Source organism: Cnephaeus nilssonii, assembly GCF_951640355.1.
Source record: "Cnephaeus nilssonii genome assembly, chromosome: 20".
NCBI classification, from domain to species: domain Eukaryota; kingdom Metazoa; phylum Chordata; class Mammalia; order Chiroptera; family Vespertilionidae; genus Cnephaeus; species Cnephaeus nilssonii.
This window is the reverse complement of record NC_137091.1, coordinates 44,268,726-44,389,402: the sequence shown is the minus strand read 5'-3', so window position 1 is coordinate 44,389,402 and position 120,677 is coordinate 44,268,726. Positions and strand designations below refer to the sequence as shown.

At 53.9% G+C, this 120,677-nt stretch overlaps 7 protein-coding genes across 12 annotated transcripts; 4 read left to right on the top strand and 3 right to left on the bottom strand.

Annotated features, from left to right (window-relative positions):
• Window positions 1-6,019: 6,019 nt before the first annotated feature.
• Window positions 6,020-16,123, bottom strand: DHDH (dihydrodiol dehydrogenase). The gene is made up of 7 exons (XM_079800512.1): window positions 15,975-16,123; window positions 15,471-15,582; window positions 13,939-14,102; window positions 10,644-10,896; window positions 7,308-7,432; window positions 6,410-6,563; window positions 6,020-6,158 (listed from the first exon to the last, which is right to left on the bottom strand). Exons 1-7 carry the CDS (start codon window positions 16,062-16,064, stop codon window positions 6,049-6,051), a joined length of 1,008 nt encoding a protein of 335 aa, XP_079656638.1. The 5' UTR covers window positions 16,065-16,123; the 3' UTR covers window positions 6,020-6,048.
• An 8,276-nt stretch (window positions 16,124-24,399) lies between these two features.
• On the bottom strand, window positions 24,400-47,542 carry NUCB1 (nucleobindin 1). 3 transcript variants are annotated; one of them, XM_079800099.1, is made up of 13 exons: window positions 47,395-47,542; window positions 46,829-47,007; window positions 43,839-43,946; window positions 40,927-41,059; window positions 35,755-35,858; window positions 31,845-32,030; window positions 31,466-31,556; window positions 27,588-27,646; window positions 27,237-27,329; window positions 27,062-27,154; window positions 26,630-26,800; window positions 26,106-26,229; window positions 24,400-25,292 (listed from the first exon to the last, which is right to left on the bottom strand). In XM_079800099.1, exons 2-13 carry the CDS (start codon window positions 46,994-46,996, stop codon window positions 25,180-25,182), a joined length of 1,443 nt encoding a protein of 480 aa, XP_079656225.1. In that variant the 5' UTR covers window positions 46,997-47,007; window positions 47,395-47,542; the 3' UTR covers window positions 24,400-25,179. The 3 variants fall into 3 exon arrangements, with proteins under 3 accessions (XP_079656225.1, XP_079656226.1, XP_079656227.1); XM_079800100.1 differs by having other exon boundaries at window positions 46,841-47,007; XM_079800101.1 differs by having other exon boundaries at window positions 46,871-47,007; window positions 47,395-47,541.
• Window positions 47,543-47,563: 21 nt separating this feature from the next.
• Window positions 47,564-55,704, top strand: TULP2 (TUB like protein 2). Its single transcript, XM_079759816.1, has 13 exons — window positions 47,564-47,657; window positions 48,465-48,497; window positions 48,932-48,983; window positions 49,412-49,538; window positions 49,869-50,135; window positions 50,622-50,741; window positions 51,557-51,660; window positions 52,468-52,800; window positions 53,573-53,685; window positions 54,197-54,311; window positions 54,398-54,496; window positions 54,735-54,906; window positions 55,171-55,704. The coding sequence occupies exons 2-13, from the start codon at window positions 48,466-48,468 to the stop codon at window positions 55,302-55,304; spliced, it is 1,668 nt and encodes a 555-aa protein (XP_079615942.1). The 5' UTR covers window positions 47,564-47,657; window position 48,465; the 3' UTR covers window positions 55,305-55,704.
• A 202-nt stretch (window positions 55,705-55,906) lies between these two features.
• PPP1R15A (protein phosphatase 1 regulatory subunit 15A) lies at window positions 55,907-60,949 on the bottom strand. Its single transcript, XM_079800098.1, has 3 exons — window positions 60,699-60,949; window positions 57,584-59,413; window positions 55,907-57,060 (listed from the first exon to the last, which is right to left on the bottom strand). Exons 1-3 carry the CDS (start codon window positions 60,756-60,758, stop codon window positions 56,710-56,712), a joined length of 2,241 nt encoding a protein of 746 aa, XP_079656224.1. The 5' UTR covers window positions 60,759-60,949; the 3' UTR covers window positions 55,907-56,709.
• A 3,547-nt stretch (window positions 60,950-64,496) lies between these two features.
• Window positions 64,497-92,316, top strand: PLEKHA4 (pleckstrin homology domain containing A4). Of its 2 annotated transcripts, none has more exons than XM_079759588.1 (20): window positions 64,497-64,950; window positions 65,318-65,501; window positions 66,606-66,713; window positions 68,711-68,783; window positions 68,896-68,996; window positions 69,157-69,266; window positions 70,628-70,843; window positions 71,286-71,493; window positions 72,207-72,281; window positions 74,664-74,711; window positions 74,841-74,921; window positions 75,309-75,458; window positions 76,386-76,484; window positions 80,242-80,382; window positions 82,320-82,419; window positions 82,492-82,568; window positions 89,205-89,357; window positions 90,138-90,196; window positions 91,234-91,346; window positions 91,616-92,316. In XM_079759588.1, the coding sequence occupies exons 2-20, from the start codon at window positions 65,418-65,420 to the stop codon at window positions 91,876-91,878; spliced, it is 2,259 nt and encodes a 752-aa protein (XP_079615714.1). In that variant the 5' UTR covers window positions 64,497-64,950; window positions 65,318-65,417; the 3' UTR covers window positions 91,879-92,316. The 2 variants fall into 2 exon arrangements, with proteins under 2 accessions (XP_079615714.1, XP_079615713.1); XM_079759587.1 differs by having other exon boundaries at window positions 71,214-71,493.
• A 5,897-nt stretch (window positions 92,317-98,213) lies between these two features.
• Window positions 98,214-106,896, top strand: HSD17B14 (hydroxysteroid 17-beta dehydrogenase 14; the record flags this gene model as incomplete). The annotated part of the gene is given in 9 exon segments (XM_079759815.1): window positions 98,214-98,223; window positions 100,546-100,777; window positions 100,986-101,167; window positions 105,351-105,675; window positions 105,988-105,992; window positions 106,287-106,435; window positions 106,439-106,456; window positions 106,518-106,601; window positions 106,603-106,896. Coding segments are annotated over 9 exon segments (1,197 nt in total). The 3' UTR covers window positions 106,795-106,896.
• Window positions 106,897-108,305: 1,409 nt separating this feature from the next.
• On the top strand, window positions 108,306-118,241 carry BCAT2 (branched chain amino acid transaminase 2). 3 transcript variants are annotated; one of them, XM_079759483.1, is made up of 11 exons: window positions 108,306-108,388; window positions 112,120-112,194; window positions 112,515-112,718; window positions 114,031-114,141; window positions 114,224-114,343; window positions 114,464-114,627; window positions 116,276-116,418; window positions 116,569-116,654; window positions 116,856-116,996; window positions 117,072-117,146; window positions 117,843-118,241. In XM_079759483.1, exons 1-11 carry the CDS (start codon window positions 108,365-108,367, stop codon window positions 117,879-117,881), a joined length of 1,182 nt encoding a protein of 393 aa, XP_079615609.1. In that variant the 5' UTR covers window positions 108,306-108,364; the 3' UTR covers window positions 117,882-118,241. The 3 variants fall into 3 exon arrangements, with proteins under 3 accessions (XP_079615609.1, XP_079615611.1, XP_079615610.1); XM_079759485.1 differs by lacking the exon at window positions 108,306-108,388 and adding an exon at window positions 108,410-108,415 and having other exon boundaries at window positions 112,117-112,194; XM_079759484.1 differs by lacking the exon at window positions 108,306-108,388 and adding an exon at window positions 110,478-111,072.
• Window positions 118,242-120,677: the final 2,436 nt, after the last annotated feature.

The window sequence follows — 120,677 nt, the reverse complement described above, 5'->3', positions numbered from 1 at the left end:
AGAGAGCTAGAAACATCGATGAGAGAGAAACATCGACCAGCTGCCTCCTGCACACCCCCTACCGGGGATGTGCCCGCAACCAATGTACATGCCCTTGATTGGAATCGAACCCGGGACCCCTCAGTCCGCAGGCCGACGCTCTATCCACTGAGCCAAACCGGTTTCGGCTGATTCTCATTATTGATGTTTCTATCTCTCTCTTCCTCTCTGAAATCAATAAAAATATATATTTTTAAAAAGTAAATAAATAAAATAAACATTCACTGAACGGTACATATAAAACGTACACTTTACTATATGGAAGTTATTATATCTCTTTTACAAAGAAATAATAATAAGAACTCGGATTTGAAAAATAGGCTGGGGTCAGATGATGAAGGGTTTGGGCAAAAAAGAGAAGGGATCTATGTCCCAAAGGTGGCTGGGAGCCACGGCAATAGAAGATTATTGGTGTTCCATTCCATCAGCCTAACATCACCAGGAACATCGTCTGATAAAGTCAAGTTTATTGGACCCATTGCTACAATGGAGCCCGTGCCACAGAAACCATGGAGCGTCTTGACAAACCAGCGGAAGGTAGAGTTACAGAGTTTGGAGGAAGGGTGGGATTTAGGTGACAACTCGATGATGGGCTCAAAGCAAAGTAGGGTCAACATCAGGTGTGGACTGTGTGAAGGACCAGGGTCCTGCATCCCTCCAGGGTTCTGTACCCTTGGAAACGACAAGATGAATGTAGACGTGGGTTGCTGGTTCCAGAATCCCTCGGAAGCTCTGCACCTGGGTTGAAAATCAAGGCTGCTACGTTGTGTCAAATGGCTTAGATCCAACAGGCGAGAATGGGATGTTTCATGTTTACTGATGGAATTTCCAACACTTCGTGATTTTATTTTATTTTTATGTTTTTATTGATTTTTAGAGAAAGGGGAAGGGAGAGGGATAAAGAGATGGAAACATCAATGAGAGAGCAACATCATTGATCGGCTGCCTCCTGCACGCCCGTACTGGGGATCGAGCCCAGGAATTGAACCCTGACCTCTTGGTTCCTGGGTTGATGTTCAACCACGGAGCCACACTGGCTGGGCCCTTCATGATTTTAGAGAACAGTTTCCCTGTGAGTTAAGAAAACATGTCCTTGGGAGAAACTATGTTTCCTATTAACTTTGAAGCTGGATTTTTCTGGGACTGTTATTTGAACTCAGTAAATTAGTTCTCCCTCTACCTCAGTAACAGAAAAGGGAAGAAAGGGTTTCATTGCAGCCACAGACCTCTAAACAGTACAGCTGGTGAGTAGAGGGGAGAAGACTTTTTAGATAATTCTGAAGTCAAAATGGTTTACAATACTAAAGATGCTATATTGAAACTGTTTAGTCCATCTCCAACAGGGGCCCCAGTGAGTCTCACCTCCAGGTTTTCACACCCCTTCCACACCGATAAGACTGACCAGCGTGACTAACAGGGCACTGTGAAAATGACAGAGGATAACTTCCAAGATTAGGTCATAAAAGTCACTGCAGCTCTGCCTTGCTCTCTCTTAAATCACTAGCATTAGAGGAAACAGCTGCCATGTTGTGAAGACACTTTAGCCGTCATCCTCTGGAGAAACCTGAGGCCTGAATGGAGCAAAAAAACTGACCCTACACTGAGTGAGAAAGAATTCTTCCTGGCCGCCAGAGGTTCTGTCTCAGAACCAAGTCCCCAGCCATGTGAGTGAGCCACTTTGGAAGCACATGCTACAGCCCCAGTCCAGCCTTCAGATGACACCTGTCCACACCAACACCCTGACTGCAACCTCAAGAGATCTTTTTTAAAAATATATATATTTTATTGATTTTTTTTACAGAGAGGAAGGGAGAAGGATAGAGAGTTAGAAACATCGATCAGCTGCCTCCTGCACCCCCCCGCCCCCCACTGGGGATGTGCCCGCAACCAAGGTACATGCCCTTGACCGGAATCAAACCTGGGGCCCTTCAGTCCGCAGGCCGATGCTCTATCCACTGAGCAAAACTGGTTAGGGCAACCTCATGAGATCTTAAGCCAGAACCACCCTGACTAGGCCATAGGGTGACCAGAACCTTATTCTGTATGTTTCTGGGTCAGATTAACATTTAAGTCAGTGTTTATTATCTGACTCAGAAATGGTGTGAGATAATAAACACTTATTGTTGTTTTAAGCTACTAAGTTTGGGGGCAATTTGTTACACAGCAATAGAGAACTAATACACCCAGGATAAATTAGCCTATGTACAGAAGAGGAGGTCAGAGGCCAGGGATGGAGATGGACTTGCCAAAGTTGTACAATGGGTAGGATTTGGGGGTTCCCGTTCTGCTTAGACATCTTAAAGCTGAATTGATCTCTCACAGTGTAAAAATTATACCAGTTTTTCTGGTTAGCTATTGCCATGTAAGTAATAAGGCCAAAGCTTAGTGGTTTAAAACAATCATTTTATTATCTCCCATAGGCCTATGGTTGATGACATTGGGAAAGGCTCAGCCTGGATTTGATCAAGATCTGATCAAACACCTATTTTCACGGAGCCTCACGGCTTTCCACATGGTTTCTTTGTGTGGGATACGTTGGGCTTCCTCACCGCTTTGTGGCTTCAAGGCAGCTGAACTCCTTGTATGATGGCTGAAGTTCAAGAGTATTTCAGCTCGCAAGGAATTACACTACCTTTCCTGACCTAACCTCAAGTCATCTAGCATCACTTCTGCTGTGTTCCAACGGCTACAAGTGAGTCATGAGCCCACAAAATTTCAAGGGAAGGGGTACGAGACTCCACCTCTTTTTTTTAAAAAAATTATTTTTATTGATTTTAGAGAGGAAGGGAAAGGGATAGAGAGAGATAGAAACATCAATGATGAGAGAGAATCGTTGATCAGCTGCCTCCTGCACGCCCCCTACTGGGGATCGAGCCCACCACCCAGGCATGTGCCCTTGGCCGGAATCGAACCTGGGACCCTTCAGTCCACAGGCCGACGCTCTATCCACTGAGCAAAACCGGCTAGGGTGAGACTCCACCTCTTAATGGGGGAAGTGAGTGGAGACAGGAGACATCTTCGAAAGATATAAGGTGGCATACCAATTCAACTGCTTTAGCAAAGGCTAATAGAACTGGCGTGAACAACACAGAAGTTTATTTCCCTCTCATGTAACAGCCCAAGAATGTGCAATCCCAAGTGATGTTAACAGTGACGAACGCCCCAGTGTCAGGAATTACAATGGTTCATTTAGTTGTGTGTGCCAACTTGACTGGGCCACAGGGTGACCAGAACCTCATTCTGTGTGTTTCTGGGTCCGATTAACATGTAAGTGGGCAGACTGAGCAAAGCAGATGGCACTCCCTAAGGTGGGCGGACCTCATCCCATCAGTGGAAGGCCGGAATGGAGCAAAAAAGCTGACCCTGCTCTGAGTGAGAAAGCATTCTTCCTGGCCGCCTTAGCACCAGGACATCAGCTTTCTCTTTCTCTTCTTTCTTTCTTTCTTTCTTTCTTTCTTTCTTTCTTTCTTTCTTTCTTTCTTTCTTTCTTTCTTTCTTTCTTTCAATATATTTTATTGCTTTTTTACAGAGAGGAAGGGTGAGGGATAGAGAGTCAGAAACATCGATGAGAGAGAAACATCAATCAGCTGCCTCCTGCACGCCACCCCCCTCCCCTCCCCGCCCCCCCCCCGGGATGTGCCCGCAACCAAGGTACGTGCCCTTGACCAGAATCAAACCTGGGACCCTTGAGTCCGCAGGCCGACGCTCTATCCACTGAGCCAAACCGGTTAGGGCAGGACATCAGCTTTCTTCCTTCAGATTCAACCGGAAACATGGGTTCTTTCCGGGGCTTGAGCTGCCAGCCTTCAGACAAGAACTACGCCACCTTGCCCGGCCGACATAGCTCAGTGGTTGAGCATCGACCTAGGAACCAAGAGGTCACGGTCAGGGCATACATGCCTGGGCTGCGGGCTCGATCTCCAGTGTGTGGTGTGCAGGAGGCAGCCGACCAATGATTCTCTCTCATCGTTGATGTTTCTATCTCTCTCTCTCCTTTCCTCTCTGACATCAATAAAAAAAAAAAAAAAAAAAAAAGAAGAAGAAGAAACCACACTACCAGCTCTCCTGCTATGGTATTCAGGCCTTTGGACTTGGACTTGAACTAAACATCAGCTCTCCTGGGTCTCCAGTTGCCAATTCAACCAGCAGCTCTTGGGGCAGGCCTACCTCCATAGCGATGCCTTTCTTCTGTCCTTCTAGCTTTTGGCTCCACCATCTACAACACACGGCTTCCATCACACAGGGTAAGAGGGTCAAGCCAATGCCCAACACCCCACCCCACTGCAGCCGAAGGCAGGGAGAGGGTAAGAGGGAGGCCACGCTCTTTGCCTTTTAAGGCCAGAACCTAGTCACATGGGAAGGAACTGGTTGTGAGGGAGCCAGGGAGATGCAATCGTTAGCCATGCAGCCAGGTGTCCGCTGTAGCTTTCCTGTCACAGGCGAATGGCTACTTAGGGGCACCAGCATCCCTGCCACACAATTACAAGATGGAAACTAAGCCCTGGCCCCTGTGGCTCCGTTGGTTGGAGCGTCGTCCTAGGCACCAAAGGGTAGCAGGTTCGATTCCTGGTCAAGGCACATGCTCAGGTTGCAGGTTTGATCCCCGGTCGGGACGCATTTGGGAGGCAATGGATTGACGTTTCCCTCTCACATCAATGATTCTCTCTATCTCTCCCCCTCTCCCTTCCTCTGTCTCTAAAATCAATAAAAACATTTTAAAGAAACCGCCCTGCCCTGACCGGTTTGGCTCAGTGGATGGAGCGCCGGCCTGCGGACTCAAGGGTCCCAGGTTCGATTCCAGTCAAGGGCATGTGCCTTGGTTGCGGGCACATGCCCAGTGGGGAGTGTGCAGGAGGCAGCTGATTGATGTTTCTCTCTCATCGATGTTTCTAACTCTCTATCCCTCTCCCTTCCTCTCTGTAAAAAATCAATAAAATATATTTAAAGTAAAGAAACAAAAACTATTATCTTAAAAAGAAAGAGCTTTCAGGGCATTCTTTCCTTGGCCACAGTGGCTGGCAGGACTCTACATTATAGTGGTTCTGTCTGCCAGACTTATACTGATCAGAACCCTCAGCCAAAATATAACACTTGTTATGCCCTGGCCAGCATTGCTCAGTGGTTAGCGTGTCGACCTGTGCACCATAAGGTTGCAGGTTCAATCTCCACCCCCCACACCCCCGCACACACACGTTGGGGTGCGTGTGGGAAGCAACCAAACAATGTGTCTCTCTCACACCCATGTTTCTCTCTCTCTCTCTCTCCCCTCTCTCACCTTCCTACCATTCATTCTAAAACTCAATGGAAAAAATATCCTCACTCCTTGGATAAGGATGAAAAATAAATAAATAAATAAATAACCTTGTTATGCTGAGATTTGGGGGGTGTTTCTTACTGCAGCATAACCTAACCTATACTCACTGCTATAGAAACTAGGAAAGTTAGATCTTGCCTAGAGCACAGAGTTCATCCTAACAGCCTAAGCACCTCCTTAGAGCCCACTCCACTGCTGCTAATTTGGGTGGGAATGACCTCACCCTGCTACACAGAGGGCATGTGACCCAGGCTTTACTAACGAGGCCACTGAGAAACTTGTGAAGGCAAACCCTTCTTTCCTATTGAAATGACTCCCTGTACCTTAACGGAGGCCTGGAGCTGCTGGAGGCCAATATGGGAAAGGCCTGGCCTCCAGGTGAAGGGCCATCCCCTCACATTTGTTGAGAACATACTGTCTGTATGGGCTGTTCATCTTCCACCCCTTTTCATCCTCACCAGAGGGTGGTTAGTACTCTCTCTCCTGTTTACTGAGGGGACGGACCAACAGGTGTCAGCTCCAGGAGATGTGGGCCTGACCCTGCCTCCCTCCCCCTCCCCTCCCTCCCCTTCCCTCCCCTCCCCCTCCCTCTCCCCACCTATTCTCTTTTGATAGTGGGCTCTCTCCAGCTCCCACCAAACCATCACCACCACCATCTCTGTGGAAACCATGTCTTTATTTGTTGAGGGCTTACATCAGCGTTTGTCTTGGGGGAAGGTGACTCCAATAGCCTTCCTCACCTCCTCAAGGATGTCAGCCAGGAGCTCGCTTTCCGCCAGGGGAATCACAGGACTTTCCTTCAGGCCTGGGGGAGAGTGCAGTTAGAAAACCCCTTCTCACGCCCCAAAGACCAAAAAAAGAACTACAATTCCCAGAATCCCATGAGGCACAGTACTGCATGCTTCAGGCAAATGATGTCCCATGGGGCCCTGGGAGGCGTAGTTCTAAACAGCTGCTTGAGTACTGAGGGGTGGGGAGGGTCCCTCCTCCCTTACCAGGCTTGCCCTCCCCCTCCCACCCCCGACCCCGCCACCCCACTGCCTTCCACATCCTTACCCTGCCGCAGGCACTCCCGGACATGCCTGGCCTCATAACTCATGCCCGCTCCGTTTGTAAAATTGAACTCCTGGCTTGGGGCTGGAGGCAGCGGGAACTCCTTATGCTCCCCCTTTACCACCAGTTCTGTCGGACACCAGCAGGGGTCTAGGATCTGGGGGGAGAAAACAGGCGGCCTGACTGCCCTCACCAACAGGGCGGCTGGGGGCTCCTGCCTGGTGATGCTCAGGGGCTCCCCGCCCTCACCTGGTGGTTAAGGGCTGGCTGCCCCCTATCCATCCTTAGGGAGGTTGGAGCCCCAAACCTGGCTGCTGGGAGTTTGTTTCTCACCGCACTAGAAGCCTGTAGGTCCCTGTCCCCAGGGGCAATTCCCTCTCTAAAGGGATGCTTAAGCCTAGAGGAGATGCTTATCGTCCCATCTCCACTTTGACACCACCCAGCACCTTCTTATCCACCAGGAGACTTTTTATTAGCTCCAGAGCCCTGGGGGGGCCTAGCTTATTCCCATACCCAACTCTAGGCCAAAATGGAAATGCAGAGATGCAGCTGGGGCAAGGTCCAAATTCTTCTGCTAAGAATAGGGTTTCTTTCCAGCAACTTGGCCGAGGCAAGTAACCCCTGGATCCTGTCCTGGAAGCGGTTCCAAAGGTCACCACTGCCCTCTAAGCAGGGCTGATAAGAACTGGCTTCTTATCAGGACTAAGGGTTTTTAACAGGCCCACAGGTTCACCTCAGCAAGGAGCCCGGAGGTCCAGACCCCATCGCCTGGCCTGGTGGTTGAGGGTGGATTTCTTAGCAATGATGGGAAAAGGCTGGTTCAGCCCACATCCAGCTCCAACAGCCACAGATGGCCCGGTCCTGTGCTAAGGGCCCGTCCAGCTCGGTGGCAGGGCCTCACCTGGGCCATGCCCTTGGTACCGCTCACGTAGGCCGTGTTGGAGAGCTCGGCCGTGATGCTGCAGGTGAAGCTGCCGTGGACCCCGCCTGGGTACTGCAGCAGCACGGAGACAGTGTCGTCCACACCTGGGGAGAGGCACGGGACAGGGGCAAGCCTGGCGCAAATCCTGCCTGTGCAACCTCGGGCAAGAGGTCTCGTCTCTCATGCAGCAGCCGTGAAAGAGAATGAAGCGCTGGCGTGTGTGACCTCAGGGAGGAACCCTGAAAACTGTCACGGTGAGGGAATGAGGCCACACCCACAAGGCCACAGGTGGTAGGACTCCATTTGTGTGAAATGTCCAACATTTGGCAAACCCCACACAGCCAGAAAGTAGATTAGTGGTTGCTTAGGGCTCAGCGGTTTGGGAGAATTGGGTTATTTATTGTTTTGTATTTTAGTAATAAAAATATTCTAAAATTGATTATAGTGATAAGTGCATAACTTGGTGAATACACTAAAGTCATGGAATTACACACACACACACACATATGTGTGTGTGTGTGTATATATATATATATATATATATATATATATATATATATATATATTGATTTCAAAGAGGAAGGGAGAGGGGGAAAGAGATAGAATAGAGATAGAATGCAATCTGGGCCTGTGCCTTGACCAGGAATGGAACTGTGACCTTCTAGTCCATAGGTTAATGCTCAACCACTGAGCCACACCAGCTGGGCTGGAACGATACACTTTAAATGAATAAATTGTATGGTATGTGAATGATTTCAGTAAGCTGTTACCAAAATACATAAACAAATAAATGCTAAAAAAAAAATTAAAGAGACTTTGCCTCTCTGAACTTTAGTTTCTTCCTCATGAATACTTGTTGTATAGGCGTGTGAGAATCCATTTCCTCATCTCTAAAATGAGAATAATAGAACCTGCCTCACAGAGTTGCTATAAGCATTACATTAAAGGATGTAAAATGCATAAAGCACTTCGTCTATTTAGATCAGAATAAGAGAGAGGTGAGCATTAGTTAAAAATTAAATAGCCCTAGCCAGCATGGCTCAGTTGGTTGAGTGTTGTCCCATTCACCAAGAGGTTGCAGGTTCCATTCCCAGTCAGGGCACGTGCCTGGGGTTGTGGGCTCCACCCCCAGTAGGGGGCATGGAAGAGGCAGCGGATCAGTGTTTCTCTCTCTCTCTCTAAAATAAATAAAAGCATTTTTTTTAAATGCTTCAAAAAAATTAAATACAGTAAAGTACCAGCCTGGTTCTGGGACACATCGGACATGCAGTGGCTGGAAGAACCTACTGAGCCAGTTCTCTTTGGTCCCAGACAAGCCCAAGTTCTAATTCTGGATCTGCTGTGTGAGCCTAGACAAGTCACTTCCTGTCTCTGAACCTCAGTTTGCTCATCTGTAAAATGGGGACAACAGTAATATATTTACCTCAGGGAGACCATCCTATATAATAAAAGGCTAATATGCAAATTGTCCCCTCGGGAGTTCAACCCACTGGGAGTTTGACCACTCACTATGACGTGTGCTGACCACCAGGGGGTGGTTCGGAAGGAAGGCCCCAGCCCACAGCTGGAAGGCCCCGATCAGCCCTGATCACTGGCCAAGCCTAGGGACCCCACCCGTGCACAAATTTCATGCACCGGGCCCCTAGTACCTATAATAAAACCTTATTGCAGAGGAAGCACTTCATAAATGGGATCTGTTGTTAGAACTACTCTTTAGCCTAGAAATTGGCCAGATAGTAGACTGAGACAGCTTTCTAAAATGTGACCTTCAGTCCTAGCTGGTTTGGCTCAGTGGATAGAGAGTTGGCCTGCAGACCGAAGGCTTGATTCCAGTCAACCTTGGTTGCAGGCTCGATCCCTGGCCCCAGGAGGCAACTAATCCATGTGTCGCTCTCACATTGATGTTTGTCTCTCTCTCTGTCTCTCCTCCTTCCTTCCACTCTCTCTAAAAATCAATGGGAAAATATCCTTGGGCGAGGATTAACAACAACAACAACAACAACAACAACAAAATGTTGTCTTCACTTCAGGTATTCTCTTCCTGGTTATTTGTTGCCTTCTGTGGTACTATTTGTAAAGATGGCCACAGTAAATCCTCTTATTTCCCAATGTGAGCCCCTTTGTGATATGACTTTGTAGCTCCTGCCATCCAGAGGTAGAGTCTATTTGGCCACCTCTGACATCTGAGCTGGCTGTGGGCCAGGGAACAGTTAGCAAACACAATGGGGCCTGCCCTCCTTTTGCTGCAGCCAGAACTCTGAGATGTGAATGCACCCGAGCTGGCCAGCTGGAGAGGCCATCCTAGACCATCCAGCTCCAGTGGCACAGCTGGCTGATGGCCGCTGCATGAGTAAGACCAGCAGAAGAACCACTCCAGCTGAGCCCAGACCAAATGGCCAACCCACAGAATCACAAGTGAATAAATGATTGTTATCTGAGGTCACCACATTTTGGGGTAGTTTGTTATGCAGCAAAGGCTAACTGAGACAACTTCAAAAATAATAATCCTTTATATTTATTAACTGCTTAATTTGCCTCAACAGTTACTTCATTAACTTTTTATAACAACCCTATTATTGAAATTTTACCAGTAAGTTGTGGAGAGCGGCTACAGCGTTTGGACAGGTTCAAGTCTTGGACTGATGAGAGGGCACGGTCCTCTTGTGGCAAAGCCACAAACAAGTCCCAGCTTGGAGGGCAAAGCCCTCCCAGCACAATTATAGCCAAAGGCTATGGTTGTAAGCTTGACCTTATGGTACGACCCTGTGGTCCTAGGTTGCTGAGGGATGTGGGCTGTGGGAGGTGCAGCAAGTGCTGCCAAAACAAAGCTTGATAGAGTTCTCAGGTACATGTAATTAAGTAGATTTGAAACTCAAGAACATTGTAAACATCTTGACCACTCCCTTGTTTTGCTCTGACTATAAAATAAAGACTCCGCTTACAGGCTGTGTCACTGTTTCCTCATCCAGGCGCAGTAATCCACCTGGCCCCAGCTATATTCTCTTGTCTGTTTTCTTTAATCCTTCACCGCCCCCCCCCCCCCCGCACCCTTTTCAGGCTCACCACTGGACATGCTGGATATGGTTTAGTAAGCAACTAATTAAGACTCAGAGAGATTGAGTTCTTTGAGTAAGATCACACAGCAAAATCCTAATACAGAGCCTGACCATGCTTGATCCACTTTAACTTCTTGCAGGAAATTTCTTCAGCAGTCTCGCCTGATTTTCATGTGCTAGGAGACTTATTCCCAGGTCAGTGCACCCAGTAAGAGAGGATCACTCTTATCACCATCATACAGTCCAGAATAGACCATACCTGTTTCATGGCGCCTTCCCATGGCTGAAATCTTCTCTGGCTTCTGCCCACCGAAGACCATGGAGATGAACTGGATGCAGTAGATACCAATGTCCAGCAGGCCACCGCCAGCCTGGGCCCAGTCTACGGCCCGCGGTACATGCGTGAGGTCTTTCCCAAATTCTGCCCGAGCCACGCGAAGGTCCCCCAGAGTTCCCTGGGCCAGAGTAGCCCTCAGAGCCTCTACGGCAGGAAAGAAGCGGGTCCAGATGGCCTGAAGCCCACAGAGGGAAGAAAGCAGGATGGGAAAGGGAAGGAAAGGGGTCAGGAGTTAACCAACCAGTTCTACCTTCTGGGGTTCAATCTTTTTTATTATTATTTAAATTCTTTATTGTTTAAAGTATTACATATGTCTCCTTCCCCCCCCCCCCCATGGGGTTCAATCTTGAAGGGGTACCCACTGTTACCCAGTCTCCAAACTAGACCCGCCCCCTTCCCTCCACAGTCCATCAGTCCCCAAGTTGTGTCCTGCCCGACTCTCTGCCCTCTCCCCTGCTCTTGACACCCATGTCCCCAACTCCAGCCTTGTCCTTTCTTATCCGTATCATTACCCCAGTCTCCCAATGTTATGGGCTGAATTCTGTCCCCACTAGATTCATGTGGCGGTCCTAACCCCCCAGTACCTCCCAATATGAGTGTGTTCGGTGACAGGGTTTTTAAAGAGGTAATTATAGTGTCAATTAAGTTACAATGAGTTCTTTAGGGTGGGCCCGAATCCAGTAGGACTAGTGTCCTTATAAGAAGAGATGAGGCCCGTGCCAGTTTGGTTCAGTGAATAGAGCGCCAGCCTGGGGACTGAAGGGTCCCAGGTTCGATTCCGGTCAAGGGCACATGCCCTTGTGGGCTCAATCTCCAGTAGGGGGCATGCAGAAGGCAGCCAATCAATGTTCTCTCTCATCATTGATGTTTCTCTCTCTCCCTCTCCCTTCCTCTCTGAAATCAATAAAAATATATTTTTTAAAAAGAGAGAGAGATGAGGACACACACATGCACAGAGGCAAGACCGTGTGAAGACAAAGGGAGAAGATGGCCATCCCCAAGCTGAGGAGAGAGGCCTCAGGAGAAACCAGCCCTACTGACACCTTTATCTCAAACTTCCAGCCTCCAGATGTGGGAGAGGATATATCTCTGTTGTGTAAGCCACCCAGGCGGGCATTTGTTATGGTAGCTCTAGCGAACTTTACTCCCCGCCTCTCCCCTCCAGTCCGTGTCCCACAGGGCCCCAGAGGGGTCTTTGCTTCTCCCGGAGCTGATCCTGCCTCACCCCTCCCCAATCCCCTCCTAGGGTTCCCCATCGCCTAATATCAGCTCCCATTTGTTGGCTTTGTGTGTTCTGGACAAGACACTGTGCTTTTACATAATGAATCCTCCCAACACCCCTGCCAGGTAGCTGTCCTCATGTCGATTCCACACATGAGAAAACTGAAGCTGAGCTGAGTCATATTACTCCCCCAAGGTCACAGAGCTGGGAACTGGGAAACTGGAGCCTAGAATCCTCTCACTTGAAAGCCAGCAATCGTGACTAATCCAGGATCAAGTTCATACTAAATACATGAAATCTGCCCGTGCTGGTTTTCTTTAAATCTTGCTTCTGCTTTTCCCGTCTGGCCTATTTACCTGTGCAATTTACTGTTCCTTTAAGGCTCAGGCCAGTCCCTATCTGTAGGAAACCTCCTTGACCAACCCCCAGACGGGCTCTGTCAACTGCCCACCCAGTACTAGGTCCACCAGAGTCCACGCAGCTGAGCATTGGGGTTGCTCATTTCCGTGACCATAGCAGACCTTGAACTTGAAAACTGAGCCTGCGTCTTATACATTATGAGTTCCCAGGTCCTGGGGTTGGATGTGGCACACATTAGGGGCCAATAAAAAAATGCGGAAGCAATAAACTCACAGAACGTTGGCGCTGGCAGGCACAGGGAGAACCAGAGGCACTGAGTCACCCTGATAAATCTCGACTACTTCTCGGGCATATGGCGTTTTACAGGCTGGGAGGCTCCACAATAGCAGGCATATGACAGCTACGTAGGACATGGGGAAGTAAGAGGCAGCTGTTGCTACTACTGTCAGAACCTACAAGGTATGAAAGCCATAACAGCCCAGCCGGCGTGGCTCAGTGGTTGAGTGTCAACCTATGAACCAGGAGGTCACAGTTCGATTCCTGGTCAGGGCACATGCCCGAGTTGCTGGTTCGATCCCCAGTGTGGGGCATGCAGGAAGCAGCTGATCAAGGATTCTCTCTCATTGGTGATGTTTCTATCTCTCTCGCCCTCTCCCTTCCTCTCTGAAATCAATAAAAAATTATTTTAAAACATAATAAATTAAAAAAAAAACTCCATAATATTTTTAAACACTAAAATAGCTTCTAGGGACCACGTGGTGGCCATCTTAACTCGGCCGCTACTCATTGCCCTGTGGCAGCCACTTGAATTACTAGCAATCTGCAAGATGTCAAAGTCCCCTGCGCATATCCAAGCCTGATAAGGGCAAACACAAAGAATGCTGCCCTAGCTGGTTTGGCTCAGTGGATAGAGCATTGGCCTGCGGACTGAAGGGTCCCAGGTTCGATTCCAGTCAAGGGCACATGCCTGGGTTGCGGGCTTGGTCCCCAGTAGGGGGCGTGCAGGAGGCAGCCGATCAATGATTCTCATCATTGATGTTTCTATCTCTCTCTCCCTCTCCCTTTCTGAAATCGATAAAAATATATTTAAAAAGAAAACACACACACACACACACACAGAATGCCTGTGGCTGAGGGCTGTCGTGTTCCTTGGTCCTTGTCATCCCCGGAAACCCACTGCCACTCTGTGTCCCTTCACTGCTGGCATCGTCTCCAGAGCCTCTGACAGAGGGTCCTTCAGGCAGCCCTGGTCGCTAGGGGCCCAAAGCCATGTCTCCCGCCCATGAACGGTGTTGCCTGAAATATATTTTTATTGATTTCAGAGAGGAAGGGAGGAGTGGGATAGAGAGATAGAAACATCAATGATGAGAGAGAATCATTGATCAGCTGCCTCCTGCACGCCCCCTACTGGGGATCAAGCCTGCAACCCAGGCATGTGCCCCTGACCAGGAATGGAACCGTGACCTTCTGGGTCATAGGTCCACGCTCAACCACTGAGCCACATGGGCCATGTTGTGGTCATCTTAACTCATGGCAAACCCCTCCCTTGTGTCCCTCCAAAAGTGTCCACGGGCAACTGTGGTTGGTGAAGGCAGGAAGCTGCGTGGGATGTGGAGAGAGCCGCTGCATACTCACCTCCATGAGGAAGAGGCCTCGGGATCGGGCCTCCGCGACCATCTCTCGCACCTCCGCCGCGTTCACGCCCATCGGTTTCTCGCACAGGACGGCCTTGCCCGCCGCCAGGCACAGCAACACGGCGGCCTTGTGCTGCGGGTGCTGGGTGCCCACGTAGGCCACCTCTAGGGTGAGAGGGAGGGGGTGAGGATATCGGACAGGGTCAGAGAGAAGGGGTCAGGAGATCGGACGCCCCACCAGGCCCCCAAGGCTCGCCTCCAGCATCCAAGGAATCGAGGTCCCCCCCAACCTGGGACCAAGTCCTCCCGCCTTGGTCAAACCCTAGTCTCCCACGAGGAAGGAGCTAGCCACTGGCTACCATCCCCCTCCTCTGAGATCATTGTAGGCCTCTGCAGTGACATGAAATCATTTAACCCTCAAACACCAACCGGGAGATACTATTATTTTGCCCGTTGTAGTTGCTGTTTTTTAAAATATATTTTTATTAATTTCAGAGAGGAAGGGAGGGGGAGAGAGAGATAGAAACAGCAATGATGAGAGAGAATCACTGATCGCTGCCTCCTGCACACCCCCTGCTGGGGATCGAGCCCACAACCCAGGCATGTGCCCTGAACAGTGACCTCCTGGATCATAGGCCTACACTCAACCATTGAGCCACGTGGCCAGGCCATTTTGCCCGTTTTAAAAATAAGGAAACTGAGCCCGGCTGGCGTGGCTCAGTGGTTGAGGGTCACGTCTGAACCAGGAGGTCACGGTTTGGTTCATTCTCAGTCAGGGCACATGCCCGGGTTATGGGCTCCATCCCCAGCAGGGGGCGTGCAGGAGGCAGCCAGTCAGTGATTCTCATCATTGATGTTTCTATCACTTCTTCTCCCTTCCTCTCTGAAATCGATAAAAGTATATATTAAAAAAATAATAAAATAAAAATAAGGAAACTGAGAAGGGCAAGCAGAGGAGGAAAACCAGGCAGCCCGACTCCAGGGCCAGGCTCTTGTCCAGCCACACTGTCCCTCCTCTCCATCCAGCCCCGGCCGGAACAGAGCCACGGCCACGGGACATGGTTGAAGCCTGAACCGGCCCCCTTAAGAAATTCAAGACCCGCCCTGACCGGTTTGGCTCAGTGGACAGAGCGTCGGCCTGCGGACTGAAGGGTCCCAGGTTCGGTTCCCGTCAAGGGCATGTACTTTGGTTGCGGGCACATCCCCAGTAGGGGGTGTGCAAGAGGCAGCTGATCGATGTTCCCCTCTCATCGATGTCTCTAACTCTCTATCCCACTCCCTTCCTCTCTGTAAAAAATCAATAAAATATATTTAAAAAAATTCAAGACCCGCTTTCACCGCGGAGGCCTGGTTCCTACGCACACTTCACACTAGACGGCTAACCCCAGGCCCAAGCCTTGCCTATGGCCCGTCTCCCAGCCGAGGTCCCGCCCCAGGTCCAAAGGGCCGGGCCCATCCCGCGGGCCTCGCACCGGCTGAGGAGCACCTGGGGGCAGCACACCCCGCCCCCCTCCCCGGGCGCAGGTCACTCACCCACGTCCGGGTCCTTGGCCAGCTCCTCGTAGGACCCGTAGGCCTTGGGGATGTCGTGTTTCCGTGCAAACTCCTTCGCGCGGCTCAGGTCGCGGGCCGCTACGGCCACCACCTGAGACACACGCGGGAGACTTGTGGGGGGAAGGAGGTGATGGAGGCCCCGAGGGAAGCAGGAATTACACCCCCAAGAAGGGGGGGGGGGAGTTTGATCCTGGGGGGAGGTGACCTGAGGCTGGACACTGGGGACCTGGGAGAGCGATCGGGGCAAGCGATGGTCAAGCCCCCTACTCGCTGAATGCCTTCTCTTCACAGCAGCTCAGATGAGGACCCCCCGCCCCCAAGCCTCCCGGAGCTCGGGTTTATAACAGAAGCGGAGGGAGGAGAGAGGAGGGAATCAGTTGTTTCACTGCCTTGAGGACTCGGAAGTCCGAACCCCAACTCCCTCGGACCCAGGAGTCCCGGCCCCCGCCAGCCCGGCCCCAGGACCCCGCGCGGAGGGCGCACCTGGTGCTCGGAGCGAGGCAGCGTCCGCAGCACCGTCGTGAAGTCGCTAGAGATCAAGCCGGCGGACACGATGCCCCAGCGGAGCGCCATCGCCGAAACCGCTGTCCCAGCACCTGCTCCTTTCTCCCCGTGGGAATGAATTAGGCCCCGACGCCGCGCCCACCGGGGGCGTGGCCCCTTTCTCCGCCCCCATTGGCCCTACGCCGCGTCTCATTGGCCATCCAGCCTGCGCGTCCCGCCCAATGCCAAGAGGGCATTTAATCCCAGCGTCCCCATTGGAAGAGCGGACCGTTGGCTCCGCCTTAGGGGTGGGACCAGAAACACCTCGCGGCCGCCTCTGGACTGGTAACCGCAGGACAAGTGTAGAGGGCTTTCTTTTCCTGTCAGTTTTGATCTTGGGGCCTGTTTCCCTCCCTGCTCCCCCCCGCCCCCCACTCTTTTGCTGAGAAAGTCGCGCACCCTTAGGCATTGTCCAAAGAGAGAGAGGATAGCTCTGGTCGGTGTGGCTCAGTGGATAGAACCTCAGCCCGCAGACTGAAGGGTCCCGGGTTCTGATCCGGTCAAGGGCAGGTACCTCGGTTGCAGGCTCCATCCTGGCCCCGGTCAGTCGCTTTCGGGAGGCAACCAATCCATGTCTCTCTCTCGCATTGATGTCTCTCTCTCTCTTCCCCTCCCTTCCACTCTCTCTAAAAATCAACGGAAAAATATCCTCAAGTGAAGATAAATAAATAAGTGAAATGAAATGAAAAAACATTCTTTAAAAAACACACACACAGAGGATAGTAATAGCAAAGATAATAATAATTACTAATATTTATAGAACACATGCTGTAGTCCAGGGCCCCTGTTTCAAGCTTTACTTTCCCTAATTTCTCACCACGGACCTGCGCACTAGCTTCTGTTGCCCCCCATTTACAGAGAGAAACAGACTCAGAGTGCCTCGGTCATTTTGTTCCAGGTCCCACAGCCAGGATATGAAGACCGGCTGCCTCCCAAGACCATGGCTTCAGAAGCCGGGCTGCAGGGCTTCCGAACCCCGGAGCCAGGCTGGCATGTTCCCAAACCCGCCTCGCCACTTCCTGGCTCTATTGCTTTGCAGAGGGGTTTCCCTTTCTGGGTCTCACTTTTCTTTTTTACAAAAATATATTTGTATTGATTTCAGAGAGGAAGGGAGAGGGAAAGAGAGATAGAAACATCAATGATGAGAATCATGGATCGGCTGCCTCCTGCACGCCCCCTACTGGGGATTGAGCCCACAACCCGGGCATGTACCTGACTGGGAATCGAACCCCTGGACCTCCATGGGACGACTCTCAATACACTGAGCCACCACAGCTGGGCCTGAGTCTCACTTTTCTATTTTGAAAAACAGAGGTCACAATAGAGAGCTAAGAGGATTAACAGCTCTGGGGTCTAGTAGGTGAAATATAACAAATGATTATTTTCCAAGTCAATTGGCAAAGAGCTGGCCAAGGTCACCCACAGAGAATTAATCCCTTTCCCTTCCCTTGTAGACATTTAATTAAGACCTGAGTTTCCCACGGGGACTCACAGGTTCCTAGCTCACACAAACTGCTGAATAAAAATATGCATGGGTCCTGGCCGGTTTGTCTCAGTGGATGGAGTGTCGGCCTGCGGACTCCAGGGTCCCAGGTTCGATTCTGATCAAGGGCATGTACCTTGGTTGCTGGTACATCCCCAGTAGGGGGTGTGCAGGAGGCAGCTGATCGATGTTTCTCTCTCATCGATGTTTCTTTCCCTCTCCTTTCCTCTCTATAAAAAAATCAAAACATATTTTAAAAAATATGAATGGATTGCACTGAGTACACAATATCAATCCTGGGGGGTGGGGGGAGAGGGAAAAAATTTTAATATTTTAAATTGATTTTTATTTATTTTTTTATTATTTTTGTTAAAATATATTTTATTGATTTTTTACAGAGAGGAAGGGAGAGGGATAAAGAGTTAGAAACATCAATTAGAGAGAAACATTGATCAGCTGCCTCCTGCACACCCCCTACTGGGGATGTGCCAGAAACCAAGGTACATGCCCTTGACCAGAATCGAACCTGGGACCCTTCAGTCCACAGGCTGACGCTCTATCCACTGAGCCAAACTGGTCAGGGCTAAATTGATTTTTAGATGTGGGGAGCCGGCATGGCCATGGCATACTCAGCCCCAGGGCGCCTTATGTGCCGCGCCAGCTCAGCCAGGTTCAGTGACCCTGAGTGGGGGCGGCTGAAAGGCTTAGAAAAGACAGACAAGAAAATGAAAGCTGGGTCTCCGTGGGACGCTGCTTCCTGAGAGACAGCGCCAACACCCACAAGCCGTGTCTTTATTTTATAGCAGGTGCCACGAGGCAAAGTAAGTGCATGGTCAAGATGTTTACAGCATTCTCGTGGGTTTCGATCCTACTCAATTACATGCACCTGATCAAGCTTTGTTTACTTGCAGCCCGTATCACTGAGGCACGTGGGGCCACGTGTTCGGACCATAGGTTCAAGCTGACAACTACAGCTGTTGGCTATCATTGTGCTGGGAGGCCCTGCCCTCCGAGCTGGGACTTGCACGTGGCCACGAGAGGACTGTGCCCTCTCATCAGTCCAAGGCTTGAACCTGTCCAAACGCTGTAGCCGCGCCCCACATTTAGAGAGAGAGAGGAAGGGAGAGGGATAGAGAGATAGAAACGTCGATGAGACAGGAACATCATCGATTGGCTGCCTCCTGCACGCCCCCCACTGGGGATTGAGCCTGCAGCCGGGCATATGTCCTGACCAGGAATCAAAGCAGTGATCTCTTGACTTCTGAGTCGACATTCAACTGCTGGGCCACACCAGCCAGGTGGGGAAAAAAGAATTTTTAAAAATGGATGCTCCATGCCCTAGCCGGTTTGGCTCAGTGGATAGCATCGGCCTGCAGACTGAAGGGTCCCAGGTTCGATTTCAGTCAAGGGCACATGCCTGAGTTGTGGGCTCGGCCCCCAGTAGGGGGTGTGTAGGAGGCAGCCGATCAATGGTTCTCATCATTGATGTTTCTATCTCTCCCTCTCCCTTCCTCTCTGAACTCAATAAAAAAATAATTTTAAAAAATGGACGCTCCTGGGTATTTAGCCTTCACACAAAAATCTGTATACAATGTTCATAGCCGCTTTATCTGTAATAGCTCAAATCTGAAACACCCCAAGTGTCCCTTACCAGCCATTGGATAAGCAAACTGGTACACAGATACAATGAAATACCACTCGGCATCGAGAAGGAATAAACAACTGATACAAGCAACAACGTGAATGGATCTCAAGGGCATTAGGTAGAGCGAAAAAAGCCAATTTCAAAGGGTTGCAAGGTGTATGATTCCCATTTATATAACATTCTCCAAGTGACAAAGTTAGTGATGGAGAACAGACAAGCCACCAATGGGTAGGGTTTGGGGGAGGGTGGGATTATTTAGGGGTAGCACAAGGGAGTGTCTTTGTGGGAAGGAACAGTTCTGTATACTGATTGTGGTGATGGATACTCAAATCCTCACATTCAGTAACATTTCTTAGAGCTCTGAGTGCTGAAGACATCTGACTCAGGTCTGAAACTGGTTACATAACAGGAATATCCATTCCCGGCCTTCAGGAAGTACTACAGTTACCTCAGATGTCACTGGGGGACGCTGGGTGCCGGGTACAAAGAAACATTCAGTTCTATTTTTTTTTTTTTGCAACTTCTTAAAAACGATTTCAAATAAAAGCTTACAATTTAAAATTGCTGGCAGGCCCTAGCCGGTTTGGCTCAGTGGATAGAGCGACGGCCTGCGGACCAAAGGGTCCCGGGTTCGATTCCCGTCAAGGGCACTTATCTGATTGCAGGCTCCTCCCCAGCCCAGGTCCTGGTCAGGGCACATGCAGGAAGCAACCAATCCATGTGTTTCTCTCCGTCTCTCCCTCTCCCTTCCACTCTCTCTAAATATCAATGGAAAAATATCCTCGGGCGAAGATTAACAAAACAACAACAAAAATTTAAAAAATTAAATTGCTGGCAGCGAGTTTGTGTACCCAGAGAAATCATTTTGCAATATCTGGTAAAGTATAAAATGAGGGTATGGCCCTAGCCGGTTTGGCTCAGTGGATAGAGTGTCGGCCTGCAGACCGAAGGGTCCTGGGTTCAATTCTGATCAAGGGCATGTACCTCGGTTGCAGGCTCCTCCCTGGCCAAGGCTCTGGTCAGGGCGCATGCAGGAGGCAACCAATCGCTGTGTTTCTCTCACATCGCTATTTCTCTGTCTTTCCCTTTCTCTCCCACTCTCCCTAAAAATCAGTGGGAAAACATCCTTGGGTGAGGATTAAAACGAGGGTATGGCGTGGCCCAGCGATTTCTGTCCTGGGGAGAAGATCTGTTCCCCTGGGAAACTCTCAGCGGTGCCCGAGAAGGCACATGCAAGCACATGTATTGCAGCGTTGGGTGTGATCCCTCAAAATTGGGAACAGCCATCGGTAACAAAACGACGGCAAATAGACGGCAAATGCTAACAGGATGCCACGTAGCGAGGAAAATGAATGAGCTAACTCCACACTGTTTACATGGAATCTCAAATCTCCGAGTAAAAGCACGTGACTACCCTGGCCAGTGTGGCTCAGCTGGTTGGAGCATTGCTCTGTACACCAAGAGGTGACCTGTTAGATTCCCAGTCAGGGCACATACCCAGGTCAGGGGCGCCTCCAGGAGGCAACCAATCCATGTTTCTCTCTCACATCGATGTTTCTCTCTCTCTCTCTCTCTCTCAAATCACTTAAAAAAGAAAGAAAGTGCCATAACCGGTTTGGCTCAGTGGATAGAGCGTCGGCCTGCGGACTGAAGGGTCCCAGGTTCGATTCCGGTCAAGGGCATGTACCTTGGTTGCGGGCACATCCCCAGTGGGGAGTGTGCAGGAGGCAGCTGATTGATATTTCTCTCTCATCAATGTTTCTAACTCTCTATCCCTCTTCCTTCCTCTCTGTAAAAAAATCAATAAAATATATATATTATAAAAAAAAAAGAAAGAAAGTAAAGCAGCCCAGCCGGTGTGGCTCCGTGGTTGAGCATCGACCTATGAACCAGGAGGTCACGGTCCTATTCCCAGTCAGGGCACATGCCCGGGTTGGGGCTCGATCCCCAGTGTGGGCCGTGCAGGAGGCAGCCGATCCATGATTCTCCCTCATCACTGATGTTTCTCTCTCCCTCCCCCTCTCCCGTCCTCTCTGAAATCTATAAAAGAAAAGCAATCAGAGGGCTTGGAAAACTTGGCAATGTGTCCAAGAGTGTTTGCAGCTGCTCTGTGCTTTCATGTCTCTGGACCTTCTCCGCAGGCTCTCAGCCAGGCTCATGGCAGCCGCCTCTGTGCTAACGGCTTCCTGAGGGTGAGCTCAGACCATCTTCACAGCCGCCCTCTGTCGTGTTGTTAGGCTCATGTCACAGATGAAGAAACTGAGGCACAGACTGGTCAGGAATATTGCCCAGCCCTGGCTGGGGTGGCTCAGTGGATGGAGTGTCGGCCTGTGGACTGAAGGGTCCCAGGTTCCATTCCGGTCAAGGGCACATGCCCGGGTTGCTGGCTCGATCCCCGGTGCGGGGCATGCAGGAGGCAGCCGATCAATGATTCCCTCTCATCATTGATGTTTCTATCTCTCTCTTCCTCTCCCTTCCTCTCTGAATTCAATAAAAAATATTGCTCCACGTCACACATTGAACAAATGGGAGGGTCCGGATTAAAACCCAGCCCGTGAGGCCCCAGAGCCCACACACTGAGCCGTGCCCGCCGTGTCTGGTTACTTCATAATTAAGAAGGAAGTCACTGACCTGAGACAGGAATCCCTTGCTCAGCAGGCCGGGCACCTTCTCGCCCTGGGAGGCAGACCACAGGATTGCCGCGGGACAGCGTGTCCGGGACCCAGGGTGAGAGGCAGGGGACAGACTGAGGGCACAGGCCGTGAAGCCGGACTCAGAGGCGAAGGGTCCGCGAACGCCTCCCGGCGGGGCTGCTGGCCTCAGCCGGCCGCGCTGTGGGCTTGAGTCCGAGGAAGACGCCTGCTCCGAGCCCCGTGCTCTCTTTTCGGAACAAGGGAAAGGGTGATGCTAGGAGGTACCCGTCTGAGCTTGGACACCTGCTCGGGTGAGCACGGGTGCAGCACATTCCAGGACTTGCTGGCAATCCCCTCTAGAGACCTGGGGCGGGGGGGTGGGGGGGAGGAATCGTGGTGAGAGGTGAAGGCCCTGCCCCAGACAGCGCACAGCCAGGAATTCCAGAAAGAGCTAAATGGACACAGATAGTTACCGTGCCGCGGCCTGGGGCACCGCGGAAACCAGGCAGATGCTTTCTGTGTCCTCCTCAGCAGCTAGCCGTCAGTCCAGTGGAGTTGGTGTGGGGAACAGCGACAGAGGGAACAGCATGAGAGAGGGCTCAGAGGTGGGAAAGCCCTAGGCCAGTGGTCGGCAAACTCATTCCTCAACAGAGCCAAATATCAACAGTACGACGATTGACATTTCTTTTGAGAGCCAAATTTTTTAAACTTAAACTTCTCCTAACGCCACTTCTTCAAAATAGACTCGCCCAGGCCATGGAAGAGCCACACTCAAGGGGCCAAAGAGCCGCATGTGGCTCGCGAGCCGCAGTTTGCCGACCACAGCCCTAGCCAGTTTGCCTCAGTGGGTAGAGTGTTGGCCTGTGGACTGAAGGGTCCCGGGTTCAATTCTGGTCAGGGGCACGTGCCCGGGTTGTGGGCTCGACCCCCAGTGGGGAGTGTGCAGGAGGCAATCAATGATTCTCTCTCATCATTGATGTTTCTCTCTCTCCCTTTCTCTCTGAAATCAATAAAATATATAGAAAAAAATTAAAAATAAAGAAACCACGGTGTTTTGGTAGGTGTTCTCTTAAAAATATTTTTTTAAATAAAAAAAAGTTTTTTAATCCCCACCCCAGGATATGAGGATATGTTTTTCATTGATCCTAGAGAGGGAGAGAAACATGGATGTGAGAGAGAAGCATGGGTTGGTTGCCTCCTGTCCACACCCCAACCAGGGATGGAACCCGCAACCCTTTTGTGCACATGATGCTCTAACCACCTGAGCCGCACCGGCCAGGGTGAGAGAGCCACCATGGTAAACCCTTTGCACACACAGATCAAAAGGGAATCGTTTTCAGCTGAACAGAAAGGGCCCATCAGGTATGATCCCGGCACGTTAAGCCTAGAATGAAAGGTCGGGCAGGAGGCGGGGCTGCTCCAGGGCAGCCTCCCTTCTCGCCCGTGTGTGCAGGGCGTTCCGGGGCGCATGGCAGTGACCGGACACCAGGAGCCTCCCTCTCCTTGTTCCTTCTGTCATCCTTTGGGGGAGACACTTGCCAACAAAGAATCGCAGATGGTGGGGGGCTGGACAGGCCTCCTTAGAGATGGGAGCCAGGAGCAGGTTCCTAAACACTGACCTCAAATTTCTGGCCGGGAGCCACATCCCGTGGGCATGATCCAGTCCTTTATTTTTTTTATTTTTAATATATTTTTATTGCTTTCAGAGAGGAAGGGAGAGGGAGAGAGACAGAAACATCAGTGATGAGAGAGAATCATTGATCGGCTGCCTCTTGCATGGCCCCTAGTAGGGATGGAGCCTGCAACCCAGGCACGTGCCCTTGACTGGAATCGAGCCTGGGATCCTTCAGTCCAAAGGCCGATGCTCTGTCCACAGAGCCACACCAGCTAGGGCGATCCAGTCCTTTAAAGAACGCTGGGACCCGCTACCCCTGTGGGCCTGTCTCCCCGATTGCATGAGTCCAGCTCCCAGTTTCCCAAGAGAAGCAGGTAACTGTCATTCAAGTTCAGCTAAGGAGGGCGGGGTGGGTGGTGTGGCACCTGGGACTTCCCAGGATCTGGGACGTGGCCATGGGCCTCCCAGGGAATTTCTAGGGGCTCCTTTATCTCCCCCAGGTCCGGTGCTGTGTTGGCACACCAGCTCTTGGGGAACGGGCGGGGCGGGGGGGACTAGCAGGGGCCTCTGTCCATTTCCTCCAGCAGCTGTCGGGGAAGACAGGCGTGACATTCGGAGCAGCTGCAGCCACTTTGGGACAAGAGGAGCGCAGCGTCCCGCCGACCAAGGCGGAGCCAGAGGGGAGACCCTGGTCCCTGAGGGTCTGGAGCCACCCTACCTTGGGCCCTCTTGTTTGGGGTGTCTGTACGCTTTTCCTCATTGTTAAGTCCAGGTTTGGGCTTTCTGTCCTTGTGGCTGAAAGGATCCCACTGAAGTGTGTGTGTATGTGCATGTGTGTGTGCGTGTGTGGGCAGCGGACTCCTCAGGAGAGAACAGAAAGATGCCCGGAGGCAGCCTCTCAGAAAAGCTTGTATTGAATCTTAAAGAACGAGAAGGACTTTGGCAGGTGCCGTGGGGATGGGGTTTCAGAGGGAACGGCACCTACAAAGACAGAGGCCTGGGTCTGTTCCAGGAAGTGTATTTGGATGGAGCTGGACACACAGCAGGACACGCAGCAGCGTAAGATAAGGCCGGGAGGGAGGGCATGGGCCTCCCACTGAGGCTGAGGGGCGGGAACCTGATCCCGGGGCGGCGTCAGCTCTGGGACCCTCCTGTGGCTGAGTGGGCAAGGGGCGAGGGGCCCAGCCACCAGGGAGGGGCCGAGGCTGAGGAGGCCGAAAGCCAGGGGTCAGGGAGTCGGCCCTCCAGGTGGCAGCTGATCGGCTCCGCTGAGGACTCGGCCACCCCGGGCCCGGCCTTGGGCCACACACACGGTCTTCAAGGCATCGCGGGTCCCACAAAAGGCGGAGAAAGGTCTCGAGGGACCACCCACGCCTCCTAAAGCAGCAGAAACGGGCCCGGAGCAGCAGCCGTGGGTGCAGGATGCTGGAGTGGCCCCACCCTGGAGCAGCGAGGACGGTCCACCTACGAAGCAGGGGCACCGCGGACCCCCTCCCCCCAGGAGGGAGGAGGCCCCCTAAGCTAGCTGACCCTGTGAACGTCCCCACTGAACACGACGAGCAGGTCCCTGAGGGGCACAGAGACAAGGGACCACAACCTGGGAGACGGGAAGCTAAGCAGCAGGTAGGGGCCTGCGCAGCAATGTGGGAAGCGCCGCCTCATCCCACTTCCCCAGGAGGCCGCGTGCTGTCCTCAGGAGGCGGATTGTGACAGTTCCCCGTCCTCCCATCAGCTGCGGCGGTGCGAGCCCAGATGCCACGTTCCTGAGATCACAGGTGCTGGGAATCCAGCGGGGGCAGCTCGGGGGGCTGTTCAGGAACCTTCTTCTCTGAAGCAACTGCATCCTTCTGGTCACCGGCGGGAGCTGGGACAGGAGCGTCATCTAGAGATGAAGGGAGGAAAAGGTAGCACTAGACATCCCCGGCCCTCCTCCCTCGGATGTGGGAGTCCAGGCCTCCCGCCCCTCCTCCCTCAGACCCAGGAGTCCAGGCCCCCAGCCCCTCCTCCCTCAGACCCAGGGGTCCAGGCCCCCAGCCCCTCCTCCCTCAGACCCAGGAGTCCAGGTCCCCAGCCCCTCCTCCCTCAGACCCAGGAGTCCAGGCCCCCAGCCCCTCCTCCCTCAGACCCAGGGGTCCAGGCCCCCAGCCCCTCCTCCCTCAGACCCAGGGGTCCAGGTCCCCAGCCCCTCCTCCCTCAGACCCAGGAGTCCAGGCCCCCAGCCCCTCCTCCCTCAGACCCAGGGGTCCAGGCCCCCAGCCCCTCCTCCCTCAGACCCAGGAGTCCAGGTCCCCAGCCCCTCCTCCCTCAGACCCAGGAGTCCAGGTCCCCAGCCCCTCCTCCCTTAGATCCAAGAGTCCAGACCCCCAGCCCCTCCTCCCTCAGACCCAGGAGCCCAGGCCCCCAGCCCCTCCTCCCTCAGACCCAGGGGTCCAGGCCCCCAGCCCCTCCTCCCTCAGACCCAGGAGCCCAGGCCCCCAGCCCCTCCTCCCTCAGACCCAGGGGTCCAGGTCCCCAGCCCCTCCTCCCTCAGACCCAGGAGTCCAGGCCCCCAGCCCCTCCTCCCTCAGACCCGGGGGGTCCAGGCCTCCAGCCCCTCCTCCCTCAGACCCAGGAGTCCAGGCCCCCAGCCCCTCCTCCCTCAGACCCGGGGGTCCAGGCCCCAGTCCTTCCCACCGCCTGGGGGCAGGGCCAGCACCTGTGTTGTGGGGTTGGAACTTGAGTTGTCCCTCGGGGCCAGGGGCTGGGGCGTTGTGGCCTTGCTGCTGCTGCTGCTGCTGCTGCTGCTGCTGCTGCTTCCTCTGTTCCATTTGCAGAACCGCCTGTGGGGGGTGGGGGGTTACACAGGCAAGAGGGTGTGAGTCTCCCCATCCTGCCAAGTGCTCACAGTCCTTTCTCTATGGGGCTTAGTTCTTCCCCATTGACAGCGGGGTTTAATAATAAAGACCCCGTTCAACCCCCCTCGTCATGTCCCGGGTTGCACCTTGGCACAGAAAAGCCCTCCTTCAGCTCTTACTGGAATCTACCCTTGTCCCCGCTTTTCCCACTTTCTCCCTCTTACAACCCCCTGCCCTTATCCAACATGGCAGCTGCGGAGTGTCAGGGCGGACTTCCGCCCTCACTCAAGATGGCGGCCGCCATAGGATGACCAACCAGTGGTTAAACAGAGCCCATAGGCTTCCCAGCGGCTGGACACACAGGCCCAGCGCCCCAGGGGCTCACCTGCTGCAGCTCCCGCTTCTGGGCCTCCAGGCGGCCCTGGGAGCGCCCCAGAGCCTCCGTCTCCTGGCTGAGGCGCTGGGCCTGGGCGTTCAGCTCGGCCTCCCGGGCCGCCAGCTCCTCCTCGAAGCGCCTCAGCTCCTCCTCCGTGTAGGCAGGGTGCATCTCCACCGTCTGCGGACAGGGATGAGGGGATGAGCCGTTAGCAGGGCCTCCGCGCCGGCCACCCCTGTTGGAGGGCTCCGCCCGTGGAGGGCTGGGAGGCTGGGAGGCTGGGAGGCCCGCCCTGGGTGGGCGGCAGGGAGGAGTGGGACCTGGAGGGGCATGGAGACAGAGAGCGGAGGACAGAGGGGCTGTGTGCGGGGGACAGACACCAGGAGAGGGGGCCCAGTGCCTAAGAGCAGCGGCCTGGGGCTGGGAGAGATACGTCCTTACCTCCCAGCCCTCCGCGGTGTCCCCAAAGTCCTTCCTCTGGGTGGACACGAGGAACTCCTCCAGGGTCACAAGGCGGTCCTGGTTGGTGTCCACCTGGGGAGCCAGGGAAGGGTAAGCCACGGAGCTGGGCCCTCTCCCCCTGGCCCCCACCCCCTCCAGGCCCGGGCCCCCTCACATTCTTCATCACGTGCTCCCGCATGCGCAGCCGCTCCTCCTCCATCTCCCGCATGTCATCCTCCTCATTCTTTGGGTCATACACCTTCTCCAACTGCAGAGTCAAGCGGCAGGGAGGACATGTTGAGAGGTCCAGGGTAACCTCTTTCCCAAGCTACTCCACCTCCCTACCCAAGCTGACGCCCATTAGTCCTTGGGGCACCCTGTCATTCTTGGCCGCCTTTTTTCACTCTTTGCCCCTGGGGCTGCTGGGAGTTGTAGTTTTCCGTGAACTTGCCTCCAGGGCGGGCTAAGGAAGGACCACGTGGCTGATCTGGGCATCCCCTGCAGCCAGGGCTTCCGGGACACTCACCTCCTTGGTGAAGAGAGCCTCCAGCTCCTGCTCATCCAGGACACCATCACTGTTGATATCTGAGGGGAGACGACACATATCTCGGGGGACTGAGGATGGGGGTGGGTCAGGTCCCTGAGGGACCAGCTGGGGAAGGAATCTGGGCTGATACGGGATCTGTTCTAGAGGACAGGTAACAAGTCTGCAATGGTAGAATGGTGGCCTCCAGCTTTAGTGCCCCCCCCCCCCCCCCCCCAGGCCTGCTGCTAGGACAGTCCATTCCCTTCTAACCAGGGTCCCAAGAATGGAGGAGATGAAGGTGGGACCGTTCTTGGGTCCGCTGTCATGCAGGAAGACTTGATCCCTAGGGAGTTAGGTTTAATAATAAAGACATGGGCCAGGATCAACCCCTCTGCACAGGATCCTGGGGTTTCGGGGGCCTCCCCTCCCAGAGAGCCAGGCCAACTCCAGTTGCCAGAGGAGCGGCTCCCTGCCAATCCAGCTCATACACCGCATGGACTATGCTCACTGTCTCCACCTCCTCTGCTCACTCAGATCAGCACCCGCACTCATCCTGCTGAGGTGGCCGGAACCCCTGACCCTGCAAAACCAGTGGTTAATTTTTAGTCCACGTCTAACTTGATTCTGCCTGTGGTTTCCAGAACATCATTCTCTCCTCTCCAGCTCCCCCTCTCTCCCTTGCTGGCTTCCTCTTCCTCCTGACTTCTACACCTTGGAACATCCACGGGCTCAGGCCCAGGGCCTTGTCTCTGTCTAATCTTCAAATCTGTTCAATAAGGGAGCCACTAGCCACATGGGCTGTTAAATTTAAATTGGTTAATCTATATATATAAAAGCCTAAGCGACCATTACGACCAAACAGCCAGAACGACTGGTCGACCAGTCTCTATGATGCACACTGACCACCAGGGGGCAGACGCTCAATGCAGGAGCTGCCCCCTGGTGGTTACTGCACTCCCACTGGGGGAGCGCCACTCAGCCAGAAGCCGGGCTGCGGCAGCACTACCAAGCGGCAGTGGCATGCACAAAGGGCTGGGATGAGCATGAGGAACGTGGGCCCGGCTTGGGTTCCTCCCTGGCTGCCTGCCACTTGGCACACTGCTGCATCCCTAAGGGGATGTCTGACTGCCGGTTTAGGCCCAATCCCCGCAGCCTGGCCTGAGGGGATCGGGCCTAACCCGGCAGTCGGACATCCCCTGAGGGATCCCGGATTGTAAGAGGGTGCAGGCCAGGCTGAGAACCCCACTCCCTGTGCACAAATCCGTGCACTGCACCTCTAGTATTAAATAAGATAAAAATTTCAGTTTATTCCCCTGGCCAGGTAGCTCAGTTGGAGAGAGCGTCATCCTGATATGCCAAGGTTGCAGGTTCGATCCCTGGGTAGGGCACATACAAGAAACCATGGAATGCATAAATATGTGGATCAAGAAATCAGTATCTCTCTCTCTTAATTCAATAAATAAAAATGTAAACAAAAATTCAGCTTATCAGCTTACTTGCTACAAGTCAAATGCTGAATAGCCCATATGTGGCTGGTGGGTGCCACCCAGGGGGGCCCAGGACATGTTCCATCATTACAAAGACAGTGCTATTTATTTATTTATTTTAAATGTATTTTTATTGACTTCAGAGAGGAAGGGAGAAGGAGAGAGAGATAGAAACATCAATGATGAGAAGGAATCACTGATCAGCTGCCTTCTGCACACCTCCTCCTACTGGGGACCGAGCCTGCAACTGGGCATGTGCCCTTGATCAGAATTGAACCTGGGACCCTTCAGTCCGCAGGCCGACGCTCTATCCACTGAGCCAAACCGGCTAGGGATAAAAAAATTTTTATTGATTTTTAGAGAGAGGAAGGGAGAGGGAGTTAAACATCAATATGAGAGCGAGACATTGATCAGCTGCCTCCTGCATGCCCCCTACTGGGGATGGAGCCCACAACACAGGCATGTGCCCTGACTGGGAATGGAACTGGCAACCTTCTGATGCACACGACGAACCCCTAACCAATTGAGCCACAACGGCCAGGGCACAAAGAGAGTGCTACTGGCCGGCACTTTCTTAGATGTCTCCTCCAGTCCCTCAGCTTTCGATGCCAGCCATAAGCGGCCTCCACACCTGAATATCCAACTGTCTTCTCTTCATCTCCATGCATGTGTCTACCAGGCACCTCTAATTCAACAGAAACCCCGTTCCCAATCTGCCCTCCCAAACATGCTTGCTCTTGCCATTCAGTTTTCCCAGTTTCTCAGGCCAAATACCTTAAAGTCACCCTTGACCCTTTTATCCTTTCATAACTCTAATCCAGTCCACCTGCAAGTCGTACTAGCTTGACCTTCAAGATGAATCCAGAAACTGACCACTCTGCCTTCCTTCCGGTGGCCCAGCCACCGGCATCTCGTGCTCTCTAAGCAGGCTCCTGGCTCTGGCCCTCACCTACAGTCTGTCCCTGACACAGCAGCCAGATGGAGTCTCAACCTTTAAGGCAGAGGGTGTCAGCCTGCTGCTCAAAGCCCTTTTGTGGTGTCTCATGACAGAATAAAGTCCAAATTCCTTGCACCAAGTCCACTCTTATCGTGTGTGCTTGCTGTTCCCTCCACCTACAACGCTCTTCCCCCAAATCTCTGCAAGCCACAGGCCCTCAATCACTGAGGCCTTTGTTCAAATCTCAGCTCTCTAGAACTGTGCTGTCCAACACAGCAGTCACTAGCCACACGGGGCATATTAATTCCAATCAGTAACCATCTAATTAAAAACTCATTTCCTTGACATTATGTCACAAAAAGACAAATGCTGTGTGATTTTACTTATTTGAGGTAGCTAGAGTAGTCAAATTCATAGAGACAGAAATAAGAATAGAGGGTTCCAGAAGCTGGGGGGAGGAGTAATGGAGAGTTATCTATTTATAATAATAAAAGCATAATATGCTAATTAGACCGGACAGCCAAATGACCTTCTGGACGTCCTTCTGGACGACCTTCCCGATGAAGCGGGGCTGCAAGGGCTGAGGCAAGCCACCGCGGCTGTGAGGGCCGAGCCCCTTGCACTAATTTCATGCACTGAGCCTCTAGTATATATGTAAAAGGCTAAGCAACGGGCCAACCTATGTAAAAGGCTAAGCAACAGGCCAACCGGCTGACTGGCTGGTAGTGATGACACACACTGACCACCCGGGGGCAGATTCTCAACACAGGAGCTGCCAAGCAACAGCAATTTTGCAGAGTGCCCTCTCCCACTCTGGGACCCCTCGGGGGATGTCAGGCTGCCGGTTTTAGCCCAATCCCCACAGGCCAGGCCGAGGGACCCCAACAGTGCACAAATCCATGCACCGGGCCTCTAGTTGATTAATAACGAGTTCTGATTTCATAAGGACGAAAAGAGTACTGGAGACCAGTTCCACAGCAATGGGAATGTACTTAACGTACTGAACTGGACACTTAAAGATAGCTGAGAAGGGAAATTTTATGTTACGTGTATTTTACCAGACTCACAAGTCTTACAAAATTTATCGACTCTAAGGATCCAATTCCTTAGTTGTAAGAGCCACATTTCAAGTGCTGCATGGTCACGTGGGGCTGGTGGCTGCTGTACAAAGGCCATTTGAACATAGAGCATTTCCATCGGCGTGGAAGGTTCTACTAGACCAGTGGTCGGCAAACCGCGGCTCGCAAACCACATGAGGCCCGCGAGCCGCGGTTTGCCGCTCTGTTGACTAATGAGTTTGCCGACCACTGTACTAGATAATGCTGGTCTAGAAAACCTTTCCTGACCAGGCTACCAAAAATTGTCATTCTAGGCTCTTAATCCTGTGGTACTCATTTCCAAAGGTCAGAGCCTCAGAATTCAGCCTGGGTCTTAGGACACCCTCCCCACCTTACCATGCAGTATGAAGAAGGTCTTGGGGTTAAACCTGTTGGGGTCCAATCCATCCAGCTCCTCCCACACCTCCTTCAACTGGGCTTGGCTGCCCTGTGGAGGTAAGAGCGAGGGGCTCATGAGTAAGAAGTCTAGGTCCTATGGGATAAAGCTATTGAACCCTTTATGCCCCCATCTCTCAAAGTCATTCCCCTCAAGCACGAAAACTACAACTCCCAGAAGCCCCTGGGCAGAGGTAGGTACATTAAAAGGGACTCTTGCCTCAGGGTTTTCTGGGAGTTGTAGTTTTTCAGCTACATCCTTGCTTTGTGGAACTTAAGGAATTAGACATGGGGTTGGGGGAGGACGACGGGGAAGGTGGGTACGAATGATGTTCCTTACAGGCACATTGACTTTGGGGTGCTCTCGGTGCCGTCGCTGTTGCTCTTCCAGCTTCCTCTCGGCCTCCTTTCGCTGCTCCTCTCCCAGCGACTCCAGGTAACGGCGTCTCTCATGTTCCTTGAGCATCTCGTAGCGTTTGAACTCTTCATGATGGGCTGCATCGTACTGGGCAAGGTCACGGGTGGCCTGGGGAAAGGCAGACAGTCACTCTCGTCTCACCTCTACGTCCAGGGTCAAATGTCCCACCTTCAAATGCCAGGCCGTTGACTCTGCACCTGGCCCAACCTCCACCCTGTCCTGGGTCGCATGTCCTGATCTCACAGCACTTGGTCTCTGACCCACTCTTGTCCCATAACACAGCCTCTTTGTTCAAAAGAGATCAGGAGGGCCGAAACCGGTTTGGCTCAGTGGATAGAGCGTCGGCCTGCGGACTCAAGGGTCCCAGGTTCGATTCCGGTCAAGGGCATGTACCTTGGTTGCGGGCACATCCCCAGTAGGGGGTGTGCAGGAGGCAGCTGATCGATGTTTCTCTCTCATCGATGTTTCTAACTCTCTATCCCTCTCCCTTCCTCTCTGTAAAAAATCAATAAAATATATTAAAAAAAAAAAAAAAAGAGATCAGGAGGGTTACTTTAACTCACCTCTTTAAAGACCCCCACAATGTCAAGATCTTGGAGGAATAAGTAATAAAAAAACCCCACACATGGTGTATTTAATATGAAAAGCAGCACAGCTTGGGGGTAAAGAAGATGAGGTCTCTAATTATTTTGCTCAGAATTCAAATCCAGGCTCTGCTGTGTGAACAAATCCCACTAACTGTGCGATCTTGGGCAATTAACTTAGTCTCTCTGTGCCTCAATTTCTACCTCTGTGGAAATGGAGATAATAATACTACACAGAGTTGAACAGTGTCTCCCCCACACAAAAAAATTCATGTCCAGCCCAAGCTGGTTTGACTCAGTGGATAGAGCATCGGCCTGCGGACTGAAGAGTCCCAGGTTCGATTCCAGTCAAGGGCACATGCCTGGGTTGCGGGCTTGATCCCAAGTAGGGAGTGTGCAGAAGGCAGTGGATCAATGATTCTCTCTCATCATTGATGTTACTATCTCTCTCTCCCTCTCCCTCCATTCCTCTCTGGAATCAATAAAAATATATTGGGGGAAAAACCCACACAAAAAATTATGTCCACCCAGAACCTCAGAACGTGACCTTATTTGGAAGTAGGATCTTTGCAGATGTAATGAGTTAAAATGAGGACCTACTGGATTAGGATGGGCCCTAAATCCAATGATTGGTTTCTTTATCAGAAAGCTACAGAGAGGTCCCAGAGAGACTTGGGGAGAACGCCATGGAGGCAGAGACTGGAGTGATGTGTCTGCAAGCCAAGGAATGCTGGCAGCCTCCAGAAGCTGGAAGAGCAAGGAGCAGGTTTCCCCCGACAGCCTCTGAAGAGAGCACAGGCCTGCCGAAACCTTGGCTGTGGCTTAGTGATGCCAGTTTTGGACTTCTGGCCTCCAGAACTGTGAGAGGAGACATGTATGCCGTTTTAAGCCACCGAGTCTGGAGCAGTGTGTTACGGCAGCCTCCGGAAACTAGTACACTCAGGAAGACCCTTCTCTACCTCTGACCTACACGGACTAATACCTTCGTGTTAAGCTGCTACATTTGTGGTTGTTACATGGAAGCAACAGGAAGCTGATACAGCTGTCATGTGGGGACTAGACGGTATAGCTGGGGTTCTCATCCTGGGACCACTGAGGCCCGCAGGAGACAATGGTCAATGTCTAAGAATCATCCAGCCCCAAACATCAAGAGGGCTGAGTTGGAAAACCCTGCTGGCGAGCATGGAAGGCAGAAGCAAGGTGCCCAGTGAGGAAGCAGCTGACGGGAACTGAGACCAGGGGAATGACAGTGGGGCTGGAGCAAAGCGAACAGTTTCTCGAATGTTCTGGAAACAAGTGGCAAAAACAGGCCAGTGCCGGGCTGGACTCAACTAGCCGCTGCTATTATCTTCGTGGCCACTAGGTGGAGCTCCAGGAGGCCAGGAAAGCAGGGCCCAGGCCAGGCCAGGCTGAGGGGTGGATTCTGTCCCCAGAGAAGGGCAGTGAGCAGGCAGAGGCCGGGGCATCCCTCCCACGCTTGGCCTTTGCAATGGGCAGGGCTGCAGATCCCGTTTCTCAGAGCAGGATGTATGTGCTCCGGTGGCTGCGGTGACATCACCATCGACTGGGTGGCTGAAAACAGTACACGTTTATCATCCCACAGGCGGGAGGGGGGCCAGAGGCCGGAAATGAGTTCCGCTGACTGAAGGTGTGGGCAGGGCTGTGCTACCTCCAGAGACCAGAGGAGAATCTGCTTCTTGGCCTTTTCCAACTTCTAGAGCCGGAGCCATACTGTGGCTCCTTCCTCCACCTTCAAAGCCAGCAGGGAGCGTCTGCCTGCAGGGGTCACACGCAGCCGAGACCTGTCCTCACATCTCCCTCGGCCTCCCTCTTTCAAGGGCCCTTGTGATGAGACCTGGGGCCCACTGGGTGACTCAGGATCAGCCCACCAGCTCAAGACCCTCAACGTAGTCACGTCTGCAAAATCCCTTTTGCCTGAAATGGTCACATATCCACAGGTTCCATGGAAGAGGGTGGGACATCCTTTTTTTAAAAAAAATTATATATTTTATTGATTTTTTACAGAGAGGAAGGGAGAGGAATAGAGAGTTAGAAACATCGATCAGCTGCCTCCTGCACACCTCCTATTGGGGATGTGCCCGCAACCAAGGCACATGCACCTGACCGGAATCAAACCCGGGACCCTTCAGTCCGCAGACCGATGCTCTATCCACTGAGCCAAACCAGTCAGAGACCTTTTATTTATTTATTTTTAAGATTAAATATATATATATATATTTTGCCCTAACCGGTTTGGCTCAGTGGATAGAGCGTCGGCCTGTGGACTGAAGGGTCCCGGGTTTGATTCCGGTCAGGTGCATGTGCCTTGGTTGCGGGCACATCCCCAGTAGGGGGTGTGCAGGAGGCAGCTGATCGATGTTTCTCTCTCATCTGATGTTTCTAACTCTCTATCCCTTCCCCTTCCTTTCTGTAAAAAAAACAAGAAAATATATTTAAATACATATATATATATATATGTATATATATATATATATATATGTATATATATATATATATATATATATATATATATATATATATATAAAATGATTTCAGAGAGAAGGGAGAAGGAGAGATAGAAACATCGATGATGAGAGAGACTCATTGATCAGCTGCCTCTTGCAGGCCCCACACTGGGATCGAGCCTGCAAACTGGGCATGTGCCCTGACCAGGAATTGAACCAGGGACCCCTCCTGGTTCATAGGTCAAAGCTCAACCACTGAGCCACGTCGGCCAGTCTTTAAAGATTTTTTAATTGATTTTTTTGAAGAGAGAAGAGAGAAGAGAGAGAGAGAGAGAGAGAGAGATATCTTTTGTCTGCCTGCCCCCCACCAGGGATCAAAACTGAAACCCGGGAATCAAACTGGCAGCCCTTCAGTGTGCAGGACGACGCCCAACTGGCTGAGCACACCAGCCAGGCCGGGTGGCACGTGTTTGGTGAGGGCCATTATTCTGCCTCCCACAAGGGCACAAAAGGAACAGCCCACCCCAAGCCACACGGAAAAGACAGAGCCGAGGAGGGATTGAGACCAGGTCTCGGTGGAACTGAGCCCCTGCTGCTGCGGACGCCTCTGCTCTCCTGCGGAGACTCTGGGAAGAGATTTGAGACTCCCCCAGGCCCTCGTCAGCTGCCGACCTCAGAGAACGCCAGGCAGAGGTGAGCGGGCTTGCGTCCCGGGCTCTGTTCCCCTCTCCCCCTCCGCAAAGCTCCCTCAGTCCTCTGCCTGTAGCTCCCCCCTCACGCTACCGTCTGGATCAGCAGCTCCAGGTCTCGGGCCTCGAACGTGTGCTGATTCTGAGGATCCAGGTGTTCAAACTGCTTCAGGAGGCCCAGGTGATCCAACTGTACATCTGGATGAGGGGAAAGAAGGGAAAAAACCCAACTCAGAGAATGTTCTTGCTTTCAAAATCCCTACCCTGGCCCTAACTGGTTTGGCTCAGTGGATAGAGCGTCGGCCTGCGGACTGAAAGGTCCCAGGTTCGATTCCGGTCAAGGGCATGTACCTTGGTTGCGGGCACATCCCCAGTAGGGGGTGTGCAGGAGGCAGCTGGTCGATGTTTCTCTCCCATCGATGTTTCTAACTCTCTATCCCTCTCCCTTTCTCTCTATAAAAAATCAATAACACGTATTTAAAAAAATAAAATAAAGAAGAAGAGCCCTGACCAGTTTGGCTCAGTGGATAGAGCATCGGCCTGCGGACTGAAGGTCCCAGGTTCGATTCTGGTCAAGGGCACATGCCCGGGTTTCGGGCTTGGTCCCAGTAGAGGGTGTGCAGGAGGCAGCCGATCAATGATTCTCTCTCATCATTGATGTTTCTCTCTCTCTCTCCCTCTCCCTTCCTCTCTGAAATCAATAAAAAATATATTTTTTTAAAAAAGAACATTTGGACACAGAGGCAGGATGATGTGGAAGGACACAGGTCGAAGGTGGCCGTTTACAGAGACCAGAACACATCCTCCCTCCGCCCCCCAAGGGCCAGCCCTGCCCACACCTTGGCCTGACTTCTGGCCTCCACACCTGTGGCCGTAGGCGCCTGTGGTTTAATCCGCGGCAGCCGGTCACAAACCCTAGGAAAGCGTGCACCTCCCCGCAGAGGGCCTGCCGGCAGTCAGCCCCGGGCAGGGCTGGGGCAGGAGGGGAGCGCGCACTCAGTCACTGAACTCTGTCTCCCAGGCTTCCCAGGGGCCCAGATGTGAATCGGGCGGGCGGCCGGCCCTCCAGCGTGCCCGGGGCCAGCAGGGGGAGGGGGACACACCCAGGTGGCCCGAATGCAGGTGCCCCGTGCGGTGGAGGGAGGCAGCGTGGCCGCCACGAGCCCAGAGGAGGGATAGTCGCACAGGAGCTGAAACTCACAATTCATTCTCACGCCCCAGATGCGGGGAGCCCCGGTCCGAGGCAGCGTGGCCCCAGCAGGAGCCAGACGGCGACAGAGTCCGCCCCGCCCAGCACCCAGTCCAGAGGCCGAGAGCAGGTGTGTAAGGGGCAAACACGTGACCACCAAGGACTCACACAGAGGCTCCTTCATACGGACGGTCGGGGCAGCACTTCCAGAGGGGCCACACGGCCGGGCACATGTGTGTTATTTTAAGCCACTCAGAGTGTGGCCATTTGTGACAGCGGCCGCAGGGAATGAACACAGGTGCTAACAGGATCCCATTGGCTGCCCCGTGGGAAAGAAGGAACAGGGAGAACAGCATGGGGGGTGGTGGGGCGGGGAGGGGACAGAGATCCAAGTGGGAACTGAGGGAAGTGGCCAATTGGGGAACTATTTAAAAAATATATATATTTATTGAGCCCTAGCCGGTTTGGCTCAGTAGATAGAGCGTCAACCTGTGAACTGGGGGGTCCAGGGTTCTATTCCAGCCAAGGGCACATGCCTGGGCTGCGGGCTCGATCCCCAGTGGGGGGCGTGCAGGAGGTAGCCAATCAATGATTCTCTCATCATTGATGTTTCTCTCTCTCTCTCCCTCTCCCTTCCTCTCTAAAATCAATAAAATATACATATATATTTCTTAAAATATATATATATATATATATATATATATATATATATATATATATATTGACATCAAAGAGGAAGGGAAATGGAGAGAGAGATAGCAACATCAATGATGAGAGAGAATCATTGATCGGCTGCCTCCTGCATTCCCCCCACTGGGGATTGAGCCTACAACCCGGGCATGTGCCCTTGGCCGGAATTGAACCGGGGACCCTTCAGTCTGCAGGCTGATGCTCTATCCACCGAGCCAAACTGGCTAGGGCTGAGGAGCTATTTTGAGTGGTCGAAGGGACAAAGTCTAGGGCGTGGTGCCTGGGACATAACAAGCAGAGTGTCTCCAGGGGACATTTCCCTCGTTAGTGATGGGGACATCTCATTGACCAGAAGGCGAAGCAGACTCTGATACTAATAACGAACCAGCAGGGCAGAGAGGGCGTGGCGGTCACGCAGAGGAGGCCAGGATTGAGCCTGTCTGCTCACCTTCCCGCTCCAGCACACAGTAGGACTCAAGACCTGTTTGGTCTATGGATGAATGGAGTCAGGCAGAAATAAAAACCAAGGCCAGCTCTCCCACGGGCCCTTCGCACCATCCGCTAACGCACAGAACCCCCATCTGTCACACAGGAGCCTCCCGGGGTGTCAGGAGATGAAAGAAGCGAGAGGTCAATCTCAATACAGAAGCCATGTCCTGCCTGCCCGGCTGGTGTGGCTCAGTGGTTGAGCGTCCATCCAGGAACCAAGAGGTCGCCGGTTCGATTCCTGGTCAGAGCACATACCCAGGTTGTGGGCTTGATCCCCACCCACCCACCCCCCGGGGCAGGGGGCATGTAGGAGGCAGCCAATTGATGACTCCCTCTCTCGGCAATGTTTCTATCTCTCTATCCCTCTCCCTTCCTCCCTCTCTAAAAATAAATAAATAAATAAATAAATAAATAAATAAATAAATAAAAATATATTAAAAAAAAGAGTCATGTCCTTACACTTCATGATGGGCCAAAACATGTCCCAGCAGCACCAGAACACACCACAAACTGGCAATAAGTAAACAGTAGCCGAGGGTGCAAACAACCCAGATGTCCATCGAGTGATGAATGGATAAACCCAGTGCGGGAGACCCACACAGTGGAATATTACTCAGCCCTGAACGGGAACAAAGCACTGACCCCTGCTATAACATGGATGAACCTTGGAAATATGATGCAAAGGGAAATAAGCCAGAGACAAAAGGTCACCTACCGCATGACTCATTTACATGAAATGTCCAGAACAGGCAAATCCACAGAGGCGGGAAGTAGTGGTTGGCGGGGCTGGGTGGGGGAATTAGGAGGTGATGGTTAAAGGACACGGGTTTCCTTTTGGGGTGACGGCAATGTTCTAAAGTTGACTCTGGTGATGATTGCACATCCCTGTGACTATACTAAACCCCCTGAGTCATATACTTTAAGTGAGTAACTTGTATGATAGATGAATGACCTATATATATAAAAGTCTAAGTGACCATCAGACCATTCGACCATTCGACCATTCGCCTGGTAGCTATGACGTGCAATGACCACCAGGGGCAGATGCTCCGACCAGTAGGGAGAGAGCCTGATTCCTCGCAGAATCAGCCGTGGTTAGGTCGCTGCTGGGGCACTGTCGGCCCCAAATTTGTTTCACCCGCACCCCGGACCCAGAGAGGAGGGAGCCCTCTCACAATCCAGGACCCCTCAGGGGATGTCGGAGAGCTGGTTTTGGCCCATTTCCCGCAGGCCAGGCTCAGGGATCCCACCTGTGCACGAATCCATGCACTGGGCCTCTAGTATCTCAATAAAGCCATTTAAAAGAAACAGCAGGGTCTAGACACACTTTGACAAACCACATCTAGGAATATTAGAAATAGGCTGGGATTTGGAATCTAAACCCAAACCTTTCTCTTCCACGCACACTTTCTTTTCTTTTCTTTAATCCAAGTAATTAGACAACAAAGTATAGCCTCAGATATAAATGCCAGCAAATTAGTATCATCCTAGTGGGGCTGGGGGGGAGGGAGGTAACTAAGCAAAGGAAAATATGTAGTGGAACCCGTTACCGGTCCTGAGCCGGTCACGGGGCCGTGGTTATGCAGGCAGATGTCACTGTTCTGAGGAAGATCACACTGAAATATGTGGGCGTAAAGGGACATGGTGGCCACAAGGAACTGGCAAATGTGAATGAAAGGCAAGTGGAGCAAATGTTAACAATGAGGATCTGGGTTAAGGGTATTCAGGAGATTTTTGCTGCTTTTCTTGCAACTTTTTGTAAGTTTGAAGTTACATCAAAAAATTTTGTTTTTGTTTTTGGTTCATCCTCACCCAAGGATATTTTCTCCATTGGTTTTAGAGAGAGTGAGACGGAGGAAGGGCGGGCAGAAAAAGAGAGAGAGGAGAGAGAGAAACATCGATGTGAGAGAGACACATTAATTGGTTGCTTCCTGCACATGCCCCGACCAGGGCTGGGGATCAAACCTGCCCTTGACCAGGAATTGAACCTGCGACCCTTCAGTGCGTGGGCCAATGCTCTAACCACACCTGCCAGGGCTGAAGTTACATCAAAAATTTAAACAACCATGGTTTTTTAAATCCTCCTATATAATAAAAGCCTAATATGCTAAGTGTCCAGTCATCCAGTTGGCCGTTCAACCAATCAAAGTGTAATATGCTAATGATATGTTAAGGCTGCTCAACTGCTTGCTATGATGTGCACTGACCACCAGGGGGCAGACACTCCAATTGGTACATTAGCTTGCAGCTGGGGGGACTGAGTGAGAGGGCCGGACATGCCCTGGCTCTCCCTCGGTCCCTCCCTGGCTGGCAAACTCCTGAATCCCTCCCTGGCCCCAACTGTGCACTGGTGGAGTCCCTCGGCCTGGCCTGTGCCCTCTCGCAATCTGGGAACCCTCAGGAGATGTCAGAGAGCCAGTGTCAGCCCGGTCCTGCAGGCCAGGCCGAGGGATCCCACTGGTGCACGAATTGTGCACCGGGCCTCTAGCATAAGAATAAAACCCCAAACAGAAAAACAACCAGCCAATAACAGTTATTGTTCTAGGAAGAACAATATATTGATATTCTATCAGTCTTCCATGCACTTTATCAGGAGGCCCCACTGCCTAGTACAAAACCATCCAGAAGCCCAGGATGGAGGTGGCCCTGCCCCCCAGCCCCACCCCTGCTCACTGGCCCAACCCCCAGCCCCACCCCTGCTCACTGGGCCCTGCCCCCCAGCCCCACCCCTGCTCACTGGCCCTGCCCCCCAGCCCCACCCCTGCTTACTGGGCCCTGCCCCCCAGCCCCACCCCTGCTCACTGGGCCCTGCCCCCCCAGCCCCACCCCTGCTCACTGGCCCAACCCCCAGCCCCACCCCTGCTCACTGGCCCAACCCCCAGCCCCACCCCTGCTTACTGGGCTCCTGCTCTGCATCCATCTTGGCCTTGAGCAGCATCCGAAGCCGCGACACCTCCTGCCGCTTGAGCTCGTCCAGCTTGGTGCGGACATGATGGCTGACAAAGTCCAGCTCCCGGCTCAGCTTCCCGCTCTGGCCGGAGAGTGAGGGGACACTGGTCAGGCTGGGGCCCGGGCGAGGCCCTGTCTCTGGCCTCCCTGGAACCTCCCACAAGCTTTCTCACGCCTTTGAGGGCTCCAGAGGCCCCGAGACCAGGCCCCAGCCCCTCAGCTTGGCATTCGCGGCCCCGCCCACTCCCGTAGCCCCGCCTCCCGTCACTCATCCGACCACACTCTTGGTTCCAGCGACTCTCACTGGGTGTCGGACCCCACGCTCACGGCCCTTTCCACCTCCGGGCCTTTGCACATGCTGGGCCCTCCGCCGGAAGCTCTCCCACCGCTGCTTCCCACGCCGGACAGACCCTCGCTGTCCTGCAAGCTCCAAGCAGATGGCACCTCCCTCGGGAAGAATCCCCCCAACAATCCCCTCAGCCCTGCCACACACACAAACACACACACATGCACAAACACACACACGCACGCACACATGCATGCACACACACATGCACGTACGCACACACACACACTGTGCTGAGCGGGATGCCTTCGCTGAGCTGCCTCCATTACCACTAGGATTATGTCTGTTTCTCAATCAGAGCCCCCAGGGCTCTCCAAAGACCCCAGGACAGAATTCCTGGGCTCGGCACTCACCCACCGCCCCAGCCCCGTCGGCTGGTCTTTGTCAGTTACAAGGAACCACCAGCAGCTGAACGTACCAGAAGCTTGGTTTGCACACACAGTTCCTACCGTCTCCGTCTGAAATGTCACGGCCCCCATCCCACCCCCGCCCATTTCACCTTCTAAACCACCACACGCCCCATTTCACCTTCTATACCACCACACCCCCCATTTCACCTTCTAAACCACCACACCCCCCATTTCACCTTCTATACCACCACACCCCCGCTCAGCATCCACCCTCACCCAGGGTGTCCTTCCCCTGGAGGTGACCTCCCGCTTGTCAGACCGGATGGGCCCTCTTTGGGGCTTCCCCCGCACCCTCCCCTAAACCACCGCTCGGATCTCAGATGGTCTCCTGTCACTCATGACTCACGTGGGTCGCTCAAGCCCTCTTGGGGCGCGTGGCCCTGGCCCATCAGCAGGGCACGGCGAGCAGAGTCTCTGAGCCAAGCTCTGCGCTGGGCCCCCTGGGCCTGTCCTCTAGGGCTGCCCACAGCCCCATGCTCCAGGCCAAGAGTGAGGCCCAGGACAGGCCACGGGCCCCTCAGTGAGGCTGGGCGGCCAGGGCCCCCTCCCCCATGCCCGGCCCTCCACCCCCTTCCCCTGCTGGGCCTCAGCAATGGGCTCAGGCCATCGCTGCCGTCAGTGAGGACATTTCCTGCCAGTGAGGACATTTCCCGCAGGTTCAGGCTCGCGATGTGCCTGGCCAGGCACTTGGGGGAATTATCGCTGATTTGCACAACCACCCTCACCACGGGGACACGGTTACCAGCCTCCGTGTTCTGAGAAGGAAAGTGAGGCGCACGGGGTGCAGCACTGACCCCAGGAGCACGGCGGGGGGGTAAGGGGGGCTTGGGGTTGGAACCCGGCACCTGCCCACCCAAGTGGCCTCTTGTGCCTCGGTTTCCCCAGCTGGGCAGTGGGAGGGGTTGGGCTCAACTGTCTCTGCTTTTACTTGTTTCTCCTCAGGGGCAGAGTGAGCCCCAGGAATGCTGGGAGGTATTTTTGGGGGAGCAGGGCTGCCTCCCCACCAGTTTCAGGTCCTGGGGCCTCTCCTGGGCCCAGGTTTTGGAGAACTTGGGGTGTCTCCTCTAGAAGGGACATTTAAAAAATATATTTTATTGATTTTTCACAGAGAGGAAGGGAGAGGGATAGAGAGCTAGAAATATCGATGAGAGAGAAACATCGATCAGCTGCCTCCTGCACACTCCCTACTGGGGATGTGCCTGCAACCAAGGTACATGCCCTTGACCGGAATCGAACCTGGGACCCTTCAGTCCGCAGGCCGACACTCTATCCAAGGAGCCAAACCGGCTAGGGTGGGACATTTAAAAAAAATATTTATTTTTATTGATTTCCGAGAGAAGGGAGAGGGAGAGAAAAACATCAGTGATGAGAGAGAATCACTGATCGGCTGCCTCCTGCACACCCACACCGGGCATCAAGCCCGAAACCCAGGCATGTGCCCTGACCGGGAATAGAACCGTGACCTCCTGGTTCATAGGTCGACGCTCAACCACTGAGCCACACGGGCCAGGCAGAAGGGACATTCTGACAGCACCCAGGGATGCTGGGAGTGGTGGGATGGGGAGACAGAACGGGGCAGGGACTTGGGACGCTGCCTGGGGGAGAGGACAGGGCGTGGGCTTTGGGCTCAGGGGGTGAGACGGGGGCCCACAGGAAGGACAAACACTGCTCTCAGGACCTCAGCATTCCCTTCTGTAAGATGGGGATAATCAGGGAGGATCCTCCTCATGCAGAAAGCACTGTGCTCAGTGCTGAGCGCTCACGCACTCACTAAGGAGGACACCTACTGTGGCTGCCGAAACCCTGTACAAGTCTAATCTGGGATAAACCAAACCCGAACCCCAGGGGGTGGGTTCTGTTATACCCCATTTTACACACGGGGAAACTGAGGCACAGCAAGGGGTGGTCACATAGCTGGTAAGTGTCAGAGCTGAGGCTGGGAGCCTTCGACATCTGCCCCGGCGCCTAACCACACACTCTGTGTTCCCCAAGTCCCTTCCCAGGTGTGTGAGGGCTGGAGCCACGTGGCCCCTTTAAGGAACCCGGTCCTCCCCAACACTCTGCCCTCTGAGCCCGCCGCCTCCTGCCCCTCGCGCCCAGCGCACCTTGATGTCCTCGGCGTTGGCGGCCTGCAGCTTCTCTCGGAAGTGCCCGTCCGTCTCCAGCACGTTGATGACCTCCTGGAGGTAGCGGTGGTAGTACAGACCCGTATCCTGAGGAGGTAAAGATGGACAGAGCCGCTCAGTCCCCACCCGAGGGCGCGGCCCACACCCTGCTCCCCGAGGCCTCTGCGGAGGGACCTAGGACGCCCCCACTTGGAGCAGGAGGCTTGCCCCTGGATAAAGGCTCCTAACCCCCATCTGCTCTGTAACCCCGGGAACCTGCTGACCTCCGGGCCCCAGCTCTCACCTCTGCCCAGGTCTGTAGTGGAGACAAAAGGTGTGTCACAAGGGCCAACACAGCCCAACACCGCTCACAGCGTGGGGCTTACCGAGCAGACACACTGGTACTTACTGGCGAGCAGAGAACATTCATTCATTCATTCAATTAGCATCCACTGAGCCCCTGCCACGTGGCAGGTGCTGCTGTAGGGGATACAGCAAGTGAACAAGACAGACAGGAAGCTCTGGGCTCCTGGCCCCACTTCTCAGAGCTGCGCAGAACAGAAAAGGAGATCGACAGCCTGGCGTGATGATAAGGATGCAGAAGACACTCCGTCTGCTCTAGCTCTCACTACATCAGCTGAGGAGCACACAGTAGGTGCTTACTACAAGGTAAGCGAATCACCCAGCTATGCCACTCTGGGTGCAGTCTTTCCTCTTGTTGCTAAAACCAAGTATCACAAAGTAAATGGCTTAGAGCAACACACGTTGATTCTCTCAGAGTTCTGGAGGTCAGAAGTGCAACATGGGATGGCGGGGCTCAGCTCATTCCCCAGGCTCCGGGGGAGCGTTTCCTTGTCTCTTCCGGCTCCGATGGGCTGCCTGCACTCCTTCTCATGGCCCTGCCTCCCGCTGACACCTCACATCATCACATTGCCTCTGACGCGGGCCTTCCTGCCTTCCTCTGAGAGGGACCCTTATGATCCCACTGGGCTCACCTGCATGACCCAGAATAATGCTTCCGCCTACAGATGCCAACTCACCCTGGCTGGTTTGGCTCAGTGGATGGAGCATCAGCCTGAGGACTGAAGGGTCCCAGGTTCGATTCTGGTCAAGGGCACATGCCCCAGTTTCGGGCTCAATCCCCCGTGGGGGGCATGCCGGAAGCAGCCAATCAATGACTCTCTCTCATCATTGATGTTTCTATCTCTCGCTCCCTCTCCCTTTCTCTCTGAAATCAATAACAATATATTTTAAAAAATAAAATAAAATAATAAAGATGCCAACTCAGTCACACCCGGGAACACGCTTTTGCCACAGGAGGTAATATATTCGCAGGCTCAAGAGATTAGGGCGGGGACATCTTTGGGGACCATTTTTCAGCCAAACACAGTGGGCTGAAATCTTGTTAGGACTGCCAGGATGCCTCAGCGTCCTGTGTTTTTACTTGCTAAGTCTGGCAATCTTAGTCCTTGAACAAGTTACTTAATCCCTCTGTGCCTCAGTTTCCTCATCCACCTGTTGCTGTTGATGTCTATAACATTCTGTGCTTTCCACTAGTCTCAGTGTAAAGACATTCTCTACCATGGCCCACAAGGCCCCAGGTGACCTGCCTCGGCCCCTCTCTTGCTCACTCAGCTCCAGCCACACTGGCTTTTTACACCTCACAGCCTTTGCCCAGGCTACTCCCTCTGCCCGGAATCGGAGGTCCCTCCCTGAACTTCAGATCTCACCTCAATGGCCACCACTCCTCGTGTCTGTTCTCAGGAGCCCAGCGAGCTAGGCTGGCCTGCGACGGGACTGGGCTTGCGTTAGCCCTGTGCTTGGCTCATAGAAGATGCTCAAGAAATGTGTGGAGTGAATGAGGAAAAGGGTGCCTGCAGAGAGCGGCTACAGCGTTAAGCCACGGACTGACCTGTTGGCAAAGCCACAAACAAGTCCCAGCTTAGAGGGCACAGCCCGCTTAGCATAATTAAGCTTGACCTTATGATGCTCCCCAGATCCTATCTGGGTAGCTAACGGGCTGTGGGAGGTGCAGCAAGTGCTGCCAAAACAAGTGAAACTCACAAGAACATTGTAACTATGGTGACCACTACCTTGTTTACCTCTGACTATAATATAAAGGCTCAGCTTGCCGTCTGGATCTCTCTCTGTAGCCTTAGCCAGGCATAGGAGATCCACCTAGACCCAGCTTATTCTGTCTTTTCTTCAATCCTTCGACCCCCCTCCTCAGGCTCGCCGAACCCTTGGCTGTGTTGGCACGGCACAGGTACCCCTCTGTGTCTGCCAAGATTTCCCTGGGCAGAGGCCTCAGTCACTGGGTGGGGACCTGCCACACAGGAGCCTGGCACAATCTGTTCCGGAGATAGTGACAGGCCGGTTCCTAGTGGGAGGAGGATTCCGGTCATAAATCAGGGCCCTGGCCTTGAGGAAATCGGTCAAGTTCCAAGTACCAAACGCCCTAAGAGCAAAGGTTTCACAGTGTTGGGTACAAACCTACTGGGATTACTTAACGGAGCGGTTCCTAAGCCCCTTTGTCATTTGAACTACAACTCCCAGGAGCTCCAGGAAGTGAGCGCTGCCCAGCAACACAACACCTGTTTAAGGTGCTACTGGGAAATGTAGTTCTCTTGTTCAAATTCCTGCTTGAGGAGAGGGGAAGTCTTTAAAAAAACACAAACCAACACTCCCCAAAACAGAGAGGTTTAGGTGTGTGTGTAGCGGGGGAGAGGGGGAGGTGATGCCGACTTTTCACTTAACATCTGGTCTGATTTCCCACAGTTCAGAGTCAGGGACTTGGACATCTGCTCCCTCCGCCCGCGCCCCCCCCCCCCCCGCCCACCCGCCCCGCTCGCCCCAGTTTTTCACCACGTCAAAGCCCGGGGACTACAAAGAATGGCCGGCCAACTCCACGCCGTGTCCGGGGGGGGGGGGGGGGGGGGGGGCGGGGGGGAGCATCCACCCGGGGCCACGGGTCCGCGGGACTGTCGTACCCCTGCAAACACCTGGCTGGGGAGCAGGACAGGGCCACTCACGGGGCTCTCGGTCGCGGGGCTCCCCTCCTTGGGCGCCCCCCGCTCCAGGGGCACGGCCAGGACGGCGCGGAGCAGCAGCAGCGGTGGCAGCAGGAGGAGGGCTGCGCGGGGCCCGGAGGGAGGCATGGCGGCGTGACCTGTGCGGGCGGAGAGTGGAGAATGTCTGTCCCAAGCCTCCTCCTTCCCTGGACCCAGAAGTCAGGCCCCCAGCACCGCACGCTCTTCTCCCTTCCAAGAGTCGAGAACCAAAGCGTCTCGTTTTCCGGGCCCCAACATTCCGAGCCTCCGGCCTTTCCTTCCTTAAACCCAGGAGTCCGGGCTCCCTGCAGCCTCTTCGCTCACTGACTCGGGAATCCGGGATTTCAAGTCTGGATCCCCCAAGCCCCCAGCCCCCTTTTTTTATCCTAGGATGTAGGAGAGCTGGTGCCCAGCTCGTCTTCCTCCGGAACTCAGCCTCCACTCCTCTAGTCCTCCACCTCCCCTCCTTCCCGGGACCCAGGAGTCCAGAGACCCCAGCCCCTCACCTCTCCTTCACCGCAGAGGGCGTTTTCCCGGGCTGGGACCTCCGCTGCGTTCGAGGCGATTTCCCCCAGGCCACGCCCACTTTCCGCAAAAGACCCGCCTTCGACTATCTGATTGGTCCACGTTGGTTTCCGCCCGCTTGGTTCTTGCCTAGTGGCCCCGCCCCTTGTCGAAGTCGCTCGCCTTTTCTCGAAAGAAAGACTTGCCTCCTTTCTCGGAAGCTCAAATTCTTGACGACACATTTCCTGCCTCTTCGGCGAAAGCGGTACGGAGACTTTCAAAGCGAACTACAACTCCCTGTAGGCAGGGGTCAAATGACTTAACTTCCGCACCATCTTGGCCCCTTTGCCTCATGGGAGTTGTAGTTTTCCCATGTGTTGTTCTCTCCCAGAAGTGGCGGCAAGTTACAGATCAATAGCAATTGTCCAGGTCGCCTTATAAGTTTCTTATGTAAGTGAGGTGTGTAGAGCGAGACTGCGCTGCGACCTCTCTGCGGTCCCTTTAAGGAACAATCGCACCCCCTTCCAATTTAGAACCCCCTGAGCAGGGTAGCCTGGCTGCGGCAGAAGCCAGGGGTCATTGCTTTGTTGGAAGTTGAGCGCGAGGGAATTGGAGGAAGGGGATTCCGGTAGATCCTCCCTCGGAGCCCTCTTTATTCCCCTGCTTTATTTCGCGGAGACCCAGAGATTAGGTCCCCCAGGTCCCCCCAAAATTAGGTATGTTTAGAAATTGGTCAGAGAGGCAGAGCACTGAGGTGTGAATGTGAAAAGCCTCTGCAGGCGCGGGGGGAGGATAGATGGGTGCTGGTGGTCTGGTGTTTGGGGCCCAGATTTCTGAATCCCCATGCCTGGCTGTAGGAGAGAGGTATTTGGGGGGGAGAGAATTGGACTCCTGGGGCCCTGATAGTGCCAAAAACTGGAACAAGGCTTCTGTTTCCCTGGACAGGAGTAGGTGCTGGAATTCAGGCTTCCTGATTCCTGGGTAAAAAGTAGAGCTTAAGATCAGATGTTGGGGGGAACAGAGCCCATTGGGATGTGGGGGTCTGAGTCCTGACTTCTCCTTGTTTCTCCAGAATGTCTCAGGAGAATGACACGTGGAAAAAAGAGTGAGTAAGGCACCGGAGTGGGCAGGAGTGGACAAAGGGGTGCTGGGGGACAGAGTTTGATTATGCCCACACACGTTCAGCTCTGGCCTCATCACCGCCTTTGCAGGTTCAGCACCATCAGCCTTGTTGGGAGGGGCTGGGGGCCTGGACTTCTGAGCCCTACCTAAAGGGAGCAGCCTAGGATGAAGACGAATGGGTCCAAGAGGGGAGGGGCTTGGACTCCTGAGTTCTGAGACCCGTGGGCCCTGGGATCTCGGACTCGGGGATTCCAGACGACCAGTGCTGGGAGAAGGAGCTTTAGAACTGAGGGACAGGCTCAGATTCAACCCCTCCTGTGACCTCACAAGTACTCAGAATCCTGACTTGGGAGGGGCTCTCGGGCAACCAGGGTGCCTTGCTTTGCTGACTCTTGTCACAAGCTGCCTCTCTCTCAGGGTCCTGTGGGATGAGCTTGCTGCCATAAGGCTGCAGAAGCTGGAACAGCAGGTACTGTGCTAAGAACCCTCACCCCCCCCCCCCGGGCCCCCTTCATAGCTCCCCAGGAGCCCCATCCCCAGGGATAGCCCTGGGCTGGCTGGGCCCCCGTGGCTCTCTTGAGCTTCAGGTTCTGCAGTTGGGAAATGAGAAAATAGGAATTCAGGATCCTAGAGAAGTAGACCTTGGGGACGAGACTCCAAAACTTCTAAGGAACAAGGGCTCTGAGGGTGGAGGGGACCAGGTGCCAGGACCCCTGGTTCTGAGGAAGGAGGAGACGTGGGACTGAGGGCTTGGATTCCAAAAAATTCTCCCACGTATGCAGGCCGCCCCTCCCCCCAGGGCTCCCCTCCCCCGGGGCTCCCCTTCCCCAGGCCCATTTTCACCCGAGTCTTCCGCAGGACTCCTGGCCCCCACACACCCCTTTCCCGCTCCCGCAGCGGCGGCTATTTGAGAAGAAGCAGCGGCGGAAACGCCAAGACTTTCTCATGGTTCAGGCCAATCCTGACGCCTCCCTGCGGTCCTGCCGACCGCGACTGAGGTCGGAGCGCCTCGTGGGGAACGGCGGTGAGGAGAGGGTCCCACCCCCTCGCAGGCCAGGAGGGAGGGGTCTGTGGGAGCCCGGCGGAGCCCGGAAAAGCCCGAGTCACAGCCAGGGGGGACCCAGGGAGAGCGCGGGTGCAGCCCCTGCAAGGCCACTAGGGGGCGGGGCTTGGCGTGGGGCGGGGTCTGGGGAGGGCGGGGGCGGGTCCCGGTAGAGTTGGGGGGCGAGGCCTGGAAAAGCAGGACCAGGGCTGAAATTGGCAAAGCCCGGGGACCTGGGTAACTGAGAACCCGGCTGGGGTGGTTTACGCGAGGAGCCACAACCATTGAGGGGTCGGGCTGTCCTCGCCTGAGCCTTGGAAAGAAGGTGGGGTTCTGAATGGGTCTCGGCGGTTTGGGTGGTCATTCAAGCAGGGGCTGTGTCGGGGAGCCCAGTGAGGAGGCAGATCTTCGCAGTTTCGGGGCCTCTGCCCTGTCTCCCAGGCCTCCGGAACCCTTTCCTCCGGGAGAATGTGCCAGAAGCACATCTGCACGCGGGTACCCACAGCGCCCAGGGCATCATGAGCTGTGGTGGCGATGGCCGCCCCGAGCCCAGCCCCTTGGCATCCCCGACAGAAGCAGGTACTCGCAAGCCCTTGGACCGCCTATATTCTAGAACTCCGCTCCCGCTAGAACCCAGGCGTCTGGAACCTCAATCCTTGATCTCCAAATGAGCCTGGAGTGCAGACCCCTCCACCCTTCCCCGCCCCCCCCCAACCCCCCCGCCCAGGGGCCCTGAAATCCACGTCTTTTTAAAAAAATATATATTTTATTGATTTTTTACAGAGAGGAAGGGAGAGGGATAGAGAGCTAGAAACATCGATCAGCTGCCTCCTGCACACCTCCTACGGGGGATGTGCCCGCAACCAAGGTACATGCCCTTGACCGGAATCGAACCTGGGACCTTTCATTTCTCAGGTTGATGCTCTATCCACTGAGCCAAACCGGTTAGGGCTCAAGTCCAGGTCTTGAACCTTCTCCTTCTCCACCACCCAGTCCTCTGAGTCTCCAGCCCTCCCCTCCCCTAGGATCCCAGTCTCCAGGTGCCTTCTCTCTCCTGCCTACCAGACACGTCCTACCCGGAGCTGGAGGAGGTCTTCGTGGAGGATGTTCCCGCCTTCCGCCCTCCTTTCAGAGGGCCCCCAAGGATAAGACGCATGGGGGGTTGGATACCCCACCGACGATATGGTAATTTGGGGGACATCTTCAGGCCCTCTGCTCCAAGTGGCAAATCCTCCCCCCTTTGGTAACAGCCTTTTTGAGATATAGTTCACATACCATACAGTTCACTCATTTAAAGTTTACAATTCCAGGGTTTTTAGTATATTTACAGAGATGAACACCTATCGCCACAATCAATTTTCCTGCATTTTCACCACCCCCAGAGGAAACCTGTACCTCTTACCAGCCACCACCCCGCTTTCTCCCAGCCCTAGGCAACCACTAACCTGCTTTCTGGCTCCTCCGATTTGCCTATTCTCAACGTTTCAGATAAACAGAATATGATCTTTGGTGACAGGCTTCTCCAGTTCACATTAAAAAATATATATATTGTTATTGATTTCAGAGAGGAAGGGAGAGGAAGAGAGAGATAGAAATATCAATGAGGAGAGGGAATCATTGATCAGCTGCCTCCCGCACGCCCCCTACTGAGGACTGAGCTTGCAACCCGGCCATGTGCCCTTGACTGGAATCGAACCCTGGACCCTTGGGTCTGCAGGCTGACACTCTACATACTGAGCCAAACTGGCTAGGGCTATGTTCACATGTTTTTAAGGTTCATCTACGTTGTGGTATTATCAGTACTTCATTCCCTTTTATTCTTTAAAAAAGATAGATAGATAGATAGATAGATAGATAGATAGATAGATAGATAGATAGATTCAGAGAAGAAGGGAGAGGGAGATAGAAACACCAATGAGAGAGAATCCTTGCTTGGCTGCCTCCTGCACGCTCCCAGGTGTCCCGAGCTCAGTCTTCTTCCGGCTTCTTCCATCCCTTAGGGTCCAGTACAGAGGACGATAACGAATCCCAGGATGGTGGAGATGAATGGGAGTCGCCTAGAAAGGATGATGATGGGGGAAGTGGAGACTCGGGCTCCAACAGGGTGAGAGGTGGCGCAGCCCATCAAGATAGAGGCAGAGGAGGGTGGTGCTAAAATCCTGCAGCCCCATCAGAGGCCCCTTTTCCTGGTGGGTAGAACCTGTCCTGACTGAGCTCCCAGAGGCTCTGTGAGTGCCCCATGTACCATCTAGACTAGGATTTGAAGAGATGTGAGCACATCAACACCCAGCCCCCCCGAAAGGCTGTGAGCTTGGGGGAGGGTGACCCAGCGATAGGGAAGGGCCAGTTGGCACTCACTTTGGGATTGAGGAACGTGAGATACATAGTTTCAGTTGGGCTCGGGCCAGTGTGTTGAGTGGTCAGAGCACCGTGGGTTGCAAGTTTGATCCCCCGTCCCGCCAGGGTGCGTGCAGGAAGCAACCAGTAGATGTGTGTCTCTCGCATAGATGTTTCTCTTCTTCTCCCCCCTTCTCTCCCTCCCTCCCTTCTCTAAAAAGATCAACGGGAAAAATATATATCCTCCGGTGAGGATTAAGAACAACAAAATAGTTTCAGTTGGATAGATCCGGGCCGTATTAAGTTATCTAGATCGAATCTCAGCACCTGTTTTAGCTGAATGGGCCGAGCAAAGGAGTTCTCCCATCGGTAGATGCAGTGAGCAAGGCCGCAGAGGGAAGCCAGTGGGGCTTGGCTGGGTGGAATCCTCGACCAATCAGCAAGTGGCCGAGGAGTTTGACCAATAGGCAGAACACATGGTCGAGAGTGGGTGTAACCCTGAGCTGGGATGGCCAATCAGTGTTTTACTAGCGGGAGAGGGGGCGTGGCCTGGCCTGGGCTGCACCTAACTTGAATTCGGCCTGTGGGCCAGGGAGAAGACCTGGACGAAAAGAAAGAGGAATCGGAGACGACAGTGAGGACTTTCCCAGGGTTTGCTGACGACATGTCCGAGGCCCTGGAATGCGAGGGCGGCGTGGGCTTCAGCCATGCGGGGAGCTCGTCCCTCTCGTCTGTCCTCGTCCCATGCTCTCGGCTCGGCGAGGACCTGGAAGAATATGTGTTGCGGCCAGCGGCGCGCGGCTGCACGATGCAGTGTTGCATCAGCCGCGACAAGCGTGGCGTAGACAAGGGCTTGTTCCCTTTCTACTATCTCTACTTGGAGTCGATCAATGGCCACGGCCGGAAGGTGCTGTCTGGCTGCGGGGGCAAGCCCCCACCTCTCAGGGGCGTGGCTTTCGCGAATCCAGGCCTTGCTCGTCACCTGTCAACTCCAGCTCCAAAGGCTTCCCAGAACTGAGCTCCTTAGAGCCCTGGTGGCCAAGGCCCTGCCCCGCCCACAGCCAAGGCCCGCCCACGGTGGAGATGGGCCCGGCTTCCTCAAACTCAGGCCACGCCCTGTGGGGGGATCCAAAACCTCACCCTTGCACCCCCTCCACAACCCATCTTTGTAGGTCCAAGCCTGGCGGCTTCAGGAAGCCTTCTCTGCTATAAGCCCCCCCACCCCCCCCAATCCTGGGATAAGCCCCGCCCTTGGTGGATTTCCTAGCCAGAGTCAAGCCCCGCCCCTCTCAGCCTAGCCATGCCCCTCTTTGTGGCTGCCTCTCAAGGCACTCTCTCTCCCAGAAAGGGGCTTTTTTTCCTACTCAGAGCCAGATCCCCTCTTCCAAGATGAAACACCCACTAAAGACCTGTCGCCATGTTCAAAGTGAGGCTCTTTCCTATTGTCCAGAGTCAGGCCTGCCTGAAGGGGAGACACGAAGACGTGTGGCTCCCCTTCAGGACCCAGCTTGATGACTTCCTTCAGCGGGAACTGCAACTCCCAGCAAGCCTTGGGACGCTTATTGCCCCATTACCCTTTCCTCTGTCCCCCCACGGACATAACGTTTCCTTGTCTTTGGACCCCTAGCCCTAGCCCAGTACCCGAAATGGAATCTGATGGGCTGTTCTCACATCCACAGCACTTCCTGCTCGCTGGGCGCAAGAGGAAAATGAGCACAACCTCTAATTATGTCATTTCCCTGGACCCCACAGACCTGTCTCGGGATGGGAACAACTTTGTGGGCAAAGTCAGGTAAGGCAGAGCCCTGACATGTGTGAGAAACAGATGGCAGGTGATAGGGCACCTGGGGAAGAAGGGGAGAACTGAACCCCATTTCCCAACAGGCCATAGAGCGCCAAGGTCTACCGGCTCTAGGACCTTTTCTCTCAGGGACTGGTGGGCTCTGAAGTTCTTCAGGTTGTCACCCCGGGGTGGTTAGAAATGGAACTGAAGGTTTTGGAGCACGGGCTGGCATTTAAGACATTTGACTTCTTGAAAGGCAAGGGGCTGGGACTCCTACGTTCCTGAGTAGGCGTTCCCTCTAATAATAGCCAACAGGTATTAGAGGGAAGAGAGTTTCTAAAGGGCCGAGGCAGGAAATGAAAAATCATGGGTCACAGGGGTGGGGCTGTGGATACACGGAAATGAGTCTTCCGTAGAGGACTGATGGGAAGCATCGATAAGATGGCATGGGAAAGCAGTTAACGTTCAGCATAACGGTAACGATTCTTATTTTATTCTGGCCACGGCCTTCCTGGAACAGATCTAATGTCTTGGGCACCAAATTCACCATTTTCGACGGTGGGGTGAATCCTGAGAAAACGTATTTCATCCCAGACGCTGGTCGGATCAGGGAGGAGCTGGGCGTTGTGTGTTATGTAAGTATCCCGGAGACTAGAGAGCGGATGGAGCAGAATGGTGGGGAGGGAGAAAGAGCCAGGCCAACTAGAGCATGATACCCTAGGAGACCAACGTCTTGGGATTCCGAGGGCCCCGGAAAATGTCTGTGATCATTCCAGGAGTTGATGGCCAGAACAAGAGAATCAGAGTCCAGCCACAAAATGTGAGTTGGCTGAGGTTGAGAATCTCTGGGTCGATAGGGGCGGGAGGGCTAGGTTACAGGCCCTAGGCCCTAAGGGAGGAGGTCCATGGTTGCAGGTCACATGGTCAGCCCGGAGGATTTTGTCAGATTTATGTGTCGCAGGGAGGGGAGGCTAGGGGCTCAAAAAACTGTGTGTCCGGAGAGAAAAAAAAAGACTAGTTTGTGGTAGGTTAACCACGCCCCCTACTTTGCCCTCTAGGAACGGGACTGCCTTATGAGTCGGATCCAACGGGGGGCCAACCAGGGGCTGGTCCTCCTGCAAAACAAAGCCCCATCGTGGAGCTACGACACTGGCGCCTACGTGCTCAATTTTCATGGTCGAGTCACTCAGGCCTCGGTCAAGAACTTCCAGATTGTGTATCCGGATAACCGTGAGCTCCTAGGAACCGGGCTGGGGTGGGGGGCGGAGGGAACAGGGATACCAAGGGACAAGAACTACTACTCCCATCAACACTTAAGGTTTTCTCTCAGCAAGGCCCACGCCACGCTGTTGCAAAGCCTCTTGGGAACTGTAGTTTATACGGCACTCAAAGGGTTTCCGGGCAAAGTAAGGGCGCCGCACAGCCTCTTAGTTTTCTGAGCTCTTAGGGCCCCGGGCAGGGAAAGTGTGACTAGGTTTCTAACTTCCTCCTCAGCCGACTACTTGGTGCTTCAGTTCGGCCGCGTGGCCCCAGACATGTTCACCATGGACTTCTGCTTCCCGCTTTGCCCACTTCAGGCCTTTGCTATCTGCTTGTCCAGTTTCGATGGTAAACTGGCGTGTGAGTGAATCCAATAAAGTATAACCCTCTCCACAGCTCCTGTGCCTGCTCATTTGGAGAACGGCTCCAGCGTGCCTCCTTTTGCACCCCCTTACTAACAGACACTTATTAGACGTGTTCTGGATTCTAGGGAGTGGGCTGCTGAGCAGCACCTGCTCTGGTGGCACTCAGTGCATCATGGGAGACGGGTCTTTTAAACAACAAAATCAAACGGCTCCTCCGCTATGAAGGAGAAAAGCACATGGAGGCACAAGTCAGCCGGGTCACAGCAAGGGACCGCTAAAAAGTGTTTTCACACTACACCTGAAGAATCACAAGGAACTAGCTGATTCACCAGGGGGCAGGAATGGGAACATCAGAGAAGAGGCAGAGTTCATGCAAAGATCACAAGGTGGAAAGGAACTGGGTTGTTTGGGAAAATGAAAGGCTAGTGTGGTAGGAGCCTGGGGAACCAATGGAGGAGGGGGAGGGTATGAGGCTGGAGTGTGCTCTTTGTCTGAACTGCTGGACAGATCTCACCAGGTCAGAGGAATGTTCTAAGCTGGAGACATACACTTGGATGGGTAATGGAAGACATGCATGGGTGAGGGAGAATAATCACAATACCCGCTAACACACTTAATTGACAAGCATTATTTTATTATTTCTTAAAAATATCTTTGATTTCAGAGAGGAACGGAGAGGGAAACATCAATGATGAGAATCATTGATAGGCTGCCTCCTGCACGCCCTCCACTGGGGACCAAGCCTGCAACCTGGGCATGTGCCCTGATGGGGAATCGAACAGTGACCTCCTGGTTTATAGGTCGACACTCAACCACTGATCTGGCTGGGCAACAAGCATTACTTTAAACATGAACTCCTTCGGGGCCTTGGTAATCCCATAAGGTATATGAGGTTGTTAACCATGCTTCACAGATAAGGAAACTGAGGCAATGGACACAGGGCTTGTAAATGTTAAATTAGGGCAGTTGAAAGACCTTGAGGAATTCACCATGTAAAGGCCAGTAGGAGGATGTTTGTATATTCCAGGGAGATTCAGAAAACTGGAGCTTAACCCTTGGTTAGAGATCTGTGAGTCTAGCTCCCAGCCCCCTTTGGGGAGATAATTGTCCCAAGTCTAATAAAATTTAGGTGGAAGCCAAAGAAAAACTACAAAACTCACCAGCCTTTACCTCAAAAGAAGCCTCAGAAGGAGGAGAGGCAAATTTGAGGGATGATGGGAAATGTAGTTTATCCTCTATTAAGGCACTGCCTCTTTCCTATTCCCCTCAACTACTTCCAGGACGCAGGAGAGGTAGATACTGTCAGTTCAGATACACAAGGTGACATTGCTCAGTACAAACCAAAAGACTATTTCTTAAACCAACTGGTAAAAAAATAAATAGTGAATAACACAAACACCACAGGATCCTAGCCACGCCTCCCACTGAGGTCTAAGGCGGGAGACACCGACACATAAAGTGGGGAGGGAGAGGCCCCAGTATGGCTCAAAGGCGTGGCCCGGACAGAGGATGTGGGCAAGGTCTGGGTCGTGGCAGGTACGGCAGCCAGAGGAGAGGGAGGGTTCCCGAGACGTGCCCAGGCCCTGGCCCGAGCTGCAGGGGTGAGACAGGGGCCCAGTTTCTCCTGAGCCTGGGCAATTCGGCGGGCAAAGCGGCTTCGATCCCGGGCAAACTGCTCCCAGGGGCCCCTTCGGGCAGCCTGGGCTGGTCCAGCCCAGACAATCAGGAAATGGATGGAGACCTTCTCAGAGAAGTGCACCTGGAGACAGACGGGCACAGACATACAGACACAGGATACACACGGTCACAGGTGGGAGAGGGAAGAGAGAACCAGACAAAAATTACACAAAAAATGCTTGCTATCTGACTAGTCACCTGCCTGCCACCACATGCTCCATCTGACTCACTGAAAACGGAGCTCCATGTGACTCACTGAGGACGGAGGTGGTTCTCTGGCTGACAAGTCCCACAGCTGTTCCCAGGGGAGCCCAGCCTCTTGCAAAGGATTGCATTACAATGAGCACAGCCCTCTCCGGGGAGTTCACATGCAACCATCTGTAACACACAGAGGACCCGAGTCCCAGCTCCCTCCTCCCTAACACTCAAGAATCCCAGGTGCTCTCCCTCCCGGGCAGGCCCCTGCCTTTCAGCTCGTCCGGGGCTAACCCCCTGAACCTGTCTCAAAGACTTGCCTAGGCTCTCTCGTGTTTCTTCTATCCTAAGCCCTTGTTTTACTGTCCCCAGCTTAAAAAAATAAGGGAATCAGAGCCCTCAGCACCAACCTTTCTGGCCTTTTGGGGAGTCTCGGGGTCCGGATGCTGGGTGGGGGTTCCTGCAGACTTGAGCCGCCTTCGCAGTCGGAGGGGCAGCCGAGGAAGAGGCCAGGGGGGTGGTGGCTTCTCTCCTGGGAGATAGATGGCCACTCGGAAGGGCTCAGCTTCCTCAGCAGCCTCCACTCCCTCTGTCTCCTTTCCAGGTGGGTATGTCCAGTCCCTGAGGAGGGCACTCTGGGCCTGAAGGGAAGAACTTGGGCCCGAGCCAGCTGTTTCTGAATCATCTTTCTCATCCTCATTCTCCTCATCTTCCTCCTCTGTGTCCTCTCCTGGTTGGTACACCCAGGCCCTCAAGAAGGTACTTGTGGGGGGAATGGAAGAGGGACTCTCAGCTTCTCCCTCCTCCTCAGCTGCTCCTGAATCACTGTCTTCCTCTTCCTCCTCTGTGTCTTCTCCTGGTTGGTACACCCAGGACCTCAAGGTATTTGTGAGTGGCACGGAAGAGGGACTCTCAGCTTCTCCCTCCTCCTCAGCTGCTCCTGAATCACTGTCCTCATCTTCCTCTTCTGTGTCTTCTCCTGGTTGGTACACCCAGGCCCTCAAGAAGGTACTTGTGAGTGGGATGGAAGAGGGACTCTCGGCTTCTCCCTCTTCCTCTGCTTCTCCCGAATCACTGTCTTCCTCCTCTGTGTCCTCTCCTGGTTGGTACACCCAGGCCCTCAAGAAGGTACTTGTGGGGGGAATGGAAGAGGGACTCTCAGCTTCTCCCTCCTCCTCAGCTACTCCTGAATCACTGTCCTCATCTTCCTCCTCTGTGTCCTCTTCTGGCCAACACACCCAGGCCTTCGTGAAAGCACTTGTGGTGGGGATGGTAGGCAGACCCTCAGCTTCCCCTGAAGCACTGTCCTCCTCCTCCTCCTCCTCCTCTTTGGGTTGATGATGCCAGGTCCTGAGCAGGGGCCTGTGGCTTAGAACTGAGGAGTGTGGCTGTGGGTCAGCTTCTTTCTCAGCCTCTCCATCCTTCTCCTCAGATTCCTCTCCTGAATCACACTCCCAGGCGCTGGGGCGGGAGTCTGCAGATGAAGAGGCAATGGAGGTCTTCCCGGTTTCTTTCTTCTCTGTTCTTTCTGCCTCCTTAGCTCCAGCCTCTTCTTCCCCTGCAGCACACACCCAAGCACTGGGCTTGGATCCTGGAGATGAGGGGGAAGTAGATGTTCTGGGAACTTTATTTACAGCTTCTCCTTCCTCCTCCTCCTCCATCCCTGGACAACGCTCCCAGTGTGATGGAGGGGAAGAGAAGAACGTGATCACTTTATCTTCAGCAACTCCTCCTTCCTCAGTTTCCTCTTCCACAGGAGGGTCCTGCAGGGTTCTCAGAAGGCTGAGGAACCTGGGAGCAGGCTGGCCACTTATATAGTCACTTCCTTGCTCTTTAGGGATGCTGGTGGCTTCTTCCCGACCATATTCTTCATCATCATCATCATCTGAAAGTTCCCAGGCTTCAAGAAGGGAACTGTTGGCCTTTAGGTCAGGGCAGGCCCCCCAGGATAAGCCACCATCCTCCATAGCTCTTCCACTGTCTCCAGGCTCCCACTGAGGGTGCCCGCCCCATGGGGCATAGTGGGTGGCCAAAGCAGCCTTAGTCGCCTCCTCCAGGCAAGCTTCTCCCTGATCTGCACTCGTTACTGCTTCCTCCAGCCAGGGCTTTAGCGGTCCTGGGCCCCTCAGCCGGCTCCAGGCCCTGCTGAGAAGGCCCATCAGCGGGGACAGGAGGTAGAAGGGGTGGGCATCCCTCCAGGGGAGCGGCTGGGGCACCTGGCCTGGCGCCATCTGCCTGGGCTGGGGAAGGGGGAGGAAGAAGCCATTTAGAAACCAGCATCGGGGGATGACCTTGAGTCAGCAAGGAAACACTAACACAGATAGCAACATGAGAGTCCCTGCCAACATTCCTTTCCCATGAGCAGCCACTCCCATCTGTCCGAAGGTTCCTGCCTCTCTTTCCTTTCAATACCCAAGAGTCGGGGTCCCCATTCTCTCCTTCCTTAGACCCTAAAGTCCAAGCCCCCATTTTCCCTCAGACCCACAAGTCCCAGTCCCAAGTAGGGAGAACACAGGTCCTCTATTTGTTCCCCTTGGGATAAAGTCCTAGTCTTTGGTTCTCTCATCCTTCTGAGGATTGACAATTCAGGCCCCCAACACCCGCCTCCCTTGGAGACTCAAAAATTCCCACCCCGCCCTAGCCGGTTTGGCTCAGTGGATAGAGTGTCAGCCTGCGGACTGAAGGGTCCTGGTTTGATTCCGGTCAAGGGCACATGCCTGGATTTCGGGCTCAATCTCCAGGAGGGGGGCGTGCAGGAGGCGGTTGATCAATGATTCTCATCATTGATGTTTCTATCTCTCCCTCTCCCTTCCTCTCTGAAATCAATGAAAATATTTAAAGAAAAAATTCTGACCCCGACTCCCCCACCCCCCATCTGTAATACTCTTAACCATAAACATTTAAGAATAATAATAAAAGAAGGCCACTAGAGGCACAGAGGCACACACAGAGGGAAGATGGCCATGTGACCACGGAGGCAGAGCTTGGGGTGGTGCCCCAGGAGCCAAGGAATGCCAAGAATTGACAACAAACAACAGAAAATAAGAAGCAAGGAAGAATTATCTTGGGGCCTTCAGAGGGAGCGTGGCCCTGCTGCCATCTTTACTGCAGACTTCTAGCCTCCAGAACTGGGAGATAATTTGTTTTAAGCAAAATAAATTAAATAAATAATAAATAAATAAATAAATAAATAAATAAAAATAAATAAATTCCGGCCTCCTCAACCCCCTTGGTTCCTCACTGGGGACTCGAGTCTGGCTCCCAGACCCCTCCTCGGTCAGGCTCAGCACTCCACGCTCCCAATCCCTCTACTTACGTCGGAGCCCTGGAGCCGGTCCCCGCCCCGCCGCCCCCCAGACACAGGAATTCCGGCTCCCAGGCCTCTTCCTCCGGCCCCGGGAGCCCCGGCCCCGAACATTCCTGTCTCATTACCCAGAGGGCCAAGCTCCCTCCTCATTAACGACCAAAAGTCTGATCCCTCGCCCCCGGCCCACCGAGACCCTTGCGTTCCCGCCCCTCACTCACCGGCTGCGGGCTGCGCGTCACCTCGGGGGCAAAAGCGCCGGCTGGGGCTGCCACGAGCATTCGCGGTTCCGGACGGCTCGGGAGGCCAGCGCTTTCATCTCGCACTGCGACGTCGGGCTCGGTGCTCAAACTTCCTCCGGTCGCTGCAAGCGCGGTCGCGACAAACGGGCGCGGGGTCTCGAGGAGTGGCAGGGTCCCGCGGAGCGGCGCACGAAAACAACAACTGAGCTGGGAAGGGGTCCAAGTACCATGGCGTGCGCACCGCCCGCGAGGCTTTTATAGTCTTACGCGACCGGACGTGCTTACGTTTGAGAAGAGGCGGAGCTTCGAAACGGAAAGCAGAGAAACAGGAAGGGAAATAAGGTTGGAATTCTCGCGGAGATTCCGGGCTTTGTGACGTCACCGCGGCCTTTTAAGCGTGATCACGCCCCGGAACAAGCCAGCTGTCAATCAAATGCGTAATGGGCGGCTCTAGCCGTAAGGGAGCGCTCTGACTCCCCTGTTTAGGGCAAACGCCTTCTTACCCCAATCTAACCCGCAGGCCCCAGTCTAGGGTCCCCCACCTTCGCATCCGGTGGGCTTCCTCCCCGGTATGGGAGAGTATTATTGTTTTTATTTCACAGATGAAGAAACTGAGGCTTGGGAATGGAGTCGCCTGCCCAAGGTGGTCACAGCAGAGTGTAGATTCATGGCAAATGAAAACCAGAATGTAAGCATCCTGAAGGCAGATCCTTTATTTTGCTCACTGCTTTCTTCTCAGTGCCTGGCACATAGTAGGTACTCAGCCAATATTCAGTGGGTGGACACCCCTTCCCGGTTTTATGCACAAGACTCCATGCCTGGATTTCACCCGCATCAAAATCATCCAAGAGCTCTGATTACACAAACTGAAATCCTGGTTGGGTGGCATCGAATGAACCTGATAGTAGCGGGGGTCTCCTGCCAAAAGTTCCAGGCCTAGGGACACAGTCCCAATCCCCCAGCCCAATCCTCCTGGGAGGCGAGTAAGCCAGGACAAGCAGAATAGGGAAACTGAGGCACTTAAATAGCAGCCACCTAGTAAATCCCATCTTCCCTAAACCAAGGACACTTAAAAGAGTAAATGGCGCCCTGACCGGTTTGGCTCAGTGGATAGAGCGTTGGCCTTCGGACTCAAGGATTCCAGGTTCGATTCCGGTCAAGGGCATGTACCTTGGTTGCAGGCACATCCCCAGTAGGGGGTGTGCAGGAGGCAGCTGATCAATGTTTCTCTCTCATCGATGTTTCTAACTCTCTATCCCTCTCCCTTCCTCTCTGTAAAAAAATCAATAAAATATATTTTTAAAAAACTAAAAAGAAAAAAAAAGAGTAAATGGGACAGGCAGAAATCCAACCAGTGCCATTTGTCAACCACACCCAAGGACAGATGAGAGTAAGATAATAAGTCTCATTTTGGTTCATCAGCATAAAGCTGATGACTCTTCTATTGAAATCCTCCCCTAAGTCCTCCTCTAAACACCCAGCCTTTCAAACTCCTCGGAACAGAGGTCCTGATGCTGCCAGAGCCAACATGTGGTTGAAATGCCAGCTTGGAGAGCGGCATGTGTTTCTGACCGACCCTGTTTTCATCAGCATGGCCTGTGCACCAGGCAGTTCACTCAGTCTGTGGTGTAAACATTTCATTGGCTCATCTGTTCCAGTTAGAGTTTTTAACCCCACCTGCAAACTGAGTTTCCTTCCCTTTATCTTTCATGATACATAGCAAAACTTATGTTAAAGGTCAAGTACCACTTCCTGAGTTAAGGGGAATTACCACTAGCAGCAGGGTGAATTTGCTAGAGCTTACATGTGTCCTGTGTAGGCTTTCCAGTCTGAACAGTCACAGGAGGTGCCTTCTGGTTAAGAGGAATACACCGAATCTTCATGGACCGGTTTTTAGTATTGTTGCTGGGAACAGTGAACTGAGTGACACGAAGGAGGTTCCACAGAAGGGTCACCACAAGACCTAGGGGCTAAATTGCGTTTTGTGGAATGAAATGTTGATTTAAACAAAGACGCCTCTGACAGATGTTGGGGTGATGTCACGTTGTAGCAACTAGTGCCACTAGGGGCAGCGGGAAGGGCACAGGTATGTGTCTGGGGTCAGACCATACTTGGGTTCAGCGACCTTGGTTCTTGGGTTCTGGCTACGGAAGAATTCAGAGCCAAGAACTCAAACTATAACAGTTCTTTATAACATCATGGAGGTGGAAGAAGTAATTCGTAGAAGAAATAGGCTTAGGAAACAAGTTATAGAGGTAAAGGGAGGGCCCTCGGAGCTTAGAAGCAAGGAAGGGCCCTGACCGGTTTGGCTCAGTGGTTAGAGCGTCGGCCTGCGGACTGAAGGGTCCCAGGTTCGATTCCGGTCAAGGGCATGTACCTTGGTTGCAGGCACATCCCCAGTAGGGAGTGTGCAGGAGGCAGCCGATCGATGCTTCTCTCTCATAGATGTTTCTAACTCTCTATCCCTTTCCTCTCTGTAAAATTCAATAAAATATATTTAAAAAAAAAAAAGAAGAAGAAGGAGCAAGGAAGGTAAAGTTGACACCTGGGGTGGGGGGGTGGGGGAGGCAAAGGAGTGCTCCTGGGAGGGAGAGGCCTCGGGGTCCTCTGTCCTCAGGGTTTTAAAGGTGGAGATTTTAGGGGAGGTACCAGGGGAACACACACACACACACACACAAAAAAAAAACCCAAAAACAAATGTCCTAGCAAGTGCTTTCCTTCCCAGGAGCACCCCCTCGCCTCCCCCCCCCCATTTCTCCCCCCACAGGCCTGCATCTCCTAAACTCTAAGGGACCCCATGAGGTTTGCAACCAGAGCAGCAGTGGGCAGTGGCAGCTCATCCCGGGCAAACCCCCTGACCCTGTCCCCCAAACCCCCCTTTCTCTGACTTGTTAGTGAGCCAAAGCAGCCCAGCCCGGCTCACTTCCCCAGCCCCACCGTGTTTCCCTGTCCCCAGCTTCAATACACATCCTCTAAAGTTCACCTGGATTCCTGTTGTGAATTTTTTCCTGCGGGAAGTCAAAAACCCATGCACGACCACCGCCGGCCCTGGGCAGACCCTCTCAGGGCCAGGTCCCCTTCCCGGGAACACCCCTACCTGGCCCATCATTTTGCTCCTCAAAATATGCCCGGAACCATGTCTCCCTCCTGAGGGGGACGGTCCGTCTCAGCCTGGAGCAGAATTCTCACCGGGATCTGAGGTGGATATCTGACCCGTCACCTTGACCCTGCTTTAGCCAAAATCCAGGACTTCAAGACCACTCCCTCCTCCCAGGAGGACCTGGACCCACCCACAGAGCCACACTTCCTGGCCCAGGCTCCACTCACAACTCAGCAGTCCCGAGTCCTAGCGCACACCTTTCCAGACACCCAGGGCTCTGCAATAGCCACAGCCACTAGCCCTTCCTTCCCAGAGCCAAGCCATCTCCATTCTGGGCACCAGTATCTCAGGCTCCAGACCCCAACCAGCCCAGGGAGAGCCTGGCATTGAGGCTCAGCTCCGGGTCTCCAAACATTTAGGGCTACCAGCCTCAGCCCTTAGGGGACCCCGGCTCTCCAGGCCCCAGCCCAGCAGGGACCCAGGAGCCAGGGGGTGCCCAGCTCCTCCCCTCAGCTGTGGGGGCAGCTGAGCCAGGGGTCAGGCTGTGGTGTGGAGGCCAAGAGGGGCGGGGTCAGCGGGGACTGGGAGGGGAGACGGCAGCGTGGGCGGCCGGAGGGAGGGAGACCAGCAGAGGGAAAGAAACTGGGAGAGGGAAGAAGAGAAAGTGAAAAGGAGAAGCAGGGAGAGAAGGAAACAGCAGGAGTGGAGGGCTAGAGAGAGAAAGAGGGAGAAAGAAGAGGGAGAGATTGATTGTGAGGGGCGGAGAGAGAGACTCGTCTAGACAGAGAGGGAGAGAACGAGACAGAGACTTAAGGAAGAGACTCTGGGAAGTCCGAGAGGAAAAGATTTAGACAGAAACAAAGATTGGGAGAGAAAGTGATATGGGTGTGTGTGTGTGTGTGTGTGAGGGAGGGAGACATGAGTAAGAGGGACTGGAAGGGACAGAGATTGGAGAGGGAGAGAGACAGGAGGTGAGACCGGAGACAGAGCCGGTCTGAAAGGAAGGGAGAGCGAGAGGGAGAGAGACCCTGAGACCCAAAGCCTGTGAGAGAGCAGAGCAGTGAGACCGGCCTAGGAGAGGCAGGGGGCCCACATCGTCCCCTCGCCCCCTGTCCTGGGGACCCAGAGCTGGTAAGTTCCCTGGTTGGGCTGAAAGGGGTGCACACGCCTGGTGCCCCAGGGCTTGGCAGGGATGGTTTGGGGTGCGTGTGGGAGGGGCGAGGGGGGCGCAGGAGACAGTAGCTGGAGGAAGCCGGAAAGAGGCAGGGAATGAGGGGTCCCTAAGCACAAAGAGGGTCAAATTCCTGACCATTGTGGGGGGTGGGGGGGGAAGGCAAGAATAAAGGAGCCCCTATTCTCTGCCTTGGGCCACAGACAGCTGCCCCCTCCCCGCAGCTGCCAGTGCCGCCCACCTCTCTTGGCATCACCCTTGGTATGCGGGCCCAGGCCGGCCTCGCCCAGCCCCCCGGTCCCCGAACAACAGGCTCTTTCTCCGCAGCCTCCTCCGACCTGCGGGCCCCTGACCTCGGCTCTGTCCCCAGCCGGGTCAGCTGCGGAGACGCGCACACAGCCCCTTTCTCCCTCGCCCCCAGCCCTCCATGGAGGAGGGCAGGCCTCGGAGCAGCCTCAGCCTGGCCAGCAGCGCCTCCACCATCTCCTCGCTCAGCAGCCTGAGCGCCAAGGTGGGAGCTTCCCGGTGGGGCCGGGGGAAGGGGGCGGGGCTCGGGGCTGCCCATCCTCCCGGTTCCTAGCCCGGGGTGGAGGCCACCCCAGGGACTCCGGTTGGTAAGAGGAAAGATCCTTAGCAACGGGGTCTGCCAGACCTCGTTAGGGCCCGACCTGACCCCAAGCTGCAGCTAGGAATTCCGAGGCGCTTCCAGCCGTCCCCACCCCTGGCGTTTTCCTGATTCAGAGCCAGAGGCACAAGCCGATGGAGCCTGGCTGCTGAGACAGGCCACGCCCCCGCCACGAGCCACGCCCCCAGGCACTCGGATGCAGTGGCTCCTCAGTGACTACTGAGAACTCCCTGCCCAATCTCTAGCCATCCAATGCCCCCAGGTCTGAAATCCGACAAGGAAAGACCTTTCTCTGTCAATGAGGCCCCATGAGGCCCCCCGATACCTGCATCCCACCTGGTGGCCCGGCCCAGAGTTCAGTGACACTGGTTTCCTTGTCCTCCCGCCATTCCCCTCCCTCATTCCCACTTCCACAAGTTCCGAGTCCAGAGATTCGAACCTGACCTTGCTCAGCACCGTCCCTGCGGGCACCTGTGGGAACGTGGCGATGGATGCCTGAGACCCTGTGTGCACGGGCGCGGGGCTCTGCCTGTTGGGATGGAGTGATTCTGAGGCCCCTCTACCCCGGACACGGTCGCTAAGGGATGTCTCTCCCTGGCACTGAGCGTCCTTTGATTCTGACCCATCGCCAGGGACTCGGCATGGAGGCCTCCTGACGATGGGGACTTCCCGGGCAATATTTCCGGTTCAGCTCTCAAAGGCTGTCCCCCATCTCCGGCTCTGGTGGCCAAGGGCATCCTCTCCTTGGCAGCGGACCCTTCACTCCAAAATTCCTGCCCCACGGGCCAGCCTCTTCCCTGCCTCTGAGCACCTCTCTCCGCCTGTGAAAAGTGTCTCAGCTCTGCCCTGTGCACACCCATTCTGCCCTCAAACTCAGCTCCCTCCTGGGCCTGGTTTCTATGGACACCAGGTGACGGGGTCGCCCGCCTCCCACTGCACTGCCCCCCTCATCCCCCCAAGCCCTGTTCACTTGTCTCCTTCTCTCCTCAGAAGCCCCCCCGGGCGGTAAGCAAGGTGCACGCCTTCGGGAAGAGAGGCAATGCGCTCAGAAGGGACCCCAACCTCCCGGTGCACATCAGAGGCTGGCTGCATAAGCAGGTGGGGTGAGCGGGAGATGGGACAAGATGCTCCGAGTGACGCTAGAGGCTGTGTCCCCGGCTGCCTGCTCTTCCTCTCCTTCCAAGTCTGCGCATTTGTTTTGCTTTGTTTTGTTTTGCTTTTGCTCTTACGGCTTCTCCCCTTATTCTGTCAGGGTTTCATCCATCCATTCCTTCATTCAATGACAACTTCTTCAACATGACAGTGTGCCAAGCCCAGGGTCACATACCACGCAAATAGGCCGAGTATCCATAATCCACTCAAGATGGGGGTGGTTAACAAATTAGTATACAAATAAATGAAAGGAGTGAAATAATATGTTGTATATAATCCTATATAATAAAAGGCTAATATGCAAATCGACCGAACAGCAGAATGACCAGTCGCTATGATGCAGAACTGACCACCAGGGGGCAGATGCTCAATGCAGGAGCTGCCCCTTGGTGGTCAGTGAGCTCCCACAGAGGGAGCACTGCTCAGCCAGAAGCCGTGCTCATGGCTGGTGAGTGCAGTGGTGGTGGCAGGAGACTTTCCCGCCACCACGACAGTGCTAAGGATGTCCAACTGATGGCTTAGGCCCTCTCCCTGTGGGGATCAGGCCTAAGCCATCAGTCAGACATCCCCCGAGTACTCCCGGACTGTGAGAGGGCACAGGCCAGGCTGAAGGACCTTCCCCCCCCCCCTGAGTGCACAGATTTTGTGCACTGGGCCTCTAGTATGTAAACAAAGTCAATGTGAAATCGATGATTTCAGATCATAGGAATTTCTGTGAAATGAGGGGCTGTGAGGAACTAACTGGGGATGTTCTCTAAAGTGGCTGAGGGATGAAAGCTACCTTTGTCTGTTGGTCAGGGACGGTGTCCCTGAGGGGATGACGTACATTTGAGCTGAGAACTGAATGACAAGAAGGAGCCCCTCATGCTAAGATCTGGGGGGCAGAGGGAATCCGAAAACAAAAGGCCCGCAGCAGGCCAACGCTGGGAGAAGCCAAGGGGACAGAGAGGCAGTGGTTCTCAAAGTGCGCCCCAGGCTAGCAGCACCAGCAGCACCCGGGAACTTGCTAGACAGGTGAGCCGTCAAGCTCCATCCCAGGTCCACCGACTCTGAACCGTGGGGGCTGGACCCAGGAATGGGGTTCTGACAAGGCCTCCTGGTGAGTCTTCTGCGCGCCCAAGTTTCAGATACCCGGGAAGCCAGCTAACCAGGGTAAGGAATTGGCGATTTATTCTAGGTGTGATGGTAAGCTCTGTTTTTGAGCAGGGGACTCACATGACCCGCTTTATTTTGAGAGATCCTATTGCTTCTGCGGGCAGGGATTGAAGAGAAGGGGGCCCAGGTCGGCAGTGAGGATGGGGAGATGCAGGATGCAGGGTGTAACTAACTCCGTGCCACCTTCCTGGCTTCTCTGTGTCCCAGGCTCCAGAATAATCAGATATACCCAACCCCTGCCCACGAGTGGCATGTATGTGTTCCAACTTTCCCGTAACTTCTCTATTTTTTGTTAATCCTCACCGGAGGATATTTCCATTGATTTCTAGAGAGAGTGGAAGGGAGGGGGAGAGAGAGAGAAAAACATCGATGTGAGCGAGATTGCCGCCCCGACCTGAGGCTGGGGATTGAGCCTGCAACCGAGGTCCATGCCCTTGGTCAGAATCGAACCCGAGACCCTTCAGTCTGCGGGCTCATGCTCTATCCACTGAGCCAAACCGGCTATGGCTCCCATCACTTCTCAACCCCCCAGCTGACAGATGAGAAAACCTGAGGGTCCCCGTGTGTAAGGCCGTAGTCTGAAAGTGGTGGAGCTGGGAGTCGAACTCAGGTCTGACTGTGTCCAGACTCTTACCTCCTCTCAACCTCCTGTCTTCCATCTGGATCTATTGCAGCTAACGTGTTTCTGTCCTCCCCTCTCTCTGAGTCTTTGTCCCCAAGAGTCCCTGTCTCCATCTCCTTTCCCCCCTCCCCTGTACTCACCCTCTCCCCCCTCTCCCTCTCCCCAGGACAGCTCGGGGCTCCGGCTCTGGAAGCGCCGCTGGTTCGTTCTCTCTGGCCACTGCCTCTTCTACTACAAGGGTCAGTCCTGCAGCCGGCATGGGGTGACGGACGCCCCTCCCACGCTCCCTTTCCTCTAGCCTCTGGGCCTTCCGATCTGTGTGACCCCTGACCTCGGACCCTCTTTTTGCAGACAGCCGCGAGGAGAGCGTCCTGGGCAGCGTTCTGCTCCCCAGCTACAGCGTCCGGCCAGATGGGCCAGGAGCCCCCCGCGGGCGGCGCTTCACCTTCACCGTGGGTCCCCCCATCCCCCTATGCACTAAGCACTAGGCGATGCGGGAGGCATCGGGGCACCCTTTATTGTAGATCAAAGATCTTGGCTAGGATGGATGCCATCCTCCTTTTTGGAGGGGAGGGCCCGGGCGTCCGGGTCGCCAGCTTTGTCTTCCCGCAGGCGGAGCACCCGGGCATGAGGACCTACGTGCTGGCGGCGGACACGCTGGAGGACCTGCGGGGATGGGTGCGCGCGCTGGGCAGGGCCTCCCGCGCGGAGGGAGATGATTGGTGAGTTACAGGCCACACACCTGACCCTGCGGCTCCAACCTGGGTTGTCTACTCATCCCCAGCTCCTCCCCTTGAGGCCCTCAACACCCCATCACTCTTCTAGCTAAAGAGACACCGCCCTTCAGGCCCCAGCGTAGGAAGAAATGCAGCCTTTTCCTCTAAGCTCCGCCCACCACTTTGTCCAGGCCCCCTTATCAATATTCCACACTCTCTGATTGGCTCCCTCAGAAGTCTACACCCAGAGGTTGCCCCCTACACAGGTCAGTGTTTTTTTTTAAATAACACACAATATTTTGATCAAAATATATTGATTTCAGAGAGAGGAAGGGAAAGGGAGAGGAGATAGAAACATCAATGATGAGAGAGAATCATTGATCAGCTGCCTCCTGCACGCCCTCTACTGGGGATTGATCCCACAACCCAGGCTTGTGCCTTGACCGGAATCGAACCTCAACCTCCCGCGTCATAGGTCAATGCTCAACCCCTGAGCCACCCCGGCCGGGCCACAAATGTCAGATTATTTATTTATTTTAAAATCTTTATTGTTGAAAGTATTACATATGTCTCCTTTTCCCCCCCCCCATTAACCCCTTCCAGTCCGCCCCGCCCCTGCCCCCACCCAGCCCCTGGCCTTCACCACCCTACTGTCTGTGTCCATGGGTCATGCATATATGCTTACAAGGTCTTTGGTTGATTACCTCCCACCCACCCTCCCTCCCCCGCCTTCCCTCTGAGATTCTGCACTCTGTTCCATGCTTCCATGTCTCTGGATCCAATCCGTTCATCAGTTTATTTTGTCAATTAGATTCCACATCATGTGATACTTGTCTTTCTCTGCAATGTGAGATTTTTTAAAAATATATATTTTATTGACTTTTTACAGAGAGGAAGGGAGAGGATAGAGAGTTAGAAACATCGATCAGCTGCCTCCTGCACACCTCTTACTGGAGATGTGCCCGCAACTAAGGTACATGCCCTTGACCGGAATCGAACCTTGGACCTTTCAGTCCACAGGCTGACGCTCTATCCACTGAGCCAAACCGGTCAGGGCTCAGCTTTTATTTTATTTTTTTAAAGGCTACAGACTGTCTCTCTCCGGATCTGGCCGAGTCTTCAAGCTGGAGATTCATAGGCTGGGGCATTGGGCTCAGTGGCTTGACTGGACTTTGTGGCCCTCTACAAGTCTTGCACACTTGGGCCTTAGTTTCCCCATCTGCAAAATGGAGACAACGATTTATAGGGCACTACCTCCCCCCTTTTTTTTTTTCTGCGTAGGTCCCTGTGCCTTTGTCTGTGCATTGAGAATCAGGGCTGTTATGAGGTGCAAAGGAGTGATGTCTTTTTCTGTGCTCACTCGCTAGTGGGCGGCCCAGGTCCCCCGCACGTCCCCGGCCTGGGGAGGGCCCCGGCGGCCCCGGCGGTCCTCCGGAGGTGACCAAGGGGGACGAGGGGCCCAGCTTAGAATCGCCGCCAGTGGCTCGGCTTTCCAGAGAGCGTGGCCGCCCCGGGCCGCTCACTCCCACTTCCACAGCCGACCTCCAGTCTGGACCCGGAATTCGGAGGACGAGGAGCCCCGAGTGAGTTGGACCGGGGGAGTCTGGGAGGAGAAAGTTCTATTGAGCTTGGGGGGGGGGGGGGGCCGAGGGGAGAAGCTGGGTTGGGGGCGTGGCCTAAGAGAAGGGCGGGGACTGCGGCTGGTTGGGGGCGTGGCTTAGCGCTTGCTTGCTTTCTTGACTCTGACTTGCTGGGGTGAGAGCCTGTGGGGGTAAAGCCTTGAGGAGATGCCCAAAAGGGAGAACTTATTCAGGATCTGGCCAAGAGGAGGGCTCTGCTCTTGGAGGGACAGTGAGACACAGCAAAGGGAGACACGTCTTTGAGGCTGACTTGGTGGGGGGTGGGGCGAGGGGCTCCAGCTGAGCCAGCTCCCCGATTCTCTCCTCCCCACAGCCTGTTCACACCCCTCTCTCGCCCGCCCTCCCCGCTAAGCCTCCCCCGGCCCCGGTCTGCCCCTGCACGCAGGCTCCCTCCCTCCGCAGCTGACACCGCGCTCCCCGCCAGACCCCACACCCCCCTGAGTCGCATCGACGTGCGCCCTCCCTCGGAATGGGGCCCCCAGCGCCAGGCCCTGTCCCGGCCTCCCACTCCCCGCCGAGGACCCTCCTCCGAGGCTGGGGGAGGGAGGCCCCCCAGGAGTCCCCAGCACTGGAATCCGGAGGCCAGGACACAGGTGAGGAGAGCGGGGCTGGGGCTGTAGTTCCAGGCAGGTCTCGGGCCAGGACACACACCTCCAGCATTTTGGGGATTGTAGTCCAGCGTGCTCTCCGCCAAGACGAGGACCGGGAAGGGGTGTGGGTTGCAGCTGCCTCGTGTCTCCAGTTCCTCTTTCCAAGTTGGTCTCCTGCTGTTTTCTCTGAGCATCATGGGACGGTAGCCCAGAATATCCGCAGCTAACCACAGAGTGAGAGTGAGGGCAGATGGCAACTCCCATCCGCCCCGGGCTGTTTGGCCAGGCTGGTCTCTTTATTACCATCCTGAGTGTCCCTACAGTGACCACGGGCCGGCGGGAGAGCTGGTAGTTGAGGCAGTTTGGGGGCGCAGTTTTGAACCTCAAAGAGCCTCCTATGGCACTTCAGTTCTGGGCACACCACTTTTTAATATATATATTTATTGATTTCAGAGAGGAAGGGAGAGGGAGAGAGATAGAAACATCAATGATGAGAGAGAATCATTGATCGGCTGCCTCCTGCACGCCCCCTACTGGAGATGGAGCCTGCAACCCGGGCATGTGCCCTTGACCGGAATCGAACCTGGGACCCTTCAGTCTGCAGGCCGACGCTCTATCCACTGAGCCACACCAGCTAGGGCTAGGCACATCCACTTTAATATTTGTTGCTAAGACACACCAGTTTCTAAACATCTCTTTTTCAATATTCCTCCCAGGCCCCCTCTGGCTCCTCCACTTATATCCAGCTTCCCCCAAGATCTCCTGGGACTCGGGCTTCCATGGTTTTATTGGTAAATATCCTGGGGCACCTCGGAACTGCCAGAGCCCCCGCCCCTGTTTTCCTGGCTAAGCCGACCTCATCTGGACTAGTGCGCCTAGACCAGGTCGGATGTCTCAAGGTCTTAGGCAGGGGCTTCAATTACTTTCCTCAGGCTGCCGCAAACTGGGCAGCATATATATAGATTCCCTCTCCATTCTGTCATATCATCTTCTAGATCTTTTACTTGAGTTTTAAAGTTTTCCCATAGAGATCTTATGTGTTCTTAGTTAAGATAACTCCTAAATACCTGACAGTTTTTATAGCTATTTGAATGGCATCATCTTTTTTAAAAAATATATATATTTTTAATTGATTTTTTATTTTTTTAAAATATATTTTATTGATTTTTTTACAGAGAGGAAGAGAGAGGGATAGAGAGTTAGAAACATCGATCAGCTGCCTCTTGCACACCCCCCACTGGGGATGTGCCCGCAACCAAGGTACATGCCCTTGACCGGAATCGAACCTGGGACCCTTCAGTCTGCAGGCCGACGCTCTATCCACTGAGCCAAACCGGTTTCGGCTTTAATTGATTTTTTAAAGAGAGGAAGGGAGAGGGATAGAGAGTGAGAAACATCAACTAGAGAGAAACATCGATCAGCTGCCTCCTGCACCCCCCCCCACTGGGGATGTGCCCGCAACCAAGGTACATGCCCTTGACCAGAATCGAACCTGGGACCCTTTAGTCCACAGGCCGGCGCTCTATCCACGGAGCCAAACTGGTTAGGGCTGGTATCATCTTTTAAATTATGTTTTCTAGTTATTGATGGTGTAGAGATAGGCTATTTTTAAAAATTTGTTGATTGGTGTTTTTTTTTGTTGAGCGAGATCAATTTGTTGTCCACTCACTCATTCCATTCATTGGTTGATCCTTGTATGTGTCCTGACTGGGGATCAAGCCCCCAACCTTGGGATGATGCTCTAACCAATTGAGCTACCCGGCCAGGGCTAGAGATACGCTATTAATGTTTATAGCTTCACCTTGCCTGTGACATCCTTGCTGAATTCTATTTGTTCTAATCTTTGATTCTGTTAATTGGCTTTTCTGGGTAGATGAGCATATCACCTGTTAATTATGGTTTTATTCTCCCCTTCCTATTCTTTTCTTTTTTTAAGATTTTAAAATTAAAAAAAAAGATTTTAAAATTGATTTTTAGAGAGAAAGGAAAGGAGAGAGAAAGAGAAAAAAGCATCCATGATGAGAGAGAATCATTGATTGGCTGCCTCCTGCACGCCCCTCACCGGGAATCGAACCAGCAACCTGGGCATGTGCCCTGACCAAGAATCAAACTGGCAGCTATATATAGGCCTGGTGCAGAACTAGCCTGCTCCCTCTTGCAATCCGGGACCCCTCGGGGGATGTAGGGGAGCCGGTTTCGGTCTGATCCCCACAGGCCAGCTGAGGGACCCCACTGGTGCACGTGGGAGGGCTCCAGGGCCTGTCTGGCTCGACGTGCCCAGTCCGGATCAGCCGGACCGCAGCAGCAAGCTAACCTGCTGGCCGGGGGAGGGATGGGACACGGGAGGTTAACCATCGGGCCCTGGGAAAAGGGCCACGTCCACCACCACCCACCCTGATTCCCTGTCCCAGTCCAGGGCCCAGCCCCGAATGGGCAATGGGAGTCTGCAGGCTGGGGGGAGGAACCGTGGGAGGTTGGCAGGTGGAGGGAGGTTGGCTGTGGAAGCACACTGACCACCAGAGGGCAGCTCCTGCATTGAGCATCTGCCCCCTGGTGGTCAGTGTGTGTCATAGAGACCGGTTGTTCCGGTCATCCCATTCGTTCTGGTTGCTTAGGCTTTTATATATATAGATTATATAAGAAAGATATATAAATGTATACATATATACGTTTCAGAGAGGAAGGGAGGAGAGAGAGAGAGACACATCAAAGATAAGAGAAAATCATTGATCAGCTGCCTCCTGCACGCCCCACACTGGGAATCAAGCCTGCAACCTGGGCATGTGCCCTGACCGGGAATTGAATCATGACCTCCTGGTTCATAGGTTGACGCTCAACCACTGAGCCACCCAGTTGGGCAAACTGACAACGCTTTGATGCACAGGATGATGCTCAACCAACTGAGCCACCCTGGCTGGGCTGTTTTCTTTGTCTTACAGCATCAGTTAGGATCTCTAATACGGTGTTAAACGGTAACAGTGGTAGTGGGCATCCCTGGTTTATTCTCAGCAGTAAAGGAAATGTCTGAATTTCCCCATGAATTATAAGATTTGTTAGAGCTATTTGTTAACAGAGCACATGAAGGAGGGGGGTGTCTGTCAGTACAAACGGAGGGAGGCTCAGCACTGAGCCCTGACTGCCCCGGTGACCCCGACTTTCCTCCTTTTCCTCAGCCAGGCCCTCCCCTGGACTCATCCTTCCACCAAAGCTTGGAGACAGATGTAAGTTCTCCCGGATCCAACTCCTGCTGAGTTCCAGAGTTGGGGAGAGAATATTCTAGGTGTGTGTGTGTGCGGGGAGGGGGAGGGGCAGGGGTAAGAGCCAGATCTGGTCCCGTTCTCCTTTTTCAGACTCTGTTGACCAAGCTGTGTGGGCAGGACCGGCTCCTGAAGAGGCTGCAGGAGGAGATAGACCAGAGACAGGAGGAGAAGGTGGGGCTCTGGGATGGGAAGAGACACCCAGCCCCTCCCCCGCCCTTAGCCCGCCCCGATCCTCAGCCTGACGAGGATGAGGGAGGACACTTTTTCTCTCTCCCTGGGGCTGGGTGTGACTTCAGAAGGTTAATCTTTTTATATATATATATATATATATTATTGAATTTAGAGAGAGGGAAGGAGAGGGAGAGATAGAAATGCCAATGATGAAAGAGAATCACTGATCGGCTGTTTCCTGCACGCCCCCTACTGGGGATGGAGCACACAACCTGGGCATGTGCCCTTGACCAGGAATTGAACTGTGACCTCCTGGTTCATGGGTTGATGCTCAACCACTGAGCCACGCTGGCCGGGCGAAGGTCATCTTTTCCCCTCTCGGTGCAGGAGCAGCTAGAAGCAGCCCTGGAGTTGACCAGGCAGCAGCTGGGCCAAGCAGCCAGGGAGGCTGCGGCTCCCCCGAGGGCCTGGGGGCGCCAGCGCCTCCTGCAGGACAGACTGGTCAGTGTGAGGGCCACTCTTTGTCACTTGACTCAGGTGAGCATCTGAGAAGGGACATACCCTCCTGGGGGGCCCCAGGACTCAACAGTTTGTTCCTGAAGGGGACTTAACCCCAAGAGCTCATGGGAAGGTAGTTCTTGAGAATTGGCCCCTCCCCAAATTTTAATCCCGTGCTCTTGTCTGTCCCAGCGGGCGAGCAGCCAGGTAGCTGCAGAACTTAATGTAGTGGTTTAAGAGGGTGGTTTGATATGGATTCCTGGCTTTGAATCTCACCTCCCACTCACGGTAGCTGTGTGAGCTTAGAAAAGTTACTTAACCCCTCTGGGCCTTTGATCCCATAAGATGCATCTTCTGTAAACTCGAGATGGAAAATACAGTATTTACGTCATAGGGTCATTGTGAAGATTTCATACATATATGGACTAGCAAATGAATGAATGAGTAGTTAACACGTAGGTACCTGGCATCTGATACGCAGTATTTAAGTGTTAGCTATGAATATTATTATCTGTAAAATGGAAACATTAATAGTACCCAGAGCACAGAATTAAATGAGTGCCAAGAACAGTGCCTAACACACATTAAGTGCCTAATAAATACTAGCTGCTGTAATTATTACTATTGGCATTGGTGAGGAGGTTTCTGCTCTCCAGGAGTGCAGAGGGGTGTGGTCTTGACTAGCCCGAGAACTCACCAGATGTGCCCCAGGGCAGCTCAGAGGTGAGGGCTCAGAGAAAGCTGTGATTTCTCTACACTAACAGCTCTTTGGAATGCCAGGTTCCTTAGACTCTGGGGTTCCCGGTAGTTGGAGCAAAAAGGCCTTTGGGAGTTGTAGCCCACGTACTCCCTCAGGACACCAGGGAGCAGGCTTGCCTTCTTCCTCCTCCTCTGGGAAAACTGGGAGTAGGAAAGATCTGGTGGGCGGGCATGCTAACCCTGTGTCTCCCCTTTCTGGGACCGGAGGAGCGAGAGCGGGTTTGGGACACGTACAGCGGCCTGGAGCAGGAGCTGGGCACCTTGAGAGAGACCCTGGAGTACCTGCTGCACCTTGGGTCCCCCCAGGTACATCCCTGTCCCAAGCCCCCAAGCCCCGCCCTCCACTCCAGGTCCACCTGGAAACCCTTTGGGCATTTAAGCCCCTCCCACAGATTTGAAGTACTTCTCACAAGTTCCTCCCCTTCCCTAATTTCCTTCCTTTTCTTTTCTTCTTTTTTTTCAATCCTCACCCGAGGATATATCTATTGATTTCAGAGAGAGGAAGGGAGAGAGAGAGAAACATCAATGTGTGAGAGAAGCATTGATCAGTTACCTCTCTTATGTGCCCCAACCAGGAATCAAACCCCCAACCTAGGTATGTGCCCTGACCGGAAATCGAACCCACCGCCTTTAGGTGTAGAGGATGATGCTCCAACCAACTGAGCCACACCAGCCAGGGCTATTTCCTTTCCTTTTAAATCCCTTATTATAGTTAACACCAAGCTCTTCACTTTAAGACCTACCTTCAGGCCCTAACCGGTTTGGCTCAGTGGATAGAGTGTCGGCCTGCAGACTGAAGGGTCCCAGGTTCAACTCCGGTCAAGGGCATGTACCTTGGTTGCAGGCACATCCCCAGTGGGGGGTGTGCAGGAGGCAGCTGATCGATGTTTCCAACTCTCTATCCTTCTCCCTTCCTCTCTGTAAAAAATCAATAAAATATATTTTTTTAGAAAAAGACCTACCTTTGGGTTCAGAACCACTCTCCCTCTGGTTTTAAATCTCTCCTCTTATTTTGAAGCCCTACTCTCTGCGTCAAAACTCCACTGGCCAGCCTGTCCCCATCCTGCAAGTTCATCCTGACTTTTGCTGTTAAATGCATCCTCTGAATTTCCAGTCCTAAATCCAACCCCTTAGTTCGAGGCCCCCTTCTGAAGGATAAGCCCTGTTCCTTAGCCTCAGATCCACCTCTTCATTCCAGGCCTAGCAATCAAGTTTCAAAATCATTTATCTTTTTAAATATTCGCCTGACGATACCTTTTTATTGATTTTTAGAGAGAGGGGTAGGGAGTGGGGGAGAGAGAGAAACATCAATTTGAGAGAGAAAAATAATTTGGTTGCCAGGGGATTGAATTGGTTACCCAGGCATGTGCCTTGACTAGGAATTGAACCTGTGACCCTTCAGTGCATGGGACAATGTTCCCACCAACTGAGCCACATTGGCCAGGGCCAAAATCATGTATCTTTTTAATTTAAATTTTTTAAAATTGATTTCAGAGAGGAAGGGAGAGGGAAAGAGAGATGGAAACATCAATGATGAGAGAGAATCATTCATCAGCTGCCTCCCACAAGCCCCACATCGGGGATCAATATGGCGGGCATATGCCCAGACCTGGAATCAAACCGTGACCTCCTGGTTCATAGGTCGATGCTCAACCACTGAGCCACGCCGGCTGGGGCCAAAATCATATATCTTTAGTTAAAATCATTGACTTCTAGTATTACATGTGTACGTAACAGATTTAAGCCCTGACTTCTTCAGACTAAACCCTTCCATGTCTTCCTAAAATCCACCATTTAACACTAACCCCCCCTAGTGGTGTTAAATATTACTTACCACCAGCAATATAGGAAGAGAGTAAGAAATACATCACAACCAAATTGGGTTTGCTATGGGAATGCAAGGTTAGTTTGAACACTTGAAACCCATTCATGATAAAAGCTCTCAGCAAAGCAGAAATAGAAGGGAAGTTCCTTAATCTGATAAAAGGCATTTATCACCAATCTACAGCAAACATTGCAGTGGTCAGTGACAAATGGAAAACTTTCCTCCTTATATCTGCAATAAGACAAGGGTGTCTGCTATCATCAGGTCTAGTCAACATTGTACCAGAGGTTTTGGACAGACCAAGTACGAGAAGTAAGCAGTTAGGTATCAGGACAAGAAAGGAAGAAGTAAAGCTATTTTTATTGACAGATGACATGCTTGTGTATATATGTAGAATATCCAAATCATGGTCATCTCTAGCCAGTTTGGCTCAGTGGATAAAGCACCGGCCTGCAGGCTGAAGGGTCCCAGGTTCGATGCTGGTCAAGGGCACGTGCCTCAGTTGCAGGTTTCTCCCCGGCTGTGCCCTGGTCAGGGTGCACTGAGGAGGCAGCCAACCGATGGATATCTTTCTCTCACATCGATATTTCTGTCTTTCCCTCTCTCCTCCACGGTCTCTAAAAATCAATGGAAAAATATCCTTGGGTGAGGATAAATAAATAAATAAATGCATTCTGAAAAACAAACAAACAAACAAAAAACACAAAATAATTTCCAGAGACACTATTCGAATAAGCATATTTAGCAAGGTCACCGAATACAAGGTTAATATCAATTGTCCTCATGTTTGCCAGTGCCAAACAATTAGAAAGTAAATAAACAGCAGTTTGTTTTTTAAAAATATATTTTTATTGATTTCTGAGAGGCAGGGAAAGGGAGAGAGAGGTAGAAACACCAATGAGAGAAAATCATTGATCGGCTGCCTCCTGCACGCCCCCTACTGGGGATCGAGCTCGCAACCTGGGCCTGTGCCCTTGACGAGAATCGAACCTGGGCCCTAACTGGTTTGGCTCAGTGGATAGAGTGTCGGCCTGCAGACTGAAGGGTCCCAGGTTTGATTCTGGTCAAGGGAATGTACCTTGGTTGCAGGCACATCCCCAGTACAGGGTGTGCAGGAGGCAGGTGATCGGCGTTTCTAACTATCCCTCTCCCTTTCTCTCTGTAAAAAATCAATAAAATATGTTAAAAAAACAAAAACAAAAACAAGCAAGAATCTAGGGCATGGAACTTGCCTATTGAAAACTTAAAAAAAAAAAAGAATTGAACCTGGGATCCTTCAGTCTGCAGGCCTACGCTCTATCCACTGAGCCAAACCGGCTAGGGCTGAACAGCAGTTTTTATGATTAACATAAGCAAATTAAATATCTAGGAAAAAATCACATGAAAGATTTGCAAGACACCTACTTTAAAAGCCACAGGACATCATTGAGAGAAGATAAAGACCTATATAAGTGGGGAGACATACCAAGTTCATGGATAGGAATGATACACTAATGCAAAGATGTAGTCTCCCCAAGTGAATTTTCCCAATGGGGATCAGCAACCCCAATGCAAATCCAGAAGGTTTTTGTATGGAGATTGACAAACTGACCCTAAGTTGCATTTGGAAGTACAAATGCATTTTGCGTTTGGAAAGCTACTGTTAATAACACAGGGTAATGTTGACACAAGGTTAGACAAACAAACCAAAGACATTGAATAGGGCATTCAGAAGCAGACTCACGTACATGTATATGGCCCCCTATTTATGACAGAGGTAACACTGCAGAGCAGTGTAAAAAAGACAGTGTTTGTGATAAATGGTGGTGAGGTGACGGGATATCCATTTGGAAATGGATAGCCACAAATACAGCCGTGATATGTGCACATAGTCCATTTATTTATTTTATATATATAATTCTCTCATATATATTTTATTGATTTCAGAGAGGAAGGGAGAGGGAGAGAGAGAAAAACATCAATGATGAGAGAGAATCATTTATTGGCTGCCTCCCACATGCCCTCTACTGGGAATATAGCCCCCAACCTAGGCATGTGCCCTTGACCGGAATTGAACCCAGGATCCTTAATTCTGCAGGCCAATGCTCTATTCACTGAGCAAAACCAGCTCGGGCCATAGTCCATTTATGACCCCATAAATACAGCCCAGCTGGTTTCAGATCCTGCCTGTGGCCTATCAGCTTTAACCCTCTTGCATTTCCCCCCTTTGAGAACCACATTCCTCTCCTCCCCACCCAGGACAGAACGTCTGCTCAGCAGCAGCTGTGGATGATGGAAGACACCCTGGCAGGTCTGGGGGGCCCCCAGAAACCACCCCAAAGCACTGAGCCTGATTCCCCATCTCCTGCACTCCAAGGCGAGGAGTCTTCAGAGAGAGAGGTGAGGTTTACACACCTCTCTTCCCATTCCCAGCCTCCTGTCCCATCTGCCCCTGGCCAAACTCATCACCCACTCACCTCTTTCCCTCTCCTTTGACTGACTAACCAACCTCAGACAAGTATCCTAAGCCGTGGAAGCCTTAGTTTCCTTGTTACATGTGAGCATAAGCCAGCGGGGTGCTGGACCCAGCTCATCCCCACCCCCCAAGGGCCAACTGCGGGCATCACTTCCCAACTCCACATTCAATGATGTCCTGTTGAAATGGACTGTAGTGGGAATATTTACACCACGGTAACTGGCAAACATACAAACCAGGGCTGTTTTCTCCCAGAGAGGCATTGCTTAAACACTTACCAGACACTTCTTCTTCTTCTTTTTTTTAAAATATATTTTATTGATTTTTTTTTTACAGAGAGAAAGGGAGAGGGATAGAGAGTTAGAAACATCAATCAGCTGCCTCCTGCACACCCTCTACTGGGGATGTGCCTGCAACCAAGGTACATGCCCTTGACCGGAATCGAACCTGGGACCTTTCAGTCCGCAGGCCAATGCTGTATCCACTGAGCCAAACCAGTTAGGGCAGATTTACCAGACACTTCTGATCATAACCCCCACCCTGCAGAGCTCTGAAAGAAGGAGAAAGGAGCCCTAACCAGTTTGGCTCAGTGGATAGAGCGTCGGCCTGCGGACTCAAGGGTCCCAGGTTCAATTCTGGTCAAGGGCTTGGACCTTGGTTGCTAGCACATACCCAGTAGGGGGTGTGCAGGAGGCAGTTGATCGATGTTTCTCTCTCATCTATGTTTCTAACTCTCTATCCCTCTCCCTTCCTCTCTGTAAACAATAAAATATTTTAAAAAAAGGAGAAAGGATGACTGGGAAGTGCCTGACACAGTCGGCCCTCAGGGAGCAGGAGCCACTATTGTCACATCTGGGTTAGAGCCGCTGCTTTTTGCCGTGACCTTCAGAGCATGTAGGGAGGAGCCCTAGGTTCAGATCCCAGCTCTGCTTTCTTTCTTTCTTTTTTTTATTTTTATTTATTTATTTTTTTAAAATATGTTTTATTGATTTTTTACAGAGAGGAAGAGAGAGGGATAGAGAGTCAGAAACATCGATGATAGAGAAACATCGATCAGCTGCCTCCTGCACACCCCCTACTGGGGATGTGCCCGCAACCAAGGTACATGCCCTTGACCGGAATCCAACCTGGGACCTTTCAGTCTGCAGGCCGATGCTCTATCCACTGAGCCAAACCGGTTTTGGCTCTTTCTTTTTTTTAATTCATAATTTGGTATTCTTTTTTAAAATATATTTCTACCGATTTCAGAGAGGAAGGGAGAGGGAGAAAGAGATAGAAAGATCAGCGATGAGAGAATCACTGATCGGCTGCCTCCTGTACGCCCCCCACTGAGGATCAAGCCCGCAACCCGGGCATGTGCCCTTGACTGGAATCGAACCCAGGACCCTTCAGTCTGCAGGCTGATGCTCTATTCACTGAGCCAAACCGGCCAGGGCTCTGCTTTCTTTGTGACATCAGTCATTGACCGCATTCTCTGAGCTTCAGTAGAATAAGAATAGGTGTCTGATAGATTTATTGAGGGGAACTAATAAAACAGGAAAAGTACTTAGAACCATGCCAGATGCATAATCATCATAACACCCCACACACACACTTATAATGCCCTGCCCTGTGCCAGGCACTGTTCTAAGGGCCTTACATGAGGTTTCAATCCTCATATAAGAAGTTGAAATGTGGCCCAGAGGGGTCAAGTAACTTGCCCAAAACCACACAGCTAATGAACGGCAGAGCTGAGGTTGGTCATCGGGCTGCTGGTTTTCAACCTTAATCCTATGGTGCTGTGTCCCAGTTGCTAGGTGCTTAATAAGTGGTAATAATAAGGATGATGATAACCATGATTCCTCTTCCCCAACCCATCCAGAGTCTGCCTGAATCCTTGGAACTGAGCTCACCCCGGTCCCCAGAGGCCGACTGGGGGCGGCCCCCCGGGGGGGACAGAGGCCCTGCCAGCCCTCGCTCAGGTGAGCATGCTGGGCCGGGCGGGACAGGCATGGCGCCTCCTGCCCTCACCACGTCCCATCCTGCCCTTCCAGGTGTCGGATCTCCCAGGATCTCCCAGGCTTCGAGCCCCGAGGGTCGCTGCCCTCCCTCCCCGCAGCCAGGCACCAAGGTAGGCGGTCTATCTGGCCCCCTCGGGCCCATCTTGTAACCCTTCCGTCTGAGCAGCACCGATCACCCACTCTTGGGGGGAAAGGCTGGGAGAGGGGGCTCTAAGGCCACAGTCCAGACCACAGAGAGCGTGATTTAAGAACATTGGGATTAAATTTTGTCCCTGCCACCTCTAAGCTGTGTGACTTTGGGCCAGTTACTAAACCTCTCTCTGCCTCCATTTTCTCATCTGCAAACCACCTAGAGCTGTTGTGAGGATTCAAACTAGATGAATGCCCAGAAAGGGTTGGAAATAGTGCCTGGATATAGTAAGTACTTCATTCACTTACTCATTCATTCATTCATTCATTCATTTATCTACTCATTGACTCAACAAATATTGATTCAATATCCTCTTCACTGTCCGATAAGGTAGCCAGTAGCCACATGTGGCTGTTTAAATTTAAATGAAATAAAATTAAAAATTCACTCACTCTCAGCACACTGCCATTGCTCAGGAGCAGATAAAACACTTCCATCATTAAAGGAAGTGCTAACGCACAGAGGTGTTTAGGCACTGAAGTCGCAGATGTGAACAAAATGAGAAAAAAAATTTTTTCCTTATGAATCTGGTGTTCTAGTGGATGTCAGAGGCAGATCATAAACAACCAATTTACTGTAGTCCTGGCTGGTGTGGCTCTATGGTTAGAGTGCTCGCCCACACACCGAAGGGTTTCGGGTTTGATTCCCGGTCAAGGGCATCAAAGGTTGCAGGTTCGATCCCCGGTTCTAGACTGGGCTTGTTTGGGAGGCAACCAATTGATGTCTCTCTCTCTCTCTCTCTCTCTCTCTCTCTCTCTCTCTCTCTCTCTCTCCCCCCTCCTCTCTTTCTCTCTCTCCTATCTCTAAAAATCATTGGGGAAAAAGTGCAAAATTTTGCAGATTCTAGACCAGTAACATGGTACATATACTGTGTATTATATAAAATCTCCAGCGATGTCTGGCGCAGCATCCTTAACCAAACACATTAACATTTCTTCAATAAAATGTATGAATATTCATATTAAATGGGATAAAAGTTATAAATAACAACTCATTTAAATGTCAAGTTTTTAAAAATAGCAATAACATGCCGAAACCAGTTTGGCTCGGTGGATAGAGCGTCGGCCTGTGGACTGGAGGGTCCCAGGTTCGATTCCGGTCAAGGGCATGTACCTTGGTTGCGGGCACATCCCCAGTAGGGGGTGTGCAGGAGGCGGCTGATCGATGTTTCTCTCTCATCGATGTTTCTAACTCTCTATCCCTCTCTCTTCCTCTCTGTAAAAAATCAATAAAATATATTAAAAATAAAATAAAATAAAAATAAAAATAGCAATAACCTACTAAATGAGCAAGTCAGAGTAGAATAAAAATAGATTAGAAATATTAGGCACTTTTCATTTCTATTTATTTATTTATTTATTTTTAAAAAATATTTTTATTGATTTCAGACAAAGGAAGGGAGTGGGAGAGAGAGAAACATCCTATATACAGGCAGTCCTTGGGTTACCTCAGACTTGACTTACGTTGTTTCGTGGTTACGTCGCCATCTCCCATTTACAGTATTTATTAAAAAAAAAGTTCTGTCATTTCGATGTATGTACATATGTGCTTTATGTTTTTTATTATTTATTTACCACAAGTAAAGGTCAGGGATTGTTATCTTTCTTTTAAATTTTTTTTACTGTTTCACTTCATTACTGCTGTGTATGTGCTCCATGTGAGTGACGTAGGTGCTTATGTAGGTGGGTTCTGACTACGGCACGCGTAGGAACGGATCTCTGATGTAACCCGAGGACTGCCTGTAATAAAAGGGTAATATGCAAATTGACCCTAAGGAGGGGGGACTTACTGGTCGCTATGACACGCACTGACCACCAGGGGGCAGATGCTCAACGCAGGAGCTGCCCCCTGGTGGTCAGGGTGCTTCCACAGGGGGAGCGTCACTCAGCCAGCTCAGTGGTGGTGGCGGGAGCCTCTCCCACCTCCCGGCAGGGCTAAGGATGTCTGACTAACGGTTTAGGCTTACTCCCTCGGGGAGAGGGCCTAAGCTGTTAGCTGGACATCCCCTGAGGGCTCCCGGGCGCCAGAGGGCACAGGCTGGGCTGAGGGACCCCTCCCCTGCATGAATTTTTGTGCACTGGGCCTCTAGTTAATAAGAATCATTGATTGGCTGCCTCCTGCACGCCCCCTACTGGGGGTTGAGCGCACAACCTGGGCATGTGCCCTGACCAGGAATTGAACCATGACCTCCTGATTCATAGGTTGATGCTCAACTACTGAGCCACGCTGGCCGGGCTTGGCAGGACAATTTGATGTCCACTAAGACATTGGCAGATGACCGATCCAAACAGGATGTCACGAAGGCCCGGGAGCTGCCGCCTGTCCTCTCCCCACTAAGCTTTGAGGTGTGGCCACTGCAGGAAAAAACCCCCAACTCCCTTATTTGCTAGCCATCTCTCTCCTCCCAGAGGCCCTCCAGCGGCCAGCCCTGTGGAAAGTGCTGGGGACCAGCCATGAATTAGACCTGATGCTGGAGTCTGATGGAGGGGAGGCACGAATACAATCTTCATACAAGTCTGACAGCAACAAGCCATTTCATAGGGGGACTGGCGGCATTAGGAAGCCTTTTTAAAAATATATGTATTTTATTGATTTTTTTACAGAGAGGAAGGGAGAGGGATAGGGAGTTAGAAACATTGATGAGAGAGAAACATTGATCAGCTGCCTCCTGCACATCCCCTACTGAGGATGTGCCCGCAACCGAGGTACATGCCCTCGACGGGAATCGAACCTGGGACCCTTCAGTCCGCAGGCTGACGCTCTATCCACTGAGCCAAACCGGTTAGGGCAGGAAGCCTTCTTTAAATTTTTTTTTTTTTTTTTAATTTCAGAAAGGAAGGGAGAGGGAGAAAGAGATAGAAACATCGATGATGAGAGAGCCCCCTACTGGGGACCGAGCCCACAACCTAGGCATGCGCCCTTGACCTGAATTGAACTTAGGACCTTTCATTCCGCAGGCTGACGCTCAATCCACTGAGCCAAGCCAGCTAGGGCTAGGAAGCCTTTTAAAGGATAGGTAAACTGAGTCCGGGTGAATGAGAAAAGGCTTGGCCATGTAGGAAAGTCCAACAGAGGGTGATGCAGAAACAATGCTGAATGCATTACTTTGCTTAAGCAAGGAGAACCTGGAGAGTTTAGGGACTGGTCGCCCTTAAGCTGGGGAGGCTTTGTGTCTGTTGCTGATTGGATGATTTTCAGAAACGCGGGGCCGGCACTGATTGGCTGGCTGGCTTTCAGAGACGCGCGGTTGGGGTGATGACCTGATCCAGCAGATTGGAGAGCTCTTCTGGTGCTTCCTCATTGTCGTGGATACAAAACAGTCGTCTTTCCTAGGAAGGGCGTGGTGTGTGGAATGGACGTGGATCGTTGGGGCTGCTTCAGGAATTGCTTCTCCCCCCCCTCCCCCCCCCAGCCGCGCAATTCCGCGCCTGCCCAGGCTGGGTAGGCATTTCAGAGATGGCCACCAGGTGGCAGTAGCACGCACTAGCTCTATTGACCACGTTTGGACAGGTTTGTCCTGGGAGAAGCCAGGACCTGAGACCCCAGGTTGTTGTGGGAGCCCGTGCCCAAGGGGAGGGGGCGGGGAGGTCTGAGAAGGGGGTTCAGGGGCAGGGAGACAGCACTCAGCGCACAGCGGGCGTCTCTGGGAGACTCCTTAGGCCAGTGCTCGGCAAACCGCGGCTCGCGAGCCACATGCGGCTCTTTGGCCCCTTGAGTGTTCTAACGCCACTTCTACAAAATAGACTCGCCCAGGCCGAAAACCGACTTCTGCGCATGGGCCACGAAGTTTCAATCGCACTGTACGTGGGCGCCCACACGTGGTATTTTGTGGAAGAGCCACACTCAAGGGGCCAAAGAGCCGCATGTGGTATTCTCTCTCTCTCTCTCTCTCTCTCTCTCTCTCTCTCTCTCTCTCTCTCTCTCTCTCTCTCTCTCCTCCTCTCCCCTCCTTTCTCTCTCTCCCTTCCTTCCTTCCTTCCTTCCTTCCTTCCTTCCTTCCTTCCTCATCCCTCCCTCCCTCCCTCCCTCCCTCCCTCCCTCCCGTCCTTCCTTCCTTTCTTCTCTCTTTCTTTTTTTCTCTCTTTCTTCTAATATACACTGAGTGGCCAGATTATTATGATCTCTGAATGCATAATAATCTGGCCACTCTGTGTGTGTGTGTGTGTGTGTGTATAAATTAGAGACCCGGTGCATGAATTCGTGCATGGGTGGGGTCCAGCCAGCCTGGCCAGGGGGAGGGGACATGGGCGGTTGGCCGGCCTGCCTGCTGGTCGAACTCCTGGTCGAGGGGACAATTTGCATATTAGCCTTTTATTATATAGGATATACACTGAGTGGCCAGATTATTATGCGTTCAGAGATCATAATAATTTGGCCACTCAGTGTATATATAGCCCAGCTAGCATGGCTCAGTGGTTCAGCATCAACCTATGAACCAGGAGGTCACAGTTCAAATCCCAGTCATGGCACATGCCCAGGTTGTAGGCTCGATCCCCAGTGGGATGCGTGCAGGAGGCAGCCAATCAATGATTCTCATCATTGATGTTTCTATCTCTCCCTTTCTATCTAAAAATAAATATCAACATATTAAAAAATAAAAATATAATTCAATTAAAATGAAAAAATATATATTAGAGAGCGAGGAAGAGAGAGAGAGAAACATTGATGTGAGAGCACAACATTGATCGGCTGCCTTCTGCACACCCCCTACCAGGCCTCAAGGCCCCAAGGAAATCCGGGCAGGTGCCCTGACCAGGAATAGAACTGGCAACCTTTTGGTGCACGGGATGGCGCCCAACCAACTGAGCCACACCGGCCAGGGCCGCTTGGAGTCTTTTATAGCTGCAGGTTCGCCTTACCTCTGGCTAGCAGATGCTGGGTACAGCTTCGTGGAGTCTTCAAAACAGGCAGGCTTTAACCGGCTAAAAATATCTGCCCGTTTGGACTGCTATATTTGAAACAGGTGAATGTGTCAAAGTTTGGATTTGGGCCCGGCAGGCTCCGGGGCCGGTGGTCTGGCCGCTGTGAAGAAATGGACGTCACAGGGCCGTATGCGGGGGACTGTGTGCGGCAGGTGGGCGTGCGACTCAGGATTGGCCCAATCGGAGCAAAACAGGGACTGGCCTCACCGTGAGCAACAGATGGATCCAGGCTGTTCCTAGTTTTTAGAATTTTCTCGTTGCAGCTGCAGCGCGGAGTTCTCTTCCCTTTGTTTTTTTGTTTTGTTTTGTGTGTTTTTTCCCTTAAACAACACAGTTCTGCAGGCTAGAAGCCCGGAGCAGGGTGCCCTCTGGGCCATGCTCTCTGGCTGGGAGGGATCGCTCCGGGTCCCCTCCTTGGCTTGTGGCTCTCTCCCCGGGTGCATGTCTGTGTCCACACTGCCCCCTTCCCTGCAGGACCACATGCTCTCAGCTGGCACATCCCAGCCCTTCTTCTCTGAGTCCCATCTCCATCCCCTTCCGTTCTTTCTGCTGCGACCACGTGCTGGACCCGCCCGCCACATGCCTAATCGCTCAGCAAACGGCTGTCCGGCCACACCCTGGGCATTCTGTCCAGAACACGGTTTCTCCTTTTCGCAACGTGACTAGGCTGAGAATCGCCCCAGCCTTCAAGCTCCGGTTTCCTTTTACTGAACAATTTCTTTTCTTTTCTTTTTTTTAATAAATATATTTTTTTATTGATTTCAGAGAGGAAGGGAGAGGGAGAGAGAGAGCGAAACATCAATGATGAGAGAGAATCATTGCTCGGCTGCCTCCAGCACATCCCCCACTGGGGATCGAGCCCACAACCCAGGCTCAATGTGCCCTTGGCCGGAATCGAACCTGGGACCCCTCAGTCCGCAGGCCAACGCTCTATCCACTGAGCCAAACCAGCTAGGGCTCGCTGAACAATTTCTTTGGCGTTTTATCGCTGACCTCTTGCATTTTACGTCCTGAAGGCTGAAGTTCACCATCAAGGTGTCCGCAGGGCCGAGGTCCCTCTGAGGGCGCTGGGGAAGGATCGGCTCCGAGCTGCTTCCTCGGCTTGTGGCCGCCCAGCTCCAGCTGGCACTGGCACGTGGCATTCTCTCTGTGTGCGCCTTCCCTCCGGTTCTGAGGGCAGGACAGAGCTCGTCAGTCCTCTCTGAGGCCGACCCGAGCGGATCCTCCTGACAACTGAGTTAACCAATCCCATGCCTCCTGTTGTTTTCAAAGCCCATTCAGAGGTTTTTGTTTGTGTGTGAGTGTGTGTGTGTGAGTGTGTGTGTGTGAGTGTGTGTGTGAGTGTGTGTGTGTGTGTGTGTGTGTGCTGAGGCAGAGGTGGGTGGGGACCAGGCCTCAGGGCCTCAAGGGGCCTTGGCCCCGAGAGTGCTGTGCTTGGGGATCCCGGGGGGGGGGGGGGGACGGGGGGGGGGGCCTGGGCAGTGGAGGGACAGCGTCAGCTCCGGGTGTGGAAAGAGCCCTCTGAGATCGGGTGGAGAACTTACTGGAAAGGGCAAGGCTGGAGGCTAAGAGGTTCAGGGAAGAGATGAAACTGAAGCCAAGGTTGGGGTCCTGAGGCGTTTCTCGTCCCCCAGGCCCGGCCCCGGATGAGTGCTCAGGAGCAGCTGGAAAGGATCCGTAGAAACCAGGAGTGTGGACGGCCTCTCCCTCGCCCCGCTTCTCCGCGGCTCCTCACTCTGGGGAGGACCCTGTCCCCAGCCCGATGCCAGCCCGACCTGGAACAAAGGGTGAGGGGAGGGGAGAGGGCGGTGGGGTGGCGGGGGTCCTCTGCTCCGAGGGTGAGCCTCACTTTCCCTCTCTGGAAAATGGGGATGCTCCCTACCTTCCTACCCAGAACCGGGTTTCCCAGTTCAACCCAGCTTGTACCTGTGCCCAAGGCAGCGACACGGCCCCTTCTCGGTGGGGGACGGAGGTGGGGCAGGTATAACATCCCCAGCTCACAGAAAGAAAGAAAGAAAGAAAGAAAGAAAGAAAGAAAGAAAGAAAGAAAGAAAGAAAGAAAGAAAGACGAAAGAAAGGAAGGAAGGAAGGAAGGAAGGAAGGAAGGAGTCGATTTTATTCATTCTATTGCAGTGAGGAGCTCCAGATTTGATCAGAGCGGCTCGCCAGGGAGGTTTCATCTTACTTTTCGAGGGAGGAATTAGACAAGTCGTAGGTGGGGTGATTTTATGGGTAGGATTGTTTTTGTCCATCAGGGGGCGTCTCAGTCCGACGAACCCAAACGTGTGTCTCTGTCTAGCCAGTTTTGGGGGGAAGGACAGTGCAGCCAGTCGGTATGAGGTGAAGAGGGAAGCTGGAGGGTCTGTTCTGGCTTTGTCACCGGTAAGCAAGGTGCGGGCCTCTGGGTCTCCGTGAAGTCGACGGCGAAGCAGGCTCTCGACGTGTAAAGCTAATCACTGCCCGTGTCTTGAGACCATTTCATCCCCTCTCTGAGCCTCCTTCATTTCACCCTCACAACGAGGGGTGGGGGCTCCAGGTGAGGAGGACTATGCCCGCTTCCTTTGCAGCCCGGCCTGGGACACGCAGGAGCCCAGAAATGGCTCCGAAGCTCCGGGTCCTGGAGCAGGTAAGGAGCTGGGGTGCCCACGAGGAGCAGGCGAACCATTTCCCCGGGGGCGGCGAGTAGCATTGTTACGTATGTCTCCTGAGTTCTGAAGTGCAGATGGCAGCCTTTTAGAACTATTTTTTTTAAAATATATTTTATTGATTTTCCACAGGGAGGAAGGGAGAGGGATAGAGAGCTAGAAACATCAATCAGCTGCCCCCTGCACATCCCCCACTGGGGATGTGCCCGCAACCAAGGTACATGCCCCCCTTGACCGGAATCGAACCTGGGACCCTTCAGTCCGCAGGCCGACGCTCCATCCACTGAGCCAAACCAGCCAGGGCTATTACTATTTTTTAAATTTTTTTAAAAAAATATATTTTATTGATTTCTTACAGAGCGGAAGGGAGAGGGATAGAGAGCTAGAAACATCGATGAGAGAGAAACATCAACCAGCCGCCTCCCGCACACCCCCTACTGGGGATGTGCCCGCAACCAACGTACATGCCCCTGACCGGAATCGAACCCAGGACCCCTCAGTCCGCAGGCCGACGCTCTATCCACTGAGCCAAACCGGTTTCGGCTATTTTTTTAATTTTTAAATTAATGAGGGAGAGAGAAACATCTATTGGTTGCTGTACACACTCTGACTGGGGATCGAGCCTGCAACCTGGGTATGTGCCCTGACCTAGAATCGAACCCGCCACCTGCCGGTCTGCGGGATGACTCTCCAACCCACTGAACCACCCGACCAAGAATGATCTCAGAACCTTCTAGAGTTCCTGGGGCATCAGAAAGCCCTAGATCCCCAGTGAGAACAGCAGTCCCTCAAACTGCAACCCTGGGTGGATATACCTCCCCCCCCCCCCCATCTGGAAATGGGGTGACATTGACCGGTGACTGGAGGGGAAATTCCATAGAGCACACGAGCTTTTGATGCCGGCCTGGCCAGGTTTAAAGTCCTTGAAGTCACGCGCTAAGGACTACAACTCCCAGAAGGACACGTGGGGGCACTCACTGTGCTGGCTCACTGCACGGCTCCCCCAATCTTTTTCTAGTTCGAGGAACACCACCCCTTATATTCCGATGTCCGAAGGTCACCGGGAGCGAGTCCTCAGCCTCTCCCAAGCTCTGGCCACTGAGGCCTCGCAGTGGCACCGCATGATGACAGGTGGGGAGGGGCTGGGGACCTCGGGCTCCGGGTTTTAGGGAAGAGGGAGCCTGAGGCCTGGAATCCTAGCTCCTGGAGGGGAGGGGTCCGAGGATTCCTGGAAATCCTTTGTCCTGATGAAGAAGAGCTGGACAGGGTTTGGGAGTACCAGATCCCAGGCAGCAGGGGGTTGGGGCCCAGGACTCCTGGGTCTGAGACAAGAAAAGCTGGGGGTCCGGAGTCTCGGGCCCCACATGTTGTCGTTCTCATCCCTCCCTCGTCCTCTCCAGGCGGGAATTTGGACTCCGGAGGAGAATCTCTTCCCCCGGTGCCGCCGCCTCCGTCAAACCCCAAGCCCGCGTTGACCTCGCCCCCACGGTCTCCTCCGGTGGCCAATTCCCGCTCCCCCGGGTTCTCGCGCCGGGGCAGCGGGCGTGGCGCCGGCCCCGCCTCCTGGGCGCCCACGTGGGATTCGGGGGCGGCCCCTCCCGCCCTGACCCAGGACGAGGGGGCGTGGCCTCTGCGCGTCACTCTGCTGCAGTCCAGCTTCTGACCCCAGGGCGGCAGCCAATAGGAACACGAGGGCGTGGCCTGACGCCCCGCCCCGCCCCCCTCCCCGCCGGAGACGTGGAGCCACCCTGGGCACCGGGGCGCGGTCTGGTCCTCCCCGGTGGCCGGCGAGGGAGGGGTCTCTGTGGGTTTTCCCAGCACTCGTCCAAATCCGGATTAAAACTGTTTGAACTGTTAATAGCTTTCTCTCTGTTTGGGGTTGGGACCCTGGGGACTCTGAAGGGCAGAGCTGGAGGCTGGAATCCTGGGTCCCCGGGGAGCCAGGGGCAGGGACCTGGGACTGGTAGGGCTGCGGGTGGAGGGAACGGGGGTCTGGGTGACTGGGTTTGAGGGCCGAGGGGGCTGGGGCCGAACTTCCAGGCAACGCTCCCCAGGGACGGGCTTCCAGCGTCCAGCCCTCGGCCTCCCCGGACTCTGGAGGTGGGGAGAGGCTCAGAGTGTGACAGAGGGAGAGACAGACTGACCGACGCGGGGGATGGCCACGGGATCGCGCTATGCCGGGAAGGTGGTCCTGGTTTGGGGGTGGGGCAGCGCAGCATGGTAGCCGGGATCCTGTGAGCCTTCGGGGAGGGGGTCTCTAGGAGAGGAGCGACCAGGTGGGAAGGAGGAGTCCTGATTTTTATTTTATAAAATTCCATTTGCAAAGCTAAGGAATGCGTGGGAGTGGTATCCTGGAGCCGGAGTTTTTGGCAGGTCTCAAATCCTCACTCCCTTTTGCTGGAGCTACAGTTATTGGAGCTACAAAACGGGTGGTTTGGGGGATATGTCTCTTGCAGATTTAGGGTTTACTCCGGAAGCCAGAGATGAGGTGTATGTGTGTGTGTGGGGGGGTGTCTCAGGAACCCCAGCAGGTACTTGGAGTAGCTAAGGAGATTATGGGTCAAGGCCTCTGCCTTTTGTCCTGGGGGTCACCATGAGACTGGGGTCACCAGGGGAACCGAGTTGGGTGATAGGCCCACTCCAGGTGGCCACAAGGGGGCAGCAGAGGCCTCACCAAGGTCTGTGCTGGGGTAACCTTTCTCTTCCTACTCTCAGTGGAAATCGGGGCCCACGTGGTTACCTGTGACACAGACAGTGAGAGAGGGTCACTCAGTCTTCAGCCCCAGCCCCTCCTCCCTCTCACACAGGAATCCAGGCCTCAGCCCCTCCTCCCTCAGACCCAGGCCTCAGCCCTTCCCTCCCTGCAGAGTTGGGGGGCCGGGCCCTCGAGCAGGCGCTTCCTGGAACTGTCCTCTGTGATGTGACTCAGGAGGAAGATGTGAGGGTGAGCGTGTTTTCTGTCCCCACCCCCTACATCCAGTCTCTCTCTAGCTTCATTCTCTTCTAGGCTTTTGCATATGCTGTTCCCTCTACTGTTCCCTCTCTTGGCTAAATTGCCCAGGCCTGAAGGTTTCAGCTGTGTCCTTTCCTCCCGGATTCTGCTGGTGGGTCCAGTGTCTCCTGGGTGGGTCCTCTTTTATCTCCCACTTCTTCAAGGTTCTTATCACACCTGTCACGTGGATTGGAACAAAGGAGTCCCTCACAGTGAGTGGGCCTTTAAAAAAAAATATATATATATATATATATATATATATATATATATATATATATATATTATTGATTTCAGAGAAGAAGGGAGAGGGAGAGAGAGAGAAACATCCATGATGAGAGGGACTCACGGACCAGCTGCCTCCTGCACGCCCCACACTGGGGATCAAGCCCACAACCTGGGCATGTGCCCCGACCAGAATCGAACCGTGACCTCCTAGTTCATAGGTCGATGCTCAACCACTGAGCCATGCCGGGCCGGCCGGCGAGTGGCCTTTTCTGTAGGAGTTTGCACGCCTGCCTCAGGGTTCGGTCCCTTCCCGTCAGTCAGTATCTCTGATACCTGCCCACTGGGTCTCTGTCCCCGGACCCTCGGCTCTGGAGGAATGAGGGCAGTGTGACCTCTGGGCTGGGGGCCCCCTGGCTTCCTGTCTCCTCCTGCCTTGCCTGGTGATTCGGGGAGTCCCCCGCTTCCCTAGCGCCTGTCCCCTCAGCCGTGGCTCCGGCTCCCCGCTTCCTGCCTTGCTTTTGGGAGCCCCAGCTGCCACTCCTCACTCACAAGACATCTTCCTCCTCAGACCCTCATGTCTGAGACCGTCCGCCGTTTTGACCGCCTGGATCATGTGGTCGACAAGGCTGGCTGCTCTGGGTTGTGAGGCCGGAGAGCCATTCTCCACCGGTGTCAACCCACTTCCTGGCTACCCACCCCGTCCTCCTGAGCCTCAGTTTCCCCTTTTCTCTGCCCCTGATTCCCCCGCCCTCCTCTCTGTCCACGTGGGCGGGACAGGACCGCTGTGCGACCCCCGCCCCTGACTTCCACCAGGCCCTGGCCCGTCCCCGCTGTGTGCCCTCCTCTCCCCTCCCCTCCCCATAGCTCGGCTTCTGCCTTCCTGAGACGGGGAGAATGATGGCGGTCCTCCCTGTAGGGCTGTGAGCACTGGACAAGGAGCACTGTTCAGCCTCACAATTGCCAGAACTCTCTCCATCAGGTGGGGCTGTGGCCTCCGGGTGCTGGAGGCTGGGGAGACGTCTCGGGGTCTGTGGCTTACAGGGCTCAGTGTGGTGGCTTCGGAGGAAATTGCCATCAGTTTCATGACTGCCCTTGATAAGAAGGTCTCCTGCTGGGAAACCGAGGCTCAGAGAGGTGGACTGTGTGCACCGAGGTCACACAGGGAGGCCTCTTCAAACACGGGGCTCACCCCCTCCGGACTGCGTTTTCCTTCTTAGGCTGTTGGGGGAATTAAACAGACGGTGGGTACTAGTTCCTTCTTTCTCTCTGCATCCTTTGTATATTCGACAGATATTGAGATATTTTACTGAGCACCTACTATGTCCCAAGTTCTGTCCTAGGAACTAGAGACTTGGCAGTGACCACAACAGACAAGATAGCCCTGGCTGGCGTGGCTCTGTTGGTTGGGCATCGTCCTGGGCACCGCCAAGTTGCTGGTTCCATCCCTGGTCAGGGCGCAGGGATGTTTCACTCTTTCTCCCTCTCCTTGCCTCTCCCTCTAAAAAAAAAAAAAAAAAAAAAATCAATAAAAATATTTTTTAAATATATGTTTTTATTGATTTCAGAGAGGAAAGGAGAGGGAGCTAGAAACATCAATGATGAGAGAATCATTGATTGGCTGCCTCCTGCATGCCCCATATTGGGGATTGAGCCGGCATGTGCCCTGACCGGGAATGTGCCCTGACTGGGAATTGAATCATGAGCTCCAGGTTTATAGGTCCATGCCCAACCACTGAGCCACACTGGCCAGGCAAATAAAAATATTTCATAAAGCAGTAGACAAAATATTCCAGTCCTCATGGGATTCACATTCTAGAGTAAGAAAACAGAAGGAAATAGACAAGGAGACAGATACAGGTGACCCTCATTATTATTATTTTAATCCTCACCCGAGGATATTTTTTTACTTATTTTAGAGACAGAGGAAGGGGGAGAGAGAGAGAGAAAGAAACATTGATGCTCAAGAGAAACATCAGTCTCCCTATGTGCCCCGCCTAGAGACTAAACCCAAAACCTAGGTATGTGCCCTGACTGGGAATCGAACCCACAACCTTTTGGTGCAATGGACGACACTCAACCAACTGAGCCACCTGGCCGGGAGGTAATGCTCATTATTCACAGATTCCACATTTTTGAATTCCCACTTGCCAAAAAAAAAAGTGCTTTTAAAAAAATGTAGTATATGTACTATTCTTATTGATTTCAGAGAGGAAGGGAGAGATAGAAACATTAATGATGAGAGAGAAACATTGTTCTGCTGCTGCCTTCTGCACGCCCCCTACTGGGGATCGAGCCCTGGCCTGTGCCCTTGACTGGAATAGAACAGGGGACCCTTCAGTCCGCAGGCCCACGCTCCATCCACTGAGCCAAAGTGGCTGGGGCCAAAAAAGTCCTTGTAACCCCAGAGTCAGTAGCGCTCATTGCGCTGTTCATTTCCGCGGACATGCGCAGAGCGGCAAGACTTGGTGTTGTCTGTAGCGCGTTCCCAGCGGAGGTTGCGCAAGAGGATGCTTTGCCCTGGTTTCAGGTCTCAGGCCGAGCGATGCCCGGAGGACAGACAGGAGGGGGCGGCGCGGCCCAGGGCTCAGGCTCTGGGGCCCGCGGGCGGAACCGGTTTGAATCTCAGGGCGGGCGCCTGTGGGTGGGGCAGCCTCAGGCAATTTATTCATTTGCAAAATCAACCAAATAGAGTTTACCAGTAGGAGTCGGTTCTAGGATTTAAGATGACGATCTGTGTTAGATATCCATGTATCTCTATATGTGTACACATACACAAACGTACACATACAGGTTCCGGCTGCTAAAACAAATATCCTAGGCTGGATGACTCATAGAGCAAGCATTTCTCTCTGAGTTCTGGAGGCTGGCAAGTCCAAGACCAAGGTGCGGGCAGATTCCCTGCGTGGGGAGGGCCAGCTTCCGGCTGTGTCCTCACAGGTGGGCGGGCTTCGGGAGCCCCGGGGAGGATGGGGTTCTTTTCTAGGGCACTAATCCCACTCGTGAAGGCTCCACCCTCATGGCCAAATCACCTTCCAAAGCTCTCACCTCCAAACACCATCAATTTATTTAAAAGAAAAAATTTTAAATATATGTTTTCATTGCTTTCAGAGAGGAAAGGAGAGGGAGAGAGATAGAAACATCAATGATGAGAGAGAATCATTGATAGGCTGCCTCCTGCACACCCCCTCTCCCCACTGGGGATGGAGACTGCAACCTGGGCATGTGCCCCTGACCGGAATCGAACCTGGGACCCTTCAGACTGCAGGCTGATGCTCTATCCACTGAGCCAAACCCACCAGGGCCAAGCACTATCAACTTAAAGGTTAGGATTTCAACATATACATTTTTTAAAAATCCTCACCCGAGAATATGTTTTTATTGATTTTGAGAGAGAGAGAGAGAAACATCGATGTGAGAGAAAGACGTCGGTCGGTCGTCTCCCGAACGCACCCTGACTGGGGATGCAGCCCACATCTAGGTATGTGCCTCGATTGGCAATTGAACCCAAAACCCTTCGGTGTATGGGATGATGCTCCAAACAACTGAGCCTTGGGAACAGATTGGGGGGCAGGGTGAAGACTGAAGCTGGGGCCTCGGGGGACGGTCCAGGCGGGAGGTGATGTTGGATCGGACCAGGCTGGTGGTCCATGGATTTGGTGAGAAGTGGCCCGGTTCTGGGTCCATTTTGAAGGCAGAAATGTCAGGGTTTCCTCATAGACTAGTTATGGGGGTGAACTCGAGAAAGAAAGAAATGGTTGTTGTTGTTTACCAGGACCGTGGGGGGGGAACAGATGGGTGGGGGACGTGTGGAGTGGGAATCATGGGTTGGGGCTGAGGGTCCAGGCCTGAAGACATCCTGAGACATTCTGGGCCTGAGGCTGGAGGAGCTCAGAAAAGCGAGTGTACACAGAGCAGGGAGAGGCCCAGGGAGTGGGCCAGGGGTCACTGGCTGGGGAATCCCCGGTGCTATCTTCAAGGTGTGATCTGAGATCCAGGTGGAATGTCCCCAACTGGGTCATCCTGTACCTGCCCAACCGGGGAACCCTGCGTCCTGTCCCCAGTTTCTGTCACCTTCTAAGACTGGCATCTCCCCAGACACACATATACCACAGCCTGTAAAGGTTTTTATGTGTGTGTGTGTGTGTGTGTGTGTGTGTATACTAGAGGCCCGATGCATGAAGATCCGTGCAAGAACGGGCCTTCCTTCCCTGGCTACCGGCACTGCCTTCGGTCTGGCCAGAGCCGCCTTTCCGCCTTCCCCCGCTGCCCAGAGGCCTGGAGGGGCTGGGGCAGTGCGGAACGCCCCCAGCTGCTTGGTGCCTGTGTATGCAAATTAACCCACAAGCTGTGTTGGGTTAATTTGCATACACACTCCTGATTGGCTGGTGGGCATCACAAAGGTACAGTCAATTTGCATCTTACTCTTTTATTAGTGTAGATATACACTGAGTGGCCAGATTATTATGATCTCTGAATGCATAATAATCTGGCCACTCAGTGTATATCCTATATAATAAAAGGCTAATATGCAAATTGTGCCCTCGACTATGAGTTCGACCAGCAGGCAGGCTAGCCAACCGCCCATGTCCCCTCCCCCTGGCCAGGCTGGCCGGACCCCACCCATGCACGAATTCATGCACCGGACCTCATATATATATATGTGTATATATATATATATATATATTCCCTCCTTAGTTGCCAATATTTAAAAAGAGAGTGATTTTAGATTTTAGATGACAACTGGATTTCTGGTTTCTCATGAAAAGTTGACAAACCGGACCATGGGGGCAGGTGACACTCTGCTAAGTGTGGCCTGGCTCTGGTAACCCAGTCCCTGCCTCCCCTGATTGGCTGCCTGACTGTTACCTGTGAGTAAAGGGTCTAGATCGGGGCCCGCCCAAGTTCTCGGCCATTTCCTACTGGCAACAGTGGGCAAGTTCATCTCTCTGGGCTTCAACTTTATTATGTGTAAAATAGGGCTAATCATGGTACCTAATTCACAGGGCTGTTCTGAGAATTGAATGAGATTCAATGAAACACCCATCAAGCCCGTAGGACATGCCTGGCACAGAGCTTGCTGTCTGCAAGTTATTACTGTTTATCATGAACTTTGTCCCATTCTGTTTCTTGTGGCTAATCTACCTCCCTCAGTTGTTTTGTTAACCTTCACCCTAGGATATTTTTCCCATTGATTTTTTTGGAGAGAGTCGAAGGGAAGGGGCGAGACAGAGAGAGGGAAACATCGATGTGAGAGAGACACATTGATTGGTTGCCTCCCGCAAGTGCCTTGACCAGGGCTGGGGATTGAGCCTGCAATTGAGGTACGTGCCTTTAACTGGAATTGAACCTGAGACCCTTCAGTTCGTGGGCTGACACTCTAACCACTAAGCAAAACTGGCTAGGGCCTCCGTTTGAGGTCTCTGAGGTACATATTGGGCAAATGAAACCTGGGAGAAGTAAAAGGGAAAAGGTGAGATTATAGCTGGACCTTGAGTGGGAGGAAAGGAAGTGGAGAAATAGGGCACAGAGTGTTTCACTAAGAAAAGAATGTGCAAAGGCCCTGGGGCAGAAATGCCCGAGTGTCCTCTAAGAACAAGAGAACTCCTACCTCCATCTCCAGTTTAGCAATTATAAGCACTAAGTTAAACTTGTTCTACCCATTGCCTCTTGTAACCGTCTACCCACACATCATATAATTTCATCAGTAAGAATTTCATAAATACTATCAGTGGATTACAAAGTTTATTTTTTTATTTTGAAATAATTTAAGGGTTATAATACATTGCCAGAATAGTGCAGAGAACTCCCATATACCCAGACTCTCCATTGTTTATATTTTACCACATTTGCTTGATTTTTCCGTCTCTCTATTTAAGAGTAAGTTGCAGGTCTGATGTCCATTCATCCCTTAGTACCTGGGAGTGCATTTCCTAAACACAAGAACAATCAGGGAGCTTCATGTTGACCCCATGGTCTTAGCTAACCTGGAGACCTTTCTATTTAGATTATTAGAATTCTTTTTTTTTAATATACATTTTTATTGATTTCAGAGAGGAAGGGAGAGGGAGAGAGAGCTAGAAACATCAATGATGCAAGATAATCATTGATCAACTGCCTCCTGCACGCCCCCACTGGGGATCGAGCCCACAGCCCACACATGTGCACTGACTGGGAATGGAACCGTGACCTCCTGGTTCATAGGTCGATGCTCAACCACTGAGTCACGCTGGCTGGGCAGATTATTAGAATTCTTATCATCACAGGTCCTTGGCCACACCTGATGTAGTTGGGGATCAAGGCGACCCCCGGAAGTGCTGCCCTCGGGGTGAGGGTGGTTGTGGACAGGCAAGGCAGCTGCAGCTGATGGAGGGCATCACGGAGCAAATTACCTCCGGGGCATGTGGGCGCTAGTCCCAAGGAACTCTGGGAGTCAGAGAGAAATGTGCACCTCACAGTTATCCCCACCCAAGGGGTGAGGGAGAGCCAATGGTTTTAATTTAAAAATACTTTCAACTTTATGTTAAAAATGAAAATTAAGACTTTTTTAAAACATAAAAACTGCCATTAGGTCTTCTAAGAAATTTAATGGTAATTTTTTACTACCACTACTACTACTGAATACCCACGCCCTATTTGAATTCACCCCGTTGTTCCCAAATGTCTTATTACAGTTGGTTTGTTCACACCAAGCTCCGGACAAGGCATTATATTTGGTTTACTGGAGGGCAAGACTCCTGTCTCTTGTTCACGCCTCTATCCCAGCACCTAAATCTGTGCCTGGCCCTAACCGGTTGGCTCAGTGGATAGAGCATTGGTCTGCGGACCAAGAGTCCTGGGTTCGATTCCGGTCCAGGGCACGTACCTTGGTTGCAGGCTCCTCCCCAGCCCAGGCCCTGACAGGGCTCGTTCAGAAGGCAACCAATCGATGTGTGAGAACGTTTCTCTTTCCCTCTCTCTTTCCCTCTCCCTAAAAATCAATGGAAAAATATCCTCAGGTGAGGATTAACAACAACAAAAATAAAAAAATAAATAAATAAAACATTTAATATTATTAACAAAAAAATAAAAAATAAAACTGTGCCTGTTGTAAGAAAATATGTCAAAATGAGCGAGTTGCTGCCGTTATCACCATCATTATCACTATCACCATTATCATCACCACCCTCACCGCCACCATCCCTATTATCATCATTTTCACCATCATCATCACTATCACCATTATCATCACCATCATCAGCATCATAACCACCATCCCTATTATCATCATCTTCACCATCATCACCATCGATATAACCATCATCCTCATCACTCCCATCACTGTCATCATCATCTTCACCATCCCATGGCCATCATCACCATCATCATCACTATCACCGTTATCATCACCATCATCAGCATCACCACCACCATCCCTATTATCATCATCTTCACCATCATCACCATCGATATAACCATCATCCTCCTCACTCCCATCACTGTCATCATCATCTTCACCATCCCATGGCCATCATCACCATCATCATCACTATCACCATTATCATCACCATCATCAGCATCATAACCACCATCCCTATTATCATCATCTTCACCATCATCACCATCAATATAACCATCATCCTCACCACTCCCATCACTGTCATCGTCATCTTCACCATCATCATGGCCATCGTCACCATCATAATCTTCATCACCATCAATATCGTTATCACCACCACCATCACCAACAACATCCCTTGTAAGCTCTTGAAATGTTGACTCTTGGGCCCGAGCCCAGACCTCCTAAATCTGCATCATTGGCCTTCCTGCTGGATTCTGACACAAGCAAAGTTTGGGATTCCCTAGGCTAGTGAACACAGTGGAGGAATTAGGGATCTTTCTATGCCCAAGGAAACAAGATCTTGTGGGCAGTAAGGATCCGCAGAAGGTGTTTGAGGAAAGGAGTGTCCCCTGTAGACTCTCAGAGCTGGGTTGGTTCTTAGAGAACTATCCATTCATTCATCTATTTATTTATCAACTAGAGGCCCGGTGCATGGATTCATGCACGGGTGGCGTCCCTCAGCCTGGCCTGCGCCCTCTCACAATCCAGGACCCCTTGGGGGATGTCGGAGAGCCGGTTTCGGCCCGATCCCCGCAGGCCAGGGCGAGGGACCCCACCGGTGCACGAATCTGTGCACCGGGCCTCTAGTATGCATATAAGATCTTTGGTTCTTTTCCCATCCTCCTCCCTCCCCCCTTCCCTCTGAGATTTGTCAGTCTGTTCCATGTTCCCATGCCTTTGCGCTGAGCGTCTGCTCCCCAGTGGTCATTGTGCATCATAGCTACCATCCAGTCGGCCGGTCAGCCGGTCACTTAGGCTTTTATATATATAAATAGACCTGGGTGGGCGTCAGGCAGTATCCTAGGTGCCGGGGGCTCACCACACAGTCTTTGCCCTTGTGGCATTCATAGCTGTGGGGCAGCCAGGCGTTATGAAATCAATGCAGACAGGAGCTTATGGGGGTGTGTTTTGTGCTAGACAGGTGTGGTTCTGGGAGATGTGTGACAGGGAGACCGGCTTGTTCTGGAGGTCAGGGTGGGCTTCCTGGAGGAAGCAAAGGATGGGCAGCATTAGCTAGAGGGGCGGTGAAGGGGATGCCCCAGATCCGGGGTCCAAAGGCGGGGAGGGAGGGAGCGTCAGGCCAATAAGAGTGCAGCGGGTCCTGGATGTCACAGCACGGAGGTGCAGGTGCAAGTGTTCCAGGCAGAGGGAACAGCTTTGTGTTGAGGGCCCCCTGGGAAGGCACATGGACATTCTTTAAATTGTTGTCAGCTGAGTCCGAGGCGACTGGCAGAGCTGTGTCTCGTCTCGGATACACATTCCCCAAGAAGGCGGAAAGTGTCATTCAGTACTGGCTTTTACCTTTGTCCAGGTGTCGGGAGCGGGTCTAGATATGTAAATCCAGTCAAGCACCAGGAATGCTAGGGCCTACTCAAGAATGCAAATAAGCTCCTTTGACCCTAAGTTTTGGTGATACTTCCTGGTATTTGGGGATATATAAATAAACGTGCTGCGTGGGCTCAGGGTCCTGTCCCTCCATCAGAGTGGCAGCGTCCCACCCGGCTCCCAGCTTTTAAATCTATCTCTGCGTCTTCTTTCTATTTTTATTTTCTCAATCCCTGGCTGCCTCCACTTAGAACCGTTTCATTCATCTCTCTTTCCGTGCTGGACGCGGAAAAGGGAGATCCCCGCCATATCTGGCTCCCGCCGCGTCTGGCCCCGCACCTGTGCCAAGGCCTGGCAGTGCGAGAGGGTTTGGTGCTGTTGAGGGGCTGAGTGGAGGGAGGAAGGGGGTGAGGGGGCTGGTCACATGGGGCCTTGAGGGCCATGCAGGCGTCTGGTCTTTATCTCAAGAGCAATAGGGAGCCATGGAAGGGATTTGAGCAAGAAAGTGATGGCTCAGCCCTGACCAGTTTGGCTCAGGGATAGAGTGTCGGCCTGCACACTGAAGGGTCCCAGGTTTGATTCCGGTCAAGGGCATGTACCTTGGTTGCGGGCACATCCCCAGTGGGGGGTGTGCAGGAGGCAGCTGGTCGATGTTTCTCTCTCATCAATGTTTCTAACTCTCTATTCGTCTCCCTTCCTCTCTGTAAAAAAAATCAATAAAAAATATATTAAAAATAGAAAGAATGTGATGGCTCAGAGGAGGAACTGAGGGAGAGGGAGGCTCGGGGAGATCCCAGGACCCCGTCTGTGGCTTGAGAAGCGGGGTGGGCGTGGGCCCCATGTCCGAGGCTGGGAACCAAGAAGAGAGGCACGTTTTTGGAGAAAATGGGGTGACCCCTGCACTGGAGACACCGAGATGGAGAGGCCCAAGGGTGGGGGCTCTGAGGGAGATTCCGGAGATGCTGGTGAGAAAACAACAAAGTAGGGACTCCCCAGGCAGAGCTGGGAGAGGGAGAAGGACCTAGCACCCCCAACATTAGAAGAAATGGAGTCAGGCCAGAACGAGGCTACAGGGCATCCAGGAAAGCCAGCGCCCCGTTGGCTGTAGAAGGGAGAGAGGGGGGTCAGGCCAATGAGTCCAGCAGGTCCTTGACGTAGTTACTAGGTGACCTTGGGGGAGGGGGAGCCGGGAGGACGTGGCCAAGGAATGTGTGAGAGGGTTGGGGAGGGAATGTGGGACCAATCGTGTTTGGTGGCAGCCGTGTTCCCAGTGCTGGGAAGAGGGCGACAAATGAACCGTGTCTCAGCCCTCCTAGGCCTCACGTTCGCAGCAGGGTGGTGGGGAGGGAGTTAGGTAGCTGGATGGAGGAGAGAAATATGGCCAGAGCAGGGCCAGGGGTGGGGGCTGGGCGAGCCCCGGCCTGAGAGAGGGAGGGTTTCAAGGCTGATGAGTGAGGGGGAGGAGAAGATGAATGTGTGTGTGTGTGTGAGGGGGGGGTTCCCTGGGGAGAGGCTGGAGGATTAGAATTCCACCCACACCCAAGGCCCACATACGCAGGCTGCATCCTGAGGTTCTTATCTTCGAGTTGTCAGAAATTCTTATGCCGTTATGGTTTTGGTCTCTGGCTGCTGAGCTACAAAGACTGGGTCTGTCGGGTGTCACGTGACCTTCTGTGTCTGTCACTCACCCTTCTGTTCCTAAATGAGCTAATCTGCATAAACTGCTGAAGCCAGGGCCAGGCACATAATAGATCCTCAATAAACTCATTCACGCCCTGGCTGGTGTGGCTCAGTGGATAGAGTGTCGGCCTGCAGACTGAAAGGTCCCAGGTTCAATTCCGGCCAAGGGCACATGCCTGGGTTGTGGGCTCGATCCCCAGTGTGGGGCGTACAGGAGGCAGCCAATCAATGATTCTCTCTCATCATTGATGTTTCTATCTCTCTCTCCCTCTCCCTTCCTCTCTGAAATCAATAAAATCTATTCTTTAAAAATAAATAAATAAATTCACTTATTCAAAAGGTATTTATTGAGCACCTTATGTGCCAGACACCTTAGTACTGGGGATGAAACAAGATAAGACCCTCAGCCGACCCCTTGTGGATCTTTGCATTCTGGTGGGAGAGACAGAGAATAAGCAAATCCGTAAGTAAAATATAGATGGCGCGTCAGGAGGGCATGCGTGCCACGGAGGAAAGGAACCAGGGGACCCAGGGGCAGGCAGGCTGCAGTTTTAGTAAACAGGATGGTCAGGCCCCGGAAGGAAGGCCCCACTGAGGAGGTGACATTTGAAGTTGCTGAGGGAGTAGGTTTGCCCAGGACTATCCCACTTTAGCACTGAAACTGTGGGCTGAAGGTCCCATGTCCCCAGAAACCCTTTGGTCCCGGCCACACGAGGGTGGCTGTTCACCTAGGAGGGAGTCGCGTGGCTATCTGAGGAAAAGCATTCTCGGCAGAGGGAACAGCACGTGCAAAGGCCCTGAGGTTGGGACACTCGGGACGCATATGAAGACACAGCACTGGGAACACGGTGGGGGCTGTTTCTGAGAGAGTAAAGGAGGTCTCAAAGAGCTGGTGGGTGACCCCGCGAGGGAGCCCGTGCGGATCCCCACCCTGAGAACCCCTGTGGGGGCAGGAACAGGCTTGCCTGGCCAGTTCAGCTGCCCAAAGCAAACAAGGGGAAGGACAGAAGTTGAGTTTCTTCAAGGTCATGGCTGGTGAAAGAGAGGAAGGCAGGGAGAGGGGGAGGAGGAGGGAGAGAGAGCGGGGAGGGGGAGTTTAGGGACCTCCAGGTAGCCAGGGAGTTTTCGGGGAGAAGTTGGCAGGACAGAGGTGCATTTCAGGAGGCCTCCCAATCACATTCTGACCACGGAGCTCTCCCTGAAACTCACTGTCCATGGATAAAAGAGCTTCCTCCTAGTTTTGCAAACAGTGCAGCTGTGTTGCATGTTTCTGTCTTGAGAAGGACAGGCGTTTGAATAACAAACAAAGACCCAGCCAGAGGGATACAGGGACGCTCCGAGGCACCCAGGTCAACTAGTGAGCATGCCAGGGCGACGGCCGTTGTCCCAGGAACATCGGGGTGTTTCCGGAGGCTGGGGGAGACCCCAGGCCTTGGGAGGCTTACTCTGCCTCCATCTCCCCAGCTCACCCTCCCTCACCTGCAGAAGAGGGGGGTGGGGAATGTCATCAACATCTCCAGCCTGGTGGGGGCAACTGGCCAGTCCCAGGCAGTTCTCTATGTGGCCACCAGGGTAGGCCGTCAGGGTACCCTGCTGTTTCCTTCCCTCCCTCGGGGCTCAGACCTGAGGCATAAAAACCTGTGATGGCCCTGACCCCCGGCCGGTGTGGCTCAGGGGGCGCCATCCTGTACACCAAAAGGTTGCCGGTTCGATTCCCGGTCAGGACAAATGCCTGGGTTTCTGGCTAGATCCCCGGTAGGGGCGTGTGCAGGAGGCAGTCGATTGATGTTTCACTCTCATATTGATGTTTCTCTCTCCCTCTCCCTCCCTCTTTCTCTAAAAATCAATGAAAATATCTTCAAAACACACACAAAGAAAAACCTGTGACGTGTTGCTATGCACTAGGCGTCTCCCGAAAAACAGAGTCTGGTGCTTGCCAACTTGGCCTTCAGGGAGGGCGGGACTTCCCCACTCTGATGACCCCGCTGGACCCCCATGGCTGGGAGGAGAGGGCATGGGAGGAGCCTCATATTCCCTGGACTGAGCTTTCCCGGGGCCCTGTCTTCTGCGGGGGGCCCTGTCTTCTGTGGGGGGGGGGGGGACCTGTCTTCTGTGGGGGGGACCTGTCTTCTGCGGGGGCACTAATAGCATGACCAAGGCTTTGCCCTGGGTGAGTGTCAATGTGGCATCGGAGTCAGCTGATGAGCAGCTCCGTGGACTGAGAGCCTGGGGGGCGGGGTGGGGGGGTGAGGCTGGGAAGATGCAGTGAGCCCGAGGAGCAGTGTCTGCAGCAGACCCACCGGATTCTCTCCTCCCTTCCCCAGTGTCTCCCCAGGAAACATCTGGACCCCACTGTGGGAGGAGCTGGCCGCCTCCACGCCTGACCCGGAGGCCACAGTCTGAGAGGGCACAATGGCCCAGGTGTGCGTGGGCGCCAGGTGAGGGCTCCTCATGACCTCCTTTCCCCCTCATCGCTCCCCAGCCCCTGGCGGCCGAGGTGGGGGCTGCTGCGGTGTTCCTGGCCTCCGAAGGCCGCTTCTGCACAGGCATCGAGGTGCTGCTGACCGGGGGGTGCAGCGCTGGGGTGCAGGTGCAAGGCCCCGTGGAGGCACCCCCGTGGAGGCCCCTGCTCTCCTTTCCTGATTTGCCACATTTCCGCGCGGGCATCCCTGATAGGTCTCTCCCTCTCCAAACTCAGTCTCCCAAGTTCTGGTTGCTGCCCTCTGCCTCTGGGTGCCACCCCCAACTCCAGACGCTAAGCCCGTTTCCAGTGTGCCAGTCCACCCCACAGGTTCCCACAAAAGCAATTGGCAGCCAGAAGGAGGAGGACATCGTTACATTTATTTTCCGTCCTTTGTGAGTCCGGCCACACCTCCCCTCCATCCCCTCCCCCCCCCCCCCCCCCGCGTCCCCCTACCCCAGCCTCGAGCAGCCTGGACCCAAGGGACTGCAACTCCCAGCAGGCCTTGCGGCAGGAGCCTCGCGCCGGGGGCTCCAGGGAGAAGTTGCAGGTTGGTTTCACCAGAGCCCCAGTTAAAGGTCCGCAGGGGACAGGAAATTAAGCTCTAATTAGAGATAATGCGGGAGGTGAGCCAAAGGCCGCCTCTTTGTTTCTGGCCGTACGGGGAAAGGGGTTTTGGCCTCGCCGCCTGCGGAGCTGGAGGGTGGCCGGCGCAGAAAGATCTGCGGGAAGAGGAGGCTGCGGGTTGAGACGCCTGGTTTGGGAGAAGAGAAAACGGGCGGGAAGGAAACTGGGGGTGGTGGCCCCTCTGCTTAGGAGGGCTGACCCCGGACTGTCCCAGTGGGGCGCGGGGCCCAGGCGGGGGTTGCACCCCAGGTGGGGGTGGGGGTGGAGCTGCAGGGCCGCCGGGGATTGGCCGCTGCGGGGGGTGTGGGGGGTGTGCGGCGAGCTGCGATTGGCAGGGGCGGGCCCGAGCAGTCTTGCGGGCGCCACACCCCTGCAGCCCCAGGCGGGGTGGCGGGGCGGGAGGAACGCTCGGAATTTGCCTGGGTCCGTGGCTGTTAGGGCTGGGGCACAGAATTTGGGGGGAAGATGACCCAGAGTAGAATTACGGAGGCTTAGCGGCTCAGGGCCGGAGTTTGAGGTCACGGTCACCTGGATGCAGGAGTTGGGGCGCTCTGACCCCGGGCACAGTGACGCAAGAGCAATTGGCTGCCTCCGCCTCTGGGTCCTGAACTTGGGGAGTCTCAGGAAGGGGCGTAACCAGGAAATCCTGCCCTAGGACCTGTGCTTAGAGGCTCATTGATAAGTTGGGGGATTGGAAACCTTCCGGCCCACTGATGAAGGGGCCTGGGAGGAGGCATGGTGAACCGTGTGCGTTTTTGCCTCTTAGAAAGTTACAAAGAATACACGTGTTCTCGCTGGAAAGAAAAACTATATGCAAACAGGGCTCGGGACTGCAACCCCTCCGCCCCTACCCGCCGCCCTCTTCAGAGGCCTTTTCCCTTGTCATTCACGGGACACGCACCGCCGGCGGCTCTAAGTTAGGGATGGAGACCCGCGGGGGTCCCGGCCTTTCCCCTCTTACCTCGGGCTGCTTTTCCGCGCTCGCGCTCCGCGGCCGAAGCGATCGAAATGCATTTTTGCCCGCGAGCAGCCTGGATGCGGCTGGAACCGACCCGGGTGGGGGCGGGGAGAGGGGGGTTTGGACCGACGCCCCGCGCCCGCGCCCCGGCGCATGCGCGCTGCGGCGGGCCGGGCCCCGCGAGGGCGCCGCGCGGGGATGGGAGCCGGGTGGGAGGGGGCGTGGACCGGGCGGGGCCGCGACGTCCGCAGCGGGGCGGGCGCAGTTACCCGCCGCTACGACGATGGCGGCAGCCGCGCTGGGGCAGGTGGGTGCGGGGGGCGCCGCGCTGGGGGCTGGCGGAGCCCGCGGGAGGCGCGCTTCCCCGAGGACCTCTCGCCTGCAAGCCCGCCCGCTGGGCGCCGTCCCTCCGGCTCCCGGGGCCGCTGAGGGGCGCCGAGGAGGAGCGGGGGGTGGGGGGGCATTGGAAAGGAATGCGGAGCTTTAGGGGCGATGGGGGGACATAACTGGTGGGCTGGACACCGGGACCGGGGTCTGGGAAGGAGGAGGGGACAGTAATGGGAGAGGCGCGGGGCTGGGTGGGGACTGGGAAGGGACTAGTCAGCGGGTGAGGGTAGCGGGAGCGGGGCTCCCGGGATCTATAGGGGCGGGGGGAGGATGAAGGCGCGGAATTCATCCTCAGCTCTGGCCTGGGAATTGGATTCAAGCCCCTCTCTTGTTGGAACTAAAAGTTAAGAGAGATGTGGGCACTTGTGTCCCCGGAACCCCTGCTCTGAGCTCCGCACCTGGTTTGGAAATCGAGGCAGCGGCGCCTGGTCAGAGTGACAGGGCTACTCCGGGCAGGACTGAGAGAGTCCCTTCCTGCTGTGAGGTTAGCCAGCAGAGCTTCGGAGAGCCTGTGATTTTGGAGAAGAAGGTTTCTCAGTGGGAAAGGAAACAGTTACGAGTCTAGGAAGGGGGAGGTCATTTCCACCCGCCAGCTACAGCATAACCTTGGGAGAAGTGCTTCCTGCGAACTCGGCACCGGACTCGGCCTGGGTCTCTGAGCCCAGCTGGATGGACGGCGGGCAGGGCAGGTTTGGACTCCCTTGGAGTCTCCGTGGCTGATGGAGACAGGCCTGGGCTCTGGCCGGGGCGCCCTGGGGATCGTGGTGGGACTGCCAGGGACAGTCTGGGCTCTTGGGCTGTGCAGAGTCTTGGGCTGTCGGGACCCTTCTGGCCCGTGATGGGGGAGTCCTGTGCTCTACTGTGGGGACTCCCTGTTGTGTGCTGAGGGGGGGGGGGGCAGGCCTGCGTGTGAAAGACAGTGCTAGACTAGGACAGAGACAACCCTGGTGATGGTGACACAGCTGGGCCATGTGGGGAGGCAGCCCCGGATCGTGGTGGGGACAGACCCGGCCTTAATGAGACTCGGCGGAGGCTGCATATGATGTTACAGAGCCCTGCCCTGGGCACACTGCCCCCCGACCTTCCTCATTTCTTAATTAGCCCCATACTTTCACACTTTTTGTCCCAAATGCCCACCTACCACCCAAGAGTCTCCTTTGGGCCCAATCCCTATGGCTTGGCGTGTCAGATGGTGGGGCACCTCTCAGCCCCGAGAGAATGTCCTGGGAGGGGGAAGGCAGCTTCTCCCAGGGTGACAGGGACTCTGGACGCTGCGCCCCGCACCCTCTGGGCCCTGTGGGTGTGTCTTCCTGCCCGTTGTATCTCTCTCTCTCCTAGATGTCTGTCTCTAAGCATCATGGAGACGGCGTCTCTCCCCGTCGTGGCATCATTCTCTCCCTCCCAGCCCTTCCTCGTCTCTGTGGTCTCCCTTTCACTGTGTGCTCTGTTGCTGAAGCCTGGGCTTCATGGATTTCCTTTTTCCTCGTCCTCGCTCTCGTGGCCTCTCTGTGTTCCACTCAGTATTTTTTCCTGATTTCTCAGGCTCTACTTTCCCTGAGTTTTTCTCCCTCTTGTCTCCTCTCAGCCTCTCTCTCTCCAATCTGTTTTGGCATCTCTTGGTCTTGTTTTCTGTTCTTTCAAGCGTGTGTTTTCTATTTCTCTGTCTCTTTTTCTGATTCTTGCTCTTCCCTCTCTTTTCTTAATTTTTAAATTATTTTATTATTTTTTTATTTTCCCCTCTCTCTTTAAGATAAATATTTTTATTATTTCAGAGAGGAAGGGGGAGGGAGAGGGAGATAGAAACATCAGTGAGAGCCCTGACCGGTTTGGCTCAGTGGATAGAGCGTCGGCCTGCGGACTGAAGGGTCCCAGGTTCGATTCTGGTCAAGGGCATGTACCTTGGTTGCGGGCACATCCCCAGTAGGAGGTGTGCAAGAGGCAGCTGATCAATGTTTCTCTCTCATCGATGTTTCTAACTCTCTATCCCTCTCCCTTCCTCTCTGTAAAAAATCAATAAAATATATTAAAAAAAAAAAAGAAACATCAGTGAGAATCATTGATCAGCTGCCTCCTGCACGCCCCCTACTGGGGGCCCTGGGACATGTGCTCTGAGCGGGAATCAAACCCTGACCTCCTGGTGCATAGGTTGCCACTTAACCTCTGAGCCACACCGGCCGGGCACTCTTCTCTTACTCTCTTATTCTTTTCCATTTTGGTTCCCCTCTGTCTCTTTTTCTCCTCGAGCTTCCCTCTCTCGCTCTCTTTCATTCTTTCCCATCTCTGCTCCCTCTGAGGGCTGCCTCTGCCCTGTGTGTTCAGACTCCATACTGTGGGTGTCCTGTTCCCTCCTGGACGGAAGCAGGGCCACAGGCTTATGCAGGCCGCACATCGCCACCTAGAGGCCATGTGTGGGAACAACACCCTGAGCCTGCCAGAAGCCGGTGCCCCAGGGCTACTCCTCAGACTTCATGGCCCAGACTTTCCGTCATGGAAGCCCCACGGCCCCCTCTGCCCACGACTCACCTGTGGACCAGTCACGGCTGCCATTCACATCCGTTCTCACTGCTTGGTGTCCGCTCCCCCAGCTCCCAGGAGCAGGCGCAGGCGAGTCTCCCCCAGCCTCATGACCCAGCTGCCTTCCCCCTGGGCTGGAGAAAGAGGCACTGTGAGGCCCAAGCACGCTGGGCAGAGGCCACCCTGCTGTGCACAGCCAGACCTGGGAAGTGTCCATCTGGGCAGCGTCCATGGCTGACTGGGGTGGCCGGCCTCCAGGTCCGCATGGCTACCCCTCAGTGCTGGGATCTGAAGGGAATTGGAATCCCTGGTGTCCAAAGCAAGTGTGGGGCTGGGGGCTTCAAGTCATCTGAATTCAGTGGATCTAATACCCTGAGCGAATGTGGACTAGGACTCCTGGGTCTGAGGGAGGAGGAAGCTGGGGGCCTGGACTCCTGGGTCCAAAAGAGGAGGTTGTGAGGGCCTGGGGCTGGGGGCCTGGCCCTGGATCTGAAGGAAGAGGAAGCTGTGGGCCTGGACTCCTGGGTCTGAGGGAGGAGGGGCTGGGGACCTGGACCCCTGAGTCTGAGGGATGAGGGGCTGGGGGCCTGGCCCTGGATCTGAAGGAAGAGGGAGCCAGAGCCTGGACCCCTGAGTCTGAGGGAGGAGGAAGCTGGGGGCCTGGACTCCTGGGTCTGAGGGAGGAGGGAGGTGGGGGTATAGATCCTGGGTTCTGGGGGAGCATGCCCTTAGGTCCCCCACTCTTATCGGGATTTGAGTCCCCCGGCGAGGCCCTCACTTACCTGTGTACTTTCCCTTGTCGTCTTCTGTCTGAACTGGTCTCAGGGCTGGGGCCAAAGTTCCCTGGGGTGGGAGGTGCCTGTGTTTGACTTTGCCCAGCATGGAGGAGGGAATGGGAGCTGAGTCAGCTCTTTCTGGGGGTGGCCCTCGTAGGGGCAGGGAGGGGCTTGGCCTCCTTCAGGAGCCCCTCCTGCCACCTCTGGTCAGGACAGAGGAAGACTTGGCCAGGCCACATGGCCCCTCAGAGGGCCCTGGCCTGGAAAAAACAGGTCGGGGGGCCTCCCACGTGAAGGAGGCAGCAAAGGACCTCCCTCCCTCTCCCCTGCCTCACCACCTTTCCTCTGTCCCCATCCCCAGATTTGGGCCCGAAAACTTCTCCCTGTCCCTTGGCTTCTGTGTGGCCCCAGAAGATATGCCTCATCCAGCTTCAAGGTAAAAGGAAGGATCCCAAGGAAGAGGGGCTGGGGCCTGAACTGCTGGGTCTGAGGAAGCAGGGGGCTGAAGGTGGGATTTGGGAATCTCCAAAAGGTCCAGGGTTCAAAGGTCAAGGTGAGCAGCAATGGGCTAGCCTGACTGCCTGCCACCAGGCTGTGGGAAAGAGTTGAAACTGCACGTCCCAGAAGCCTCTGGAGCCACAGGACCCTCTTCTGTCTGGGTCTTAGCCCCAGGGACTCATGGGAGTTGTAGTTTTCCCCCCCAGTGTGGAGGTTGTGGCAGATTCCAGGATGCCCAGGTCCCCTTTCTTTTCCCAGGCTGCAGACCTGCAGCTGGAAATGACACAGAAGCCTCGCAAGAAGCCTGACCCCAACGAGACCCTGGTGTTCGGGAAGACGTTCACCGACCACATGCTGATGGTGGAATGGACCGAGCAGGCGGGCTGGAGCCGCCCCAGAATCCAGCCCTTCCAGAACCTCACGCTGCACCCGGCCTGCTCCGCTCTCCACTACTCGCTGCAGGTGGCATGGCAGCCGACCTCCGTCCCCCTCTCTCTCACCTCTTCCCTCTTGCTGTGTCTGTTGCCGGGTCCACCTCCCTGGGTCTGCTTCTTGTATCCTCTTTCCGTGTCTTCTTCATCTGTCCTCTGAGGCTCCCCATGTTCCCGGCCCTGTGCTGGCTGACGCTGAGGTCCCCAAGATGAGCAGATCCAGTTCCTTCACTTGAAAACCCCACCATTTGCCCTGGCCAGTTTGGCTCAGTGGATACGGCATCGGTGGGTTCGATTCCGGTCAAGGGCGCAGACCTCGGTTGCAGGCTCGATCCTCAGCCCCCGTCGGGGTGCAGGTGGGAAACAACCAATCAATGTGTCTCTCTCACATTGATGTTTCTCTCTCTCTGTCTCTCATTCTGCCTTCTTTAAAATGTATTTATTGAATTGAGAGAGGGAGAGAAACACCGATTTGTTGTTCCAGTTATTCATGCATTCATTGGTTGATTCTTTTTTTTTTTCCCATTGGTTGATTCTTGATTCTGGTAGGTGTCCTGACCTTGATTCTGGTATGGATCAAGCCCACAATCTTTTGGTGAATAGGACGATGCTTGAATGAACTGAGCCACCTGGCCAGGCCAACGTGTTTTTTGTTTTTTAATTTATTTTTTAAGTGTTTTTATTATGGGAAACTTCAAATGTAAAACTAGAGCGATAGGACCTGCCCCCCCCCCCCCGTCCCGCCCCCCTTCACCAGTTAGCATGGCTGGTCACCGTCTTGTTTCATCTGCCCTCCCCCTTTCTGTGGGATTTTAAAGCAAAACCTGGACATTGTATTATTTCATCTGTAGCTATTTCACTGTTCCTCTAAGACACAAAGACTCTTCTACATTTTTAAAAAGCTGATTTGAGAGAGAGAGAAACGTTGCCTGGTTGTTCTACTCACTTATGCCTCCATTGGTTGATTCTTATATGTGCCCCCATCAGGGATCGAACCTGCAACCTTGGCAGGTGGGGACGACGCTCTAACCAACTGCGCTACCCGGCCAGGACTGCGCCAGGGCTCTTTAAAAACCCAGCTCCCACAGGATCACCAGATCTACCAGCAACACGGCAGCTCCGCCTCTGCACCCCTCGCTCCGGGCCTCTGCACCCCTGTCTCTGGTCTCTCTCTCTGCTTTCTCCAGTGTCGCTGGGTCTCCCTCGCCGCCTCCTCCGTGTGCTCAGCGGCTGGTCTCGCCCCAGCTCTGCCCCTGCCCCTGTTCGCCGGTGCATTTGTCTCTCTCTCTGCCCCTCCCTGACGCCGGAGGGGGTCTCTGAGCCGCGCCCACCTCTTCCCGCAGCTCTTTGAGGGCATGAAGGCGTTCAAGGGCAGCGACCGGCAGGTGCGCCTCTTCCGGCCGTGGCTCAACATGGACCGCATGCTGCGCTCGGCCCTGCGCCTCTGCCTGCCGGTGAGGCCCGGGCGCCCGGCGGGCGAGGGGGGCGCGGGGGCAGGAGGGCCTCGCGGGCCCTGACTCTGGGACTCCCGCGCAGAGTTTCGACAAGGCCGAGCTGCTGGAGTGCATCCGCCGGCTGGTGGACGTGGACAAGGCCTGGGTCCCCGACAGCGCCGGCGCCAGCCTCTACATCCGGCCCGTGCTCCTGGGGAACGAGGTGGGCCCGGCGCTCGGGGCTGGGGCTGGGGGTGGGGGGCTCGGGACCCGGACCCCCGGGTCAGGGCAGGGGCTGCAGGCCTGACTCCCGGGGTCCTGATGCCCCTTCCGCCCTTCGCAGCCCTCGCTGGGTGTCTCCAGCGCCACCCGAGCCCTCCTGTTCGTCATCCTCTGCCCCGTGGGCTCTTACTTCCCGGGAGACGCCATGAGCCCGGTGTCGCTCCTGGCCGACCCAGGATTCATCCGCGCCTGGGTGGGTGGGGTCGGGGACTGCAAGCTGGGCGGGTAAGTAGTCCCGCCCCTCCCCCCCCCCAATGCTGCTCCCCCTTCTCCCTCCCCCGCGCCCCGCTCCGGTACCTCTGGTCCCCTGGAAGTCAGCCTCAGGGTGCAGCGCCCAGGCTTTGGGGTGTCCCTCCCCGTCCTGCTTCACATGTTGGGGACAGCTCTGCCCGTAAATGGGGATGTGACGTCATTGGCACCATGGTGGTGAGGGCGGTGTGTGTGGGAGGGGGGAGGGGAAGGGGAGGTCAGTGAGGAAACCAGGATTGGCCCTTGGGGAGCCCCCAGCAATAAAGTTTACACTTAGTTCATTGGTCTCACCCCAGCAACCTCCCCTGAGCCCCCAGGCTCGCCCCCTCCCCCCACCCAGCTCCCCAGCGCCCATCACCTGCGTGGGGACTTCCTGTGTCCGACCGTCACCAGGGCCTTGGCTGGGGACGGCAGGCAGGGCCTCCTGGGGGGTGATGGAGGCAGAGGATGGGGGACCGGCGTGTTGGGACGGCGAGTGTGGCCGCAGCTGCGGGTTCGCTCAGGTCCTTCCAGACACACCTTCGGAGGTGGGCTGGGGCCAGGCCCTGGGCCCGGGGAGCTCTGGTGGGGTGCGAGGGGCATTGCCAGTCTGCACAGAGGAGGTGGTGACCCTCAGTGAGTCCGGGGGTGGGAAGGAGAGGGTCCGGGGTGCAGACCATGGCGAACGGCTGCCCACCCGGGACCAGCGCCGGGGGCGGGGAGGAGGGCGGTCCTGGGAGTTGTCCGGGAGGAAATAATTCTGGTGCAGAGCAGGCCCGGCCTGGCCACCACACCGAGGGGCTGTGGTCTTTTCTTTTTCAAAATATGTTTTTACTGACTTTAGAGAGAGAAGAAGGAAGAGGGAGAGAGAGAGAGAGAAACATCAACACTGATCGGCTGCCTCCTGCACCCGCCTGCCCCCCCCTCGGGACCAAACCCACAACGCGGGCATGTGATCTTGTCCCCACGATGGGGAGCCATGGAGGCTTGTGAGCGGTGGTGGGTGAGTGGGCTTTGGGTGAGAGACGGTGTTAGAACAAAGGGACATGGGAGGTCACTGGGGGCCGGATTTACTGGGGGAGTGCAGAGAAGGCCTGTAACCGGCCTGAAGGTTCAGAAAGGCCCCCGAGAGCAGGTGCCATCACGGGGTTTTGAAGTCACTGGGGAGCTGGATGAGGAAGGCGATCCCAGAAAAGCAAACAGGGCCCGGCCGGGGTGGCTCGGTGGTTGAGCGTCGACCTACGAGCCAGGCGGTCACAGTCCAATTCCCCGTCTGGGCACAAGCCCGGGTTGCGGGCTTGATCCTGAGTCAGGGGCGTGCAGGAGGCAGCCGGTCAATGATTCTCTCTCATCACGGATGTTTCTGTCTCTCTCTCCCCCTGACTTCCTCTCCGAAATCAATAAAAAAGTGTTTTTTAAAAAGCGAAAAAACGAAAAGGAAACGGGGATGCACTCGTGACCTGGAGATGGGAGGACGGACTACTTAGAGCCTTGACCCCAAGCAACCGTCCTGGGGCCTGGGAGCCTGGGGGGGGGGGTGGGGGCTGTGACTTGGGGAGGAGCAGGGTGGGTCCTGGTGTGGGAAGACCCACCGAGGGCCACGCTGGGGTTCCCTTGCCCCCGGCGATCACGCTGTCCCCCACAGGAATTACGGGCCCACAGTGTTTGTGCAGCAGGAGGCGAAAAAGAAGGGCTGCGAGCAGGTCCTCTGGCTGTACGGGCCCGACCACCAGCTCACCGAGGTGGGCACCATGAACATCTTCATCTACTGGACCCACGAGGACGGGGGTGAGGCCCACCCGCCACCCCGCGGCCCTGCTGGAAGCGGGTGGCGCAGTCCTAGCAGAGGGCGGGGCTCGGGGGTGGGGGTGGGTGGCTCCCGAGAGGACGGAGGGGTGTGGGGGTGTGAGGTGACACCCATCCTCGCCCCTGACCCAGTGCTGGAACTGGTGACCCCGCCGCTGGAGGGGGTCATCCTGCCCGGAGTGGTGAGACAGAGCCTGCTGGACCTGGCCCGCTCCTGGGTGAGGCGGGGGCCGGGGGGAGGGGGCATGGGGATGGGGGGGGGAGGGGGGCGGGGGCGCACCGGCTTGTCTCCGTCCCCCTCCTCTGGCCCTCTGGTGTCCGTCTCCCCGCTTGGGTCTCTGTCTATCCCACCGTCCTTAGGGCGGGAGCGGCAGGCCTTGCGGAGCCCACCGGCTCACGGTGCCGCCCCGGGCCCGCAGGGCGAGTTCCGCGTGGTGGAGCGGAAGATCACCATGAAGGAGGTCCTGCGCGCCCTGGAGGAGGGGCGCGTCCGGGAAGTCTTTGGCTCCGGCACCGCTTGCCAGGTGTGCCCCGTGCATCGAGTCCTGTACCAAGGCCAGGTGAGGAGGCTGCCCTGGAGGCGGGAGAGCCGCGGGGAGGGGAGGGGCCGCGGCCTCACGGCGCGCTCTCCCCAGAACCTGCACATTCCCACCATGGACCACGGGCCCGAGCTGATCCTCCGCTTCCAGAAGGAGCTGACGGCCATCCAGGTGAGGCGCGCTGGGTGGGAGGCGGCGGTGGCCGGTTCCCCGAGAGGTTCCCGCCTGGGAGCCCATCATCCCCCCCCCCCCCCCCCAGTGGTCCCAGGAGGTGACCTGGGCCCTCCCACTGGCCTGGGGCCCTGCAGCCTGGGGCCTAGGACACCTTCTGGGGCTCGGTGACCCTCTCCCTGAGCCTCTGCGGCCCGGGTGTCCTTCCCACGAGCTCTGGGACCTGGAGCCACGGAAGTCCACTCCCCGCGGATGCCCCTGGAGCCCAGGCTGTCCCTGTGGCCAGAGAAGTCTCTCCCACAAGCCTCTGGGCCCGCGCTGGCCAGGACGGCTTCCTCTCATAACCCCTGGAAGCGTGTCCATTCGCGGGGCCACGGTATCTTTCCTGCGAACCTCGGGGCGCAGGCTGGCACGCGGCCCTCCCAGAGCTACCTGGCCCGTGAGCTGTGAACGGTGCATGGGGACCTAGAGCTGCACTTCTCCGGACTGTCCGGGCCTCCCCCCTCCTCCCCCAGCCCTCAGGGCCTTGCAATAACTCCTCTGCAGAACTACATCTCCCTTGAGCCTCTGCGCTACCTCTGCAATGATTGCCCCCCCTCCCGGTACTTGGTGGCATTTCCTAGGAGCTGTCAGGGACGCCCCAGCCCGCGGGAGCCCAGTGTGGCTTCCCTCACGCTCTGCCTCTGTTGCCCGCAGTACGGAGCCAAGGCCCACGAGTGGGCGCTCCAGGTGTGACGCTGCCGACTGCCCGTCCGCCCCTCGGATCCACCGGCGCGTAGCATCCAGCCCCTGCCGGATCCTCGCCTCCCTACCAATGACTCAACCTCAAGTGCAATATGAAACGAAAGGCCGGGGGCGGGACGCCTGGGTCTCGGGCGCCCCCTCGTGGTCGCTACACTCCCAAAGCCATAAGGGCCGGGCCCGGGCGGCTCGGCCCCAGCTCCGCCTCTCAGGCCTGGGGATTGGGTTCCCCGCTGCTCTGTGCTGAGGGTCAAGGAGACTCCGCACCTCTCCGTTCTCAGACCGGACCTCCCTAGTGCTGCCGTTGATTTCTTCTTCTTGCTGAAATTTTGAAATAAAATGCCAAATACAAGACTTAAGCTGTCATCTCCAAGTGATGTCATCACTCAGGGACTCCAGGGTCTTAACCAGGATTCATTTTCCATCCGAGCCCCCAATGCCCTGGCGGTTTCTCTGACGTGGGAAATTCTTCCTTCATCACAAACTGAACTTAGCTTCTCTCCTTCCCCCCGCCCCCCAACCTGCGCCTCCCCCACGTCCCCATCGTGGGGACAGCCCCACTGTGCATGCAGTCACTGGGCCACACTTAGGGTGAAGAAGAGAATTTGGGGGTGTACGTATTCACATTTCAGAGAACCCTCTTACATTGTCTAGTTAGAGATCAACTCTTATAAAAAGAATTCCCTAGTAACTGCCCTTGGGGAAGTGAGTTCACCTCTCTGAGCCTCCGTTCTCTCATTTTTAAAATAAGGGTAACAGGGCGCATTCATCAAGGCCAAGCAGAGTTAAATGATTTACCTGTAAAGTGCTGTAAAATCGCTCTTATTTTTGACAACTGAGTCTGCCTTGTCATTTTTTAGCTTTATCCAAAACGTTGTTCGGTTCTGTGCAAAAATGGATATCTGTAAAGATTGGATGCATTTAATTAGTCAATATTTAGGGGACTTAATCGCTTCAGAAAATTGATTTTCTTCAACATATTTCAAGCCAGATTCATGCTTCAGGATGTTCTTCATTTGAAATAATAAGTGTGCACTAAGTGGAAAGAACCAACATGTGAATTTCCATTTAATTTAGTAATCAGAATTCTGAAAAATTCACAAAAATATATTTGGGTTCATGTACTAAAGCCACTTTGCAAATTTGATTTTCTGAATCTAAATGTTTTAATTTTGCTAATCTAGTTCAATAATACTGCATTTAGATGTGAACATTTTTATTGGTTTCTAACAAAAAAAACCACCAAAAACTTATTCATAATGACTCCAAAAAAATCAGATGAGTCTAATTTGTGAATGCTATGTACCAATTCTAAGTCAATGAATGACTAATCAAGAATATTAATAAAATAAATTCTGTTCTATTCAGGAACACCTAGTATTATATAAAAATAGCGGTGATAAAAAGTATTCACTTATGTACATATCTTCCTTGTTATAAGAAAAAAAAAAGAACAATAAGATTAAATCGAGCCCTAGCTGGTTTGGCTCAGTGGATAGAGCATCAGCCGGCGAACTGAAGGGTCCTGGGTTCGATTCTGGTCAAGGGCATGTAACTTGATTGCGGGCTTGATTCCCCAGTAGGGGGCGTGCAAGAGGCAGCTGATGGATGTTTCTCTCTCATTAGTGTTTCTAACTCTATCCCTCTCGCTTCCTCTCTGTAAAATCAATAAAATATACTTAAAAAAGAAAAACATGATTACATTGAGGCTTCCGGAAAAGAGAAAGCTAAAGGGGTTCATAACCACCAAACCAATATGACAAGAACTACTCAAGGGACTTCTTCTTCTTCTTTTTTTAAAATATATTTTATTGATTTTTTTACAGAGAGGAAGAGAGAGGGATAGAGAGTTAGAAACATCGATGAAAGAGAAACATCGATCAGCTGCCTCCGGCACACCCCCTACTGGGGATGTGCCCGCAACCAAGGTACATGCCCTTGACTGGAATCGAACCTGGGACCCTTAAGTCCGCAGGCCGATGCTCTATCCACTGAGCCAAACTGGTTTCGGCGTCAAGGGACTTCTTAAAGAAGAAAAAAAAAAAATCTGATAAGGATCTATCTCCTCTGTTATCTATAAAATGGAGGTATTAACAGCACCTCACTCTTGGGCCCGTTGAGAGGATTAAATAGGACAGGTGTGCCTGGCACGCTGTCCGGGACCATCGGGGCTGCCAACACCCCCAGGCACTGGACGTGTGTGACTGAGACAGGGAGCAGAGGGAGCTGGCCTGTTCCCAGGCACCACACCCAGGGGAGCCAACCCCCACCCCGAACCTTCGTGTCTCATTCTCCCTTCTCCACCTGCTAATGGGACGCGGCTGCCAGTGTATTAGTTATCCACTGCCGCGTAACAAGTCACCCCCCAAATCCTCACAGCTGAACGTAACAAACGTACTGCCTGTGTCTCGTGGTTTCTGAGGGTCTGAATCCAGAGCAGCGTCACCGGGGGTTCTGCCTCCGGCTGTCTCCTGAGGCTCCAGCCAAGCTGTGTAACCAGGACCGCAACCGCCTGGAGGCTCAACGGTTCCTTCCCAAGCTCGCTCACCTGGCTGCTGGCTGGAGGCCTTGGTTCTTTGCTGCCAGGTGGCCCCTCCATTGGTGGTTTGGGCATCGTCATGGCACAGCAGCTAGTCTCTCCCATAGCGAGAGCGAGAGCGAGAGCGAGAGCGAGAGCGAGAGAGAGAGAGAGAGAGAGAGAGAGCGACATAGTCTTTAAAAATATATTTTATTTATTTCAGAGAGAGGAAGGGAGAAGAGAGAGGTAGAAACACCAATGATGAGAGAGAA

Excerpts from the sequence above, each read along its gene's own strand:
- DHDH (XM_079800512.1), bottom strand. The coding sequence starts at position 16,064 with ATGGCGCTCCGCTGGGGCATCGTGTCCGCCGGCTTGATCTCTAGCGAC. Across the intron at positions 15,583-15,974 it reads TGCCTCGCTCCGAGCACCAG|GTGGTGGCCGTAGCGGCCCG; the intron begins GTGCGCCCTCCG and ends CGTGTGTCTCAG. Across the intron at positions 6,159-6,409 it reads CCGGGAGTGCCTGCGGCAGG|GCCTGAAGGAAAGTCCTGTG; the intron begins GTAAGGATGTGG and ends ACTCTCCCCCAG.
- PPP1R15A (XM_079800098.1), bottom strand. The coding sequence starts at position 60,758 with ATGCTCGTGGCAGCCCCAGCCGGCGCTTTTGCCCCCGAGGTGACGCGC. Across the intron at positions 59,414-60,698 it reads TGACGCGCAGCCCGCAGCCG|CCCAGGCAGATGGCGCCAGG; the intron begins GTGAGTGAGGGG and ends CCCCTTCCCCAG. Across the intron at positions 57,061-57,583 it reads CTCCCCAAAAGGCCAGAAAG|GTGCACTTCTCTGAGAAGGT; the intron begins GTTGGTGCTGAG and ends GTCTGTCTCCAG.
- NUCB1 (XM_079800099.1), bottom strand. The coding sequence starts at position 46,996 with ATGCCTCCCTCCGGGCCCCGCGCAGCCCTCCTCCTGCTGCCACCGCTG. Across the intron at positions 32,031-35,754 it reads TGGAGCTGCTGATCCAGACG|GCCACCCGTGACCTTGCCCA; the intron begins GTAGCGTGAGGG and ends GCCTTTCCCCAG. Across the intron at positions 25,293-26,105 it reads GTTCCAACCCCACAACACAG|ATGACGCTCCTGTCCCAGCT; the intron begins GTGCTGGCCCTG and ends CTTCATCTCTAG.
- BCAT2 (XM_079759484.1), top strand. The coding sequence starts at position 110,956 with ATGGAAGCCCCACGGCCCCCTCTGCCCACGACTCACCTGTGGACCAGT. Across the intron at positions 111,073-112,119 it reads GCTCCCAGGAGCAGGCGCAG|ATTTGGGCCCGAAAACTTCT; the intron begins GCGAGTCTCCCC and ends CCCCATCCCCAG. Across the intron at positions 116,997-117,071 it reads GAGTCCTGTACCAAGGCCAG|AACCTGCACATTCCCACCAT; the intron begins GTGAGGAGGCTG and ends CGCTCTCCCCAG.
- TULP2 (XM_079759816.1), top strand. The coding sequence starts at position 48,466 with ATGTCTCAGGAGAATGACACGTGGAAAAAAGA. Across the intron at positions 48,984-49,411 it reads TGCAGAAGCTGGAACAGCAG|CGGCGGCTATTTGAGAAGAA; the intron begins GTACTGTGCTAA and ends CCGCTCCCGCAG. Across the intron at positions 54,497-54,734 it reads TCAGAGTCCAGCCACAAAAT|GAACGGGACTGCCTTATGAG; the intron begins GTGAGTTGGCTG and ends TTTGCCCTCTAG.
- PLEKHA4 (XM_079759587.1), top strand. The coding sequence starts at position 65,418 with ATGGAGGAGGGCAGGCCTCGGAGCAGCCTCAGCCTGGCCAGCAGCGCC. Across the intron at positions 68,784-68,895 it reads CTGCCTCTTCTACTACAAGG|ACAGCCGCGAGGAGAGCGTC; the intron begins GTCAGTCCTGCA and ends CTCTTTTTGCAG. Across the intron at positions 89,358-90,137 it reads AGCCCGACCTGGAACAAAGG|CCCGGCCTGGGACACGCAGG; the intron begins GTGAGGGGAGGG and ends CTTCCTTTGCAG.